Raw genomic sequence first — 144,179 nt, 5'->3', positions numbered from 1 at the left:
CTAATGATACCTTTGTACTTGTTGAATGCTCGATTTCAAATTCCCAATACAATACATTCGCTTGTGCTTGTGTCTTACTTCTTAATTCAATTGCGTTAATTCTGGGACTCTTAGTTCGTGCTATAATTCAATTGATTCAAAACATTATAGTTTGTTGTATAAACATTAAAGTAATCATAATAATATTAAAATTACTTAAGAAAATGTATGTCAGATAACGAGGAATATAAATGAAAGGAGGTGAAGAACAAAAGTGTAAACAGGACAATAAAATGTTAATAAAATCGTCTATTAAGTTCACTGAAGAAAGGAATAGAGGTGTCAAAAGTTTCTTCTGAACATATAAACCAAGGTTATAGGTTCAAATCCCTACAGCTTTTGCTATATGTAAGATACAGAACTGAATCTCATTAGGAAACGAAGAACATATGTAGTAAATAACTCAAAATGATTTGCTTTTATCTACCATATGTATACTGTCTGTTGTAACGTGTGGACTGCAGGTCAGATGCGCAGCGTTATATCGATCGACTCGGTGACACGTAAAACACGTACGGACGACCTAGAGTCCCGATTGGTCCCGCTTCCCTGCCTAGCCCAGCCAGTTGAGTCTAGAACGCAAGTCACAGCCTCTGAGTTATGAATCGTTATACTTCAAACATACTCTGTTTATATACTAACCAAACAGACCACATCGTACCATAAAAATAGAAAACAACATCTGTACAATATTTAACGAGTGAAATAAATAATGGCCAATAGGAAATGCCCATTTAGAGTCCAAGAACATCATTAGACTTAACATGGTAATGATTGGTATATTCCTCAGCATCCCTAACACTGTCAACTAAGTGTTCCAAGATAGAGCTACGCATTTTGTATGATTTAAACTTAATAACTTTTAGTGATTATTATTTTAATGCCTATTTACTCAAATGTTACTCAATTCCTGTATTGAACCATTAATTAAAACATTTATCGTTTGATTATTCTTATAATTACTAGTAAACCTATCCTCTTACCATAAATTTGTACTTTTTACCTGTTATGTGTAGTTATGCAGTTTACTTTATTGCGAATGTTGACTCATAGATTTTTGCGTAGACCACAGCAAATTCTGATAACTAGCTACTGAAAACTGTCATGTTTATCAGTTGTGCTCATAAATAATTTTGTTCATTTACTTTACTTAAAATATTATTGATAGTAAATTGCTGTCTCATAGTAGCAAAATGAATAGATTCAATCCATATGGAACAATTATGAATTTATCATACTTAAAATTATAAGAATGTTTGCTTTAAGGAAAACATAACATGAACTGACGTTTGTAGTGGTACAAATACAAACCATTGGTCACTGGACAGCTGTTTTATGGCCTAATGTGTTCAGAAATGTCAGCAACCAAACAATAGTCTCATTATATCATGAACTGATTGAAGCCAGAAATATGTAACACTGGATGTCAACTAAGTGGTTTAATGGTTTAACATTCACCGCAGGTCTTGATCCATAGAATAAGCACTTTTATTTAATATCATTTTCTATACTGACATTATAACGATATTTGAAATTCATAAGTGCTGTATATAATATGGTTGAAGATAACAATGTGATACGAAAACTGACATCCAACAGTAGCATTTTATAATGATCATTACACAATATCTTTCAGACATCAGTATCCGTTCGATAAATCTGAATATCAATTGACTTTAAAGGCAAAGGTGTTTCAACCATAGGACTATTCGGATATGTTTTTTTCAACCAGTAATCCAAATATTTTATTTTGTTGCACAAAATAGTTTAATAGTAACAGAATAGTATCAGAAAGGGTTTTGTGGAGATTGTAGTAATTTCAATGGTCGAATTCATGGGTCAATTGAAGCTAGATCACCATGGAAAACTTAAAGCCACTGGACGTCCGTTTCGTCCTATTGTAGGACTCCTCAGCAGTGCGCATTCACGACTCAGCCTCGTGGGATTCGAACCCAGGACCTATCGTTCTCGCGCGCGAGCGCTTAACCACTAGACCGCTGAGCTGGAATCCATCGGTGTTAATGTCTAACTTCAACTAATCCATGAAATCGAGCGACACATCCACCCTTGTCATCAATGAGTTACTATCTCACAACTGACCCGCGAGGTGGGGTCGTGTATGGGCACTGCTGATGAGTCCCACAATAGGACGAATCGGCCGTCCAGTGCTTCCAGGTTTTCCATGATGGTCTAGCTTCAATTGACTCATGTTCTCAACTATTGAAATAATAGAATATTTAAAATTTTGTTTTGAATTTACTGCTCATGTCAAATAATCATATAAACAATGTCGCTAAACAGAACCTTCAAAAAAATTTGAAATGTATGATAAATTCTTTCATTTTCTAATTTTACGTGACAATTTAACAATATTCTGAATGATTGTTTACTCAATATTACCGTCATTGTAAAAATATTTAAGTATTTTAATTGTTTGTTTTATTTAAACTCGGCGTCTTTAATAGATTTCATTAATTTGATATGTTCAATCCTTTCACCATTAAAGGAATTTATATAAGCGTTTTATCCTATTTGATTTAGGTTAAAAAATATCTAAGCGAAAACTAGTCATGACAATCATTAATATTATTGGTATGATTTAATAAATAAGAATGTAAAATCCAAGAATAAAAAGCTACATATTATTACTAAGGAACTATTTTATACTTTTGATAAGGTTTTGTTCTCTGAGCTGGATGGTTTGGTCGTGGAACTTTCATCGTTCTTCTGAACGAAATTATCAGCACAAAATTCAGGTAGAAGTCTATAAAAGCTCCATGACCAAACCATCCAGCTCAGAGAACAAAACGCCAACAAAATCATCCACCTGAGCTACAAATCTTCACCATCTTACTATTTCATACATTTTGTCCATAAATTGGCAATCTCATAGAATGGGAATAACTGAATTAGAAAATCATAATATAATCACTTGGTGTTGTTTGCTTGTATTTTCCAATTGTTATTTAGGACTGCTAGACAATATTCATCTTTGCTTATAAAGCTTGTGACTTCAAGCAATAACGAGGCAGTCCTCGCAGGATACACATATGCCAACGAGAGACTGATCAATTGCAGTCCTAAATAACAATGGGAAGATACAAGTAAACAATACCAAGTGAATATAACTTCGCTCGATTGTTCAAACCAATAGTTGTCAGAACTCAGTAGCTAAATGGATAACGCGATGTCGTTTGAAGTGAACGGTACTGAGTTTGAGTTACAGAGTGAACATGAACTCTGAGATGCAAGTACATCCAGCTGACGAGTTCCAAATAAGACGAAACGTGCGTCCTGGATTCCACTTCTAACAATTATCCATCTTTATCCTAATATGGTTTTTACCGAATATATTCTATATTTAACCTTTTACATTTGTATAAAATTCATTGAATCCTACGTTCAACTTCAAATTTAGACTGTTTTATCGGTTATTCAGTGTGAAAGACAGACTTAATCAGTATTTCTTTGTTCAGGTATTCACTAAAAAGTTATCATACTTAGGTATATTTGGACTTCATTATCTTAGATAAAGATCAGTGTATTTCTTTTATTGCTAAATGTAACTTACTTAATTACGCCTGTTACTCCTCGTGAAGGAACATAGGCCGCTCACCAGAATTCGCCATCCAACCCTGTCCTGGGCAATCCTTTCCAGCTCCTTCCAGTTGTCATTCATGCTTTCCATATCTGCTTCCAGTTCCCGACATAATGTGTTCTTTGGCCTTCCTCTTTTCCGCCTTCCTTCAGGATAACAAGTTAGGGCTTGTCTCACGATGCAGTTTGATGACTTCCACAATGTATGTCCTATCTATTTCCATCGTCCTTTACTAATTTCTTCTTCAGATGGAACCTGGTTTGTTCTCTCTCACAGAAGGCTGTTACTGATGGTATCCGGTCAATAGATGTTGAGTATCTTGCGTAGACAACTATTTATAAATACTTGCACCTTCTTGATGATGGTTGTTGTAGTTCTCCAAGTTCCAGCTCTATACAGTAGGACTGCCTTGACATTCGTCTTGAAGATTCTCACTTTATTATTGGTTGAAAGTTGTTTTGAGTTCCATGTGTTCTTCAACTGTAGGAATGCTGTCCTTACTTTGCATCTGATCCTCCGCGTTCATCGATGATGCTTTCCAGATACGTGAAGGATTCTACATCTTCCAGAGTTTCGCCATCAAGAGTGATTGGATTGCTGTTCTCCGCTTTGAATTTGAGGACCTTGGTTTTCCCTTTGTGTATGCTGAGGCCTACTGATGCAGAGACTGCTGCTACATTGGCTGTCTTTATCTGCATTTGTTCATGTGTATGCGATAGGAGGGCCAGGTCATTTGTGAATTCCAAATCGCCTAATTGGTTCTGAGCTGTCCATTGTATTCCATGTTTTCCCTCAGATGTCGAGGTCTTCATAATCCAGTCGACCACGAGAAGAAAGAGGAAGGGAGAGAGTAGACAGCCTTGTCTTGCTAAATGTAAGCTATTCTCTAAAAAAATATTAACTTTTAACTATAGTTTCACAAAACATATATATTACATCCAACTTTCTTCTGAGTCACGCCTATCTTCATACCTTAAATTATTAGTTCCATTGACAAATTCGTGGATATATATCCATCTAATATGAGGTTAGAGTGAGTACAAAGGTTTGTACCGCTTTTTTGTATGTTTAGCTTCTTAAAACAAACGCTTCATAAGTTTTACAATTATATATCTTATATTATATCTATTTAGATTCAGATTTACTTTGTTAATGAACAACTTGCGTTTTGATATTAAAAGGTTATTCAATTATATTTTATTATCAATAATGAAAAATTAAAGAATTTAGCGTATATATGGATGCATTCGAAAAACACTCAATTCGATTAAATGTAATAGCATTCTTCTAGCATCAATGTACATGACATATTTCAATCAAAATTACTAAAGAATCATTGAAACCTAAAGTACCTTTTTAATTATTATTACACAGTAGGTTGAAGTAATTCAATGAAAGAAAAAAAGAGATTCTATCAATTTTTTGATGAGTGAAAATATCTATATATAAATCTAAGCCTGTTTTGTCCACCCAGTTTAACGAATTAAAAGATAACATTTGTTGTATAAAATCAAATTAAAATATTGTAGATTCATGTTGACTTAAATTGATAAATCTAAATCTTTCTTTTATTTGACCGATTATCTTTCCATTATAGGATTTCAAATGTTATCTTTTAAACATGAATCTATAAGGAAACAAACAAACGAAAACTGTTGAGGAGTCCCGTAATAGGACGAAACTGCCGTTCGGTGCTTACATGTTTTTTATAGTGGTCTAACTTTACTTGACTCATGAATTCAATTATCAGATTACTATAATACTCACAAAACTTCTTTCTGATTATAGTCATCATATGCTCACTAGTGACAGTCCCAAGAAGTATTTTCTGGAGTTCCAGTGAGAAGCACTGACCGATAGAGTTCAACCAGGTCTGTTGTGAGATAGTAACTCACTGAAGATAATGGTGTACGGTGGTGCAATTTCATGGATTGGTTGAGGCGGGTTCGTAAGTGTGCACTGATAAGGAAACGCATACTAGGACGAAATGGCCGTCTAGTTTTTTCAGGTTTTCCATGGTGGTCTAGCTTCAATTGACTCATGAATTCAATTGTTAAACAAAAACTCATCAAAAATATTTCAGAAATAATAAATGTACTTTGTAGTGTCTTTATTTTCCAGTACGTTACATTTCATTGTGAGAAGTAATCATCAGTTTTCCATTGAGTATGTGGTAGATCGGATATTTTGTTTTATTAAATGTGTTGATATTTCCAACAGTTGAGATCATGAGTCAGTTGAAGCTAAACCACCATGGAAAACCTGGAAGCACTGGACGTCCGTTTCGTTCTATTGTGGGACTACTCAGCAGTGCGCATCCACGACCCCGCCTCGCGGGATTCGAACCCAGGACCTATCATTCTCGCGCCAGGCGCTTAACCAACTAGAACACTGATATTTATTTTGATCATTTTACAAATTATGATCATTATAATATATAAATAAATATAAACATTAAAAAGTTTCCACAGTCCTATTGATCTCATATGAATCATATTGTATGGATTTTATAATAAAGAAAAAAACTATATTTACTTGGTGTCCTAAGAGCATTTATGAAAGTCATATGAATTTATATAACGATGTGCATTACAGATATGGTGATAACTTTCAATAATAAAGCAAGTAATAATATTAAACAAAATATTGTGTGAAGTGGCCATATGGCAGTTTCGTTAATGATTATTTCTTCATCTTAAAATTATTTTATCATTTAAAGGTATGATTAACTTATTTTTAAATACATAAACAGTTCTCAACGAATTGATAGATACAAAAAGTTGGTGTGGTCAATTCTTGTTTTATATATATAGTTTAGCAGTGAAAAGAAATTTTCAGTAAACATTAATAAGTTTGATTTCATTTTAAAGTAAACAACTGAATAGTTGACACCATCTCTGATGATGAAGAGTGATGGCTCCTTAGAAAATAAACATGAAATGACTAGCTGACCAACTTCTATAGCCGGGTCCCTTTAAACAGAAAGAGGAATCTTATTCACTCCTTATATTACCGAACATATCGGATATGTAGTACGTAATGCATTAACGAAGAACTCACATTCCTCAGGAAAAAGCCTGTGAATGTTATGACAAAGAATCCGGTTTTTCCGTTCCAAAGAAATACCTTTATATAAATATCTAATTTACCAGTGACCAAACATCTGATGTCACTAAAAATCGGTTAATGACAAAACTGCGATTGCATCGTCACAGTTATATCTTGTTCATATGTCCTCAAGAAACTAGTATTTTAACATGAAATTTTTTTCATATATATATATATATATATATATATATATATATATATACGATTGTGCAGTTTCATAATTAATTCGTTGTAAAGGGTTCCTTTCGCTGAACTTCGTGTTTTCAATGTTCAAATGGGAAGTATATGTCAATCTCTAGTTTTATTTACTCAGCTTACATGACATAAGTTATTGAATTTTTAATTAAAACTCGTTTATAAACCATTTGAACAGTTTTGATATAGATAATTTTATGTTAAAAACAAACTAATTGGAACATTTTTTAATTATATGAGAGATATTTTGTATATCTACAAAATAGATGTACACATTTTCATTTTCGTAGAAACAGTGGTAAGAAACACAACCACTTCCATAGTTATGTAGCAAAATATTTATTGATCAGCACTATCAGATCTGCAAAACTTCTATTCAAATTACTGGTTCGGAACCATGTTGATACTTACTTATTTACGTTTGTTACCCCACCAGTATTCTTCATCCAACTCTGTCCTGGACAATGCTTTCCAGATGCTATTTATTTATGCCTCGTGATGTATTGTGGTGATTTTCGTAATATGTGTCCTATCCACTTCCAACATCTTTCCCTAATTTCCTCTTCAGCTGGAACCTGGTTTGTTTTCTCCCACAGCAGGCAGTTGCTGATGTGATCCGGCCAACGGATATTGAGTATCTTTCGTACACAACTGTTTATAAATACTTGCACATTTCTGCTGATGGTTGTAGTAGTTCTCCACGTTTCAGCATCGTACAATAAAACCGTACTGACGTTAGTATAGCAAATTGTGACTGTGATGTTGGCTAACAGTTGTTTTGAGTTCCATATTTTCTTCAATTATGAGAATGCTGCCCTCGTTTGAAAACCTTAACATTTACATCCGCATCAGATCCTCTGCTGCTACACTAGTGGTCTTCATCGTCATTTGTTGCTTTGTATAGGATAGATAAGCCAGGTCATCTGTGAAGTCCGAATCACCTAGCTGCATGCATGCTATCCATTGTATTCAGTGCTTGCCATCATACATGGAGGTCTTCGTAATCCAGTCAACTACCAGAATAAAAAGAAAGAGGCAGAGTGTGCAGCCTTGTCTGACTCTTGTACTCCCTTGGAATGCATCTGTCAGTTGTCCTCCATGCACGACTCTGCAGTGTAGTTCCTCTTGAGAATTTCGTATGATATCTACGACCTTCTCAGATACACCATAGTTTCGAAAATGGTTCCATAAGGTTTTCCTATCTACACGGCCAAACGCTTTTTCATCATTGAATAAACTGATACATAGTGATGAATTTCATTCGATAGTTCGTTCAATGTTGATCCATAATGTCGCGATTTGATCTGTACACAAATGATCCTTACGCAATCCGGTCTGTTGATCTAAGAATTTAATCCTGGAAATATGTTTATTTCATTTGTTATTAAAGTAAATGAAACTGTTTTAAGCAAGGATGGATAGTGGCTAGCAGTGGAATCCAGGACACGCGTTTCATCCTATTTGGGACTCCTTAGCCGAGTGTACCTGCATTTCAGAGTTCATGTTCACTCTGTAACTCAAACTCAGTACCATTCGCTTCAAACGCCATCGCGTTATCCACTTAGCTACTGAGTCCTGATTAATTGTAGTCCTAAATAACAATGGGAAGATACAAGTAAAACAACAAGTGAATTTAAATGAAAATGATTAATAAATTTGTATTTTTCAAAGTAAAAACAGCCTAGAATTATTGGTAAATGTCATTTCAACTAAGAAATCTAAATACATGTATTTACAAGTCGTTAATTCTACTAAACAAAAGTGAGAAGTCAATATGAATGTTGTAAAATTTCATTATATTTACTAAATGATTTATGATCAATTACCAACTGTATTATTTAAGAAACATTTTTGTTCCAAACACTCAATTCAAATTTATAATGGCACCCTTTATTATGCTTTAAACAGCAGAATACAATGTCATAATGGTATTTTTATGATAATCAAATGCCATCTACATATAAACGTTACTTTAAACAACAAAAATTCACTGATTTCGGCTACTTTTGATTAAATTAACATTTTGTAATTATTTAAAAACTAGTTCAAATTAATTACTGTTAATTAGTCTTTCGACATTGCTGTTTATTGATTAGTATCAGAAGGAGTTTTGTGGAGATTGTAGTAATCTCAATCGTTGAGATCATGAGTCAGTTGAAGCTAGACCATCATGGAAAACCTCAAAGCACTGGACGGTCGAGTCGTCCTATTGTGGGACTCCTCAGCGGTGCTCGTACACGACCCCGCCTCGTGGGATTCGAACCCAGGACCTGCTGGTCTCGTGCTTGAGCGCTTAACCACTAGACCACTGAGCCAGCATCAAATATATTCATACAATATTATATGTAACTTTCATCCTGAATGTTAACACAGATTTTGTACGAAATATAATTAATGAAACATTTGTATTCTTTTAAATATTTTAATATTATAACTAATTAATAATAAATACTTTATATTTTCCAGAGTTTTATCAAACTTGATTGCTAACTTTCTGTTATATTTTAGCAATTATTAAATATTCTAAAAGTAAGAATTTAATCCTAGGGCAAGTCACGAAACTAATATTCCAATAAAGACTATCTCTGACAGTTTAACTAATCATACACTCATATTATCCATTTTAAGTTAGGGTGTAGCACAAAGATCTACAATTGTCGCTTTTAATAATATAAATGTCATAACGACGGCATGATAACCTATTCTCAGAGTATAAAGTGAGATAGAGACATAGTAAACAGTTTATAAGTTAATTAAGTTCAGAGTGGGTTACTAAGATGTACATGATATAAATGATTGTAGTTTAATCTATATGTTTCACGGTCCAATTATCTAAACACTTCTTATTACATAATCTTATAATTTTTTTGATGAATGTTATTTCAGTTAAATTCACTTGATGTTGTTTTACTTGTATCGCCCCATTGTTATTTACGACTGTAACTGATCACTCTCATGTTGGCATATGTGTATCATGTGCGGATTGCCTTGATACAATCACAAACTTTTTAAGCAAAGATGGATAGTGGCTAGCAGTGCCTATATTTTTCTAACCATTGATCTATTTCCTATTATGTAACATTGATTCAAGTCTTTATTATTCTTATCACAACTAGTACACCTGTCATCATACTACCAATTTGTACTTTTCAATTATTATGTAATCGTTTTCATTGTTATCATTGACTCATAAACTACCTTGATTGGTTTAATAAATTCGTATATGCATATAAATATTACTGTATATTAGAGTAAAGCCTGATGAGGATCTAATCGAAAACAATATTGTTCACTTATTTATAATGTTCTAAATTTTTAATAAAAAAAAAACAAATATACCTTCCAAACCAGTTAGAAGTTTTGTGAAAATTTCTAGTCAAATATGAATCTGGAAATATAATCAATTATGATTATGCAATAGATAACTTACCAAACATTTACAAAGTGAATACTAATTCAGTTTCCTTATGTAAAGATGTATGTTATTTAAAAGTCAGTAAAAATAAGAAACTGTTTGTAATTTCACAGAAAATGTTAATGAATACAGCTAATTGACAATTAAAATAACCCATAGTGTCATTGAATAAGAAAAAGAAAATTCAGCGAAGAAAATTCTCTTTTCGACGAATCTATGTATAAAAAACCTACTTGGAATGGGCAGTGCACTCTAATCAGTTATTATTGTTATTACCTCATACAAATTTTCTTGATTATTATGACCTTTGTGTTCGTCACTTTTCTTCAACTGGATTATTAACTGACCCATAAACGATTTTCTTCCTTACCTCTTGATTAGTACGTAACCTCATTTGTTATTTATCCTCGAATCCATTTTTGTGATTCAATCTTTTCTATCCTTTTATAGACATATATTTTCCGTCTAACTATATATACGAATGTACAGCTTAAGTAAATGATTTCGTCGAAAAGAAAATTTTCTTCGCTGAATTCATAGTTAATTGAACTTTAACCAATATCATTGTAAATATTCTTCATTAATAATATTATAGTTACAAATTATGAATACATTTTTAATATTTAAATGATATGAACTCATCATTATCTTTTATCAACAGTGAAATTGAACAGAATCTATTCGGTTAATTAAAAAAAAGTTTTTCACTGTCTTCTAAAAACAGCTTTACATTTGTAACTTTCATAAGTCAGAAAAAACTTATAATTAGTTAATAAACTATTATACTATTTTAATTCTAAATTAAACATAAATTTGTCTGTTCTTTAACATGTCAGATACAAGTTAAAGAATATCACTGAGACTTTTGTCCAATTATTTAAGGAATTATTCTTTGCATAGATATTACGTGAATGAATGAATACATGGTAAATAAGTGTGTCTATCTGTAAAGTGTATCACTTATTTCTATTCATGTGTACATAATTCAATCTAAACTTAGCCCCTAAATACTCTGGTACGCTCGAGGGTGAGGAGAGTCAGCTCTCCCTCTCCAAATGCTCTCACATGGCCACGTGCATGCAACCACTGACAGGGAAGTCCTACTCACGACCTTGCGACATTGCTGTTGTTTACGAAGTTGAGAGGACGAAAAGCGAATGTCCGGCGCCTTAACTGGGTTGGTGGAGACGGAGGATCCACCTAGCCGAGTTGGAAAGCCCTGATTCCAAACCGATGGTATACATGGGCTCCAGGATTTTGAAGGAATAAATGGCGTATGAACGTATTGTTAATCACCGGTTAATATAGGACACTGATCCACTTCCTTGTGGATCAGACCTTTAAGTTGAAGGCTCCGAGTATGGCTTCCTAAGAAAACCATCCTCTTTGGTTTGAGCACCCAATCAATATCACACGCAAATCAAATGATTTGTATAACACATATGTATTCAGTTCCACTTTGTACCAATATTCATATCAAATTCAAATAAACAAAACTTAACATACCAAAAATGTTTGTTCATCATTTATCAGTATAAAATATTGGTCATTTTAAATCACCGACAAATTAAGCGAAAATAAATAATTCATTAAATAATTTACCACATCAACTATAAAAATGTCAATTTCTTTTCTTATTTATTTATTCCTATCGGTTAGGTAAGATTTTCAATACATGAAACTTATTACGAATCAAAAAGAAAAACAAAAAAAAGAAAGAAATTCAAAGAAAAAAAATTAGCCGAAATTTATGTGAGAAATATCATTGACCAATTCAGTGAATGATTTGCAAAATCAAACAAAACAACCATTATCATGTATAATTAAGATTATTCTTATAATAGAAAGATAATTAATCATTTGCATAAATATTAATTGTTGTTAACCGATTTAATTTATGTGTCTATTAAAACTACTATTATAGAAAATGGAATGAAAATGTTTATTATGTATAAATTCACATATAAAGAATTTATACTTATTCTTTAGTAAATCAAAAGAAAGAAAAAGAAACCGTTAACTAACTCATATGACTTGATTTATTCAATAATCATTTAGATTCATTCTAAAACTAAGAGATATATGTACTTTTAAACACAAGAAATAAGCCGTAATATGCTTGATTTACAATAGAAATAATTTATTTGAGTAGTAACTAGATGGTTACAACTTTATCAAACTGTTTTTCTTTTGTTTCCTATTTGTCACATCATAATTATGAATATTTCTATAAAATGAATAATGAGGTTTCTGTTGAATATATGTGATGTGAATATATGTGACCAGTGGAGCTAATCCTTGTCAGGTAGAGACAGGTATCTACCTCAGTACAACGGAAGTTGGTCGCGCAATTTCGTGGATTGATTGATGTTAGAAACTATCATCATTCGATGCTGGCTCAGTGGTCTAGTTGGTTAAGCGTTCGCGCGCGAGACCGAAGGCTCTGAATTCGAATCCCGCGAGCGGGGTTGTGGATACGCACTGCTGGGGAGTCCCACAATAGGACGAAACGGCCGTCCAGTGCTTCCAGGTTTTCAATTGTGGTGGTCTAACATCAATCGGTTCATGATCTCAATCAAAAAATATTTAATAGTTTTCAAAGATAGCGATAAAGAGTCTAATTTGTAGATATTACAATTGAAATTTCTTATTTAAATATATAAAGATTTGTAAGTAATTTTTAATGGAAATATCATATATGACTCAATTTTAAGTATGATCTGTTAACAGGTCACTTCTCTTTTTATAAATGTTCCTCTCACAAAAACTATTTGTTTTTTTTTCTAATGTCACTATACTGAAAACAATAACCTTGATATATGTATCCCAAAATATTATCTTGATGAACTACTTCTACGATGTACACTCAACGTACAATTTAGATTTAATGATGATTTCTATAGATAAATAAATGGAGTTATAATAGGTTCTCCATTGAGTCCTCTCTTGGCTGATTATTTCATGGCCAATCTAGAAAATTCGGTATTTTGACCAATAATTGAGAGATTTCATTTATATAAGAGATATATGGACGTTACTTTCATTATCTGTGATAAAGACATGGACCTTAATGAAATTTTAAATAGTTTCAATAATTGTCACCCGTCAATTCAATTTATTTTAGAAGCAGAGGCAAACAATAAATTTCATTTTCTTTACGTCGGATTGAAAAGAATGCTAGATGGATTCTTACAAAGATCTTTATATAGAAATCCTACCTGGAATGGACAATACATAAATTCCCATAGTTGGGTTCCACAGAGTAGAAAGAGGAACTTAATTCACTCTTTATCCTTTAGGATCAAGAGATGAGGAACTATCTCAACTTCGACAAATTTTCATTGAAAATGGTTATCCACCTAGATTCGTCGATAGCACATTAACATATAGACTTCATCATGAAAAAGCATCGGCAGTACCAAAAAAACCTTGTTTATGAACATGGAATTTAAAGGAGACACGGTTGCCAAAATCTTAAATAAACGGATTTCAAAATCATTGAATAAAACGTTCTACGCAGCCAAGTTTCAAATCGTTTTCTCTAGCCGGCCAACCATTCTAGGATGTGTTAAGGATAAACTTCCGCTTTCAGCCACATCAATGTGTATCTATAAATTTACCTGCTCATTTGGGACACGTTACATAGACCGCACAAAAAGATCACTGACTAAACTCTTCTCAGCACACTATCCGGGTAGGCTTTTAAAAGAAGAATGCAAAATAATTACTAGTTCAATACAGGAGCATTTAATCAACTGTGGACACATCGCTCCAAAAGATTCTTCTTTTAATGTAATCTACAAAGTCAAAGGAACTGGATAGAAGGGGTGTCGAATCAATATTTTATGCACTGCTGAGGCATTGGCAACCCACGAAATCAAGCCTGAACTTTGCGTGCAGAAACGATCCGTTCAACCTCTCAGGGACACCATGGGTTATTTTAATTATATAATATGTTATAGTTTATTAAGATTATATTGGTCAATCACTGTTGATTTTTGATTAGTAGTAATTTAACTAATAAATTCTTTTACAATTATTTATATAATATTTTTGTGGCTCGTGATCAGACTCTAGTTATATCGTATGAATGACTGCTGTCAAATTATATATATCGTCAATCCTCGTATTTAATTTTCGACTTAACTCGCATTGGTGAATAACGGAATTTAATAAGTCATATACGAAAATGAATGTTTGAATACGTATAGTTTGTACATTCGTTGATCGGAACAGACAATCAGAGGATCTCAGTGAAAGAAACGAAGAAGAGAGAGAGAAGCGAAAGGACATGAAGTGGAGAAAGCGTGTGAGCCAACTTCAATTAATTAAGTGTTACTTACTTACTTACTTACTTACTTACGTACTTACACCTGTTATTCCAGATGGAGCATAGGCCGACCACCAACATTCTCCAACCCACTCTGTTCTCAGCCCTCCTTTCTGGTCCTATCCAATTGTTCTTCATTCTTCTCATATCCGTCTCCATTTCTCGACGTATTGTGTTCTTCGGTCTTCCTCTTCTCCCCATTTGACCTGGAGGATTCCATGTGAGGACTTGTCTTGTGACGCAATTGAGTGCTTTTCTCAATGTGTGTCCTATCCACTTCCAGCACTTCGTCCTCATTTCCTCCTCCACTGAGATCTGGTTTGTTCGCTCCCATATTAGCTGTTGGTGATAGTGTCTGGCCAATGGATCGAAGTATTTTGCGTAAACATGTATAGTGCACTTAATATTTCTAATAATGTAACTATGTATATAGTCATTAAAGAGGAAGAATGTTTTGTTAAATCTCAGTGAAACAACTTGAAGTAAATTCAACGCTTCGCCTGGCAATCTGGTCCAAGCTTTTTCAAATTTCTATCCAAAAAACACTGGGAAAGTATTTGCCACCTAGTTAATGATCAATATGCTAATATCTGAGGTCCAAAAATACTACATAAAATGTTTTAAATATAAATCTTAGTAACAATAGAGATTGTATCAATTTTTTTCGAATTTAATCCTACTGCATATATCTAATTTTGATCAAAACATAGCTTATTTGGAAATAAATGTATCTATGATCATTAACAATGCTGTATAGAGGTGAGTGTGAAATATCCATATATAAAGATATTCATATGTATCATCAGGTAGTCTAATTTAATAACTATGATCAAACATAATACTTCATATGTGGTATGTCCCTTGATTCAAAGTTATTTTGATTTAATTGAGAAGAAAACTGTACAGGTTACGTCTTGTGACTTATAAAATATGGATTGAAGTGAAGCTAATGTACTGTTTAGAGCCATTTAACTTCTCAGTTTTAAGTTTATTGGAACGTGTTCGGAAATGTGAACATGTACTCTTCTCTCTATTCTTCCAACGTATGTGCTTTGGCACGTACGCGTAAATTGATATATGCAGTTGGAGGCATTAAGAAAAAAATATCCTGTCAGTTTTTGTTTGTATGAGTTAGCAGTTCGTCGTCAGTCTTCCTAATGGACAAGCAACCTTCAATTCGGCATTTATCTAGTAGTTAATTATTCCAGTGATTTTATCTTTTTTGAAACGCGGATACAAGAAGCAGGTTTTCTTTTTCAGTGTATCATATTTAACAGGGACGTTGGTTTTGGAGTACTCCTCTATGATTTTTGCTGTATATGTATTGAAACTACATTGATCATTCTAAAGTAGGTGCTAAATAATTAAAAGAATCATTGATAATTTCAAATTTACTCCTTTCAATTGTCTAAACCTCAGATCATTAAAACACTAAGCGTAACCATTTTTCATATTCTTAAAACAACATTAGAAATTCCTGTAATGACCTATTCTTTATACATTATATAGTCATTGAAACAACTGTATGAATAAATCAAATGGACAAAAATATATTCTAATTTATCCATTATTGATAATAACCTCATATATTCATTATGTATCCCATTTTACTGACATTCAATTTAGATCATTTCTTAAGTTACGTAATCATTAATCAAATAGTAGATTTAGTTGAAAAACAATGCGATCATTTCTCTAATCTTATATTACATGCATCTATTCTGTTTATAATACACATGAATTCAAAATGGTACCCAAATAAATCCAGAAATATATTACACACTAACCATTCTATAAAAACAATAATAATAATAATAATATAACATGCTTGGTAGATATGATTAAAATAATGGCTTTTGTTAATTTCTAAAGAAAGAAACATTGCTAGACAAACAGTTCATGATAAATGACTGATCAAACATGCATTTAGTGAGAGAAATGAATATGATTTAAAATAATATCATCCATCTATTGACAACACATAGTAACAAGACTAGAAAATTTGTTCAAAATGAAATAGCTTTAAATGTTTCCTTATCAAGATAATATTACCCTTGATTTAAGACATCCTTTTTTAAAATCATTCTCTTTTATTTTCATTGCATCATATTCAATTCATTCGAATTCACTATGATATTTCCAACTGATTGATCTCATTTAATATTATTCTTACTTATTACAAACTTATATCCACCAACTGTGTTATAGAGTCATTAAACATTTTAGCTAAGATTTTGATGTCTAAGACTCTAACCTTACAAGGATCATCAAAGCCTCCTTCAAAACAAAGAAAGAGGGCATTTCAATGAACATCATCCAATGATATGCGCCTACCAACGACTACAATGAAGACGCTAAAGATCAATTCTACAATAGGCTGCAGTCAATCATCGAGAAGTGCCCAACAAAGGACCTGACCATTCTGATGGGAGATTTCAATGCCAAGGTTAGAACGGAAAGCACTAGATATGAAGACATCATGGGACGACACGGACTGGGAGAAAGAAACGAAAATGGTGAGAGATTTGCAAACCTATGTGCCTTCAATAAACTGGTCATAGGCGGCACTATATTCCCACATAAACGCATTCACAAAACCACATGGACTTCACCGAATCACCCTACACAAAACCAAATCGACTATATCTGCATCAACATAAAGCTCAGGAGGACGATGGGAGACGTGAGAACCAAGAGAGGAGCTGATATGGCATCAGATCATCACTTTCTGGTCGCCAAGATGAAATTGAAACTCAAGAAGCACTGGAAAACGGGGCGGACGACATTACAAAAGTTTAACACGGCTTTTGCTCGGGTTTCTGACAAACTCAACAAATTCAAGATAGTCCTCAGCATTAAGTTCCAGGCCTTTCACGACCTACTCAATGGAGAAGGAACTACTATGAAGAGCAACTGAAAATGGATAAAGAAAGGGAAACAATTCAACATCTCGCGAGGTTCTTGGCAACAAGAAGCACCATCACAAGGAATGGAACACCGTTGATACACTGGATAAGATTCAAGAAAGAAGGAACAAGAAGGCAGCAATCAATACCAGTCGAACAAGATCAGAAAAAGCCAAGGCACAAGCTGAATACACAGAAGTAAACAAACAAGTGAAGAGGAGCATCAGAACTGACAAACGCAAATATGTGGAAGATCTAGCAATGACGGCGGAAAAGGCTGCAAGAGAAGGAAACGTGAGACAATTGTATGACACGACAAAGAAACTCTCTGGAAATCGCCGCAAGCCAGAACGACCAGTGAAAAGCAAGGAAGGCAAGGTAATCACCAACATTGAAGAGCAACGAAACAGGTGGGTAGAACACTTCAAAGAACTCTTGAATCCACCAGCTCCACTGAACCCACCCAACATCCAAGCAGCACCCATGGACCTCCCAATCAATGTTGGCCCACCAACATTTGAAGAAATCAGCATGGCCATCAGACAAATCAAGAGTGGCAAAGCAGCAGGACCAGACAACACTCCAGCAGAGGCACTAAAAGCAGACGTAGCGGCAACTGCAAGGATACTCCACATTCTCTTCAATGAGATTTGAGTTGAGGAGCAAGTACCAACAGACTGGAAAGAAGAACTCCTGATCAAAATACCAAAGAAAGGCGATCTCAGCAACTGTGATAACTACAGGGGAATCACTCTTCTCTCAATACCGGGAAAAGTCTTCAACAGGGTATTGTCAAACAGAATGAAGCGCTCCGTAGACGACCAACTTCATGACCAACAGGCAGGATTCCGTAAGGATAGATCGTGTACAGACCAAATCGCAACTCTACGGATCATTGTGGAACAGTCAATTGAATGGAATTCATCACTCTACATCAACTTCATTGACTACGAAAAAGCATTTGATAGCGTGCACAGAACAATACTATGGAAACTTCTTCGACACTACGGCGTGCCTCAGAAGATAGTCAATATCATACAGAATTCCTATGATGGGTTAAACTGCAAAATCGTGCATGGAGTACAGCTGACGGACTCGTTCGAAGTAAAGACTGGTGTCAGGCAAGGTTGCTTACTCTCACCCTTTCTCTTTCTCCTGGTGATCGACAGGATGATGAAGACGTCAACATCTGAAGGGCAACACGGGATACAATGGACATCTAGGATGCAGTTGGACGATCCAGACTTCACAGATGGTCTGGCCCTTCTATCGCATACGCAAAAACAAATGCAAGAGAAGACGACCAGTGTAGAAGCAGCCTAATCAGCAGTAGGTCTCAATATACACAAAAGAAAAAGCAAGATTCTCCAATACAACACAACATGCGACAATCGTATCACACTTGATGGAGAGGATTTGGAAGATGTAAACACCTTAACATATCTGAGCAGCATCATTGATGAACACGGTAGATCTAATACAGATGTGAAAGCGCGAATCGGGAAAGCAAGAGCAGCATATTTACAACTGAAGAATATCTGGAACTCAAAACAACTCTCTGTCAACTAACACCAAAATCAGAATTTTCAATACAAGTGTCAAGATAGTTCTACTGTGTACTTGGTCGGAAACCTGGAGAACTATGAAAGCCATCATCCAGAACACACTAGTGTTTATAAACAGCTGTCTGCGCAAAATACTTCGGATCCGTTGGCCAGAGCATCATCGGCAACAACCTACTGTGGGAGAGAACAAACCAGATCTCAGTGGAGGAGGAAATGAGGAAGAAGTGCTGGAAGTGGATAGGACACACATTGAGAAAAGCACTCAATTGCGTCACAAGACAAGTCCTCACATGGAATCCTCCAGGTCAAATGGGGAGAAGAGGAAGACCGAAGAACACAATACGTCGAGAAATGGAGACAGATATGAGAAGAATGAAGAACAATTGGATAGGACCAGAAAGGAGGGCTGAGAACAGAGTGGGTTGGAGAATGTTGGTGGTCGGCCTTTGCTCCATTGGGAGTGGCAGGCGTAATTAATTATGTAAGTAAGTAATTTCAAAACATTGTTGGTTTTTAGAAGATAACGGGAACCAAAGGAAACAATATAAATTTGGATTATTCTACACGAACTTAATTATTGATCCCTTCAGGATAATAAATTTATGAAAGGGATTTCAACTAATAACAAATTTTATAGATTTAAGTTAATAACAAATTTCACAGAGTCGTATATACTATAATCGTATAACATACGAAATCGTTGACATGCAAATTAATGTAATCAGATTGTTGAGCTTCGGAATTATTCCCCAGTGAGTACTACTTCAAACGATTTTACTAAGTTTTATTAATTTAATTATAATAAAATTATACTATCTCTTTTCAAGTTAAGCAATCTTTCTAATATACTAACTACAACAATAATTTAAATCTGATAAATGAAACACACTAGTTAAAGTATTGAACTGTTATGATTCAGTGATATAAAAAGGTTCATTTAAGGTAAATGTTAGTTTTCATCATGAATCAACATCAAACTGGCAGCCATGAAAAAAAAACCCACAAACTTTCATAAGACATATGATTCGATTAAACGTGGAAACGTTTGTTAAAGATAATATATGATTCAAATCCAGGTTAAATTGAATTTTTATTCCAAGTAGTACCACAACAAAGAAGATAATACACCAAATTTGATCTAGTCGAAAATGATTCCTTTTAAATAGGATTCACATTATTTAAGTTATGAACAGTCGAGAAATTTTAATTGATTTAAGACATTGCTATGAATATTATTTATAAAAATTCCAGTTAAATTGATAGAAGGCCCTGGGTTCGAATCCCACGAGCGGAATCGTGTATATGCACTGCTGAGGAGTCCCACTATAGGATGAATCGGCCGGCTAGTGCTTTCAGATTTTCAATGGTAGTCTAACATCAATCGGCTCATGATCTCAATCAAAAACTTAATAATCTCTATAACCCCTATACTAGTAATAGAATAACAACTGAATTGCCCATTCTTCCAATCAATTTATTTCTACTGTAAGCTTTAAGTAAAGTAAGTATGGATAACCAGTGAATCATTTCACAAGACTTGATAGTTTCAAAGAAAAATAGGTTGTGTGACAAAGAATAAAGTAATATTTATACTTACTACGAACTGTTGAGTCGGCTTCCGAGAACTACAACAGAGTCACCAGAGGCCCTAAAGGAGCCGAAGAGTTCAAACCAATCAGAACATGATGGAGCATTCTAGAATATCAGCGTAGCATGCTACTATTGGTCAGTAGCACAATATGTCTCTTAGCGGAGTGGGCAAAATATAATGTTGACTTAACAAATGCCAACATCTATAAATACCCGTGATCTTCTGTACACATTGATTCTTACAAAATAAACACCTCCAATTTTTCTTGTGTCTTCTGATTTGCAACGGTGAAGTTAAACGTTCAATTGTCGTAGTTGTAAACCGTATCCTGCGTTATTCAAGTAGAGAACTTAACACGAACAGTAAGTGAAAAATAGTTAATATAAAATAAGATTATAAAAATGTATTTGTAAAATTTCTAGTTATTAAAATCAGAATTAACTCAAACATTTCGCTCAGATCCAACAATAATGAAACTAAATGTTCAAATTTAGACGAACATTCTCATTAATTACATCATAGCTTTTAAAGATTTATGTCTACATTCTTTAGAAATAACAAAGATTTCACATCCATCAAACTGATAAACATTATCAATTTTAATGGTAATTTATTTTTGTAATTTGCAAAATGTCTAACTGTATTATTCGCTTAAAGAGAAACAACTTATTATATCTGTCATTCAATTATTGTGAAATCAATCATTTCAGCTTAAACAGAGCAAGAACGAAGATTGGTGCAGAATAAAATGAATTCATTTTATTCTACACCAGGACCAAATGAGGGTTATAAACCTATTTGAAGGATTAAAGTTTTGATTTACAGTTGATGATTAAGGTTAGTATTTTGGTTTAGGGTTTTCATCCCAAACTGACGTCAGTTATAATTCCAAAACTCTATTTATCCGAATGAATGAGTGGATTTCGTGCCAAAACCTGTTTTCTTATACGCTATTGGTTCCTCCATAAATTATAGTCTTGTCGTGTTGACTAGTTTTCCGATCAGTTTTGTACCATAATATGTCAATTAGATAAAGATAAATATATATAAGCTTAACTGCCTGAATAACAAATCACTTGAATTAACATGACCATAAACTTCACTGTCAATACAGCAACTGTTAAATACCCAGGCATTTACAGGTTCCTGATGTTTCCCGTCCTAATCTAATTGTTCACCAAAACTGATGAGACTCAACTAGTAAGAAATATTGGTTAAGATGGTTCTCCTCACAAACAAGTATGTTACGTGAAAACATATAATCGAACCAAGTGGTTGATTTCTAAATTAATCGTTGAAAATTAAAAAGTACCAGGACTTAATCTACTGAGTGATCAGCTGATGTAGAAACATGTATTTTATTTGGTGAATAGAAACGGAAATGATATCAAATTCAAACTAATATATCTTCTTCATTAATTATACTACTTATTTACCTACGCCAGTTACTCCTAATGGAGCATAGACCGACCACCAACATTCTCCAACCCACTCTGTTCTCAGCCCTCCTTTCTGGTCCTATCCAATTGTTCTTCATTCTTCTCATATCTGTCTCCATTTCTCGACGTATTGTGTTCTTCGGTCTTCCTCTTCTCCCCATTTGACCTGGAGGATTCCATGTGAGGACTTGTCTTGTGACGCAATTGAGTGCTTTTCTCAATGTGTGTCCTATCCACTTCCAGCACTTCTTCCTCATTTCCTCCTCCACTGAGATCTGGTTTGTTCTCTCCCACAGTAGGTTGTTGCCGATGATGCTCTGGCCAACGGATCCGAAGTATTTTGCGCAGACAGCTGTTTATAAACACTAGTGTGTTCTGGATGATGGCTTTCATAGTTCTCCAGGTTTCCGACCAAGTACACAGTAGAACTATCTTGACACTTGTATTGAAAATTCTGATTTTGGTGTTAGTTGACAGAGAGTTGTTTTGAGTTCCAGATATTCTTCAGTTGTAAATATGCTGCTCTTGCTTTCCCGATTCGCGCTTTCACATCTGTATTAGATCTACCGTGTTCATCAATGATGCTGCTCAGATATGTTAAGGTGTTTACATCTTCCAAATCCTCTCCATCAAGTGTGATACGATTGTCGCATGTTGTGTTGTATCGGAGAATCTGGTTTTTCCCTTTGTTTTTGAGGAATATTTAATAGTTTTATCCATTTATGTTAACTATTTCTCATGATCAACATCTATTTTCAATAAATTCGGTTGTTTAGAAAATCGAACGGTTAATTATCTCCAAGTCTATCAATCTATATGAATAAATCATTTTGTTCATTAGGCAAATACAATAACATGATATTCTTTTCTTTAAAAAATTTATTTGAATGATTTCAATGTTTTCATTCTGACAGGTTTCACATTCTAAGTCACATTTAATTGAATAATTTTAATGAAATACCTGTTTCGTGATATTCTGCAATAATTTCACTATCAATATACCAAAATAAATTGCATTCAATGCTTATAAATGAAAACTTTATTAAAGACTGTGATGATAAATGGATAAATAATTTTTCTAGATTGAAAAACTGATTATATTAATGAGTGGTCACATTAGCTTTTCTTTATGTTAGTGAAATAGGCTAAACGAACAAACCGTTTGTGAGAACATAAGATAGTGGGTAGTTTTTAACTCGTTATGATTTAATTCATTTGGTATTGTTTGCTTGTATCTTCCTATTGTTGTTTACACCCGTAATTTGATCAGCCTCTTGTTGACATATATGTATCCTATGCGGACTGCCTTACAAGCTTTATAAGGAAAGATGAATAGTGGCTAGAAGTAGAATCCAGGACACAAGTTTCCTTCTGTTTGGGACTCGTCAGCTGGATGTACCTGTATTCCAGAGTTGATGTTCACTATGATTTATTTCACAGATTTATTCTCACTTCATAATTAAAATATTTCATAATAATGATTAATCATGCATGTTATTTTCTTATTTTCGTTGGTTTTCTTTTTTCGAACAACCAATTACATAGAAAATTTTGACCGAAAGAAAAATTTGTTACTGAAGTAAATTCAGAGCTATTTCGTAAAACAATATACGAAGAAAACTAAATAACAATAAACTAAGACTCAAAAAAATCGAATGATATTGAATAGATTCACAATAAGTTTAATTTTCCACCCTGTGAATACATAAGAATCTCATAGGAACTCGTTGATGGTACTATTGTATTCATTAAGAAAAACAACTCTCAATTAGAATTAAATGTAATTTAGGATAAAGGAAGTTCATGAATTTGTAACAAACCTAAGGGGTATATTTTATGTTATAGCTGACCTGAATTTTATATGACAGAATATTCAATTTCTCTCTTTCATTCAAATTCTGAATGTTCTGTTCAATATCAAATTTGCAATCAACTATTTGATCATATTATTGATTGTTATAAACAATTTTGATTATTTGAAATATTCCCATATTGTAAATTAAGAACAACATAGACATAAGCGAACAATATTGTTTTCGATTAGATCCTCATCAGGCTTTACTCTAATATACAGTAATATTTATATGCATATACGAAATTATTAAACCAATCAAGGTAGTTTATGAGTCAATGATAACAATGAAAACGATTACATAATAATTGAAAAGTACAAATTGGTAGTATGATGACAGGTGTACTAGTTGTGATAAGAATAATAAAGACTTGAATCAATGTTACATAATAGGAAATATATCAATGATTAGAAAAATATAGACAGTGAGATATATATCCATAACATACAGCTTCAATTCTGTATATGAAATATTTTTAGGACCTTAAAAAGATTGGATAAAATGCTGCACTCACGTTATCTTTGTTACTATGATATAATGACAGAAATACTAATAATTGTAATAATTACAATATAATTTCATCATACATAGATGTAGACATTATTTCATCGACATTTATGATATTCAAACACACAATACGTGTTAAACATATTCAGAAAATACACATCTAATCAAAAACCACATATAACAAGAACACTTAAAACAATTAATCCCGATAATGCAATGAGAAGACAAAGTTTATCAGAATGATGTGATATATTTGTGCAATACATTTCGAACAATCTGATCACATATATACTTGTTAAGAACATTTATATATGAAAACTAAAAGATCAACTAGACAGATTATAGGTAAGCCGTAACAAATAAAAATAAAGTACACAAAAACAGTGTGATAACCACCCAGGATAAATCGGTATTACCAGGGTAGGATAAGGGTAAGAACAAATTATTTTTGAAAACATAAAGAGGGTTTCAATTTTCGACCTTTTAGTTTTCAGATGAAAATGTCTTAACAAGTATATATGTGATTAGACTGTCCTAAATGTATTGCAAAAATATATCACATAATTCAGATAACGTTCCTCTTCTCATTGCATTATCGAAATAAGGACGTTGCCGAAGCCAATAATGACTTTTTTTCATCTTATATTTAATAACGTCTTAAGTCAGTAGAACAAGAAACAGAGCTCGGTGTAAATTTTGTCCAATTACTATTTGACTACAATTATTTCTGAAACATTATCACTTTCATGGGGTTACTTACATAGTTAATCTCTAGCACGTTGATTATCATAAATAATGATCATAGTCAAACTGTTTTTGTATTATCGTTACGCTATTTATTAAAAGTGATTATCAGTAAATAATCTTTTATTGTCATCTTGATCAATCAAACAGTTCGCCACTGAAGTGTTGTAATTAATTAAATCTTTTTTATTTCTTGGTCGAAAATGAGAATTTTCTCATATTGTTTTTATTTCTCACATAGTGTAAAATAACCATAAAAGAGAAGCTTTTACAACGTGTAATATCAACCGTCAACCATTTTCAACAAACGCGAGCTATTCGTTTATATTGATCGAAATCTCTTAAAAACAAACATTTTTTCTACGTGCAGCTATAGTCATACCATTATTGTTACAGATTTTGTTAACGTTGTCTTAAGTAAGCCATGGATATTTTTAAATAATTGTCAACTCAGTCAATCTAGCGTTGAATATGAAAAAAAATAGTTTGCTAGAACGTTTCTTTGCTCAGTTTGATTTTTACGAATTTCCAAACAATAACATAGAAAGATTATATTGAAAGAGCACTGCAAAATGATTTTCGTTTAAAGCATATATCAAACGGAATATACATATATTATAGGATTAAAAAGGAAGTGCCTCTGTGGTGGTCGGTATTCGATATAATCCTTAAACTTCGTATACAGTTCGTCTTGATAACCGTTCTATATAACGTCCCAACGGTATATTAATCAGAAGGCAAATACGAAGTGTTGATTACGTTTATTGCGAGACCACACACATATATCCAAATGTACAGATGCGTTAAACAAGCATAGAAGTGTTGTGCCGAAAGGCAAGCAAGCGAGCGGGAGCCAGAGCAAGAGCGAGACGAGAGTGTGTGAGTGAGTGAGTGAGTGAGTGAGTGAGTGAGTGAGTGAGTGAGTGAGTGAGTGAGTGAGTGAGTGAGTGAGTGAGTGAGTGAGTGAGTGAGTGAGTGAGTGAGTGAGTGAGTGAGTGAGTGAGTGAGTGAGTGAGTGAGTGAGTGAGTGAGTGAGTGAGTGAGTGAGTGAGTATGAATAACATGGACATATATATAGCATGTGAAATGAATGAGTAATCGAATCGAATAATCAGTTAGTAGTAAGACTAGCAGAGTGAATAAATGCGTAGGCCGTAAGCAATATTCAAGCATACGTATTTCATACAAGCACAAAATAATAAGGGTACAATAAGTTGTTATAGTGCGGATGACCTTGTCCGCTAAATGAGTTAGCAAAAGGGTTTAACTGCGTTAGATGAGACTAAACTCATTTGCACGTGAGTCGCTATACCTCATCGGTCATTTACTTTAAACCTACGATTGTTACAAATCCCGATGATTTACTTAGATTCGTCAAAATACCTTTAGCATTCCATTTACTTGTTAGCAGAATATAAAGCGAAATCAAATGAAGTCAGTTTTTACATACTATCTGACATCTGAAAATAAACCCAGTGTTTGTATTATTGCATTTCTAATCTAGATGTCGAATGTTGTTTCTCATGCAGATTGGTTCCGAAATATTTTTGTCTTTTTTTAAAAAGGGGTTTTGTCGAAATTTTAGTAATTTTAATGGTTGAAATCATGAGTCAATTGAATCTAGACCACCATGGAAAACCTGGAAGTACCGGACGGTCGTTTCGTCCTATTGTGGGACTCCTCGGCAGTGCGCATCCACGATCCCGTCCCCCGCGAGGTTCCAACCCAGGACATATCAGTCTCGTGTGCGAGCGCTTAACCATTAGACCACCGAGCCGGCATCCAGCAGTGTTAATTTCTAACTCCAACTAATTCATGAAATCGCGCCACCGTATACCATTGTCTTCAGTGAGCTGATATTTCACAACAGACCTTGTTGAGCTCCACTAGTCACTGCTACTCACTAGAACTCCAGGAAATGCCTCTTGAAGTCAGTCACTAGTGAGCATACGATTATTATTATTATCAGAAGGGGTTTTGTGAAGATTTAAGTAATTTTACTTAAATCACGTATCCATAAACTGCTATTTGGATAAAGATAATCAACGGAACACACCCATTAATCTTTATTAATTAAAGATAATCAAACTTGAAATAAATTTCTGTTTAAAACCCGAAATTTGTCCCATATTTATAAGTTCTAGGTTGATAAAATCCACTGACCTATTTATGTAAACATCTGTATCTTTATTAATAAATTTATTCAACTGTTCAACGAATGAATATCCAAAGACAAACGTTCTGAATATGCTTAATCCACCTTTGATATTATTAAATCACTGTAATAAACGATTTTCTAATGAATCATTACTATGAAGCAGTTAGATAAGTGCTTACATCAGTTCATCGTTAGACTCGACTTTTCCAATCTTCATTAACATTTTTCGAGGAAATGGATTACTTTATATCTTGATTCGATTGAAATAATAACACATAGGCATTAATTCCCTATAGATAAAATGACTTGAAGTCAAACTGAATAAACTTTATCATCCCTTTTTTGTATACTGATGTCACTAAATCATAAAACCCTTTAATCATGTCATATAATATTTTTGATTTCAATTTTTCTCACAGTCTATAGTTTAGAGTGATTGTAATTTTATGGGCTACATTTAGATTATAGAAACTCAAAGCTTCAATAATTGTACTTCAACTATCAGTCAGAAGGATGAATATGACTGTATTTAACCAACTAAACAGTTAAACACTTTACTCTCGGAATCATTCACAAATATTGTGTTTGCTAAATCAACTATACTACAGCCAATTTCGATTATGGTTAATTTTAGTTAAACACTTTTATTAACTTACTTAACAGACAATGCTATTAGAACTGTAACAATTAGCATATTTATTTGTACCGTTATGATCACTAGATCACATAACAGACTCTAGCTAAAATGTTGATTGCTTAGACATCATTCGATGGTTCATTTTCCACCTCATGTATATATGTACTCAAATCCTATTATTAGCTTTTGCATTGCTTTGCTACTCCTTTATTCGATTTGACTATAAATTTGCCTATGTGATCACTCGTATATACTTATTCGTCTCTTCGCTTCAACTTCGCTTTATGTGTTTATAACTTTGTGATTTGCGCTATCCGCTAATAAACTGTAATTGCCGCTTCTGATTGCCTTCTGATTTCAAACACTTGAAATTTATATTATAGCGGTTATCAAGGTGATCGATTAACGAAGCAAAGCCACTACAACTTTTTATCATGTGTAAAAATCTCACCTAATGTTGTTATATACGTATTTATGAAAAAAAACAGAATATTTTTACATCAAACCAAACCGTAGATAAAATCACTGTTTTCATAGTGACATTATTCCGAGATTAAAAAGAAGAAAATTAACGATTTAAAGAATTAGATCTTTAAAATAAGATACAAATTTTTTTAACTGATTAGATTAGGAATTCAGATTTGTTGAGACAGTTTTTTGTAGTATGAAGTTGAATAATGGGGTTATTTTTACTGAAAATCACTTCAACGACTAGTTCGGTAACTATGAAAACAGAGAGGGGTTTTGTGGAGATCTTAGTAATTTTGTAGTTGAAATTATGGTTCAGTTGAAGCTAGACCACCATGAAAAACCCGGTAGCACTGGATGGCCGTTTCGTCCTATCTTAGGATTCCTCAGAAATGTGTATCCACGATCCTGCCTCGCGGGACTCAAACCCTGGACCTGTCAGTCTCGCGTGTGAACGCTTACCCTTTAGACCACTGAGACAGCATCCAACAATGTTAATGTCTAACTTCAATCAATCTACAAATCTGACCGACACATCAACCATTATCATCAGTGAGTTACCCGATTGAACTCCACTGGTCACTGCTTCTCAGTAGAATTCCAGGAAATACCTCTTGATACGCACTGCTGAAAAGTCCCATACTAGGACAAAACGTCCGTCCAGTGCTTCCAGGTTTTCCATGATGATCTAGCTCCAATTGACTTATGAATTTAACTATTAAATATGAAAACGGTGAGGAATAAATTTTTTTTAAAATGATATTCCTATATCATACTATAGAATTTTATGTTATGGCGTTAGCAGAATGTTTTATCTGTTGTGGTATTAAATTTCATTTTAATCTTTTAGATTTAAAAAAAAGAAACAATATTGTTACCGTAAAATATATCATGATGTTTGTAATGGACGTGTAAAAGGGAATTAACCTCAATTATTAGAGCCAAATAAAACTAAATATTCTACACGTTACCTTCTATAGAATACTGTTTTAAGAAATTATGTTAATAAATATCAACCATATTATTAATTCTTATTTTATTTCTGTATACATTTCTTAGGCTGTCAATTTATGTAGCCTGAAATAAGATGGTTTCGTAATCATCCTGATTTACATTACTGAGGAGCCGAATACTGGAAACAAATTAATGTAAAATACTACTCACATTAAAGATAGCTGAACTGTTGAGATTAGATGGTGGTTGGAGGTAGTCGACAGGAAACCCGAGTCCAGGGTTTCCTGTCGACTACCTCCAACCACCATCTAATCTCAATATATAGTGCCCGCAATCTCAAGTCACCTAGACTGGTGACCACATTGCAACATGGTCGATAGCATTCAATCTGCACTAAATAAGGACTTGACATATATGACATTTATCACCACCTAGTGATCAACCAATTGAGATAGCTGAACTGTTATCAATCAATGAGAAGCCTCTAGTTAGTAATTATTATCAAACTATATAATATACATGATGGTAAGGTTTTATTTAGAGAAAAAATTTACAAAAATCAATGATATTTTAATAAAACGTTTTTCAAATGAAAACAAAATTCTACTTGACGTTTTAAATCGAGAATGTTAAAACCCCTTGAAACTTTTGATTTTGCAAAAAAAAGTACGAAAAAAGAACATAGAAATATCAGACATCTTCAAACTTAATGGATATTAATATCAAGGTTAGACTTGATAGTTATAAATCAAATGAGCATTGAATATGGAGTTGATAATAATAAAATAATCATATTTTTATGGTATTCCAATGAGTAAATATGTCATCTACATATTTCCCATTTTAATGACCTGATATTTGATTACAGTTTGACCATGTGATTAACGTTATCGAAATATACATGTCACTAAATCTATATCTCTTATTCTTGTATATGATCATCGACTTAACTCGCGTTGGTGTATAACGAAACTACATAAGTCAAATACGAGAATGAAGTTTTGAGTACGTATATTTTGTACACTTATCGATCTGAACAGACAATCAGAGAATCGCAGGGAATGAGGCGCGGTGAAGAAGGTATGTAAGCCAACTCCATTTAATCAAACGTTAATCAATATTTATAGCCAGATAAAAATAAGTTATAGACATGTGATGAAATTCCCTTAAACTCATAAGCACTTCCTAAGAGAATATCAAATTCCCTTTTGAAAAAGAAGATTAACATAATAAACTCTTATTATTAGACAGTTCAATTAAAAATAATTCTAATGGCAATCTAAATCTAACCATAGACCGAGAATCGGCAAATTTTAATCAATGCATCGATTTTAAATCTGCAGATCCATCTAGAACAAAACTTCTCCTAGTCCTGAATCCTTTTAGAAGAGCTACCAAGAACATTAATTTAGAAGACAAATTATTTTGAATTGGTACTCTGATTTTAACTTACTACCAAGGTACGACAGAAGAATTACAAAAAATCTTGAAAAAGTACAGAATTAAGGATTCTATAGAACAACAAACTCTCTACGGTACGCTTTAATTAGAAATGTCGTACAATTTTTTCCATTTATAAACTAGAATAAAAAAGAACAAATATCCTAACAGGATAGCACGAATTCATTTATTTCATGGATTCTTTTCAACTGCTCACAACATAAAATCATAGTATTATTCATTAAAACAAAATAAGTGTACATGCCTTATATCAGAAATGTCTAGAATATATTGAGTGAATATGTGACTATAGAGAAGTATTCATAGATAATAAAATGGAAGAATTAACATTTTTCAAATATTCGCTTATTTATAGTTTAAATATATAAATATTCTAGAATAGCATGGGAATCGAACTCTGGAAACTTATGATAGATCATGTAATAAAGACCAGTTGAGTAAAGCTCATAAGTAAACTTTAAGATATTAAGTATTTTAATAAAACTTCATGGCAAAGAGTCTTACGTATTAATTGTACAAAACAAGGTTACCAGGGCAAAACAAAGTTGATGTTTCTTTCTGCATACATAAATTGGGTTTGGATGTTTTAATTTCTGATATAAGGCATGTACACTTATTTTGTTCTGATGAATAATACTATGATTTTATGTTGTGAGCAGTTGAAGAGAATCTATGAAATACATGAATTTGTTTTATTCTGCTGGGATAATTGTTTTTTCTTTGTTCAACCTTTTGTTAGAATTAATGATAAGATCCCGTTTACATTCACTGAAACTGTTTTCTTTGTTGCATCGATTAGGATGAATACCACATTGAACGGTCTTTTCATGAAATCTCAACTACTGATAATGAACACCTGAGCTACACAAAAAGATGTCTTAATATTCCTATAGAACTGGAAAATTTACAAATCAAATTGGCAAATGCAGTAAATGCTAGTTTCGATAACCGCTAAACTGGCATGAAAATTGTCAAAATAATTTAGAAAACTTTAACTGACAATGCAGAGAGACGAGTAAATAAAGTATTCCACATTATACTAAATCACTATGGCCTCTAGTCAAACAAAGCCATTATTATCCATCCAAATTGCACTATTCATTCAAATAATCAAAATGAAATTTGTTCAGTTCTTATACCATTCAATTTTAGACTCCACATCTTCACAGCACAAATTTCACAATTACATACTCACTATCATACTCCCAAGTACACACAGTGATGTCCCACATAAAATCACTTTGACCAAAAGTTCCCATGACACTAACATAATCAAACCTATTTTTGATGTCAATTGGACTAGATATTTTGTCTTGTTTCTTTATGTTACTTAAATATGTGTCAATTTCATTCTATTCTTTGTTTATTCATTCTGAATTAGTTTGCCTATACTAAATTACAAAACATCAGTAATTCTTCTTTTTACTCATCGGGAAATCACAATATTATAGTTATGTTTGTTATTATTTTCAATCTCTGTTTAATAAATCTTCACTGTTGAAGCTGAATCATTCAATTATTTTCCCACTTACTAATCAACGTTTTTTCAGTTGATTTTGTTGTTATTTAATAATTTCAGATCCATCATTATTCTCTGAATATTGAATGCCTTATATATATATTACAGTTAGGGTTAGGAACTGACATCAGCTACATATATTACCGTTGGCAACAATCAAATCAATTTTATTATCGATAAATCTATCTTCAAATGAATTGAAACTCAAGTGAAAATGATGAATTTTATGTTAATTGATTTAAAAACAATGAAAATCTCTTTACTTCAACATCCCATTACAATTAAATCATGTTCCATGAACAATTAGTCGTTTTAGATAAAACATCCGACATAACGTTTAGATGTCGAACCCCAGAAATAAGTTAAATAATGGTCATCTATACATAGTAATTTATTCTTATTCATCAGTTATAAAATCGTAAACCCAGATTAAAACATGCTTTGAGTACTAAAAAAACATGTTTGATGAAATGATATTTGTAAAAATTATGGTGATCAAAATATTATCCTAACATTTTATAAATCAGTCCTACTAGGGATTCTTCAGGGGAGTAATCAAGGCTAACATTTTGTAGTTTCACTGACTGGCTGTAGTTAGACAACCATTGGAAACATGGAAACACTGAGCAGACATCTTGACGTTGTTTTAAACTCCCTGGTAGTGAACATCCGCGACCCCATAAGAGATCAAACTCAAAACCTTTAATTTTCAAAACAAATGCTTAACCTCCAGAATACTTGGTTGAAATTCAACGAATCATATTTCTAATCTCATTTGATTTGACAAGTTGAGAAATCACCTTTAATTGTCTTTTTTGGGTAAGTGCGTCATTCTCAAAATGGTTAAGTTTTACTAGTCACAAGTTTTCACTAACACTGAAAATCACATCTCAAATTAATTACCAGTAACCAAGAATTATGAAATGGTGGGGAAGATTTGTAGCTCAGGTGGATGATTTTGGTTTGGTTACTACCAAACCACTCAGCTCAGAGAACAAAACTCCATCAAAACTAAGAATTATTATATACCAAAACTAAACGTTTCAAAGATAGATAATGTCAAAAAAATAAACTCATCAATAAACAACTATCAAATCATTTTTATATGTTGCATTTAGTTTAATGTATGAGTTTTTGAAAAAAAATGTGAAATTTGTTTAGATCGTGGTTTATTCCAGATTCCAACATAAATCCAATGACAACATGACGTCTCCGACCATATATAAATATATATCCATAAAGTCATAAAAAGCAATTTAATTTAATGTCTTATTGAATGGTTCTTATCCACTCTACCGACCAATTGGATAATTCTTTTATAATAATTTATTTCTGACATCTAACTTATTGTCAACAATTTTAATTCTGTTAATTTTCTTGAGGACACTCGGACTAGACTGCCTGATGAAATGCTGGATTAATATGATATTATTAACTCGGAGGTTTAAAATATTTTTTTAAGTGAGACTATAATGTATGAACGACCTTTGAGAGGCGTTAATGTAGCCGTGAGAAGATTCACCTACTTATTACGGCTAAATAAGAGTTATAAACCTGTATGAAGAATGAGGATTATAGTTTACAGTTGATAGTTAGGGTTACGAATTAGATTTAAAGTTTTCATCACGAATTGACATTATGTAAAACCTCAAAATGTTCTTTAATCAAATGGATGAATCAACTTCATGCCAAAATCTAAGACCCGTTAGTCTAAATCTGATTGGTTCGTCCATCAATTATAGTATCGCCAAATTATGTTTAGACAAATAGTTACTTATTTTATGCATTAATACAATTTGTATGATCATCGACATTAAGTAAAGACAGTGTAGAATACAGGAAATGTATTAAGAAATACTTATTAACAACCATATCTATATTGGGTTTTTTTTCAATGTCTGGATCGTTATAGATAATTATTCGTGGGATAGAATGTTAGGAATATTACATTATTATATAATCTTAACAGAATTATTAATGCGTTCTAAGATATTTTAACTATATCAAACAAATTTAAGAAATAATTAGGTTATTTATTCGAAAGGCCTACTTATTATTCCTAATTAATAATATCGATTAAACGTAGGAAAACGTTTACGTGTCCATATATTTGCATTTATTTTCAATATATATCTTACATATGGAAGTATATTACAAAGAAAGCAAAGATTTTAGCCTTCCAAGTGAATATATTTTACACAAATCTTAATGAAAAAATAACACTAAAGAATAAAGTGATTCTAAAAGTGTTACGGATGAATAATTGATTCTGCAAAAATATTACACAATAAGGTAATTTAATAGTTGAATTCATGAGTCAATTGAAACTAGACCATCATGGAAAACCTGGAAGCACTGGACGGTCGTTTTGTTCTAATATGGGACTCCTCGGCAGTGAGAACCCATGATCCCAGGCCAAGAGATTCAAACCAGTGCTTTCAGATTTCCCACGGTGGTCTAGCTTCAATTGACTCATGAATTCAATCACTAAATTACTATATTATCCACAAAACTTCTCTCTGCACATAATAAGGTGTTTGAATATTATATGTTGCATTTCATATTGATTAATGATAAGTTAAACTTAAACACTAAACGAAATCTCAGCAAAAGAGTTTCTTTCAACTGTAATTATCTTAATTCTAAACTAGGATTTTTATTAAGAAACTAATCCAATATGACAAATGGATTGGAAAATACAGAAATGTTAAATGATAAAAAGCAGTAAACAAAATAAATTAAACTACAGTTATGTAATAATAAGCCAGTTAAAGAGAAAACTATTTGAAATGAAACTGGACTTCAATAAGGTACTTCTTATGACCATTGTATAATACCCAATTTTATGTTTTGCATTACCTAGATTTGATAAAACTGTATCTATAAAGTCTACAATTTACCCTGTAAGCTCGTTGATTTATTAGCGTTGTACGCTTATATGAATTTGCTTTGTATTCGTTTTTAATTATCAAATAAAACTTATTTGCTATCTAAACTTGGACGGTAGGGCCTTCAGTAATAAATGTCATAAATCGCATCAGTGATTGATTGGATTTCGATTCATAAAGATAAATAACAATGTATTTCAATTCATTTTTTTATTGTATGAATCTTTTCAAAAAATTTAACAGGTTAAAAGTTGCTTGTAGATTACCTAAATGTTTTCACTCCATATTATGGTAATCATATAATCTATATTTATAATCCTGAACATTAAGTTGTGCTGGCAATAATCCCCTTATTAGGTAAAATCAAAAGATCCGTTAATGAAAGTTTGTTGCTTTATTTGATTCTCAAGAACAAACTATATGAAGTGTCCCTTTACATAAACTAAGACATCTCCAAGCAGGTTTCAGTAATTGGTTAAAGAAAATCGTTCTCAAACTAGATAAATATCCAGTAAACTAAATTAAGTTTTTTGTGATTTATTAAAATCTAAAATAACTTCACTATATACTTTCGTGATTACAGAAAGAATACTTCAGTCCTTCTTCATTACCCTGGAAGATGTAGAATCCTTCACGTATCTGGGAAGCATTATCGATGAACAAGGAGGATCACATGCAGATGTAAAGGCGAGAATTGGCAAAGCAAGGGTCGCATTCCTGCAATTGAAGAACATATGAAACTCAAAACAACTTTCAACCAATATCAAAGTCAGAGTCATTATTAAAGACGTCAACACGGTTCTACTGTACGGAGCTGGAACTTGGAGAACTACAAAACCATCATCAAAATGGTTCATGTATTTATAAGTAGTTGTCTCAGAAAGATACTCAACATCCATTGACTGGATACGATCAACAACAGCCTTCTGTGAGAGAGAACAAACCAGGTTCCATCTGAAGAGAAAATTAGGAAAATACGATGGAAATGGATAGGACATACATTATATAAATCATCAAACTGCATCACGAGGCAATCCCTAACTTGGAATCGTGAAGGGAAGAGGAAGAGAGGAAGGTCTAAGAACACATTACGTCAGGAAATAGAAGCAGATATGGAAAGGATGAACAACAACTGGAAAGAACTGGAAAGGATTGCCCAGGACAGGATTGGATGGAGAATGCTGGTGGTCGGCCTATACTCCTTCACAAGGAGTAACAGGCATAAGCAAGTAAGTGAATTACCCTTGAACAGGTTTGCTTGATTATTATTATTATTCAATTTTTATTATCATGACCTTTATGTTTGTCGTTTTTTCTTCATATCCGTCAATTGAACAATTATCTAGCCCGTAAATTATTTTCATCCTTACATATCCTTCTTTACCCCTTGGTTATTACGTAACCTCATTCAATAATAAGAGTCTCAAATAAATTTATAATGAAAACATTTGAAATTTCTTTTAAAGCCTTAGAAAAGCTAAAGATTAAATTACAAATGTATTTATTAATGAAGAGTATTGATATCAAAACAAAATAATCTGTCGAATTCATCGAACAGAAAAGTTCTGCGGAATAATTCGTTAATTGATTAAATAATGGTCTTTTATTAAGTATTCTAACAGAAAACCTGAGTATTTTATTATGGTATATATATATTAATTTAATTATTGATAGAATAGCCTATTAATAAGAAATCATGAATATTAAGTAGACAAATTATGATAGGTTATGTGATCAGTGGACAGATAGAATATTAATCAACAACTAGAGATAATATAAGGTTAAAATAGAAGAACTTTAGCACAAAGTTGAAAAAAATATATCAGGTCAAGAAGTTGGAAAAAATAGTGTATCCCATTCTAAACAAGAAAGGGTGAAATTCCAGTGCTTAAAAAGAATACATCTACAGAGTCTACTATAGACTCGATGATCAAGTAACAAAGAAATAAATTAGTAATAACAGATTTTAAAGATAGCAAACTTATAAATGAAAACAATCTCAATATCAGCTTTTGAGTGGTTATTCTGAAATCATTCGGATATATTATGAATTCATTTGAACTGTTGTATCGGAAATTATTGTGAATCTCTTTAGTTTTTTTTTTCAACGTGGGTAGTTATGAAGATTAAAGTTTGTAGTTTTTCAAAACAGACTGACTGTAGCTAGGCAATCTATAAGAACCAGCAAGCTCTGGATAATCGTCTCGTTATATTATTGGACTTCTCAACAGTCTGGTTCCATGAGTCCATTAAAGATCAAACACAATACATAGTGATCTGGGAATGGATGCTTAAACGTCAGACCACTGAGTTGCCATCAAACGGTTACATTTCTAACTTCGTTTGATTGATGATACTGCTCGACTATCATTCGTTAGATAAGATAAATACAATCAGTTTCTTTTTCGATTCATGATGAGATTGTAGATATCAAATGCAAGTGTTTCTTAGTATGTTTATAGAACCAATATTAGATCTGATTACTTAGTTTTCTAATATACTGTTTAAGAAAATACTTATTCATTGACAAATATAGCTTTCAAGTGAAACAAGATAATCACTTATTTTATTTAACACACCTAATAATTTACATTAACATACTCTTGGGAACGTATTAATATATGCTTGGATAACTTTCTTTTTAATGTTAAGTAAATAAAACTAGACTTATTCCAGTATCTTGATTAGTTCATATTTATTCATCAAATGTTTCCGTGTTTGTTCTCCCTGAATATACACACTAATTTCAAATCAACTATTGTTTTGTTCATATTTTAATTTATACTTGGTTTTAAATCAAACAAACAAGAACTAGGAAGAATTCATTTTCATTGAAAAAGTGTTAAAGTTTTACGGTTTAACGAACATTTTCAAAGTATCATAAACCAATGGATTTTATCTGTTATAATTCTGATTCAATGAAATAACTTGTCTAATATATTAATAAGAAAACAAAAACATTAAAAATGTATTGTAAGAAAGGGTTTAAAAGAACTATAAAGTTACTTTTATAGTCTAGACAAAATTGATAGAAAATAATACAATAATCTAATTTTCTAAGGATTTCGATTTAATACAAACATTCAACTTTGAAATTGAATTATTTTCAACAACAACGACAATGAAAAAGTAAAGAGAATTATAAGAAAATTAACGTTTAGTTGATATGATATTTATTAAAAATCTATGCATAATTTTGAAACATTTATTTAATTAAACACATAAAAATTGGTACAAGGAGGCACCAAGTAGATATGCGCCACATAAATCATCTGATTTGTGTGAGGGCTGGGATACTGCCCGGGTGCCCAGACCAAAGCAGGTGGTTTTCTTAGGGGGCCACACCCCGAGCCTTTGACCTAAAGGTCTGATCCACAAGGCAATGGAGCATCGTGAGGAAATGCAGTCCCATGGTGGCCGGTGACCAATGATTGGTTCATACGCCATTTGTTCCCGCAGGATACTAGAACCCATGTGCACCATTGATTTGGTTTGGGATCCAGTTAAAGCGCTTTTTGTCCTCTCAATTTCGTAAACAACATCCTCGCCACGAGAAGGTTGTGAGTAGGAATTCCCTGGTAGAGGCCGTATACGCGTGGCCGTGTGAGAGCATTCCGAGAGGGAGGACGAGCCCATCCCACTCTCGGCCATACCAGAGCATTTGGGGGCATAATTATCCTTGACCAACATTACTAGAATTAACTAGGTACATCAGAATTTAACTTGTAGATCACCAGCGTAGATGATCTATGTCAAATGATTGGGGGCCTACTAGAGTTAGATAGGAATGGTGTAACGAACCAGCTCACATCGAAGTCACACTTCACGGTCAGCACCGTACGTGGATTGCCTCATCGACGTATCAAGGCACTATAGATGCTTTGGAGACTGTACAACACAAAGGACGTTATTACAGAAATATATTAGTTAAAGTAGATACAAGCGAAAGTAAGACCACCGCCGTATGGGCCAGTCCATAGCGAACGATTAACTGATGCGCGTTGGTCATCCTTGACCTTGATAGGGATCGATGACTTGTCCTATATTCAGTGACCCAACTGCGGATGATTTGGCTAGGGATTAGTGACATTTCACTGGTCCTACAAGCTGATTATTTTTCTACATTGTTATTTTAAGTCATTTAGAGAAATGTTCAGAGATATTTTTATAAAACTATGTCACTGAAGGGTCAATGTTCTTTGTATCACGAAATTAACTACAGTTATAAGACAACATTAACATTGTCCACATCGAAAGTTTATCATTAATATATCTAAAAATGATAGGCCACTCAGAGAGGATGATGCAAAGCTATGTTAAATATGACATTTCTCTTTAGCATCTTGACATTCAGTTTCTAATATATATATATAATTTTTTATAAGTAGAGCCTTTTCATCACATTATTTCCTTCTGACGTTTATACAGTTGGACGACCTCCCCATGATATTTGGGTTTTCAAAATCTCCATGAGATAACCTTTTCCAATATTTACAAATACGATTTTACAGTAAATGATATCGTGAAAAAGAAACTTCTTTTCGCTAAATTTTCTATATTTCTTACTCGTTCAAACAATGAAGTGAATTCATCAAATGAAGTTCTATTCAAAATAAATGCTCATAAAAACAAAGTGACAATGATCAATGCCTGAACAGTAGCTAACGCCTTACTGTTCATTCTTTAGTATTGATAACTTTCGGCATACTGAATTGATAATTTATTATATATATATCCTGATAGAGATCCGTTGTAGCCTGAAATGAACAGTGACAACACCATTGACCACTAAACACTATGATTTGAATTCGTATACCCACAGCTCGATCAATCGCCTTAAAAACAAACAGTGTTTTATGACAGTAGAAATAAGCCAATGGATTAACAACCGTTTACTAGATTTATTTTGTTGTGTGTAAAGTATTTCAAAATTAGGTTGATTATGGAACTATGATGGAATAAAATCAATCCCTGATATTTATATCCACATTCCCATCTGTTAGAATGAACATTTAAAGAATCAGAATAAATTTTAGTGTATACAAATATGGTGTGTCATTATTATCTCACTTATTTAGTTTTGTTTCCATTTATTGATTCAAATAAAAATTAATACTGTCTGATAATCATTATTATCTTTCCGAAACTAACTAACTACCAATTAATTGTTAAGTATGAATTGCTATTTCTGATATGTTTTATTGAATGTTCTTAAACAGGTTATCCTAAATCAATTTACTAATCTTTTTGATAACTATTACACAATAATGATAAAATGAAATGGTTCCAGATAAAAACTACTTATCATAACTCTCAACTATACCAACCAACTAAGATAAACTAAATTCATCTATTATCTATTGCGTATTATTTATTTCTCGCGTTAGTATACAAATATGAATGGATGAATAGTTTTACATTGAGAATTTATTCAGTTGTGTATTCCTGAAGATTTGAACAGTTTAAAGAAAATCGTAGGTTTAGGCAAATGAAACCAAGTTTCATTAGTTCATGACCAAGATCATTGATTCTAACAATAACAAGAGTTTACTACATCATATAAATCTATATTATCTGTACTTTTAAAAAAAAACAATGAAAAAAGGAACTGACTTTTTCGTGTTTCGATTCATATTAGTTGACTTTGCATAATCAAATGTTTTCAATTTATAAATAATGATTGATCATGGTAAATTGAAACCAACTCAGTTTCATTTTGTAATGTATTCATTTTAGATTCAAAGTAATTTAAATAGAAACTGTCAATTATACAGTGAAGTTTAAATAACACGAGTTGATAAATAATAGAAAGGTGGATAACGTTCACTTGAGTCGATATATTTTGATATGTTTACACTATATGAAAAAAAGAGTAATTTAATAACCTATCACTTTTATATCAACCCATAAAATAAGAAACAACCATATTGAAGTATGATTTGGTAAACTGTTTAACTATTCCTAGCTAGGAAGTATATGTAAAAATATAGAAATAAACTTCATGTCTCAATAGAAAGAAATCAAATATTCATAATTTTAAGATCATGAACCGATCAACGTTAGACCATCTTTGAAAGCCTGGGAACACCGGACGGCCATTTCATCCTATTGTGAGACTCCTCAGCAGTGCGCATCCACGGTCCGGCTCGTGGGATTCAAACCCAGGTCCTTCAGTATCGCGGGCGGACGCTTAACCTCAAGACCACTTATATTTATAGCAACGAATTCATTTTGCTGAGACTTACCTTTATTTTGTTTTGTAATATTATATTATTATAGTACTTTGACTTTAATACAACCATTGTGATTGTTTCTCCAGTCTTTTTATTTGTAATAAATGACTTCACAAATACTGAAGAAAATCGCATTTTATTTAGTGATTGCTTTTATATTATTTTTGTATTGGTGAAATTAGTCAGTAAATGAACCCTATAATATATAGTCGTTTTCTAATGTCGGCACAATTAGATACCTTTAAACATGAATTTGTTTAATAAAGCTTGTAAGTATTGATAATGAACAAACCTCAAAGTCGTTAGATCATAGTTATGTGTTGAACTTTCAATTTAATTTATAAGAAATGATATGGTTTGATACAAAACTAAACCCTGAGTTAATCACTGGTTATTCTTTATTATTAGACTTTTTAGTTTAACTCATTCCATATAAATGTTTAAGATAATGTAGACTGATGTTAGTCCTATTCATTAGTATCTAAATTATGTTGTTCAAGTGTTACATATTTACATATAAATCTATACAACATCCATGATAATGACGTCGTTCTATTTAATTGAAGTACCTGAAATAGTCATTTTAAAGATTAATTTAAAATTTTATTTCTGCAGTTAATTTAGCATTTTCTGCAAAGAGAATATTAGAGTATCATAGAGATTATTAACACTTAATATTATACTCCAATTTTCTCATCTATCAAGTAGAAGAAACAATGTCTACTAATAATAATAATCAATTATTATTATCAAATATCATACACATAGTTCCCTTTATTATTTTGAAAAGTGCAAGAACAAAGATTCTAGCAGAATAGCATGAATTCATTTTATTTCGTCTGATTCTCATCAGCTGCTTATAACCTGTGATATTTAAAATCATAATTACATAATGGGTTTAAATTACTTACATGAGAGAGTTTGGTTGGAAGTTATATTGAAGACATATTTGTACAGTATAGCAAGGGTATAAATAAAATTAATAGATTGAATACTGCAAATATATACCTTAAAATAAAGAACATTCTACAACATTGATTGTGACAACTTTTCAAACGGCCAGAAACAAGTGATTGCATAATCAGTAAACATTGATAGGAATATAGTGAGTAGAGCTGATTTGATAAAATAAGATTATTAATTTAGAAGATAGTTGAAATCAAACTCAATGATGTAATAAATGAAGGAAAGAGCTTAAAGAAAAAGAAAATAAATAAATAGCATTATTTCATTAGTTATGTCTGAATAAGAGAAAATTTATAGTCAGTATATAACAGTAACTATGTGCTAATTGCTTATGTATATGGAACATTTCAGATGAAATAAGAAAAATCAATCATTCATCACCAATCACTGATTGGTAAGGTTACACATATACTTATTTAAACTGTTGTAACGGGTGTGACTGCAAGTTTTGATAAGCAGCGTTTATATCGACCGGTTACGGTGGACAGTGACACGTAAACACGTAAGGACGACCTAGTGCCCTGATTGGCCCTGCTTCGCTGTCTGTCCTAGCCAGTTGAGTCAAGAACACAAGTCACAGCCTCTGAGTTATGAATCATTGTATTTCAGACATACTCTATTTATATACCAAACAAACAAACCACATCGTACCATAAAATAGAAAACAACATTTGTACAATATTTAACAAGTGAAATAAACATCGACCAATAGGAAATGTACATTTAAGGTCCAAGGCCACCATAGACTTAACACGATAATTATTGCTATATTTTTCCTCAGCATCCATAACATAAACAATATACTCTTCATCATGTTGGAAATCTTATATTAAATGATTTATGAATACTGGCTGTAATGAGAAAAAGAAACATCTGTTCACTAATTAAGATTACTGAAACATGTGCCCAGGAGACATTAAACAGCTGATTCCTGATAGTTTGGTAATTCTCATGAATAACCGTTCACTAACAGAACTGAAAACATGATGATGAGGTTCTGTCCTGGCAAAACTGTTCATTGTTCCTTTGTTAATTAGTGATGCTACAAACGATGCAAGTTTGTGACGTAAACAATCGTCATTCCATATGAAAACTTACTGATAATGCGGGATGGTCAAAGTTTCCAATTTTCTTAGATTAAACCCATAAAAATTCATAATACAATACCCAAGTTCATTCAGGTTATGATCAAGCCAACTTTTTTCAAACCATAAATACATCAAAAAGATCCAAGCAGCCAACATATATGATTCAAAATTCACATTATTTCATAAGCCTGTGGCGATCTAAACTCAGTAGATGAGTCGACGATGTGATGTATTTTGAAGACACAGGTACTGGATTAGAGTCCCGGAGTGAACATAAAATCTGAAGTGCATTTGGATTAATATGAGCCCCCAACAGAAATATACATTCATTCGGATTCCACAGCTAATCACAATCCATCTCTGTTCAAAATGGTTGTGATCTAATAGCAATATCGAGGCACAAATGCTGAGAGAAACTGATCAATTTCAGTTTCAAACATGAATAGGAACATCCAAACAAAACGCCATCAAAATCATCCACCTGAGCTACAAATCTTCTCCATTATCTCAAAACTATATGTCATTCCCTATACCTTTCCACTTGCTGAAAAATATCAACATTGGAGATCCAGTGAGTAATACAGTAAGATTTTGAAAATGAACGTTAATTAACTTACTTCAAACAAAACAGTTTATAAAAACTGACCATTTATTAAACAGAAGGGGTTTTGTGGAGATTTTAGGAATTTTCACTGATTGAAATAATGAGTCAGTTGAAGCTAGTTCACCAATGAAAACCTGGAAGCACTGGACGGTCGTTTCGTCCTAGTATGGGACTCCTCAGCAGTGCGCATCCAATCAGTGAAAATTTCTAAAATCTCCACAAAACCCTTCTGATAATAATCATCGTATGCTCACTAGTGACTGACTTCAAGAGATACTCCAGGAGTTCTAGTGAGAAGCCGTTACCAGTGGAGTTCAACCAGGTCTGTTGTGAGATATCAACTCACTGAAGACAATGGTGTACGGTGACGCAACTTCTTGGATTGCTTGAAGTTAGACATTAACACCGTTGGATGCCGGCCGGCTCAGTGGTCTAGTTGGTTAAGCGCCTGGCGCGAGACTGATAAGTCCTGTGTTGGAATCTCGCGGGGTGCGGGATCGTAGATACGCACTGCTGAGGAGTCCTATACTAGGACGGCCGTCCAGTGCTCCCAGGTTTTCCATGGTGGACTGGCTTCAATTGACTAATGATCACAATCAGTGAAAATTTCTAAAATCTTCAAAAAACCCCTTCTGACATTTATTAAACAGTTTACTGAACAGGTAAAAATTTAGAATTCTAGTAGTAATAGTAGTAGTAGAAGAAGAAGAAGAAAAAAATTTGATAAGGAAAATCTTCAAAGGTGCATAAGCAGGCAATCTGTAAAAAGAAAAACTTGCTAATTTCTTATCATTAAACGTACAAATATCTGTATTCTATCTTTGTAGCATGGTTTTAATGACTAGGTAATGTGTATGAAGATTAGGAAATTCCCAGCTGACAATCTTTTCAAATCATTGATTTTATACTAATGTCAATCAAACGATTGAAAATATTTTTTTATCATCGTTTATATCATTACGTAGTGGATAAAACTCATCATCAGATAATTTTCATTATATTTCAAGGAGTTACATACGTTATTTACAACTGAAAATACATGTGGCTGAAATTATAACTCTCTTCAAAATACCATTAATTTATTTATAATTGTTTCGCTTGACTTATGATGATTATTACAGTTTTGACTACTGACAATTTAACAAACTTAGAATTTCTCAAATCTAACCATATTTAATCCAAGAATATCGATCAGTCTAAAACATCTACTTATTATTGTACAGTAGTTCAAAATTATAATGAAATTTTTCATGACGTACCGTCTGTCTATGATTTAATTATTTACAGTATGGAGTTGTGAAGAGACTGTTAAGTTCTTTTAATGAGATCATAAATCGATCAATTTTAGACCGCCATTGAAAATCTGGAAGCACTGGGGGCCGTTTCGTCCTAGTATGGTGCTCATCAGCAGTGCGCCTTCATGATCCCATGCGAAGGATTCGAACCCACGACAGCGACTAGCTTTGTGAGGTGATTCTCGGACTAATAATGATAAACAGTGACCAATGGAGACAATCTGTTTCAAGTAGTCAGGTATCTACCTCAGACAATGGAAGATGGTCACACAACTTAGTAGATCGGTTGAATTTAGACATTAATACTGTTGGATGCCGGCTTAGTGGTCTAGAAGTTAAGCGTTCTCGCACGACACTAAGGGTCCAGGGTTCTAATCCCGCGTGCAGGTTGATGGAAGCCCACTTCCAAGCAGTCCCATACTAGAACGCAAACGGCCGTCCAGTGAGCTCAGGTTTCCAATGGTGGCCTAACATCGATCGATTGACTGATTTATTTGAACACATAGACATTGATACAAGAGAGCATCACCTACAAATGCGTCACACAATAACACTTAGGTTATGAAGACATAGAATGTAAAGTAGGTATAGTAAAACAGAACAACAAAGAACAGAAATTTCACAACTGATTGATCACTGGGTGGTGATGATCGAATCCGCCAAGGAGCACCAGTTCCCTCAAGATTACAGGTACACCTTACTGACGAGTGCCAAGTAGCACGAAACCCGGGTCCAGGGTTTCCTGTTGACTACCTCCAACCACCATCTAAACAGAAAATTGTATATGTGAGTGAAATAACAATAATAATGGGAGAAACAATTCAGTTAGCAAATGTACAACTAGAAAGAATTATTCCAGTTAGAAAAGTTACGTCCACTTCCAATGAAGAAAGTAAAAGAAAAAATACACCAGGATCGCCACTGGCTTCCATTCTCATCCATATCTCATAACCTATCTAGCCACTGTGTTGTACAATTTATAGGACCCAAACAAGAAAGTCGTGAACGACAAACAAAACACAGTTCTCTACAGCTTTCTTTCATACCACAACACCATGTCATACACTGAACAACTCCACTTCTTCTAACCACTACCAGCGTATGTAAGTAATACACGATGTGATATTCTCTGGGACGACATCCGTAGTACACGACCAAGCCACCAAAGTCCATATTTCAAGATGGTCACACCAACACAATTGTCGTCTCTGCGCACGAACATCCGCATTATTAACATGGCGTTGCCACTAGATGTCATCAATCCTTCGGAGATTACGATCATTAAACACAGAGAGTCATCTAACATCCTCAACTCCAAGAGGCCAGCTTCAACAACAATAAAGCAAAACTGCTCTCACGACGTGTTGTAGGTCAGATCTTTTACAGTCAGACTAACATCATCAAGGCACCAACAATGGCCAACATTGGCATAAACCGCTCTAGCTTTCACTACACATCAATTGATCACATCACTCATACAACCGCCTGCACTTTTGCACCTACCCAGATACACCATCTTCTCAACTACTTCCAGCCCCTCACTACTCAGAGTAAGTGCAGGATCAGGGTCCTGCCAGTCTTGTAAAAGTACTTTGCACTTCGAAGGTGCAAGGCAGATGTAATACCTACGGACACTGATTAAATGCGGATTTTATGAATTGAGTATCAAGGTCGCAAAGTCTTTTTCCGGTCAACGAACCCACACTACCACTACCTACGTCCATCATGACTGCTTTCAGATTTCATTCATTTCTATCTCACTCTTTCTTATATTCTATTCGATAACGCATGAAAAATTCCAAGATATTAAAAGGTTGGAGGTAGTTAGCAATAAACACTGAAACTCATTGATAGAATCCTATCACTAAAGAAGTAGTCAAAAGCCACATTGGCTACTGCTTGAAGACTGATCAGTATAAACACTGCGATCCAAATTAAGTCAGTCCCGAACTAAAAAAATTCAGTAGTAAAGTCTCAGGATGAGGCTGAAAACTTACAAGAAGCATCAGTCCCATCAGGACTCCAGATAAATTTACTGACGAGTATCACCTAGTAAAGAACCTATATTCAAGGTCCCCCGCTTTAAACCACATCATATCAAAAACAGACTTGCAAAATAATCAATCATCTCACGACAAATCTCGTTTTCCAACTATACAACGTATCCTGCAATATCACAATTAATTAACAGGCTATTGATTTCCCTTTGGGCTCAAGGCATGGGATAGGGGAAATTTTGTAGATAATGAACTGATAGGAGCATATCTTGTGTTGGGGCTCAACGTTAAATATCCAGATCACACGCATAACTGGTCAGGTCTAGGCCGCTAGGCTACGGATGGAGAAATAAAAGTGGAACAAAGGGAAAGCTGTAATCAGAATTCTGATTGTTGAATTAATTGCATCGTATAAGTTATTGTCTCAATTCATAAGAAAATCCTTCATCTTTCCAGATGTTTTCAAAATAATGAAGGGAACTATGTATATGAGAAGCTTTTATTCAATTCCGATTAGACGAAGCGGTTTCAGCATTTTCTAGACTTTTAGTGATTTTATCGATGGATATTTGTGACCTTGAGACCGTTATAAATGATAGTTTACATTACTTTGAACCTACAGAATAATTATACACATATATTAGGAAGTTTTTACTTATAATTGAATTGAAAACTCTCATAACTTTAAATGACAAGATAAGATCACTTCATCAGTATAAGTCATTAAAATTTTATTCATACAAATCAAAACAAAATAGAATAACATGAAACACGTTGAATATAATTGATATAAACAAAATGGACATTTGTAATCTATTCAAGATGACTGAAAATGTTTATTATTCACTATAAAATAATCGTTGAATATGACCTTAATGTGTTTCTATCTAACAAAACAACAATAGTAATAATAATATTAATAACGGTGTTAATGATGATGGCGATAGTAGTAATAATAATAGCTAAGAGGAAAAAGAACTAATTGAAATAAATTATTACATAATAAAGAGTATACAATTATGAACAAAAATACATAAGAATTATACAGATATATTATAATAATAAAATGTTCTAATGTAATCAAATGATCAATGAATATAACATTGCACAAATAGAGTCGAAGGTGTGGATTTATTTACGTTTTTCTTTATTATGACATGTATCATCAATAATTTGAATACATTTAAAACAGATTTATTCAAGACTGTTTCACTTTATTCATTATTGCAAAATGAGAATTTGGATTACTAAGTAAATCTTGAGGATGACCAGTTTCAATCACTTGTCCATGATCTAATACAACAATCCTATATTTTTAGTTTTTGGAAATAAAACAGTGTAAAAACAATAGTTAATAAAAGATAGTTGAATAATATAACATTCATATGAATGTTACGTAATAACCAGTATTAAACAAAAACACTGTCATTAGCCTTTATCTGCTTAAAAATGGATACAATGTTGATATTTTAAAACCCTAAAACCTGCTGTGCTAATGTGGTATGGCAACTCGAACTGATGTACGTACGTACGTACGACTGACTGACTGACCGGATTTTAAAACCCTTATATACTCAAACAATCTCGAATTTACTAAGTAACGCCGGGGGCTATTAAAATTTTTAAAAAAAGAAACTGTAGACCACATTAATCTATTTTTAAAAGAGAAAATTTGTAAATCTCACATTACCCTGGTAACTTTTTCATAATTCTTTCGATCATTTATTTTAGTTTTATACATTTTACTCTATTAATTTGTCCAATGTTATGGTTGTTGTTACATGCTGTTGAGATATTAATCTACATTCTTGAGCGGTGCATATATATTTGGTGCCCTCTTGTACTAATATTTATGTGTTCATTCTATCGAAACATGCTTTTATGATTATTATTGTTTTGTGTTTTAGGTTGTGAACCGCTGAATATAAATGAATTCATCTTGTTCCACTATGTTTGTTATTCTTACTTCAGTTAAATCAATCTGAAATCTAAACAGTACTAAATTAATTCGATTTTTTGAGTATTAACAGTTTGCTTATCACAACTACATGTGATACATATTTTTAAAAGGTTTAATATATATACATATTTCTTAAAAGAAATATGTTACATTAAAACATGATTGCTTATTCATAATATAAAATTTCTTATCAACTATCAATTTGCGTAATTAGTTTTTGACCATGTGACATATTTATAACAAACCAGATGTAACTGAAATCAATTTTCACCACATATTTGAAGAAGGCTAAATTTATACGATTCAGGTCCAATATTTCTCGAATTTCATCAAGCTACTGCTGAATATCAATTAAGATATAAACGAAACTGTATTTAACTTGATCTCATAGAATCTAATATTGAAGTATATACATATTGATGTTTATAATAAAAACATTAATTGTAGAAGCAGAGTAAAGTGATATTGTGTTGCCTGACCTCGATATGTGATGTCAGCTGGTGTAAGAGTGTGTTGAAAGAAACTTAGATGAGGCCAAATGTAACATTAATCTATGATGTTATTGACTATTATACTAAGTCATGTTGGAGGATGTGGAGTATTTAGCTAGGATCAGTATGATTTTTGTGACCGATAGTTGATGACGTTGGCTTGGAAACAATTAAAACGGCGCAGATGCATTCAATTTTTATGTTCCCTTAGATATTGAATTTCAGAATTACTTTACAACTTTTGTTTTATGAATTTACTTCTTTTTAAATAATCTCCAACCCTAATCTTTTATGCAATCCCTTAGTACTATTCTGATAAAGATCGTGATAGTTTCATCTTTTTTTTGTGCTCAAATGGTGTGACAGGTTGACTGATGTATATATGTGCAAGGTTCTACGTAGTTGATAATCGATTAGGACAGATAAATTTAGCAGACCAATTGACAAGAAATTATAGAAGAATGAAGATCTTATTATCAGATAAATTAGCGAACAACTACGTGTATTATTATCTTATCTACAATAGTGTTCATCGTCATTTGTTTTATGAAATTCGAAGGGATCAAATGAATTCTATTCATTTTATTTATTGTTAACTTTTCAAAATCCTACTGATATCATCTTTGATCCAATAGAAGTGTTATCATAAAAAATTCTTTTCACATACTCTTTACTTCAATGTCAAGATAATGTCTTATGTAAATGTTTAAGGTAGAATTTCACTTCAAAACAGATTTCACGTTTTTGCTATCATTCTAAAACATTTATGTAATGTAAAAATAAATTACAGATTGTAGGTATCCAGTGGAAAACAAGCGATATATTATATATAATGTTTTTGTCTTTTTTCTATTCTGAATGATAAACATCAGAGTGAATTTTCATATTCAAAACCCTCATGGTTTAACTAACTGACACACAGAAACACAATGGAATAAAATATAAAACAGTAGGTAAAGATACGACAACACAACAATAACTCAATGAAGTGACAGGACAGTGGTCTCCTTCTTTAATCCTAAAGATAAGTTTTAAGAATATAGTTACAAACATTTAAAAAGACAGTGATTAGTTTGAATGCTATCGAAATATATGCTCAATATGTCTAGTAGCGTACGTTCAACGCCCAAATATATGAGGATAAAGGATGTTGAGAGACAAGTTATTTCTGATTGTAACTACATTCGAAATTAAATTTAAACTACTGATAATGTGATTACTGGAGCTTATTGTTTTTAAAAAGGTAATCATTGCAAAAGTTATTGGCTTTTATATTTGTTTTAAAAACAACAATAACCGATTACATCATTTTTCATTGTAACGGTTGACAGGTTTGAGGAGTGCAAATTGTTCATTACTGCAGGGGTGAATGGGTGTGAATAATGAATTTAAATCACAGTTATTTGATTATTCTAGGGAAAGAATGGGCTGAATGTCGCCTTCCGAAAATCATACACCATTGCGAATCGTGATAAGTCATGCGGTCGATTTGCATACGAAATATAAGAAGAAACGCGTAGATACCGACTAGAGATTATAGTGTCAGCTTTTTGAATCTTACCATCAATGTTTACGACTGCAATTGATCAGCCTCTTTTTTGGTTGTGGAAGAGAAATCAATCAACCCGAATAGAACTGTTACATAGGCATAAAAAGTATGCACTTTAACCAATTGTAACAGTAAAATTTATGTTACACCAAATATTAACTAAGTTACACAGGATACATTTACCTATCTGTGTTCATTACAGTGGATAAACGATGAGCAATAATAATAACAGTCGCGTCTTTAAACTGATCTCCTATTACGGTATTCATAACTAAATTATCTGTAGATGGATCCATTGCAGCTGTAGCTTCGTCAAGAATAAGTAAACGAACACGACCACCGGAAGACAGGAATACTCGAGCTAGACAAACAAGTTGACGCTGACCAGCCTGTTGAAAAAATCACATTAGAACATTAGGTTAAACTATTAAAACTTTATTACACAAAAAATGCAGGAACTTAATTTTAAAAACATTTTTAACATCAATAGAAACCAAATCTATGGAGAGATTGAGAGACGAAACGTATACTTATAAGTGTTCCTATGGTAGTATATACATAATAGTTTTCACTGAGTTAGTGATCGTAACTATAGAGAATAAATAAAATGTTTTCTCTCTATAGACATAACCGTCGTAAATTTAGGTAATAGCTAAATATTTGAAGTGAAGCTTGAACTAGGATATGTAATTTATTCGTAATACAAAAAAAAGTGGATGCATTCATATAGCATACAATTCAGCTTAAAATAAACAATTTACCGTTGATTGTTTTTCTATTCATTTATGCATGAAACATCAATTCACTCAGGTGTACAAAATACACTAACCGACAAACAGTTTAACAATAGTTGACACCTTGATGTGACAAACATTAGAAATTATAATAAGTATATCCTGTGTATTGTATTTTCTTTAGTGGTTACCATTATCTTCATCAGATCACATTAATTCTCTACGTTTAGTTGTTTTTACATGAACTAAACATACTTGAAATATTGTGAAGCATAAAATTTTAAAAACTATAAATGGAAGGATTATGCTGACAATAATACAAGACGAAGACGAGTTAATTCACTGACGTTTATTTGAAACATAAAAGCTTTGTTGTCTTTCTTTTCTTATTCTCATGCAGTTAGAATCGTTGACATGTTGTTGTACATTACGTGTTCTATCGACATGCGAAACCTTAAATCTATTAACATATCAGATGTATGTGTATTTATACATGTGTGCCCCAAGTGATTGTTTGATCACATTAAATGTATACCTCTGTTCACATATCACCTGGATTAGAATTCATGCAAATTAACTACTACTACTACTACTGCTACAAAGAAGGTGATTGTTCATTTTTCTATAATTAATAATAATAAAGAATATATACAGAACAGTTAATTAGTAGGAGAGAAAATTCTAATCAAATAAATTTAACAAACGATTTATTTTCACTACTTTCAGTATAATTCAGTAATATAAATTTACGAGTTACACCAGTAATTTCTTAAAGATGAATGTAATACTAACCAACTTTAAAACTATCTAACAAAAATAAAACATCATTTTAACTAGTTTTTTCTTTTGCTTTTAAGTAAATGAGAAAATACGGAAAGTATGGAATTAATTTAATGGGTGAAACCTACTGAATATCCTATTGAAATTGATAATGATAAAATAAAGTAAACAATTGTTGTGACTTTAACTTGGATCGATTTCTACCCTGTGCCAATTGTTGCGTCCTTGACTGAAAGATTAGAGAGCAGTGTATTATCGATCGGATCATTGACGTGTATAACACGTAAGGACGACCTAGAGTTCTGACTAGTCCTGCTTCCCTGTCTAGCCCAGCCAGTTGAGTCCAGAACACAAGCAACAGCCTCTGAGATATGAATTATTGTATTTCAGACATACTCTATTTATATACCAACCAAACAGGCCACATCGTACCATAAAAATAGAAAACAACATTTGTACAATATTTAACGAATGAAATAAATAATGGCCAATAGGAAATATCTATTTAACGTCCAAGGACATCATTAGACTTAACATGATAATGGTTGGCACATTATTCTGCATCCATAACAGCAATATAAAGATGAATAGTGGCTAGCAGTAGAATCTAGGATGCGCGTTTCGTCCTATTTGGGACTCATCAGCTGGATGTACCTGCATCTCAGAGTTTATGTCCATTCTTGGACTCGGACCCAGTACCGTTAGCTTCAAACGCCATCGCGTTATTCACTTAGCTACTGAATCCTGATAGCTACTTGCTTGTGCAACGGGGTGAAGTTTAAATTCACTTGGTACTGTTTACTTGAATCTTCCCACTGATGTTTAGGACCGTAATTAATCAGTATGCACATATGCCAATAAGAGACTGATCAATTGCAATCCTAAACATCAATGGGAGGATTCAAGTAAACAATACCAAGTGAAAGTAAACAATGACTGTAAATTTTTAGACTTTAACAACAAGTATATTAATTACCCCAACAATAATAATACACAAGTCGATCTAAGCTAGATCACCATTAAAAACTTGGAAGTATTGGACGGCTGTTTCTTCCTAGTATGGGAAACTTCGACAGTGCGCATCCTCGATTCTGCACACGAAAATCGAACCCGGGAACTTCGGTCTCGGGCACGAACGTTTAACCTCTAGACGGTATTCAGTGGTGTTAATGTCGTACTTCAATCGACCCATGATCGTGCACAACCCTTCATCCTTGTCTGAGGTGGATAACTGTCTCACAACGGACATGGATTGGATTCCACTGGTTACGGCCTCACACTAGAACACCAGGAAATCCACCTTGAAGCTAGTCATTAGTGAGCACATGAATTCAACTGAGAAAATATTACAATTTCCACAAACTTCCATAATAGTAATAATAATAATAGTTATGAGAAATAATTTAAAACTGTTTGTAATTTCTATTTCATATGAACACATATGATTAGTGAACTAACATCGAATAAAACTGACGAACGTCCTATGAAATAACAATATAGTATGACTATCTAATATACGAATATTTGATTAATAGTGGTATCGTTTTTGTTATATACATATATTTCGAAATTAGTGTAGAATTATAGAGAAAAAATTATTCATATGAAACATTCATTCACTCTAATAGTTTTATTTCGTCCCAGTTTGACAATTCCCAGAATCCGAAATGCATAACTCAAATATGTATTCGATCCAAAGACCTATAAGTTCACGAGACTGTATTTACAATTCATTGATCACTAAGTAGTGATCAATGTCATGTAAATCAAGTCCTTCTTAGTGTTGATCAAATTCTATCAATCAAATGGAAATGTGGAAACTAGTCTAGGTGACTAGAAATTCCATGGGCTATATCGAGATTTAATGTGGTGGTTGGAAGTTGTTGACGGGGAACTCTATCTACCACCGTATCAGCGGGTGCTTCGAGATAAGTGACGATTAGACATGCGATATGCATGTCCCAAACACCTTAATCAACATAGGTTTACACCATTATTAACCGAATTCCCATTTTAAACTGGGCGTTAATGCAAATCAATCTTGAAGCAAAACTTTGAATCCAGTGGTCGGAAAAACGCATTTCAATTGTTTTACTGTTACTTAAAGCATTTAGAAGACTGTATTTTGTTAATGTCTCTATCAGATAAAACTGCGTCATCTTCACACTATAAGACAACATATTAATCTTTTATTAAACCATCCTATATAAAAAAGACGAAACGTTTGCTATCTCTGAAACCACAGCTAAAACAGAACTAAGTAAAATCATGAAAGTGGGTAGGCCTGAGGCACATCGAACATAACGCAGATAAACACGTGCTTGCATTAGAGCACAATCGAAGTCCAGAACGAGTGACCATCCTACTGACTCTGGAAATTCTATATTGTACCAAAAATATAATATTGAATAAAGCCATTAATAATGATAATGAATATGACTGACAGAGACGTAGTTTCTGTGCATGCCCTTGTCTGTGGTTACCAGGTGAAACAATACTTTAAGTTATGCCTAAAATCGGTTTTTATTTTGTGAGTGGTTTATTATATGTTTAGACTACACAGTCGGGAGATCCCACCCAAATATCAGTCGATTTTTGATATGGTAAAACTATCATTCAATGTCATGAATGATACTTATCTCACCACTTAGTACATCATAACTTTATCGATTCTGAGTTCATAGTTCCATGTGGGGCATTGTTAAATGGCTGCAAACTAGAATGAGACAAATGTTTATCACTTTCTATTTCTTATATATTAGTTTACGGTGAAAAACCAACTTGTTGAAATTAAACAATATTCATATACCAAATACATATTAATCAGGAGTTAAATATTTAAAAGAATGTAAATATCATTTACATACAGATAGATTTGCTCCACCTTCGCCACATTCATAATCTAAACCGGCATTAGTCGACCGAACCCAATCAGTTAAATGAGCAGATTCTATTGCACGCCATAAATCGATATCAGGCAGTTTACCAAATGGATCTAAGTTAAATCGAAGTGTACCAGCAAAAATTATCGGTTCCTAAAAAATAGATTTTGAACAAAACATATATTTGGTACTTTTGTACAACATCCGGTTATTATCATATTACTGAATCAGTACAGAGGAATATAATGCGGTTAATAAAGGATAACTAACTTCGTCCTATATGAATGACAATACTTACTGGAAAGTATCAGTTGGATTTAGAATGTAACCATTACACCAGAAAATAAATAGAAATTACCGACCCTTTGAAATGTATCAAGTGTACTATCGAATATTTGATGTCACGCTGACCATTACATTTGATAGTGTAGCTTAAAAATCAAGTGGAGATAAACTTAAGAGACAGAAAGATATAGAATAGACAGAATAAACACTCAAACAGAAATAAGTAGCACCGAGTATACAAATTTTAATTCTTACCTGTGGAAGAATACTAAATCGGGATCGAAGTTCATGAAGGCCAATTCGTGACAAATCAACTCCATCAACAAGAATTGGACCACGTTTAGTTGATGTTCTATGTATATCTAATCTATCTTCTTCTAATATCGTAGGCTCGATTAAACGAAAGATACTAGATGCTAAAGATGATTTGCCTGCTCCAGTACGACCAACAATTCCTATACGGCGTTCTTGTGGATTACCACTTAATTTAAGATCAATAGATTTCAATGCTGTAACTAATCGTCCAGAATTCGATGTCTTTTGACTAAGTGATAAGTCATGATTATCAGTTACTTTGTTCTTTGAAGGCAAATGATATTGGACAGTAGCTTTGTTAAATGTGATTTCACAACAAGGTCTCGGCCAATCAATTGGAGGAGGACTGTCCACTCCATGATCCCAGTCAGCTTCCTGTTCAACCTGGAAAAAATAATCAAATGGGGGAGTATTATGTTCAAAGGTAGATGAAATGGAAACAAATAGTATACCATTAAAATCAGATTGTATAAACGTTTAATAATTTGATGTGTATTATTCTGTAGAACTCTATCAATCAAGACAGATTCCTTTACAGATTTCCTTCTAATTAATTAATATGAAGTTATCTAATAAGAAATGCAAATTTATATTATGAAAATATCTACAACTTCTTATTCAAAATAATAGGTAGAAAACCAAGTTCATCGATAGCGAAACATATAATTGAGACGGGGCACAAAATTAACATTAATACAGCATTTAGAACGTTGTATAGAAATTGTCAAGGTCGAATTCTTAAGTTTATTGAAGCCTTGGCTATTCGTAAATTTAAACCCCCCTTATGTGTACAAAAACAATTTGTCGTAACCTCGAATTTACCTTGGTAATCCTGCTCACCTGCTCACTAGTGACTGACTTCAGGAGACACTCCTGGAGTTCTAGTGAGAAGTCGTTACCAGTGGAGTTCAACCAGGTCTATTGTGAGATAGTAACTCACTGAAGACAATGGTGTACGGTGGCGCAACTTCGTGGATTGGTTGAAGTTAGACATTAACACCGCTGGATGCCGGCTCAGTGGTCTAATGGTTAGGTGCTTGCCCGCGAAGCCAGTAGGTCCTGGTTTCGAATCCCGCGAGGGGCGGGTTCGTGGATGCGCGCTGCTGAGGAGTCCCATACTGGGACGAAACGACCGTCCAGTGCTCCCAGGTTTTCCATGGTGGTCTAGCTTCAATTGGCTCATGATTTCAACTTGTGAAATCCTTAAGTCATTCTATGGCCTAGGATAACGCGACAATTTCTTATTCTTTCTCTCCCCTTAGTTATTTTAATTGTACTTTTATTTGTTTGACCTTTATTAATTTTCATATGAAAATGCCTTGACAAGTATATGTGTGACCAGATTGTTCGAAATGTATAGCGCAAATACATCACATTTTTCGGATCAACTCCGTCTTCTCATTGTTCTATCGAAACTTCTTATTCATGGCTTCGCTTCATTCTCGTACAACTTTTCATAAACAAGTTGACTAACTGTTAGTTCAACATTATATTCATGTTAGAACGTAGAACATTTAATATAAGGATTTGGTGTTCATTTTAAAAATTACAATTTCGTTTTACCATTCCATGTAATATGCGCATGCAAGTATAAGTGGTAGATATTAGTACATAGAAAATACTTTCATTTCAGTAAATTTAGTTATATTTATATTAGGCAAGGCAATTTAGTCTGTTATTGTTATAAACTGTATACATGCATTAATTTCAAGTATGATTCCAAGTAGTTTCAAGTAATCACCTGATGACCAGAAAAGTAAATCACATGTATATCAATGTATTTAGACAGTTTTTGATTTATTTGTGGTGTATAAATAAAAATCTTCATCGTCAGTCTTACTTACTTTACTATATCAAATCGTTTCAGTTTTTGCTTAGTAATAATAAGAAGCCATTTTACCTCAGTTATAACAAGTAGTCATACCAATGTTTTGTTTCAGTTACAATAGTATACAATATATTTGAAAAGGTTGCATTATAGGAAGACTAAAATAAATTCGACGCTATATCTCTAAATTTGTGAAACAAATAACTAGTAAAAAGAATGGATAGCGACCATGAAAAGATGAAAGATCTAAGTATGAATAGTGATGGCATGTTTTTTTCCGCTAGTGGTCACCAAATCAAAATGTTCGAAAGAATACTATTTCACATATTAGTGATTCATAAAAAACGATAAAAATATTAGGAGTTAACGTTAACCACATACCTCTTTCGTGTTATTTTCCGAAACAGATATTTTCTTAAAATATAATATGTTATCTTCTACAGGGGAGATTTGTGGTGTCTGGTAATATGTCAAGCGCGTATGGGTTGTTCTAGCTTCCAAATAGGCCGATTTACTTATTTGTCTTCAATCACATTTTGACCTTATCAATTATTTGCTCATTAACCAAACTTGACTGCTTTTATATGAGCGTATTTGTGTGCATCGCTAAACGTATTCATCACATATCTCCAGCTTATTTTGTTTAGCTAAAATATTGAGTGACGCTTTATCAAATGGGGTTATCATATTTGTCTTCTACGGTCTGTTTCACCGCTCTAGTTCTCTTGTTGCCAGTCTGGGGTAACAAGTATATGAATTCAGTGTATGAAGGTAGGCGGCATCTATAGGTCGTTAACATTATCACTCAATCGAATCGGAATCAGCTGTACACTTCCTCCTTGATTAAAACTAACAATATCAGGTGGAAATTACAAACTATACGATATTTAACAAGGTTGAGTGAATGTTCACTTATCACTGAAATCATGAACAGATAAGTTAGACCACCATTACAAACATGGAAGCACTGGATGACGTTTCGTCATAGTGTAGGACTTCTCAGAAGAGCCAATCCACGATCCCGCACACGAAAATCGAACCCAGGACCTTCGGTCTCACGCACGAACGCTTAACTGCTAGACCACTGAGTCGGCACCCAACGATGTCTAACCTAAACCAGTCGGTTCATGATTTTAATGAAATTCAACAATCTCTACAACCCCAAACTTTCACATTTATAAAAACAAATATAACTCTCAGTGAAAAAGTAAGTTTTGAAATAACTATTATTGTCAATTATTAAATAATTAAAAAAGAGAAAATTCCATTCACACAAAAGAAAAAAATGCAACTACTTACTCGGATGTATTCACATATTCTTTCCAATGAAACAGAACTTGTTTCCAATTGAGATAACTGTTTAATAACCCATGTTAACGAATCAAATACTTGCAGAGCATAAACTATGATTAAGCCAGCGATACCAGGCGATATCTTTGATCGAAAAGCAACCACAATTACAGCACACACAAATACCATAAGGCTACAAGATAACTGGAATTTTAAAAAAATATTCACAAAAATACAAATATTTTGATATAAATAACAACTTAAGCCCAAAATAAAACCGAGTTAAAAGAGAAATGAAATTAAGATATCTGGGTGAAATGCGTTAATGATTTACAAAAAAGGCTGGGTTATATATAAGTTATGGTAATTTAAGTTACTAATGAATAAATAAAACTCACTGATATTAGTTAACATATTATGAAGTTATGAAACAAATTTGTGGTTTTAACTGAAACAAACGACCATTTGATCTTTTCTGATATGTAATATTAATCTGTGTCCACATCACTATCATATTAAATGACTTCAATGGTATAAATGTCATTTGTGAAGTGTCAATAGATGAGGTTATTAGTCTATGTATGCGACACTGACATTAGTCTACAGCTGAGAATTTAGTAAACAGAACTTCATTGTTTTAATTCATTATTGTATTGGTTGTTTGAGTCTTTCCATTGATATTGAGAACTGCAATTGATCAGTGTCATATTGGCATATAAGTGAACATCAACTCTAGGATCCAGGTACATCCAGCTGACGAGCCTAATTAGGACGAGACGCGCGTCCTGGATTCTACTGCCACCCACTTCTGCTTAGAGCTTCATTGTTATTTTTTACTTAGTAAATGCAAGCTTTGATTAAAATCACATTGAGTGTAGTAAATACTGTTATTACTATCACTAATAATAATAATAAGTATTATTGATAGCTTGTATGTGACGCAAATCCCAAAAATTCCGACAGTCACATATCAAACAAGAAAATATTTCCCACATACAAAAACATTATCGATTTGATTTCCTTATGCAAAGGACACTAGCTAATTACTGATTTATAACGAAATCGAGTAGCGGTAGTTCCTGTGTGAAATGTACATGACATAAGCATGTGCTCTTAAGAAACGATTCTCACTAACGAGGGTAGATTGACATTGCAAATTATAAGGTAGTAATAATTACTGTTACTGGCTGACTCTAGCTGGCAAACCATTAGAAAACAGGAAACATTAGAAAGATCCTTATTTGTGGCCAGTGACTACCTGGATACAGCAGACAAGTTGATGACACATTGGCATTTAAAGATACCGGAATTGATCCCGGAGTGAACATTAACTGTAGAATGCAGGTAAGATCGGATGCCAAGTCCAAAATAGGACGAAACGGGCATCCTAAATCCCATTGTTAGCCGCCCTCAATCTCTGTTCAAAATGCTTGTGATCTAATGGAAATAACGAGGCAACCCGCACATGCCAAAATAGAATAATCAATTCCAGTCCCAAACATCAGTGGGAAGAAAATTAGATTTTCTACTCATTGGGATATTACAAATATATTATTTTTATTTATAACAATCAACCCAACGCTCAATTTATTCGAAACTATCAAATCAAACCTTGGTAATGATACATATCAGTGGGAAGATTCAAACAACCAATATATATATATATATATATATATATATATATATATATATATATATCGTAGTTTAGAAATCTCCACTTTTAAAAATAAACGACCCTATTAAAAATGCGCCCACAAACTTTAGACCTCAAGACAATAATTACGTTTAAACCATTGATATAATAAACCACATTTTCAACATGAGTCGGTCTGCAAAGTAGAGCGACAACCACTCAATTTCGTCGATGAAACCTGATACACTCACAGCATAGTTTGCATTGACCTATCATACAAGGCGTCTGTGACAAGTATCTTAAAGTTATCAATCTGTACATTTTACATATCGTTAATAGAAAAAAAACATGTTTACATTCTGGACACAAACTAAGCTTAAAATACAGATATTAGAATATATGCGACAATGATGATAAAAAAGGAAAAGAAACTAACATTTAGATGAATATCTAGCCACCGGTTAGCAACAAAGCGTGCATATTCGAAAACCGCGTTAGCATCAATCAATTTATCAGATTTAGCAATAAATTCCTTATCACGTTTAAATGCTCGAACAACAGTGACACCTAAAGACGAAGCTGACGTTTCACTATAATTGGTTAACAATGGTGAACGAGTATTTGCATCCAATCGACGTGTTTGTCTAACAGAAGGCATATAAAATATTAAAACAGTTATGCAAAATATAAATACAGGAATAATCACTGCCAATCCTATTCCAAATGGACGTAGAGTAACAGAAACAATCACTAGTGAAATAACAACATCTCCAGTAGTCCCGATGGTATCACTAAATGAGTTCGGTATGGTATGATCTAAATTGTCAACATCATTACTGAATCGATTCAATATACGACCTAAAGGTGTGTGATCAAAGAAACTAGCTGGAGCGTGAAGAATTTTCGATAAAAGCTGTTGATGTAATAGCTACAAAAGAGATGAAAAAGAAAGTTATTTATCAACATTTAATTCTTAAGCATCAAGTCAAAATTATGACGAGAAAAAGAATGTATTCAAAAAATGAATTGTATGTAATGTCAACGTAGATATTTCCTTAGTTTCATATTCATTTAAGACAACAAAAATTCTAGTGAGCTTTCGTGTAAGTAGTACTCGATAGATCATGTTTCGACGTTATGAAAAATAATCTGATTTCGTTCAAGATACGTTCAATGAAATGTATCAAACTGATAGCTAGTTATGTACATAGGACAGAAATTAAAGTTAAACGTATGGTTACACATTCATCTGCAGATTCTAAATTATGTAATTTTTTGGATTTTAAGGTAGGAATCTCCATCTTTCAAATTTGTATTTCCATTGAATTTGAAAGCAATACCTTTCCTTCATTTCTAGTCGCGATGCCTGGTTTGGTAGCGCTATTAATTAACGATCGGAATTAAACGTAAAACGTTTCAAGAGCATTGTAATCATTATACCACTTCTTAACCATTGAATCAAAACCTATTAAGCCTAAACTTTTAAAAATTACCTCAATCATAATGTGAAATGAGCATTCACTAAATAAATTTGTGATAAAATGTCCTGACAACAGCGCGAAAGAGAGATCAGTAAACCGATGATAATTATATATATATATATATATATATATATATATATATATATATATATATATATATATAGGGAAAGAGGAAACTTACATTTGAAGCTCTCAGATTAGAATACGCATTAAGTAGCGCAAATATTAAGATTAACACCGTCTGACCTAAACCAGCCCATGCATAACCTATAATATAATATAATATCCTATCTTTAATCTGTTCTATTAATATCTGACGAGCAGTTTCATTACTAATTATAGTAGTATTTTGAAAGGCTTGTTCAGCTTCAATCAATTGTTGGTCATCTGCAAACCATTGTAACCAATAACTACAAAATGCCTGCCGAAAATAAAAACCGCGAAAAGAAGAATTAACAATGAGAAACTGAGTATATATATATATATATATATATATATATATATATATATATATATATATATATATATATATATATGGTATAGTTTCTGTAATTTATTTACTGTGTATTCAATGGATTGCAGTTATTAGTGAAGTACAATTGAAATAATCAGTTCTATTAATAAGTTATATTAACTCTAATCGATTTTTCAAGGAAATCTAATTAAAAATCAATCGTATGACAAGCACGATAGTCACTGGCTCTGATGGATTATAATTATTCAGCTAATCAGTAACATGTAATACAGAACCGATATGTGTACATTCTATTCTAGTTGCCATAACCTTCTAAAGCACAAAGAAACGAAATTTTCAGAGCGAGAAATTCCAATGTGATAGAGCTAGTAACAGTATTAGTGGTAGCAGGAAAGGATGTAATTCAAAACAATATGGATTGGTGGAATAAAAACTGATAAGGTAATTTAGAAAATTAGGACTTAAGGGAAGAAAAAAAGATAATACGCCTGTACCATTGCAAACGAATCACAGCCATGTTATCCAAAGTCACTAACTTTGGTTACGATAAGTACACAGGCCCCAACCAGATTGTCAGAGTCCATCAATATGGGTCAGTAACAGTAAGTGCGTTTATGGACTGATGCTATTGCCTTGGTTTGGTCGGGATATATATTTTTTAGAAGTTGTTCAAGAAAACAGATATAAATTTCTTAGTGTTTAGAATCCATCCTTTGATCAATTTTTATATGGAGATTATTCACCAAAATATATTAAATTCATGCAGTTTTAGAAAGCCCTTGCCTTTTTGTGACAATAAAAGTTTCGTCATTACTTCGTTCTTCTACAGTAACTAAAATATGGCAGTTACGATAAGTGTGGCTATTTCAATACTATTATGACTGATTTTTATATTTCAATATGATGCCTGAAAGTTGGAGGAAAACAGACGAAATCCAAAACTTGAGTTTTGTACTATAAAATAATTGTCAGTAGTGTTTATCTGTAATATTAAAGGAACTGATAAAGCCAATCCACATGACTCAACGTCACAGTCACAGACGTTATTACTTACCTATTGAGACCACCTTATGTGTAATATGCCTATTATATTTTGTATAAGATTCATCTGTTGGAAAAAAATTCACTAATCAATATTACAATAAAAAGTAAACATAAGAAGTATAGGAGGTTCATGAAGATTGTTCGTGATTTGTAGTTTAAATCGTGTATAGACATTAACTGAAAAACCATATAAAAACCAGGGGCACTAAACAGCTCTTTCCTTTATTTCGACAGAAGCTGCTACCTTGACGTGGTGGTCGGGCTTGCCTATCGTGATGACCCAACCGAGCTATATTGTCTGGAACATATGTTCCTGTAGGTTCTACCATACCAGGCAGATCGATTGGAGAACGGTAAGACTAAAAGCAGCAACTCAAGGTCTGAGGGCGAAGTCGTACTGCTGACTGTACAGAGGTGTGACAGCAGTAAGGTGTTCCCTTCAGACAACCAGCATCTGCAGCGATGCTGCCTTCTCACAAGGAAGGTTGGGGTTAGAAAAGGTTGACCCTAAAAATGTCACACCTCACCTTACCTCACGGATTTCCGTCTCCGGCGGTAAGGCCCTTTGAAGAACGGAGCTAACACGTCAAAAACCTCCCACAAAAAGGCCGTGCGCGATCGGCCTCAAACAGTTGTCCCTTGTGCTCTGTGGTCACGCTCCCAAGTCGTTAAGACTACCTCTAATCTAATTTCCTTTTCAGGTTCCTCAAAAAATACCCTTCCACGGTGTGGGCAACCGGGAAGTGATATCAGCCCTCATACCCGTAACAGCACACGAGAACAAGTTGGTCACATTCAAATCCTTCCTACACCTCCTAATACCTCTCTTATCTCCCCGACTAACCCTCCTCACGTCGCTTTATCACCCCGCACCGCTAGGGCAAACGATTCGAGTACGTGGAACGCCATTCCTGGTCTCCTGAAACCACGCTCTAAACTATACGTAGGAGCTTTTAACGTACGAACACTTTGCCAAATAGGACAGCAGGCTTCCTTAGCTAAAACTTTAGAATCTCGCGCCATCGATGTGTGCTGCGTCTCCGAAACGCGCATACAGGATCCAAGTAGCGTCATTCATTTGACCTCACCATGCCAAAATAAGGAACCGACTCGATTTACGCTTCGTGTATCTGGAAGCCCTGATTCTGCTTCCCGTGGCCTCGCCGGCGTAGGTATAGCATTGAGTCCTAGGGCAGAACTAGCTCTCTTAGAGTGGATCCCAGTAGACAGTCGTTTGTGCGCTGTCCAACTAAACGGAACAGTAAGGATCCGGAAAAATAGGGACACTTGTCGTTGCCTCTTTGTCGTCTCTGCCTATTCTCCCACTGACTGCAGCTCGGATGATGTAAAAGATGAGTTTTACAGAAAGCTCTCTGACCTCCTCCGAAAAGCTAGGCGCTCGGATGTAGTAATAGTGGCCGGTGACTTTAATGCTCAAGTAGGTAAACTAAGCGATACGGAAAGACACCTGGGTGGATCTTATAGTGTCGTGGCTCAAAGAACAGATAATGGCGACCGTCTGTTGCAGCTATGTTCAAATAACCGCCTCTTTCTTGCAAATACTAACTTTAGGCATAAGGAAAAACATCTTTTAACATGGAGACCCCCTAATTCGTCCCAACGTTGGACCCAAATAGATCACATCGCTATCAGCCACCGATGGAGGGGCTGGATAAAAGACTGTCGCTCATTCTGGAGCACATACCTAGATTCAGATCATGCTCTAGTACGAGCGCGTATCTGTCTGCGTCTTACTGGACGTAGGAAAGACGCTGCAAGGAAACCTCTTAGGGGCCTACTTAATGATAGTCAAGCTATAAGTATATTTCAGGAACAACTAGGAAAACAGTTACGCAGTCATGTATGTGATGCCCACTCTGAGGCAGCACGGAATGATATCCGAAAAGCTGTGGAAACAGCAGTGATATCTGCTAGTAAGGTAACCCGTAAGGTTAGGGAGCAACACTGGATCTCAGCAGCATCTATCGCACTGATAGATGCTCGGAAACTCATTCCACCTGGCTCTGAACATAATGAAGAGCGGAGTCAGCTTAAGCGCAAGCTGACAAGAAGTCTACGCAACGATCGTGAACAGTGGTGGGTAGCGAAAGCAAGAGAGATGGAAAAGGCAGCTGCAATAGGTAATAGCAGACAATTGTTCAGACTTGTTGAGGAAACCGATATTAGGAAACCGACTGTTAGCGAAACAATCTCAGAAAAAGATGGACATATTATACATTCTCAATACAGGAGATTGGATCGATGGGCAGAACACTTTAGGGATCAGTTCAACTGACATTCAGCCACACTTCGGTTTCCCACGATCTCCAGTCAACCTGAATGGCAAGTTAATGTAGGTCCTCCGTCTCTTTACGAAGTTGAAAAAGCAATAGGAAACCTGGAGCGAGGGAGAGCAACAGTCCGTGACAGGTTTACTCTTGAGATTTTTAAGGATGGTGGTTCAGTATTAGCAGTGAGATTAACTGAGGTCTTGGACAAAATTTGGGAACTGGACGTAATCCCATCTGACTGGTCTCAATCACTGATTGTGCCAGTCTATAAGAAAGGACAAAAGTCCTCCTGTGACAATCATAGAGGAATCAGTTTGACTAATATAGTGTCTAAAATATTAGCTTCAATAATACTTCGACGCCTAACGAAAGCTCGTGAAGAACAGACTAGAGAAAATCAGGCTGGTTTTCGACCTGGACGTTGTTGTATAGACCAGATATTCACTCCGTCAGGTTCTATAACATAGACACACATTCAGACGCCCCACAAGGGTAGTATTTCTCGACTTTAAGGCAGCATTTGACTCTGTTGGTCGTGAGGTTCTATGGCAGTGTTTGTCACTGAAAGGAGTACCAAAGAAGTACATGAACCTTGTGAAGGCTCTCTAATCGAACACAACTGGTAGAGTGAGAGTTTATGGCGAACTGTCATCAGAATTGATTACCTCAAGTGTTCGTCAGAGATGCCCACTCTCTCCATTCCTGTTCAACTTTGTCGTCGATGTACTTTTAGAGATAACACTTTCCTCGTCTAGATTTCCAGGGGTTGAACTTCTACCGGGAGGTTCACTTGTTGACTTAGAATATGCTGATGACATAGTTTTATTTGGCGAAGATGCTGACAAAATGCAGAGTCTTCTGACCACTCTAAGCAACAATGCAAACATGTTCGGGATGCGATTCTCTCCCTCGAAATGCAAAATGTTGCTTCAGGATTGGGTTGCATCGACACCCGAACTAATGATAGGGAGTGAAGTAGTTGAGTGTGTCGATCGCTTCACTTATCTGGAAAGTCTCATTAGCCCTTGTGGTCTGGCGTGTGATGAAATCTCAGCACGGATACAGAAGGCTCGACTAGCTTTTACCAACTTGCGTCATTTATGGTGTAGACGAGATATCCGTCTATCAACCAAAGGACGGGTTTACTGCGCAGCAGTTCGTTCCGTCCTACTTTGTGGCAGTGAAACATGGCTGGTAAGAGTAGAGGATATTCGTAGGTTACTAGCATTTGATCAAAGATGTCTTCGAAATATTGCTCGTATATCGTGGGACCATCGAGTAAGTAATACATTTGCTAGAAAACGGGTACTAGGTAAGGATGGCAAATCAATTGATGACGTAGTGAAACTTCATCAGTTGAGATGGCTTGGACACGTGTTACGTATGCCCAACCACCGACTGCCTCGACGTGCGATGTTCAGTGGTATAGGAGTAGGTTGGAAGAAAGTTAGGGGCAGCCAGACCAAAACATGGCACAAGTCCATGAAGTCACTGACAAGTGGTCTGAGTCATGTTGGTAGGTGTAGACTACCTGGTTGGGGACCGCGAGATGATAGCAACCGATGGTTAGAGACCCTGAATGACATGGCTCAAAATCGTTTGCAATGGCGCAGGTGCATACACTCTTTGTGTTCTCCCAAATTTTGATCTCCTTATTCCTCCTTGTCTCTCTTTTTTCTCTTCCCAAATTTATTTCACTGTATTATACTCTTTAAGTAACATCTCCAAACACTAATCTTCCCGATTACTGCTTATACTCTTATTACCTCTACCACTACGGGATTTGAATCGACCACTGCATCTTTGTGCTAATGTGGTGTGGCAACTCGAACTGATGTACGTACGTACGAAGTTCTACGTTGTTACTGACTGACTGACTGACTCATCAACAGTGTGTAACGTATATGGAAGTCGAACTCAGAACTCCACAGTGACAGCTTAACATCTAAATTCTGAGGTTGGTATTCGATGGTTTATATTTCTAAAAAATAGTCAATTCGTGATTTGGAGAGACCATCATCCGCTTCGATTGATGATAGTTACCTCACCCCACACATCGTTGGACTCCAATGGTTACGGTTTTTCACCAAACCTCCTGGAGTTTCTACCGGATATTAGCAACTATTGAGGACATGATTATTAGTAGTGTAGAAGGACGACATAGTTATTCAATGTTTGCTAGTTTTGAATATTTGTGTAGTTTATGAGTTCATGATGTGAAATACAGAATGACCAACGGTTTATAACATAATGACTGTTCAGGGCAACAAAATCTGAAACTCACCTGTACACCTAAGAATCCCACATAAGACAGAACACTGATAAACGTTACAGATACGCTCCGAGCACGGAAATACTCCCAGTAGGCTGACCACGACACATGACCGTGCATAATTTCTTCATCAGTCATGAATTTTCCATGTTCAAGATCATCATTTTCAAATTTATCATCATCTGATGAGCTAGCATTCAAATCTGTAATACTTATGCTAGTTGGAGAACGACGATGAGTCACCTCCTGCTCAGATCTAAAATCGATCAAATCATTTAGTGCTTCACCAGTAGGCATTATCTGAATGGTCCCGGGAGAGAAATTTGATACAAAAAAATGTAAAACAGAAAACCAAAGGAAGAATTACAATAACACATAAAATGTTTAGGTCGATAATTATATTTCTGAAAAGCACAGTTATCCTATGTTTCCATTTCCTAGGTCAAACACTAATAAATTTATGTATTCAAAATCAAAACAGCCTCGTTTAAGTGTATGAACTCGGGCGACAGGCATGGAGTTGACGAACTGAAATAGATAGGGTGAATTCAAACCTTATAGTGGTAGGCATTAAAGGCAAGTTGACAAAAGATGTAATGTGTTAGAACAACTGTAAAGGAATAAACAAGCATAAACAGTTAGGAAATTAGGGAACATCTTTAACTGAAAACATTAATTTTGATGTTTTACTCATGAAAATTTCATTGTCTCATTGTATAGGGACATTAGCGAGAAAATGAAGTTGATAAAAATTATGTGAATATTAATGATGATAGAGTTATCTAGGAAGACAAAAAAAAATCTTTACAATCAAAGCATCCAACTGAAACAATACAACACCTCAATAATCATCAGTTGTAAATCATAATAAACAACACCAAAGAAACTATGGTCAACCTTGTATTTCCTTCAGCTTTAATGATAATTTTAGGCATGACTCTAAAGAGCCGTTACTAAATGATTGAATGAGATGTCACTTGGTGGTGATGTGTTGTGAAAGTTTGGACAGACGGGCAGATGACTCAAGTTCTATGTTGCTTATGACTGACTGAATTTACAGTTTAAATAATAGTTGCATACAAATATGATTAGTAGACTTCAACTGCATTTACATGAGAAAATAAATGGGCAATCTTGAAAACGAAACTTACTTGCTCATTATTGTCATGCTTTGAAGTAGTATTGTAAGTAGTAACATCAGTGAAATTAATGGGTTTTAAAAAGGAAACAGATGATTCTAGGGATAATTTTTTTGTTGCATTCAATGGTGGACTTCGAGACAAAATTCCGATAGGATGAGATGAACTATGCGGCTAAATTAAACGAATCAATCAAGAAATAAATCATATAGATTAATGTTATGGAATATTGTCCAATCAGTTTGTTAAAGAAATCATAAAATATATAATCAATTGGATATATCAGGATTAATCCAGAAGTAAGGTAGTAGAACAGTAATTAATTTATAAGATGAACTGAAATTTAATCGCAGTTTAATTATTCGAAGAAAGAAAAGTGTCTGAATACGAATAATGAATATTATTCTATTCGTACATATTGTAATTAAATTGATTGAATTCACGAGTCGATCTAAGCTAGACCACCACTGGAAATCTGGAAGCACTGGAGAGCCGTAACGTTTTAGTATGGGACTCCCTAGAAATGTACATCTACGATCCCGCATGTGGGACTCAAACTCAGAACCTTCAGTCTCGCGCGAGTACGCTTAACCTCTAGATCACTAATCAACTGAAACAGCTTTCTTTTCGAGTTTGTTAAGAATAACCAACAAAATACAATGAATTCATCGTATACAGCAAACACTTTCTTTTTTAATTTATTTAAATTAAGATGAATTGAACTGAAATGTAATTTAACAAAAAACAAAATAATATTTTACCACAAAAGTCGAGTGGATTAGTGATTATTTGTTTATAAAAACAATTACTTATTGAATAATAACGGAATAATTGGTAGAAATCAGTAAAATTATCAAAGTTCAATTCTGCGTACATTCATAAAAAACAGAGAGAATATGAAGAAAATAAATATGAGTGTGCACTCCCACTGAAAAGCAATTCGAAACGAGGATAAAACATCTCTTCGACAAAACCGGTTTTTCAATTGATGTCAACATCCTGATGAAATACTAACTTTAAATGAAAATGGAGTTCGTCAATCTGAAATTTACTTACAATTCAAGGTTTTATAACAACTAACAGGGTACCAGTGTGAATTATGGATGCAATAAACATTGTAGGTAACATCAATAAACAGAAAATAGTGCGATAAAAAAGACTGAAAAACATAAGCAAACCCGTTCATAATGAAATATTATCGAAAGAACTAACTAATGATAAGCATAAAAAGTTTCTTTTTATATTTTCGTGATTCATTATTTATTTATTAGAACACATAAATATTGGTAGAAAGGGACAACAAAAACATATGCGCCACATAATAACAATGAGAATGTAAAGTGAGTACAATAAAAAGGAGAGCAACAACGAACAGAAATTAGTGTATGTGAGTGAAATAACAATAATAATGGGAGAAACAATTCAGTTAGCAAATGTTCAACCAGAAAGAATTATTCCACTTAAAAAAGTTACGTCCACTTCCAATGAAGAAAGTAAAAGAAAAAATACACCAGGATCGCCACTGTGTTGTACAATTTATAGGACCCAAACAAGAAAGTCGTGAACGACAAACAAAACACAGTTCTCTACAGCTTTCTTTCATACCACAACACCATGTCATACACTGAACAACTCCACTTCTTCTAACCACTACCAGCGTATGTAAGTAATACACGATGTGATATTCTCTGGGACGACATCCGTAGTACACGACCAAGCCACCAAAGTCCATATTTCAAGATGGTCACACCAACACAATTGTCGTCTCTGCGCACGAACATCCGCATTATTAACATGGCGTTGCCACTAGATGTCATCAATCCTTCGGAGATTACGATCATTAAACACAGAGAGTCATCTAACATCCTCAACTCCAAGAGGCCAGCTTCAACAACAATAAAGCAAAACTGCTCTCACGACGTGTTGTAGGTCAGATCTTTTACAGTCAGACTAACATCATCAAGGCACCAACAATGGCCAACATTGGCATAAACCGCTCTAGCTTTCACTACACATCAATTGATCACATCACTCATACAACCGCCTGCACTTTTGCACCTACCCAGATACACCATCTTCTCAACTACTTCCAGCCCCTCACTACTCAGAGTAAGTGCAGGATCAGGGTCCTGCCAGTCTTGTAAAAGTACTTTGCACTTCGAAGGTGCAAGGCAGATGTAATACCTACGGACACTGATTAAATGCGGATTTTATGAATTGAGTATCAAGGTCGCAAAGTCTTTTTCCGCTCAACGAATCCACACTACCATTACTTACATCCATCAGAGCTGTTTCCAGAATGTCATCGATGGTAAAGTTGAAGAGGAATGGTGATATTGGTCAACCCTGTCTAACCCCACTGCTTGAATAGAACAATGGAGAGAGGTGGTTGTATGCCATCAATCTGTTTGTATATAGGACTTATCCCTCGTTAGTTGTTATAGAAACGACATGAACTCTTTTTAAAGATAGGGAAAAATATAGACTCATTCCATGATATTGGAGCACTCTCTCTAACTGCCAGACCTTTACAAACAACTCAGTCAGTTCCTTAACCAGAGAGTCACCACTTTCTTTAAAAAGGGCCAGAGGTAAGTCGTCCGAGCCTGGTGATTTGTAGCGCTTCACGATTTGGAGTTCCTTGCGTACTTCCGCCTCGTTAGGTAGATCAGTCATCATAGGACAAAGAGGGCAGGACAGTCTGATCGATGTTGTCGGGGCAGCAGGTCAGTTGAACTGCTCCTAGAAAAACTCTGCCCATCTTTAGAATATTATAGATAGTAAGACCAGATAAAATAAAAATGAACATGAATACGTCCAGAATATTATTATTAATCAACTTACAACAACCACGCTACATGACCGACTAAAGCGAGTTGTAAATGAAGACTTTCTATGGTTACTTTCATTCACTTTAATAAAATACAAAAAAAAGAAATGAAAATAATAGCACGGAATGTATAAAAGAAATAGGATTTTCAATGAGAAAAATTTGTAAGTAAATCTCACGAGAACTGAAATGGAATTTTGTCTGTAACCCAAATTACTGATTACTTAATGACATAACACACCAGTAATTTCTGGTATAATTAAGTAGAATAAATTATAACCGCATATCATTATAACATAATCAAAATAGCGTATAAATGGGAGGAAAAGAAGACTAGCAGAACGAGTCATTTCTATCTATCCACCATCTTTGCTGAATTTCAAACTGATCAAAGTAGAATTTCCTGTGAGAAATTCCTATCAACTATCTCCCTATGTAACTCCGCCTGTAGTCCCTCCGGGGGCTACTGCCGGTCCCAAGCCCGGATAAAAGAGGAGGGTTGGGCATGGGGTTAGCGTCCCCATCCCGTAGAAAACTAACTCGCTAAAAAAACGCTAACCAGAAAAAGTTATTCAAACCTTCTAAACTCTGCCCTGGCAGTCAGAAGGTCTTCATTTAGAAGAACTATGACGCCTCATGATGAAAGCCGAATTCCTTCGGAAGTTACGAGGCCGATGCCCCTTCTGACAACCAGAGCAACCATTTATTTAGATACATGGAATGTTCGTACAATGTGGGACACCGGGAGAGCCTTCCAAATTGCTGCAGAAATAAGAAGATACAACCTAGAGGTACTTGGGATCAGTGAAACACATTGGACACAAGTTGGACAACAACGACTAACTTCAGGAGAGCTCCTGTTATACTCCGGCCATGAAGAAGAAAATGCTCCACATACACAAGGAGTTGCATTGATGCTGTCTAAACAAGCACTAAATGAGCTTATAGGATGGAAATCTCATGGACCAAGGATCATCAAAGCCTCCTTCAAAACAAAGAAAGAGGGTATTTCAATGAATATCGTCCAATGCTATGCGCCTACCAACGACTACAATGAAGACGCTAAAGATCAATTCTACGATAGGCTGCAGTTAATCGTCGAAAAAGCCCAACAAAAGACCTGACCATTCTGATGGGAGACTTCAATGCCACTGTTGGAATGGACAACACCGGATATGAAGACATCATGGGACGACACGGACTGGGAGAAAGGAACGAAAATGGTGAGATATTTGCAAACCTATGTGCCTTCAATAAACTGGTCATAGGCGGAACTATATTCCCACATAAACGCATACACAAAACCACATGGAATTCACCGGATCACACTACACAAAACCAAATCGACCATATTTGCATCAACAAAACGTTCAGGAGGACTATAGAGGACGTGAGAACCAAGAGAGGAGCTGATATAGCATCAGATCATCACTTGCTGGTGGCCAAGATGGGGCGGACAATATCACAAAAGTTCAATACGGCCTTTCTTCAAGATACTAACAAACTCAACAAATTCAAGATAGACCTCAGCAACAAGTTCCAGGTCTTTCATGATCTACTCAATGGAGAAGGAACTACTGTGGAGAGCAACTGGGAGGGGATCAAAGAGGCAATCACTTCAACATCTCATGAGGTTCTGGGCCACAAGAAGCACCATCACAAGGAGTGGATCACCGTTGATACATTGGATAAGATTCAAGAAAGGAGGAACAAGAAGGCAGCAATCAATACCAGCCGAACAAGAACAGAGAAAGCCAAGGCACGAGCTGAATACACAGAAGTAGACAAGCAAGTGAGGAGGAGCATCAGAACTGACAAACGTTAATATGTGGAGGATTTAGCCACGACGGCGGAAATGGCTTCAAGAGAAGGAAACATGAGACAATTGTACGACACGACAAAGAAACTCTCTGGAAATTATTGTAAACCAGAACAACCAGTGAAAAGCAAGGAAGGTGTGGTAATCACCAACATTGAAGAGCAACAAAACAGGTGGGTAGAACACTTCAAAAAACTCTTGAATCCACCAGCTCCACTGAACCCACCCAACATCCAAGCAGCACCCATGGACCTCCCAATCAATGTTGGCCCACCAACATTTGAAGAAATCAGCATGGCCATCAGACAAATCAAGAGTGGCAAAGCAGCAGGACCAGACAACACTCCAGCAGAGGCACTAAAAGCAGACATAGCAGTAACTGCAAGGATACTCCACATTCTCTTCAATAAGATTTGGGATGAGGAACAAGTACCAACAGACTGGAAAGAAGAACTCCTGATCAAAATACCAAAGAAAGGCGTTCTCAGCAACTTTGATAACTACAGGGGCATCACTCTTCTCTCAATACCGGGAAGTCTTCAACAGGGTATTGTTAAACAGGATGAAGGACTGCGTAGACGACCAACTTCGAGACCGAAAGGCAGGATTCCGTAAGGATAGATCGTGTACAGACCAAATCGCAACTCTACGGATCATTGTGGAACAGTCAATTGAGTGGAATTCATCACTCTACATCAACTTCATTGACTGCGAAAAAGCATTTGATAGCGTGCACAGAACAATACTATGGAAACTTCTTCGACACTACGGCGTGCCTCAGAAGATAGTCAATATCATACAGAATTCCTATGATGGGTTAAACTGCAAAATCGTGCATGGAGTACAGCTGACGGACTCGTTCGAAGTAAAGACTGGTGTCAGGCAAGGTTGCTTACTCTCACCCTTTCTCTTTCTCCTGGTGATCGACAGGATGATGAAGACGTCAACATCTGAAGGGCAACACGGGATACAATGGACATCTAGGATGCAGTTGGACGATCCAGACTTCACAGATGGTCTGGCCCTTCTATCGCATACGCAAAAACAGATGCAAGAGAAGACGACCAGTGTAGAAGCAGCCTAATCAGCAGTAGGTCTCAATATACACAAAAGAAAAAGCGAGATTCTCCGATACAACACAGTATGCAACAATCCAGTCACAATTGATGGAGGAGATTTGGAGGATGTAAACACCTTTACATGTCTGAGCAGCATCATTGATGAACACGGTGGATGATACAGATGTGAAAGCGCGGATCGGTAAAGTAAGAGCAGTGTATTTACAACTGAAGAAAATCTGGAACTCAAAGCAACTGTCAACCAACATCAAGGTCAGGATTTTCAATACAAATGTCAAGACAGTTCTACTGTATTAGCAACAACGTACTGTGGGAGAGAACAAACCAGATCCCAGCGGAGGAAGAAATCAGGAAGAAGCGCTTAAAGTGGATAGGACACACACTAAGGAAAGCACCCAACTGCGTCACAAGACAAGCCCTAACATGGAATCCTCAAGGCCAAAGGAAAATAGGAAGACCGAAGAACACATTACGCCGGGAAATGGAGATAGACATGAGATGAATGAACAAGAATTGGATGGAACTAGAAAAGAAGGCCCAGGACAGAGTGGGTTGGAGAATGCTGGTCGGCGGCCTATGCTCCATTGGGAGTAACAGGCGTAAGTAAGTAAGTAAGTATCTCCCTATATAATATAACACTTTCCAGATAATTAAGTTTACAGCATATAAAAAAACTAAATTCATTTGTTATAATTTCACCTAAGATAACCAAATATGATCATTGAAGAAACACTTAAAAGAGAATATCATTCATTGAACATGTATTCTAAATAGAATGCCACTATTCAAACAAGAAGTATCTGTGTCAGCAATTAGAAAGTGATCTATTGATCGACCAAAAGGTTTAAAATTACAGATGAGTGCTAGATCAAAATAGAAAAAATTAGTAAACTTGTGCCCGATAAACATAAAATTTAGTTTTTTTTTCTCGGAAAAACGCTGTCTCTGTGATTAATTGTTACTTTCAACGTTCCCATAACGAATATAAATTACATACAGTAACTAACAAGAAGACATAGAATTCAACACCAATTGTATTGATAAAAAAAAAGAAATTTATTGACAGACTATGAATTAATTAAATGGACTAGAAAACATGAAAGTAAATATGAATAAAATAGAGTTATACATTATTACTTACTTGTTTCATCATTTATCTTATCTTTCTTGATAGACTCTAGATAATTAGCAAAATGACCAGAGTTATTATTTACAACCTCCTATCAGAAAAATGGTAAGAAGAACACAGAGAATGTTCTAAAGTGATGTCCAGTGTAGCAAATATTATTTCAGAGTTAATGAGATTAAAATATATGATTCAACAAAAGATAATCGGTAATGTGAACATCTGGATTACAAATAAAGATAATGTGAGTATTGAAAATTAAAAAAAGGTGAATATTTAATTATGGTAAAGCATTTATTTACAGATAAATATCTTAACATGGATACAAAGAATGCTTCATTTAAAATTTATTGCCCTGTATGGAGAACCAAAATCATAAAATAGTGTTATACTTCTTTTTGATACTCCAATGAGCAGAAATTAGCATTCATGATTGGGACTAATTACGTTTCACATCGAATCACCTTGATCAAAATAACATAAAATTGACATAACCATACCTAGTTCGATTTTCACTTGAACTGATCTAAATATTCTGCCTTGTTCCTCATTACTCTTTAAACTAATGTCAATTTTAATTCAGTTACTTACTCGGTGAGACTATAATTTATAGACGAACCAATCAGATTTAAGATAACAAGTCTTGGATTTTGGCGCGAAACTCACCCATTCATTTGGCTAAATAGCATTTTGGTATGATAGCTGGTGTCAGTTAGTGATAAATTTAACTCCTAACCCTAATTTACGGCTGTAAATCTTAATCCTTATTCCTTAAACTTATTTATAACCCAGTGCGTACGTGGACATTATCAAAGTCAATGTAGCGTCACTCAAATGTCAACCATAAATTATAGTCTCACCATTTACTCTGAAAAAGCGACTGGAACTAAATCACGAAACATTAGAAATTCTAATTTCTACACATTGGAACGAAAATGAGAAAAACCATAAAACACTGAGTATACACTTGATGTAGCCCACTGTGTTCTAGCCCACCTCACGAATGAACAAACCATATTACAACAGAAATTCATGAAGATCAAAAGTATTAATAGAATATTATTATGAGATGATGGAGAAGATTTGTAGCTCAGGTAGAAGTTTGTGTTGATGATGTCGTTCAGAAGAACGATGAAAGCTCCACGACCAAACCATCCAGCTCAGAGAACAAAACTCCACCAGAATATTATTATTATTATCAAAACTAATGCACCTGTTATTACACTATCAATTTGTACTTTTCACTTATTATGCAATCGTTTTCATTGTTATCGTTGACTCATAAACTACCTTGATTGGTTTAATAATTTCGTATATGCATATAAATACCACTGTGTATTGGAGTAAATTAGAACAACACATATAAGCGAACAATTGTTTTCAATTAGATCGTCATCAGGCTTTACTCTAATATACATGAATATTTATACGAAAATGTAAACCAATCAAGGCGATTTGCGTCAATAATCACAATGAAATAGAATAGGTCACCACACATAATAGGTAAAAGTACAAGTTGATAGTAGGGAGACAGGTGAATTGATAAAATACGAAAGTCTTATTAATAGTTAAACGTTGGAAATAGAAGGTCAAACATGGGTAAATAGACTAGGAATAGTAATCACAAAACATTAAAATCATTACGTAATAAGATGTGTGTAAATAATTAGATAGTGAAGAATACGAGGAGGCGGAAAAATATAAAAAAAACTAGATGTGAAAATAAGGTAGAGACTTATTCTATTTCATTGTGATTATTGACCCATATCGCCTTGATTGGTTTACATTTTCGTATAAATATTCATGTATATTAGAGTAAAACCTGGTGACGATCTAATTGAAAACAATTGTTCGCTTATATGTGTTGTTCTAATTTTCACAATGGGAATCTTTAATATTAGAGTAAAGCCTGATGAGGATCTAATTGAAAACAATATTGTTCGCTTATATATGTTGTTCTAAATAGAATAAGTGTCTAAAGCGGTTAAAAAAACTATATTAAGTGTAGTTTTAAATTATTTTCAGTTATATATAAACAAACAAGATTTGCCTTTTTACCAAGAATTATTCAATTTCAGTGAATCAGTGATTACCAACTCAAAAACTCGAACGAATGCTCATGGACACGAATTGAAACATTTTTATCTCTTGCCATTCGAATATGAAAACACAAATCTGGGGAAGGGAATCTAAAACTATAGAGAAGCAGTATGCTATAGAAATAATGAAGCATTTAAAATGTTCTTGATGGGACAAAATTAGTAATGTAAGGCACTTCAAATAAACAGTTACATAAAACACGGACATACTGATCAAGTCATTGTTGATAATAACCGATTGAAATGTCTGCATTCTGAGTAATTCAGAAGGGTAAAAATAACAAAATAAGATAATCCTTCGATAGAAAAACAATGAAGCCACTTAAGACAGCATCTTGATTACTGAATCACTTACAGGAAGCGCGAGAATTTGAGGTAAAACTAGGAAATCCGATATCACATCATTCAGAAAGATACTCAGACAAAGTAAGGACGATTCACCCAAAACTGATGCAGATAACAAATTGATCATTAAGTAGTAACTAGTGCTGCCTAATTAATGTTAAAGAAAGAATTGATGTTTTCAATGTGAACACTAAGATACGTTATTTGATGCTACATTACAAATATTACGACAAATTACATGAGAAAAACAATATTAATCAGTCTGTAACAATTTAAATTCACTCTTACATTATAAGTTCCAGATTGAGTGATTTCACCATTAGTGTTAAGAACAATAATCCAATCAGCAGAAGATAGCCAATGAAATGAATTAGTTGTCATGATTCTAGTTTTATCTTTTAGAAGACCATTTGGACCTAAAACGTTATCGAATAAATGTTTCGCAACATGTGTATCGACTGCTGATAATGGATCATCTAGCAGATATATATCTGAACGCTGTTATTAAAATAAGAAAAGTAAAATAACCAAAAATATATCTCGATTTCAATAGATTTAAACAATCAAACAGAAAAGTACTAATCTATAAAAAGGGTTCAAATACCGAATGGAATATTTTGAAGAACAATTAAACTCGTGCACTGGCCCAGCGATACTGTTTAAATGTAGCGATGCTCCACAGGAAACAGGCGATAATTACCAGAGAATAAGTTTATTCGAAATTACATCTGAAACACTGAATTCTACCACACGGTATGTTGTGCAAAAATTGTGAACAATCGGACTCCATTGATTACGTATTTACTCCTCATTAAATGCTTCAAAATGAGTACATTTATTGTAGACCGACAATCGTTGTCTTTTGGCATCAATGTCAGACTTCAATATGTTGGGCAAGAAGAGTCTCTCGAACTTTATTTTAAAGAAAGATATCTGAGAATCTTATACGACAGAAGAATTACAACGGACCTTGGAAACATACGAAATTAAAGCCTTCTATAAAACACCCAACATTCTAAGAAACGTTTTAGTTAGAATGAAAGATAAGATCCCGTTTACATTCACACAAAATTGTGTCCACAGATTAGATTGTCGATTGTGATACTTTCTACATCGGAGTCCTTCCATGAGATCTGCACTGGTGCCAAGGAGCACATAAATTACACAGAAAGATCTAATAATCATGTAGAATCGAAAAGACTACAAATTAAGTCAGCAATACCAGTACATGTTATTTTCAATTATCAGCAAATTGATATTCCATAGAGAGGCTGCATGGTATTGGCATTACTCGACATTTACCCTTACGACTTGTCAAATCTTGCATACTACTTATTATTCTTTACTGTTCTCAATTATTCTTTCCCAGGCTTTTTAGAAAAGACTTTACTGTATTGAGGAGAGTGCTGGAGGCAGTTAGAAGGGTGTGTGGTGGATTTTTTAAGATCATTGTTAATATGGTTGTGGATAGACATCTAAAATCCTACAAAATACTGGCATGTGTTATCTTAACAGATGCTAACCATTCACCTCATTCATAACTTTCTCTTTGCATATATTCTGGTAGAACAAGATGTCAATACATTAGAATCCATGCACGCAAGCAAAGGCATAACAGCACTACAATACCACATCTAGCAAATATACTATGTGACAAACAGTTTATTGAAGCTAACCTAATCAATAACTAGTATTCTTAAGCCCCCAAACGCCCTGGTATGACCGAGAGCGGGGTGGGTTCGCCCTCCCTCTCGAAATACTCTCACACGGCCGCGCGTATACAGGCTCTGCCAGGGAAGTCCTACTCACTGCCTTCTCGTGGCGGGGGTGTTGTTTACGAAAATGAGAGGACGAAAAGCGAATGTCCGGCGCTTTAACCGGATTCCAAACCAATAGTGCACATGGGCACCAGTATCCTGCGGGAACAAATGGAGTATGAACCAATTTTCGGTCACTGGCTACCATGGGACTGCATCTCCTCACGATGCTCCACTGCCTTGTGGGTTAGACCTTTAGGTCAAAGGCTCGGGGTGTGGCCCCCTAAGATAACCACCTGCTTCGGTCTGGGCACCCGGGCAGTAACCCAGCCCACACGCAATTAATGAACTGAAATTGTGTGGCGCATATATGTTTGGCGCACTCCTGTACCAATATATATGTGTTCAAATAAAATGAATAAATAGTATTCTTAAACATGTTTCTAATTAAAAAGTTGTATAGATTCAAATCATTTCATTTGACTCTAGGTAGTTTATTTACTTAATTTTATGTACATATGCATGAAGTTATTGGGTTTTTTGTAAAATACTTTGTGTTGAGAATTCTATATTGTACTAAGCACATAATATTGAATAAAGTTGTTAATAATAATAATAATAATAAAATAATTCAGGAAGGTTTTTCTAACCACAAAGAAAGACGAGAAACCGAAGTTTAATATCATGCTAAACCCCAATGACCTCGATAGGAAAGAAGGTCTGACTACTATTCAACCAACTTGGACTATTTATTCAAACAACTACATTTGACTTTATTCATCTTCCAAACAATCTACACACACACACACACTTGATTTTAACTTCACTACTTCATACTACAAATTATACATTTCTCATACCCACCTTCACATAAATAAACACAATGATATGTCATACATAATTATCTTGATCAAAAATAACATGAATTTGACACGTTCAGATCTTTCACAGATTGAAATCATGAGTCAATTGAAGCTAGACCACTATGGAAAACCTGGAAACACTGGACGGCCGTTTCGTCCTAGTGTGGGACTCCTCAGCAGTGCGCATCCACGATCCCGCACCCCGCGAGATTCAAACGTTCAGATCTATTAAGATTTTGATTGTATCAGTTTATCAGCTTCGGAAATTTATTTATTTACTTGTGATCTAATAATATGCTTTTTTATCCCAAAGTAATAAATAATATAGATGTGAATTAACGGTGAAATATATATGTATGCACAAGTTAATGATATTTTCTTTATTCAATTTCGTATAACTGAATTTATTGTGTAATAATAAGTGCATTGTAAGAATTTACAAAACTAATACTAGTCAATGGATAAAGTGCACAACTATTTTCATAAAAGTCTGTATATATGCTGTGCTAATTTTGCAACATTAAAATGCAAAGTAAATTTGTTGTGTGAATACTCCTAATTGTACTGTTAGCATTGATAGCGATTTATGTCATTCGAGGTGGTTTAAAGTGCTATTTTGTAAGGTTAATTTCTTCATAAGAAGCGTGAAGTACAATGTTTCATTGTAACTCATTCAGATCTACGCTTGTGATATCTGACTGATCTGATTATATTTGAAAAACATCCTGGATTAAATGATTGTTGACTCCGATAAATAGAACTATTTTTGAAGAAAAAAATCCACATAGCCAATCCTTTGATGTCGCTTAGCTAGAAATAACTAATATTTCAGCTAAAATAACAATCTAATTAACAATCAATCGACCAATAGTATTGGGATAATTCATAGCTGATTAACATGGAAATGTAAGCTGACAAAAATTCATTATCTTTCAACACAATATCCTTCTTCTTTACATTTAATGTAACGTTATCGTTCTTTCGCTTGAATTCCAAGTCCCCCAATATTTCCAAAGTATGACAACTTCGCTTAAGACAAATTTTGTGATATTCATTTAATATGGGTTTTTTTAGAAAGATTAATTTGCTTTGGACCGATACTGAAGTTATTTCAGTAATTCATCGATTTAACAAACTTGAATTTTAGAAGTGTTCAGTACCTGACTTTTATCACGACCACTTAAAATAATGCTAAAATGTTTGAAAATTGGTGTCAAATTAAATAATACACATTTGCAACCATACTGTCTGACGCTTGGAAGCATTAAATTAAGGTGTATTGTAGCATGTTACAACACACATCTGAGATTAAAACTCAAAAACATACCTACAAACCGATGAGTTATTTTGTTTGTGCATGTCAGATTATAAGCCTACTCAAACTTAGTAGACCTAATAGTATAAAACCTGCGAAAGAAATTGTGAGTGTCATAACTATAATTGAATGTAAAAGAAACAGTCAAATTAAAATAATTATAGGTGAAAATTACATTTGAAATAATCTCAGCGATCGAAGTTTAAATAATTCCGACCTTTCTTCTAGCAAACTTATCTGAACTTCAGGGTAATAATCAAAATCATCAAATCAAATTTATACTATATTAACCCAATCATATTTAGATGTTGACTTCAGTAAATAGGATAACATGAGTTAGTTAAATGCGAATCATGTGAAAAGTCCTCAATGTGAAGATAAATGAATGAATGATTGCGTATGTGTAAGATTGAGTTATTAATAGTTGATATTCGGTGTTAATTTGTTTTTATATGAAGAAAAAATAAAAATGCAACTTGAAAGTTGAAAAATTGTTTCTGAACCATCGATGTGCATGTAAAATGAAAACAATCAAATACATAATTGTATTGTTAAAATAACCTACATTAATTTCAGTCAGTATTCAGACTGACCTTCAGTCACCTATAATGACTTCTCTACGCTCGGCGCCCAATTTTTGTCAAACTATTCGTTCTAATATTGACGAATATTCGTATAAGTAAATTAAAATGTTGAAAGACTATCAATTACAATCTGTCCGAACAAGGAAAGACTGAGAACAATCAAACATATTTAATATCCGAGTGCCCTTTTAAGGTGAAGAAACGAAGCACACAACATGTACAACGATATGAACAAAACTAAAAATCAAATGTACATTAAAAATGAGTAAAAAACTGTAGAAATTTTACCAACCTGATATACAGCTCTAGCTAAACTAACGCGTTGTTTTTGACCTCCTGACAAATTGACACCTTTCTCACCAATTTCTGTCTTATCACCAGCGGGAAGATGAGCAATATCTGTTTCAAGAGCGCATGCAGATACAACATTTTTATACCATAATTCTTCAATTTGCTCTGCAACTGGATTTGACTGAGTAGGATCGCTGGATGTGACAAAACGAATATTTTCTTGTAGAGATTGTTGTTGTATCCAAGCTGTTTGTGAAACATAAGCAATGGAACCCTAGAAAAATATTGATCATTTTTTTAGAAAAGAAGGAAATATAATTTTTCAAACAATACGAAGAAATTAAACCTAAAAAATGAAATAAGGCAGCCTGAATTATTGATTTGAATACAGTGATCTTGAGTGCTGTTAGAGGGATTAGGGCGGTTTGCACTTCCCGGTTGCCCACACCGTGGAAGGGTTCTTCTAGAGGTACCTGAAAAGGAAATTGGGTTAGAGGTGGTCTTAGTGACCTGAGAGTGTAACTGCAGTGCCCAAGGGATAACTGCTTGAGGCTCGGTCACACAACATTTTTGCCAGTAGTTTTTGTGTTAGCTCCGTACTTGTTGAAACCTTACTGCCGGAAACGGAAATCCGTGAGATAAGGAGTGGTGTGCATTTTTAGGGTCGACGTTTTATAACTTCACGCTTCCTTTGTGGGAAGGTAGCATCGTTGTTATGCTGGTTGTCTGAAGGAAATACCTTACTGTTATCACACCTCTGTACAGCCAACAGCACGACCTCATCCTCTGACTTTGGGTTTGCTGCTTTTGATCTTACCGCTCTTAAACCGATCTGCTTGGCCTAGTAGGACCAGTATAGCTCGGTTGGTTCATTACGATGGGCAAACCCGACCACCACGTCAAGGTAGTAGCAACGGTCCGAAACCAGGCAATGACTTGTACCAATTAGCAATAACAGTATAGTAGAATCGTTTAGGTGCATTTTAGTGATAAATAAAAACAACCTATCGTTCAGAATATCTCGATGCATTCAGTTATTTTTTATGGATTAATTCAGTAGTAATTTACTAAAAGCAAGACAGACTATAGAAGATCTTAACAAATTTCATTCGAATACTAATACACTGAACAAGTATAAATTCACTAACTTTAATAGAAACCTTTCCACTTCGTTTGAACATGTCAGACAGACAGGCTGATAAGAAAGATGACTTTCCAGAACCTACGTTGCCAACGACTGCGACAAGCCACCCACGAGAGATGCGTACATTCAAACTTAGAAAAAGAGGGACGAACAACAACCAAAAAAGTTTATTTAAAGAAGATACCTATCAGCAAACTCAAGTTTATTAGTTATATTACGAATTGGGCTTTGAGACAATACAGAAATTAATAGTAAGATATTTAAATAAAACCGGGTAGTGACTGGTTGGTAGTGGAATCTGAGACACAAGTTTTATCCTATTTAGGACTGGTCAGCTAGATATAATCACATCCCAGTGTTGACGTTTGCACGGTGATTTGAACCCAGTACCTTTCACTTCAAATACCCGACGCCTTATCCATTGAGCTAATGGCTTGTGCAGCTTGTGAATTTCTGGTAGTATTGAGGCGACTTGCTCAGAATTCATATATGCCGATAATGCAACTGGTCAATTACGGTCTTTAATATCAACGGGAAGACACAAACACTTACAAAGTCAACAGCAAGTTTTTAATCAAACCTTCCTAAATGACAGAAAACCATCAATTTTAACGACTTATTAACATATTTTAATTCACAAGCTCTCGTTGAATCGATATAAAGTTATGGTGTGAAGATGAATTTAAGCTTTTTTTATTAACCAGTATAACTTTGCTTACTTTCGTAATGTCAATGGACCAGTTTTAGTCCATGAAAACGAAGCATTCTCAAGAGTAACAGCATCTGTTGACTCTAAATTAGAAGAATGAAAACGATATTCAAAATTGCAAAATATTGAAACTAAAGCAAAAATATAACAATGTTAAATAAAGTTTCATTTTAAATATACAATAAACTTTATTTATTTTATTATATAAAACTCCCACACTTCAAATCAAATACCAGAAGTTTTCCTTAATATATGAGTATATTGACAAGGTTTACATCAATTCATGAGATATACAATTCACAAATGTTATGTGACATTTATGATGAATAAAAAATTTCAGTCCGCTTTCTTACAGAAAGAAAAGAGTAAGAAAACTTATTTCGATTGAACACTGTATTGAACTAAGAAAATAAATATATTTTTAAGGGGATTTTCAAGTGAATTTTACGCAAGCCTATGATTTAAATATTTAATATTGTCTTCAATAAACAAACATTCGATCTAGTTATACTATATAAAAGGACTATTTAAAAAATAATCAGAACTTTCCCTTCCTTCTATTTTATTATACAGTTGAACGCCATGGAAAATAACTTGAAACAATATTAAATCTTAGTCATGATGAGCTTGAGCAGTACTGGGAATATGAAGGTTGTTGAAATATCTCAGATGTTCTGAACTTTGAAAAATAATTCTTCTTGATAGAACCTGAAGAATAGACAGCATTAGAATTGATTCGTTTACGAACCTGATAATGTGACTGTAAAGCACTAGGGACAACATTTTGATATCGGAAATACACGAACTTATTGTATGTAGTTTCGTTGCGTTGGCCCTATATTTTTGAAACTTTATTAACCTTCCACCAAATGTAGGGAGAGAATGAGAACGCTGTAGATATGAATTATCCACACCTTTGTAGACAATCCCGACTACTGAGTAAAGATATGGTAAACATCATCTAATAAATATTAGAACAAAAAATTCTCAGTATTCATTGTGTAATATTACAATAGATATCTCTTTCATACACATTCAGATTGTAATTATTCAAAAAAAGTATTAAAAATGTTTTTATAAGTCAATATCTTCCACCTGTAGTTAATCACTAAAGTTTTCCACCAGTTCAATTGCTACAACGATTTTTCTATTCAGTATAAGGTGCTTGAATTTCAATATATTTGCTTCTAGTTTTTTTCCAAAAACACATTTTTAAAAAGGATGTTATACCAAGAACTATAGTATTTTTCTTTGCAGTTTCAAGTGTTCAGAATCACAATATCTTATAACTCTTTAATAATAGCACATGAGCACATACATAGACAGTTAGCATTTATAATTAATCAGTTCAGGCAAATCTAAAACAGTTCGTTTAGTTGGGAATTTGAGTAGACCGCCATCAATCCATATTTCTTCAATGTACGCTACCACACAAAGTGACAGTGTCCAAATATGAAACACTAGCTGTGTGCATACTAATCATCAATCTGATTCACATAATCTTACTAGGTCCAATTAATCAGTCATCTCTATATAAAGAAAATGTTACGTTGTATAACCACTACACTCACATTAATATCTCCGTACAACTAAAAAAAGTATCAGTTGATTTGCAGAAAATCAGACCCGAAAACTGATAGGTTCATAATAACGCGCAATAACCTGTACTTACTTTCATCAAGAGAATAGGAGTTTTTATCAGAGGAATAATACTCTAACTCATCAGCTAAAAGAAATAAACCAAGGCGGCGAATCGAAACAAAGGCCTGCAAAATGACAAGCAAAGAAAAATAATAAGACACATACAAAGTTACTGAATTCATTACAATCAAACTGTAAAGAAATTAACACAGATAGTCAAAACAACTTAGGATCTGGACACAACTGTACATTAGCTTCAGTTACTTTCTGGTTTTACCATACACCAGCAATAAATGGTTCGAATGTGTTATATCCCTACGAGAATAATGAATGGTAACTTTTGGGATCCATTTGTGGAAGAACGCTAGACGTATATGTTTATCGTATAATTTGATAAATAACTAGACTATTCATATTCATGTTCCTCCTATCATAAGCTTTATTTTGACCTATGAACTATTATTGTACGATTTACCACTCTTGAGTTATGCCTTGTTTATCAATTACTATCTCCCACATTCACAGCCACTTTTGGTTAAATCTTGTGCAAATGTTGTTTTCTATTTTATAGTACGATGTGGTCTGTCTGGTTAGTATATAAACCCAGTATGTTTGAAATAAATGATTCATATCGTAGAGGCTTAGATTGGTGTTCTGGATTTAACAGGCTGTGCTATGCGGGAAGCAGGACCGATAAAGACTCTAGACTGCTCGTATGGGTTTTATGGGTCATTGGTCCGGTCGATAATTCACTGTTCTCTAATTGGTGGTATCATTACATTATACATTAATAGAACACAGGACACAAGTTATAACAGAGTGTATGATCAAATATGTTGCCAACTGTCAAAGGTTATATTTTACAGTTGAACACTGTACTACACAGACTAAAACGCTAAAAAAGGACGCATACAATCACTACAGTTATCTAAAATTCAAACGAGGAAACCGTAACAAATCTTTCTTAAATAGTTATGAACTAAAATAACCCCATTAATTTTATTTGATTAAATATTTCATCAAAACTACACACAACTTGAACTAGATGAATAAATATCAAAATTAAAGTTTTACTGACTAAAATGGAAGAGGAGTAATTAACCTACTTATTGTGCAGTCCAACAACCATTGAATAGCTTGCAGACAATAATTTATGGAAAATTAGGTTAAACTACTATTGAAACAATACTAAATAGATTAAAGTTTAAAAAACGATTTAATATCTGAGATTTTAGAGCTTAAAAACATAGTGCTATATAAAATTTTGTTATCATTATCTAATATTAGAAGTGATATTACTCACAACAAAGAATAAGACTAATTAATAATGCATCGATTTTCACATAGACAACCACCACAAATGTAGATAAATCTAACGACTTGCACAAAAACACTACAAATATACTAATACTGACTATCACTAGCATACTAACATTAAAATACATAGCAGAGAGTATAAATGTATCATTACTAAATTTGTTAAACTCTTTACTTTCCAAAAACAAATTCATTTTATTTTTGTATAAATTTATAACCAAACCGCGGCATCAGTGCTTGAAGTCACTAGCTTCTAGTGAGCCATGTTGGTAGATGCAGACTACTTAGCTGGGGTCCGCGTGACTATCGTAACCAATGGTTGGAGACTCTTGATGACATGGCTCAGAATCAATCACAATGGCGTCGGTGTATACACTCTCTGTCTTCTCTTAAACTAAGAGATTAAAATCGCTTCATATCTTTCTCTCTAAGAACTAATTCTTTCTTCCTGTACTATATCCTTATTGCAATCTTTCTTTTATATATTACCACCTCTGAATTAACTACTTTTATGAATCCGGTGTCCATCTTGTTGTGTTAATGAGGTATGGCAACTTGGACCGATGCATATACGTGCCTGGTCCTACGTTGTAGCTGACTGACTGTATAAATTTATATAGAGATAAAAGATATACATATTACTCTGAATTACTTCGTCATTGTATGGTAAACTATTTGATAAATAAAATTCCAACGTTCATTAATTTTAAGATGAGATAGATGGTGGTTAGCAATAGAATCCAAAGTGTGAGTTTCGTCCTATTATTAATTTTTTTCCTACATTATGTAATTTTTGTATACATCTACATAATTACTTCTCGTCTCAAACATGTTAATAGCATTCATAACTAGTAAAATAATAGCGTTAAATGCTTTTTCATTATTCAATCACATAACCTATTACAAATAACGTAAACAAGCTAATAGAAACTAAATATTGGTTGAGATCATGAATTAATTGACGTTAGACCACCGTTGGAAACCTGGAAGCACTGGACGGCCGTTTCGTCCTAGTATGGGCCGTCCAGTGCTTCCAGGTTTCCAACGGTGGTTTAACATCAATTAATTCATGATCTCAACCAAAAACTTAACAATCTACACAACCCCATACTGAGAAACTAAATACTTTAACTCATTTACCAAAAACAAGTTAGGTTTAATCCATGCCAAATTTATCTCAAAAAGATACTGGTTGACCGATGAAAGTTTATAATTAATTATAAGAAATAACATAAATCCTCTATTGCATGTAAAAAAATATATATCTGATTCTCAAGAAGTGGGCTATTAACAACAACGTACATTTGATTGTTTAGTTAATTACAATGATTAGATATATCGGGACAACATATGCACAAATGGTTATGTATTTTCCAATCAATATACTCTAATAAATCCAACTGATTGTCGTTTCTTTTAAGTGTAGTGACATTCTAACTCTAGCCAGATGCTACGTGTCGTTATTGAATTCAGACAAAAACAAAAAACATGTACTACAATATGAACATATTTCAAACAATGAACGAATTACACTAGCACTACAAAATAAAATCAATATCTAAGCATGATTAGATAGTAGTTTATGTAGCGAACTCTTCTTGTGACCTGATTTATCTTCGATAATTTTGATTTTGATTATTTCCCTGAAATTTAAACTATATTGTCTCATGAAATGTTGGAAATGATATTTTCACAAATAAAATTTTATTTTTAACGAAGTGTTCTATTATAATTGAAAGCCTCCATTAAATGCAGAAGGTCGACCTTCAAATGTATTTTTCGACTGGCTGCGGTTTATACATAAAATGTTTATCAGATAGATGATAAAAAAATTATTCATATTTCGACAGACATTTAGAGCATACCATTATTGAAGATGAAAGACTCCATGGCAAAAGAAGTAGTGGACTACGTAGTAAATTGAACAAACTGACACTGACAAAAATCCGTTCAGGTGTTAACAATTGAGGTGTAGGGATATCAGTGGTATTTCCGACCCAATTATCTAACAATACATTGTGGTTGGCGAATAAGAACTCTCTTAAATAAGTAACAAACGTTATCAATAAAATAATATACGGAGCCAAATTCCAAACAACATGGCATAGACCCCAGCCTAAGGCGACACGTAATAGTTCAATTAGTTCAGATTGACGAATTGACTTGACTTGAGATTGAAACGCCTTTTCCCATGCATAAAGTTTAACCACCTAAAATGAAACAATTTTAGCTTAAAAAGGTGCCATTCATCATAACCGATAGCTAACATAGCAACTAACGTGGTAAGGGAAATGATAGTAACGCTTGTTATGTCAGTGAACTGTACTACCATGTCAATCCATTAGGAAATAGCAATATAAATATTGATTCATGAAAACTTTTATAAAACTACAAGACAAAAAAGGCAAATTTGTTACAAAGTCACATCTAGCCTGTTAATTACACAATATCTTGGTCAAATAAATGACAATTAAAAACTTGCCATTAATTTGATGATGCAATCATTGAATATACAAGTCCACTGCACCACTCAGCCCAGGAGTTAAAAATGATGCATATATTTGGAGTAGATATTGTAATAAGAATTTGGTAAACAATGATCTTCACTATAGTGGGATGTGACATCTAGTATCAAGATTACTTACATAGTATTTACAATTTGCGAGAGGAAACTTTGCCCATTCATAAAATTATTAGGTAACAGAAGTGTGGAATAGTTATTACTCAAAAATGAGGACTACACATTCAAACGCTTCAAACCTGACATTTTGCAATAACATCAGCCCCAAATGCCCTGGTACGGCCGAGAGTGGGGACAGTCCGCTCTCCCTCTCGAAATGCTCCCACATGACCACGTGCATACAACCACTGCCATGGAAGCCCTACTCACTGCCTTCTCGTGGCCAGGTTTTTTCTACAGAATTGAGAGGACGAAAAGCGAATGTCCGGCGCTTTAACCGGGTTGGTGGACACGAAGAGTTCACCAAGGGGAGTTGGAAAACCCTGGCTGCAAAAAAATGGTGCACATGGGCTCCAGTATCGTGAAGGAACAAATGGCGTATGAACCATTCGTTGGTTACCGACTACCAGGGTACTGCATCACCTGACGTTGCTCCACTGCCTTGTGGATCAGACCTTTAGTTCAAAGGCTCCGAGTGTGGCCCCCTAAGAAAACCACCTGCTTCAGTTTGGGAACCCATGCAGTATCACGGCCCTCATACAAATCGAATGATTTATGTGGCGTATATCTATTTGGTGCCTCCTTGTATCAATGTTTATGTGTTTAAATAAACAAATAAACAATAACATGAAGGTGGCGATGACATTGAACGACCAATCTACTGATAATCAACTAAATACCTAAATATCTAAGTTATTTTGTACGACTAACACATAAAGGTGTATAAATAAACAGGCTTCTGACAATCTATTAGGAGCACTCAACGGTATATACACTTTCAATCGACTAAATGTTTCATGTATTATATATATCACCCGAAAATATTAAAACAAAACCACTAAGATAAGGAACCAAATGAGTTTATTATACGATAAATGATTTAAACATGATAGAAGTAAATTTTTTTATTTTGTACTATAAACTGACATTAATTAGACAACCATTGAAAAACAAAAATTAAGGATGAATATAAACTTACACGTATAGCAGCAAGCACTTCGCCTAAGCATTTCATACGCTTGTCTTTATATTTCATTTCACGAATCTGAAAAAGAAAACGAACTAAATGTCTACTTATTTTAAATAAAATAACGGGAACATATATAAACTCAAACAATAAAACATACTTCCACTCGCGACGTATAATTTTATTTGAGATGTTACCAGCCAAACGATAATAGATTCTTATAAAGCATTACTTATGTATGTTGGAAGCATTATGTAATGCTGACGTTGAGCGTATAGTATTTCGCAAAATCGCTTAGTGAGATGGTAAACCTTCATCTATTGACAGCATGTGTATCGAGAGACTTCCCACCCTGGGGTCTTGTGTTGACTGATATAAGAATAGGTTAGTTACTATGTTAGAAGTTGAGAAACAAATATATTGAACGAGACCATAAACTTGTTGACTAATGGACTCAGTTGTATCATGAGATTTAAACTCCCTGGTTTATATATATAATCGTGAGCCCTGCTTGTAGACGTTACGTAGCATGGTTCAAAATCTTGAGATGGTGAAGTTTGTGTTGATGATGTCGTTCAGAAGAACGATGAAGGCTCCACGACCAAACCACCCAGCTCAGAGAACAAAACTCCATCAAAATGGTTCAAAATCGTTTACAGTGTTATATATGCGCTTATTATTTATCTTACTATTTCAATAGAAATTAATGTTATTCCATATGTTTCATCCTTTGATTAAATTTGTGGCTTTTAAATCATATTCTGTATTTAGTTTCTCACTACAGCTAATATTACTATTTCCTGTCTTGTGATGTATCAATGTATTCTCTTACTGTAATGATATATAAGATTTAGAAACTTCAGCACACTTAAATTTTTGTGCAGGGTCTACTGTTATTTATAACTGGTTGATGAACAATTTTCAATAACCTAAATATGATCTACGGTCATAGTTGTAATCCCAATGACCTATCCTCAACGGGAACAGAAAAACAAAATTAACTATTCACCGATTGGTAGAGTAGCCAAATTTAAGAACAACTATAACTTAAAAATAGTACTGTTTACCTCAAATTTTTGAGTAGCCCATATCAGTAAACAATTAAGTGGCAATACTAGCAACAAAAATCCAACACCAGCTATCGCAGCTGAACCAAGTTGACGCCATAACAAAATAAACGACAAACCAAATTCAATGAGTGCATCCCAAACAAGGAACGAGAACACTAGAAAAAGATTTTAATATAGAGATTATTTGAAGATAAAATATAATGACCAAAGTTGTGTACATTCGTGGTCAGATAACTGAGATTATGATGTTTACTATTTTGGTAAAAAATAATACGGAAATCAATTGTTTAATATAAATACCTAAAACGGATATTAGTAATATTACACTGAAAAACATAAACTATTTATTATCACGTAATAAATATGTCATTGTTTATTAAACACTTAAATAAGTTTCTACCAGCAGGAGTTAAATAACACGGATTGCAGGAATGTGGATAACTTTAAAGTTTTACAGAGTATTAATAACTCTATTTTACATACTACTGATTTATTGCCATCAAGCTGCGATTTTAACAGGTTTTCAATGAAATACTATTGAACAAGATCACGAAGTATAGCTCCTAAATCATTGATATTGTTAAGTAAAACAATAAAACAGGTTAGTAAACAATGTGGACAACTGGATACCACATATGTTAACCACATTACCTAGACTATAAAAACAAGATAATTTAGAAAGAATTGTTGACGTTACAAACCAGAACAAACAGATCATTTTCATATGAAACATTTCTGTATGATTTACCATTAGCGAACAACCACTAGTAAATTGATCTTCGTTGAATAAATATTCCAAACGATTGTACATTCAATCAAAATTAACATGTACAAAATTAGAAATAAAAAAGTTCACAAGTAAACTTGCACGATGAATTAATTACCAAACTTACTAAAAAGTTCTTTTATACGATTCACATCAACACTGAGCAAATTTATTAATTCCCCCGTTGTATACTGGTTTCGAGCTTCAGAAGATAATCGAAGAGACTGAGAATAAATAATAAAAATATATTACCCAAAAATTTTCTTTAATTACGAGAACTATGTTGAATGCTGATAAATTAATAAGCTAAGCTCACTTTTCGATAAATTGCAGATGTAAGGGCTGATCGAACAGATATTCCCAAGGATAAACAAGAGTAAAAACCCTTTTGATCCACCAAAACTGATATTGACTGAAGAAATAGCATTGAAAATGCAATAAAATATCCTTGCCATGATGGAGCTTCAGGTTTGGAAAGAAATCGAAGTAACATCCTAAAATAAATGTGAATAAAATTGGTTACCATGTAATATGAAGTTAATATTGTTAATGTCTTGATTCTATCTCAATAAAATATTTGTAACATACGCAAGGATTGATAATGTATGGTCCTTATCTGAAGGTATAGAATCTGATCAACTGGTTTCAACTAACTAAACAGATAACGCTCGGAAGACAGAAAAATTGAAATCCCTGGAGCGTTTTAACCGTAAAAATATCATCCTCATTACAATTCAAAATTTCCAGACAATCCTGGTGAAAAAAGCATAACAATGGAAATAATACACATCATACTAGATTACACTACGTCCATATATGCACTTACCCGAGTAACAATGGTGAGCTGTAGTTGAAGAATACAGCAGCCGAGATTAAAATCCACCCGCAAAATAGACGCAAACCAAAAGATGAAATAAGAGCATAGAATAATCCCCATGTGGCACGTGCAGGACTGGCTTTAATTGTACTCTGCTTACATACTTCTAGATTATGTGAGTTTGAGTTGTTATTAGTAGTAGATGGTGACAAGATATCAACATCAGGTGTTGCATTCAACATATTTGCATCATTTGAGACATTTTCAGTATCTTCATTATTCTCTTCAAAGTCCGTCAACAACGGCACATCATCATCCATAACATTTGAAAATGGCGTTTCTGATCTTAAAAAATTGACCAGAGAAACAATAATTTTAGAGAAAAAAAACATTTAATTAAGTTGCAGAACCTAAGTTTTATGTTGTGTTATAAATAATTAAGGCTTGATAATTAGTAATTCCAACTCAAGAAAATGAAAAATTTTAACGCAAGTGAGAATCAGTCAAGAAACTAGGATTCATTGTAGATGGATTAGTATACAGAAATATACATCGGCAACATGCTGCGTTTCATACTCTCTGTTAAACATTAGCGATCCTGTTCTTCTGTGTCGATAAAAAATGTCAGTTAATCGAATGTATTTAAAGCACTAAGAGCGGTTTATCTAAATCATTAGTCTAAGTAACGTAGTACAGATACATGTACTTGGCTGTAATATGCAGTTTTTCTTCTACAACTATAGTATATAGACCAAGATTGAAACCTTTAAGTAGAGTGCTTTAGCCACTACGTCATCTGTATCAACAAATCCAATGTGAGAGTTATTTACTAGAAAATCGACCATAATCAAGCACAAAATTAGATCACTTGTATGAACAGAGTTGAACCTACAACCCCAAATGACATATTTTATAAAAATTAATCAATAAATCACGGTGTGAATAAAACCTGACGTTTAAATCGGATTGGTGTCATGCAGCTGTAGTGATTTTAAGTAGTAAAGCGATAATGAACTTTGAACTCATCAAGTGGCTGATAATATAATAATATATAATTATTTGTGAAAGTTATAGTATATTAGTGTTTATAAATAGACACAAAGTAAAAGGTTTATTTTTTACAGGACTCATACGACAAACTGCACTTCAAAGAAATGCGTGAAGGACAGCTGACAGCTGCATTCCAAATGAGGACCGTAATCGGACAAGGCTGATTACTTTCCCCCCTTCTTCTCTCTTCTGGTGGCCAACTGGATTATAAGGACCTATACATTTCAAGAAAAACAAGGAATACAATGGACAGCCCGGAATCAACTAGGCGATTCGGACTTCGCAGATGACCTAGCTCTTCTATCCCATACACACGAAAAAATGCACGTCAAGACAAAAAGTGTGATAGAAGCCCCTGAATCAGTAGACCTCAACATAGCAAGATCTACAAATACAACACAGAGAGCACCAACCCAATCACGCTTGATGGAGAAGCTCTTAAGGAGGTGGAAACTTTCACACATCTGGACAACATCACCGACGAACAGGAAGGATCTGACTCGAATATGAAGGCACGGGTTGGTAATGCAAGGGCTGTATTTCGACAGTCAAAAAACATCTGATAGGTATCTTCGGAATATTTCTCGCATACTACAGAGTGAGCAATGTTGAGATTAAACCCGGGGTACTAGACAGGTATTGTAAATCGGTCGATAAGATTGTGAATCTTTATCAACTGAGGTGGTTGGAACATGTACTATGCATGTTCAACAACCGCCTACCTCGACGCGCGATCCCGGTATAGGGGTAGGTTGGAAGAAAACTAGAAGGGCCTGGACAGAAATTTGGAACCAATCCACTAATTCATTAATTGTTGGGTTTAACCATGCCAGTAGGTGGAGGCTAATTGGTTTGGGTCCTCAAATGTATCGTGACCGATGGGTGGAGTAGGATGGTGGTTGAGAGTCAGTTTCAATAGCACGATACGTTTACTCTTTGTCATCCCTTAGATCTTATGTTCAAAAGTTATTTTATGATCATTATGATAAATTCCTAATAATCGCCTCGAAAGTAATAATAAGTTGTCTCATCTACCAACCACGGGTTTGTATACTCACCTTTGAACCGCTCTGCTTGTGTGAAGGCTAGTGATAGTAAATTGCTGCACAAACCGAAGTCTGCAGAGCAAGAATTCGTGATCTGGTTTTAAACCTACTGCTTTAACCAATAATAATCTAGTATGTAATGTGTTTGCGATTGAACGACTTCTAAGATTGGCCTATTAAAAGGTATACCTTAACTAAGCTTAATGTTTCGTGATTTATTTTACTAAGCAGCTCCATATAATGAGACATCTCATTGAGATACAAAGTCGGAAGCCATTACAAAGTGAATACTTACTTCTTTCTCGTGAACCAAAGATTATAGGATCTACGCCAGGCACGCTTAAATCGACCATAACTTTCATTAACTGAATCTTCAGGACGTATATGAAACATATTTGAAGGACTGTTAATTTGACCTCGAAATCCTTTCCAAATAGTACTGCATGCAAAATCAATGTTGAAAAAAAGATCAATAAACGATTCATATAAAAAAGTAATCAAAGTTTCTATAATAGTATCAATAATAATATAAACGACAGTTTATGCTTTAAATTATCAGAGCATGTAACAACTTTCAGTAGTCTAGAGAAACCTAGTGCAATAACTGACAACTTTGGGAGCGAAAACTATTTACTGTAAAACCTAACAAAAAGGAAATTTTTCGTGAGTAGCCATCGCTTGGATACGCTTCGTATCAATGGATGTCACCGACCGATCGACGTTCTTTCCACTCATTTTAAAAATCAATAATTCGATCATCAGTCAATATAAACTTACTGCGTAACAGTTAACAAAAGGTTTAGGTTGCCGAAACAAAACATGACATCAACACATGCAGTCATTATCTGTCGAACTATATCACATCGGGAGATGTAAACTTAGCAAAATTAACGAGAAAACTGTTATCTGTAGTTGAAGATGACATACGACACAGTACAAAGTCGGTCTCAGTAACACATATATACATTTCTTATCTCACCTATATTACTAAGATTAGTATCATCCCATACTTTTATCCCCTAGTTTTATTTGTTCATTTCATGATATATTTCAGGTTTAGTTCTGACTATAGTTATTATCATTAGTTCACCATTCATTGGACTTTCATCTAGATTATTTCATCCCTTGTTGAGCAGATGTAATGTAACTTATGACAATACATATTTGTGAAAGGTTCAACGCTGTTTATGAATGAATAATACGTCGTTTGTGTACAGTTGTGATCTAATTATGAGTGAAGTGATTAAAATGCGACTCCCTAGACAAACACTGATTATAAACACCAAATATGTCCCGAAATTTATCAAGATGACATACCTTGTCAACCAACTGAAAGTCCATAAAGCCGGAACAGAGGCCCATAACTCTGGACAGGCGTCCTAAATATATGAGAAATGAGAAACACATATCATGCATGTTACGGCTACTGTCTCAAAATAAATAAAAAAACAAAGCTACGGTTCCCAGTGTTTGACAATTTTGTAGTTCGCACAAATATACTTTAAATCAGAGCAACCGTACTGTCTGTGGTATATAGATCTGGTCCTAAATAGCAAAGGATTACTTGGTCCTTCACATCAAATACATAGGTTATCCAGGAAACGGGGTTTCTTAGGTTGCATAGCATCTTTAGAAATTTCACTAAAATAAACTTATCACAACGTTTAAACCTTATGTCACGTTAGCATCTCTGTAACTGGGATGTCGAATTTTGGCCATAAGCTCCTGATGCACGACTAACACAAATTTGTTTAAGTTGGTAGTAATAAATAATAACTCCCAGCGCGAACATATTCGATGGCACGAAATGTGTAATATTTCAAAGGTTTAGTTACTTTGTTGAGATTGGTACTATTTCAAGCCCACATAGGTTATTCTAGCCCCTGGACAGATCAATCTATCCATTCTTCTTAAACCACATTTGACCTTGCTAATTATTCGCTTATGTAAGTGTGTGAACATTTCTTATCTTATCACATGTCTGTAACTCGTTTTTGTTTGACTATAGATATCGATTCACGCTTAGTTAGGTTGGGTTGGCTTAGGTGCCTCCTCCATAGCGCGTTATTTCTCTCCGATCTCTTCTCTTAGGTTCGTTTCTTTGATCGTTTGTCTGAATCAACGATTGTATGAAATACACGTATTCAAAATCCATTCTCGTATTTGACTTATTTAATTCCGTTATTCACTAACGTGGTTTAAGTCGATAACTATATGCGGGGACTAGCGATATGTGTATGTCGATAACAGCCATTTACACGATTAACCCGGAGTCAGATCACCGGAACACAAAAACTTAGCCGCCTGGACCAAAGGTTAAAAGCTAGTTCTAACGACATTATAGCGATCATAACATTGGAAATCGCACAATAGATTCGGCCCATTAGTTACTTCAATGTAATGACTTAAATAGACTTAAGTTTTATACAAGACGCAGGGACAACATCGATGACGTCGAATGACTATACACTTACTGGGAACTGAAAAGCTAATATTACGACCCAAAATAACTATGATACAAAAGTGAACAGTTTAAAATTTAAGATTTCATTCCAGGAACTTACTTTGTCATCAAGCAAAGAATTTTGTTCATTAAACGGTGAGAAAAACTGAATAAGCAGCTCTCCAAAAGCTAGACATATATAGACAGAGATGGTAGCTGCATGAATCCAGTAAAATGTAAACTGAAAATATAGAAACGAAATTGCAACTGTCAAAAATTCTGATCAGCATTTCGAATAACCGCATGAATTAGGTACACTTTTGAACGTTTGGTACGGAGAACTCATAGACAAAAACAATCTCGTAGTGATTAGATAGCGTTACCTGAAAAGGAAACTGGGTCAGAGTTGGTTTTAGTGACCCAAGAGTATGACCGCAGTGCCTAAGGGACAACTGCTTGAGGTGATTCACACACGACCCTTTTGTGGGTGATTTTTTTGTTAGCTCCATACTTGTTGAGATCCTACCGATGGAGACAGAAATCTGTGGAATAAGGCGAAGTGTGTGATTTTAGGGTCGACCTTTTCTAACCCCACCATTCCTTTATGGAAAGGCAGCATCGCTGTCATGTCCGACCGTTGCAGTTACCTCGACGTGGTGGTCGGACTTGCTTATAGTAATGAACCAATCGAGCTACACTGGCTGGAACAATCGTCCCCCAATATCCTACCAAGCTAGACAGATCGACTGAAGAGCGATAAGACTAAAAGCAGCAAACCCAAGGTCCGATAGTGAAGTTGTACTGCTGACTGTATAGATGTGTGAAGACAGTTAGTTGTTTCCTTCGGACAACCAGCATTACAACGGTGCTGCCTTCCCACAAGGGATTATTTTAACTAATATAGCATCTAAAATACTAGCCTCAATAGTTATCGGACGCCTAACTAAAACTCGTGAAGTGAAAGCACAGGAAAATCAGGCTGGCCTGAAACCTAGTCTTGCTTGCATCGATCACATATTTACCATTCGTAGAACAAAGACATGCTTATCGACGTCCGACAATGATTGTTTTTCTTGACTTAAAGGCAGCATTTGACTCTGTAGACCGCGAGATTCTGTGGCAGTGTCTGTCACTGAAAGATGTACCTCAGAAGTAAATAAACTTTGTGAAGGCTCTTTACTCGAACACTACTAACCGAGTCATAGCTTATGGTGAACTGTCATCTAATTTTACAACCTCAAGTGGTGTCCGTCAAGGCTGTCCACTATTTCCACTTTTGTTCAACTTCATCATAGATCTACTGATGGAAATAACGCTCACGTAGACTGAATTTTCGGGTATTGATCTCCTACCAGGAGGTCCACTTATCGACTTAGAATACGCAGATGATATAGTCCCGTTTGATGAAGACGCTGACAAAACTCAGTCTTTTGGTAGCACTGAGCAACAATGCCAGTATATTTGGAATGCGTTTCTTGTCCTCTAAATGCAAATTACTGCTTAAGAACTGGTCTGCGTCAACACATGAAGTAGTTGAACGCGTCGACAACTTCACTTATCTTGGAAGTCTGATCAGCCCTAATGGGTTGGTGTTGCACGAAATCTCACCACGGATTCGAAAAGCTTGCTTGGCTTTTGTCAACTTACGTCACCTGTGGCGAAGGCAAAATATCTGTCTACCAATTAAGGGGCGAGTATGCTGTGCGGCAGTTCTGTTCTACATTACGGCCGCGAAACGTGGCCATTAAGAGTAGGAGATACTTGTAAGCTACTAATAATTGATCACAAATGTCTTAGAAATATTGCTCGCATCTGCTGGGATCACTGGATAAGTAATAGTGAGGTTAGACGCAGGGTATTAGGGAATGGTGGTAAATCAGTTGATGAGGTTGTGTGTCTTCGTCAACTGAGATGGTTGGGCCACGCATTGCGTACGCCTGAATACCGATTACCACGATGAGCAATGCTGACTACTTTTGCAGATGGTCGGAAGAAAGTTAGGGGCGGCCAAACCAAGACGTGGCATCAGTGCTTGAAGTCACTGACTTCTGATCTTAGCCACATTAGTAGATGCAGACTACTTGGTTGAGGTTCTCGCGACTATCGTAACCAATGGTTGGACAACTCTGCGTAATATAGCTCAGAATCGATCACAATGGCGTAGGTGTATACACTTATTATCTGCTCTTAAACCATTAGATTAAAATTACTTTATACCTTTCTTTGTACGAACTAATTCTTTCTTCTTGTATTATATCCTCATACACAATCTTTCTTTTATATATTACTACCATTGAAGTACCTACCATGAATTTGGTGTTGACCTTGTTGTGCTGATAAGGTGTGGCAACTTGGACCGATGCATACATATGCCTGGTCCTACGTTGTAGCTGACTGGCTGGTCTCTGTCATGGTGGTTGTCTGAAGGGAACACCCTACTGCCGCCACACCTCTGTACAGCCAGCAGTAGAACTTCGCTCTCGGACCTTGGGTTTACTGCTTTTAGTCTTATCACTCTTCAACCGACCTGTCTGGCATAGTGTGGCCGTTATAGCCCAGTCGGATTATCACAATAGGCAAGCCCGATCACCACGTCGAGGTAGCCGCAATGGTTGAGTAAAGTGTACTGTCAACTTTTCACTTCGCTACCCCATCACCATCACTATCGTCATCCTAACTAGCATCATTAGCCAGTTTAAGTATGACTGATGAACGCACATATCAAACTCAGTACAAAGGCTAAACAGAAAAATAGTGATGTATAAACTTGACGATATGACTCACTAGATAGACCAAGTTAACTGGGATGGCAGAATCGGGGTAAGACTACAACCATAAGTTTATGAATGATCATGTACGAAACTGTGATCATAGGATTACTACTACTAAATATTCCTTGAGTATGAGGGTATGATCGAAGTACATAGATGTTAAATTTATGGGTAAAGTGAACGGAGATTCACATTCTAAATTACAAGAATAATAAAACACTAATAAAGCTGCTTATAATATAACATATACGAAACATTTTGTTATACATTCTACTTCCATATTTTATAAGATTGTACAAAAGTAGCGGGATAATTGCTGATCGTATATCAAAACCGAATATACAAATTAGTACTGAGTTGCCCACTCAAACTTACATTAAAACTGACGTAGACTATGAATAACCGTTCTCTATTTTTAGTCAGCATATACATAAGAACAAAAACTTATTAAAGTCTCACTTGTTTTTCATCAGTTCTCACCATTTCAAAAATGTTACCTATGTAATTCACGGCTTTAAGAATTAAGTGATAGCTTGTGTAGTATTAAGGTGGTAAGAAATGTAATATGAGATCCATCTCAGTGATATATTATAATATATTTAGGATACTTTGATGAAAATAATCAAGTGAAAGCTGAAAATTGTTCTTTTGCAAATATATGCACTTTTCTTACTTGGTCCGACCATCCTTTTCCAGCATATAATAGACCATAAAGACGGGGTAACATGCATACAATTATTAAGCACGTAAAAGCAAACAGCATTTGTGAGCGTGGTTGACAAGCACGGCGTTTATACTCGACTAATAGCATATGAGAAACCTGACAAATAATAAAACGGTCAAAAATTGATGCTGCTATAGAAAAAGCGAAGGTTAAAACGCGAATTCACTAAAAATCACAACTAAGAATTAACTGAATAGTATGTAGAAGTAACAATAGAACCCTAAGAAACCAAGTTGATTAATCATAGGAATTTGTGAAAACACTAAGTAGAATAAGCGATATACAGCACAATACAAGTAAGGGTTATTTGAATATGACTAGCAAACTGCATGCTAACAGTATTTTTGGACAGTTGTTAGCATTGAAATCTAGGAAGCGTCTTGTCCTATTCGAGATTCACTAAGTGGATGCAACCGCATCTGACAATTCATATTTCTAAATTCCATACTATAATCTGTTAGGTCATGGAGAAGCACTGAACAGAGTCAATAGAAAGAGAGTAGAAAACGTCCATATATATGGTTGATATCATGACAACTAACATTTAATGGACCCATCAGTTGGGATGGCTGGGACACGTGTTACGTATGCCCAACCACCGACTTCCTCGACGTGCGATGTTCTGTGGTATAGGAATAGGTTGGAAGAAAGCTAGGGGCAGCCAGACCAAAACATGGCACAAGTCCATGAAGTCACTGACAAGTAGACTGAGTCATGTTGGTAGGTGTAGACTACCTGGTTGGGGACCGCGAGATGATAGCAACCGATGGTTAGAGACCCTGAATGACATGGCTCAAAATCGTTTGCAATGGCGCAGGTGCATACACTCTTTGTGTTCTCCCAAATTTTGATCTCCTTATTCCTCCTTGTCTCTCTTTTTTCTCTTCCCAAATTTATTTCACTGTATTATACTCTTTAAGTAACATCTCCAAACGCTAATCTTCCCGACTAGTGCTTATACTCTTATTACCTCTACCACTACGGGATTTGAATCGACCACTGCATCTCTGTGCTAATGTGGCGTGGTAAGTCGAACTGATGTACGTACGTACGAAGTTCTACATTGTTACTGACTGACTGATTTAATGGACCGATACGATGTATACTACTAGTTGCAAGTTCGACATTTCCTCGTTGTTAGTGTTTAAGAATACACTGATTGTAAGGTCTTTAGCTGTCCATTGAGAAAGTACCAGTTTATTAGAAGTTGTGAGTCTGAGCTATAATTCCATCTGGCTTTGAATATAAGACTAGAAACTATTAAAAGCAAAAATAATACAGTTGTGGATCCAAAGCCCGTTAAAATTGGGAGTAAATCAGCAATTTTCAGTAGAAAAAGGTCATGGTGATCATAAGAACACGACAACAATACTTGTATGACCTAATATGACAGAATATCTTATGTGCCATGATGAAAGCTATCCATAATTGATGACAAATCTAATTAGTGAATCCAATTTCTATCTTTAGAATACTCGTAGTACTCCGCTCTTTTGAAGCACAGTTAGAGAGCTAGTGCTACCAATAGTGTTTATATCTACCAGTCGTTAAAGACTTAGATAACAAATGAAACAGAAATCCACTTACAACTGAGACAAACAAAATGGTCATGGAGAAGTACTGCACAGAGTCAATAGGAAGAGAGTAGAAAACCTCCATACATATGGTTGATACCAGTAATATAATTACACATACAGCAATTCCAGAACAAAGAACCTAGAACTTTAATGCTAGAAAAAACAACAAACCATTCGAAGACATTGTAAAATTCCGAATTTTATCAAAGCAATAGGAAGGTTCCACGTGTGTTTTTCGAATAGCACGGACAGTATAAACATGCAAAACAAGGTTAATCCAGGAAATGTAAGCATAGAAAATTGGAAACACTCTGACAACTTGAAATCCGATCCCCAAACTTCTGTAAGATTCTATGACATTGTGACTAAAAGTTATCTTGGACCTACGAAGAAGCTGTCCGAGCAAAACGGTCTTTTATACGACGGTTGCTCCATCGCGACAATAACAGGACTCATATGAAAAATGGTGGAAATTTAATGCAGGCGGTGTCTAGTGTTGTAAGCATGTACCCAACCAAGGTCATATCCAAAAATCCACCATAAAGGTCACCGAATTTGAATGCAGACGAATAAAACTGAAAACAGCTTCTCTTTTAATGATTCCTTCATCTAAATCCTCCTGTATTTGTAGCGAAGACCAGTTGTGGAATCGTTATGTGAACTTGAGGTCAAGTTTTATTGGGGATGTTTTATATCACTGAGTGTATTTTAGAACATAGGCAACTTAAAATTGAACTTTTACTGAGTTAACTTGCCATTCGCTGAGTCGACTTTTTCCAAAATTTTATGCCTGATATAGTCACCACATTTCTATTTGGCTTATCTGCCAGTCAACAGTAGTATGTCTGAAATACACGCATCCCAAACGTGTTAACAGAACATATACGAAGTTAAGAGAGATATAGGTTTAACAAGTGCCTATATCGTTCAAACAATGGATGCTGAAATATGATCACAATCTGTTATGTGAGAACGACCATATACGGCAACCTAGATGCTATTAAGTGGTTTCATGTGTTATAATCACTTCTCAGAACCGAATTCCCTCATAAAATATTACTGTGGCTTTTCATTCTACCCACAAGGAAGTGTATCCGGAAAACTTCCTGAAAGCGACTAGTTCCCTTCTAAACAGAGAGCAATAATCACTTATGTGTGTCGAAATTGCGGACACCACGTTTATAACAAAACTCCGCCAGTAGCACTCCAATGCTTACTGCCACCAAAGTCGGAATGGACAACACTGGGTATGAAAATATCATGGGACGACATGGACTAGGAGAAAGAAATGAAAATGATGGGCGATTTACAAATTTGTGTGCGCTTAACAAAATAGTCATGGGTGGCACTATATTCTTCACAAATGCTTACACAAACCCACATGGGTGTCACTGAACCATGCTACAAAGAATCAAATCGAACAAGTCTGCACTAATAAAAAATTCAAAAGATCCAAAGAAACACCTCAGCAAATGTGAGAACTGCGGAGGCATTACAGTACTATCGATGCAAGGAAAAGCGTTTATTAGCGTTGATGAACCGAATGAAAAATTCAGTAGACGCCCAGTTTTGAGATCGACAGGATGGATGCTATAATCGGTTGTTTACAGACCGAAATGCAACAATACATATCACCGTTGATTAGTCAGTTGAATGTAGCTCGTCACTATGCATCAATTTCATTGACTATGTATAGGCGCTTGACAGTGTGGATAGGACAACATTATGTGACCTTCATTGATACAACAGCGTACCTGAGAAGACTCATACGACAAACTGCACTTCAAAGAAATGCGTGAAGGACAGCTGACAGCTGCATTCCAAATGAGGACCGTAATCGGACAAGGCTGATTACTTTCCCCCCTTCTTCTCTCTTCTGGTGGCCAACTGGATTATAAGGACCTATACATTTCAAGAAAAACAAGGAATACAATGGACAGCCCGGAATCAACTAGGCGATTCGGACTTCGCAGATGACCTAGTGTGGTGTTTGAATGAACTAAAGATATCTTGGTACTTTTGGATTGCTTGATTCCAAATTCCAAATACAATACATTCGTTTGTGCTTGTGTCTTACTTCTTAATTCAGTTGCGTTAATTCTGGATTCCTAGTTTATACGATAATTCAAATACGTGTGAATATTATACTGGCGTCGCGATGGAGCCCGCGATGGAAAAGTTAGATATTCACTCAACTTCGGAAGCTTTTGAGGATTATTTGGAAAGGTTTGAAATCTGGAGCATGACTAAGAACGATGTTAAAGGTGATAAAACTGTGGCACATTTCCTGACATTCATTGGGAGAGAAACGTACAGCTTATTAAAAACTTTGGCGTATCTTGAGATGGTGGAGAAGATTTGTAGCTCAGGTGGATGATTTTGGTGGAGTTTCGTTCTCTCAGCTGGATGGTTTGGTCGTGGAGCTTTCATCGTCCTTCTGAACGACATCATCAGCACAAACTTCAAATAGAAGTGAAGTGTTTGAATTTCTCCATATGTCTTTCAAAGCTTGTTCTGTGCACCTCGATGTCGATTGGTTCTTATTGACCTTAAATTCGTCATTGTTTATTTCTTTGTTTTGGTTGTGTCTCCCATTGTTTTGATTTTTGTTCTTATGTTTGTGCATGATTTTTCTGATTGGTTGATAAATTGGATTGATTTCAATATGCTTGTTGATTGCTGATTGACCTGAGTGCCAGGCTTCGAAAAATTCTCTGGTGTTTTTGGAGTTTCCTCTGTCTAAGATTTCCACATTTTTCCAATCGAATGAATGTCCGCAGTTGTCCACGTGTATTGATATAAGTGAGGAGATATCATGCCGTTTGACTGCTAATTGATGTTCATGCATGCGCAGGTGAAGGGGGCGTCCGCTCTGTCCGATGTAGATCATCTACAAAATAAATTGTGCCAACTGCGAAAAACACTACATCGGACAGAGCGGACGCCCCCTTCACCTGCGCATGCATGAACATCAATTAGCAGTCAAACGGCATGATATCTCCTCACTTATATCAATACACGTGGACAACTGCGGACATTCATTCGATTGGAAAAATGTGGAAATCTTAGACAGAGGAAACTCCAAAAACACCAGAGAATTTTTCGAAGCCTGGCACTCAGGTCAATCAGCAATCAACAAGCATATTGAAATCAATCCAATTTATCAACCAATCAGAAAAATCATGCACAAACATAAGAACAAAAATCAAAACAATGGGAGACACAACCAAAACAAAGAAATAAACAATGACGAATTTAAGGTCAATAAGAACCAATCGACATCGAGGTGCACAGAACAAGCTTTGAAAGACATATGGAGAAATTCAAACACTTCACTTCTATTTGAAGTTTGTGCTGATGATGTCGTTCAGAAGGACGATGAAAGCTCCACGACCAAACCATCCAGCTGAGAGAACAAAACTCCACCAAAATCTTTGGTATATCCAGAAAAACCGATCTCACTTCCTTATGCAACTCTCAAGGAGCTATTATTAAATCATGTGAAGTGCACCAGTTTTGAATGCCGTAGAAGGGCGAAATTTCACAAGATGGTTAGTTAAAATGACCAAAACGTTCGGGAATTCATCCTTGAATTGCAGAAACAAGCTGCCGAGTTTAATTTCGGTGATCAACTTCATGTGCAACTGAGAGATCGATTAATTGCAGGAATTAACATACCGGGTTTGGAAAGAGAACTGTTAAGAATGCCAAACTGTCCCTTTCAAGATGCTAGAACTGCGTGTATTAACTACGAGGCAATGAATGAACATGATATCCAGTCGATGAAGATTTCTAATGCTTTGCTTAGTCGTCATGATGAATCTTCATCTACTTTAACGACAATTAACACTCCTTTTGGTCTGTTCAAATACAATTTCCTTACATTTGGTCTAAGTTGTTCTCCAGCCATATTTCAGGAAGTTATGAATAAAGTAGTTAGTGATCTTGAAGGTGTTGAAGTTTATCAAGACGATCTCATTGTTCATGGTTCTAATAAGGTAGTTCATGACCAGAGACTTATTGCTTTATTGCGTCGTTTAATTGAGAAGAATATTACAGTGAATCCAAATAAGTGTTCATTTTGTGTATCTAGTTTTGAATATCTTGGATACCCAGTTGATGGTAATGGTTTTAGACCAGATATGAAACGACTAGCTCCACTGACAAATGCACTGTCTCCAAAAAATCTCACAGGATTACGTTCACTGGCGGGTTTTCTTCAGTACTACTCCCGTTTTATTCCCAATTTTTCTTGTCATGCAAATTGTTTATTTAATATTTTGACATTCAATTCATTCAAGTGGAGTGAGGAACAAGAGTCATGCTTACGAAGTCTACTAAAGTTTCTTTAAAATGATGCAGTTCTTCGAACGTACTCCCCTAATGTACATTCTGTGCTTATTACTGATGCATCATCTGTGGGAATCGGTGCAGTTTTGGCAGAGGAAGGTAGACCAGTTATTTGTGTTTCACGCAAACTTATTGTTACTGAACAAGGTTATTCACAGACTCAGCGAGAAGCATTAGCTGTGTTTTGGGCTGTTAAAAGACTTCATAAGTATTTATTCGGAAAGAAATTTACTATTGTTACGGATCATGAAGCTTTAAAGTTTATTTATCATCCCGAAAAATCCTTAGCACGTTCCTCAGATGCTATGGTTCAGCGATGGAGTATTGCTTTGAGTGCATACGACTATACGGTTCAGCACAGAAGTGCCAAACAGATTCAACATGTTGATTACATTTCTCGACAGTCATTACAAGATAAACCTATTAATACTTCGGATTGTTTGTCAGTGCAACCTTTTCCAGTGAGACGTTGAGATCTCATTAGAGAAACTCGCAGATATTTTGGATGTATACTCAGTGCTATGAGGAAAGGTTGGAATGCTAATTTGAAACGTAGATTTCCTATCTATTTTTCAAAGCGGGATGAGCTATCTACTACTCCTGATGGTATTCTGTGTTTAAGTGATCGTGTTGTCATTCCTCCTTCATTGCGTAAATCTGTTCTTGAAGATCTTCATAGTGGTCATTTAGGTGTTCAGAAAATGAAGTCCTTGGCAAGGCTCATATGCTGGTGGCCAGAGATAAATGCAGATATATGTCGTACGGCAAACAATTGTGAGAAATGTCATCAGTTGAAAAATCATCCGTCGAAGCGGACGCCGTGGCCAGTATCGTCTGAGGCCTGTCAGAGAATTCATGCTGACTATTGTGGCCCGTTTCTTGGTAAATACTATGCACTAGTAGTTATTGATTCTTTTTCAAAGTGGCCCGAAGTTATTTTCACAACTTCACCAAATTCTGTTTTCACAATCCAAACATTAAGAAAGGTGTTCAGTCGAGAAGGGGTTCCCATGGTTTTGGTGACCGATAATGACCCTCATTTTGCTGCAGATGCAGTCACTACCTGGTTGAACGGTATAGGGTGCAAACATCTGTTTACTGCTCCCAGACATCCGTGTTCTAATGGGCAGGCAGAGAATTTTGTCAGGACATTAAAGACTGCTATTGATCCTATAGCTGCCCCAACATTTAATGAGCTGGAGAGGGGAGCAGATACCTTTCTACTGCAATATAGAAGTGCCAGACATTCGGTGACGAAGGTGACTCCAGCGAAGCTACTGAAAGGAAGAATTCTTCGGTCGAATATGAGATGTTTGGAGTCCGCAGAAGTTACATACTATCGAGGAAATGATCTTCGACCATCTACGGGTATTGTTCTGAAGAATGTCGGAAAATCGATGGTGCGAATTCTAGACATCAATGACTTAAGTACACACAGTCGACACGTTGATCAAATACAATTTCAGGAACCAGGTGAGTCAGTTCCAATTTCGGTTGTTAATTCTAATGCCAATGAGCACATTCTAGATCATACAGAATCTTTATCCAATACAATGTCAGACAGATTCAGGATGAATTTGAGAAGAAGTACGATTGATTACAAACACCTAGACTCCAATTTAAGCTGTGGCGGATGTGATGTTTGAACGAATTAATGATACCGTGGTACTTTTGGATTGCTTGATTCCAAATTCCAAATACAATACATTCGTTTGTGCTTGTGTCTTACTTCTTAATTCAGTTGCGTTAATTCTGGATTCCTAGTTTATACGATAATTCAAATACGTGTGAATATTGTACCTGGCTCTTCTATCCCATACACACGAAAAAATGCACGTCAAGACAAAAAGTGTGATAGAAGCCCCTGAATCAGTAGACCTCAACATAGCAAGATCTACAAATACAACACAGAGAGCACCAACCCAATCACGCTTGATGGAGAAGCTCTTAAGGAGGTGGAAACTTTCACACATCTGGACAACATCATCGACGAACAGGAAGGATCTGACTCGAATATGAAGGCACGGGTTGACAATGCAAGGGCTGTATTTCGACAAAGAACATCTGAAACTCAAAACAACCGCCAGTCAACATCAAAGTCACAATTTCTAATACAAACGTCAAGATCATTCTATTGTGTGGAGCTGAAGCTTGCAAAACTATCACAATCATTATCGAAGATCTACATCTTACTCTACTCGTTACATATCTGTAGCTTATTTTTGTCTGACTATAAATATCGACTAACGTCGATTAACTGCGGTATCTTTATGAACTAATAATCCATGTGCAGTAGATCTGTGTCTATAAGTTGGTCAGTGTTTGCAGGTTCTGTTAACAGACATATCATAAGTTAATATTGATTAACGACATGGTTCAGTTATCATGTTCGAAGCAAGAATGAATAGTTTTAATCATGAATAATATAGGACTAATTAGTGTAATACTTGCAGTAATGTTATATACAGTTGCTGTATGTGTTCAGAATGTGAAAAGGTTATCAACATCAGTTATTACTCATATAACTTTTCGTTCTCAGGTAAGTTGCACATTTATATATCAGCTCCGTTAAAAATGATGGTGCTGATAATAGTTAGTATTGTTTATGTTTGTACACTAGAAACTCATGGTTGGCGGTCTGTGCGCCTCCATGAGATGTGACACGCATAAGTAAGTGCCAGACATCCTTGTTCGTCAACATCATTTAGGGTGGTAAATAAAATTTTAAATGTTCCTAGAACTCCTTTTTTGCTTAAAACATCTGTCCATTAAAACTACTAAATTACTACAATACGCACAAAACCCCTTTCTGATAATAACCTGACTATGGTCAATCTCTGAGTTCATAAATAGTGAATTTACTTCTTTGGGTTCAAGTTGATGCATATAAATACAGTAAAGCTGACTTAACATTCACTCAGGTAGTGAACAGCATCTACGCCAAACTACTAATAAGCTGGGATGAAAGCTATGCAACAAGCACAAACATTACGAAAATTGGCGTGTAACGACGAAAATGCTGTTAACAAATGATAAATAAGGACATCCAAAATATTCGGTAACACGGAACATGTGCGCAAGTACCCATAGCCCAACTTATTCTTCATTCCATCGTATACATCTTTGGTGAAAATTTCTGGAGAATTGACAGTGATCCCGTTGGATCAGACTATGAAAGAATATCCAGGATGAGAGAACACGGCTCAGTTGACATGGATGAAAGGTGGAATCTTCATAGCTAGTGCCCACAACAAACCATTGGTCGAAATACCATCCACACCGGTCACCGTTCAATTTTTCTTTCCTCCTACTTTCCAAAGGCCAACATCTACGAACTCTTTGAGAGTAATCACACCTAAACATATAATATTTGGAATTCGTGAAAATCCCACAATCAAGTACAAAGGAATCATCATTTAGTACACATCCCAAACCTTGCAACTGGGAATCAAGCCTAGAAACTTAGTCAATCAGCTACAGATAAAGACCAGGCACATATATATGCACCGATCCCAGTAGCCACACCTCATTAGCACCAATTGTCGGGCTAGAAACTCAGTTTACTTTTGTGAACGGTTAACTTCTAGACCACTGAACCAGGCTCAAGTGGTGTACAAGACTAACTCTATGACCTCAGTATTACTAACTAATTTGTCTTTTTCTTCAGTTTCAAATGAGTAGTATAAATATTCGTTCCGTATCATAAACAGCAATGCTCTTCTGTCACTCAAACGCAGTTCACCAGGAATAAATTGTTTACAGTTTGAATAAACATGGATTTTAGTATCTTGTATAACTGATTCCACCCGTTATATAGGTCTCGTTGACCCCCAAAAACAAGACGGATATGTTAGTAGTGGATGGTTTTGGATACAAGTTACTTTTAACTAAAGATATTATTTCGACTTAAAGTCAAGTATAAATGTAACCCGGATAAAGGAGAAGGGTTGGGCATGGAATTAGCGACCCCATCCCGTAGAAAACTAACTCTCTAAAAGAACGCTAACCAGAAAAAATTATTCAAACCTTATAAACTCTGCCCTGGGAGTCAGAAGGTCTTCATTTAGAAGAACTATGACGCCTCATGATGAAAGCCGAGTTCCTTCGGAAGCCACTAGGCCAATGCCCTTTCTGACAACCAGAGCAACCATTTATTTAGATACATGGAATGCTCTTACAATGTAGGAGACCGGAAGAGTCTTCCAAGTTGCTGTAGAAATAAGGAGATACAACCTAGAGGTACTTGGGATCGGTGAAACACGTTGAACGCAAGTTGCACAACAACGACTAGCTTCAAGGGAGCTTCTGTTATACTCTGGCCATGAAGAAGAAAATGCTCCACCAACACAAGGTGTTGCATTGATGCTGTCCAAACAAGCACAGAATGTACTTATAGGATGGGAGTCTCATGGACCAAGGATCATCAAAGCCTCCTTCAATACAAAGAAAAAGGGCGTTTCAATGAACGTCATCCAATGCTATATGCCTACAAACGACCATAATGAAGACGCTCAAGACCAATTCTATAGTAGGCTGCAGTCAATCATCGAGAAGTGCCCAACAAAGGACCTGACCATTCTGATGGGAGATTTCAACGCCAAGGTTGGAACGGACAACACTGGATATGAAGACATCATGGGACGACACGGACTGGGAGAAAGAAACGAAAATGGTGAGAGATTTGCAAATCTATGTGCCTTCAGTAAGCTGGTCATAGGCGACGCTATATTCCCACATAAACGCATTCACAAAACCACATGGAATTCACCGGATCACACTACACAAAACCAAATTGACCATATCTGCATCAACAAAACGTTCAGGAGGACGATGGAGAATGTGAGAACCAGGGGAGGAGCTGATATAGCATCAGATTATCACTTGCTGGTCGCCAAGAAGAAATTGAAACTTCAGAAGCACTGGAAAACGGAGTACACAACAACATCACAAAAGTTCAGTACGGCTTTTTTCGGGATACTGACAAACTCAACATATTCAAGACAGCCATCAGCAATAAGTTCCAGACCTTTCATGATCTACTCAATGGAGAGGGAACTACTGTGGAAAGCAACTGGAAGGGGATCAAAGAGGCAATCACTTCAACATCTCATGAGGTTCTGGGCCACAAGAAGCACCATCACAAGGAGTGGATCACCGTTGATACATTGGATAAGATTCAAGAAAGGAGGAACAAGAAGGCAGCAATCAATACCAGCCGAACAAGAACAGAGAAAGCCAAGGCACGAGCTGAATACACAGAAGTAGACAAGCAAGTGAGGAGGAGCATCAGAACTGACAAACGTTAATATGTGGAGGATTTAGCCACGACGGCGGAAATGGCTTCAAGAGAAGGAAACATGAGACAATTGTACGACACGACAAAGAAACTCTCTGGAAATTATTGTAAACCAGAACAACCAGTGAAAAGCAAGGAAGGTGTGGTAATCACCAACATTGAAGAGCAACAAAACAGGTGGGTAGAACACTTCAAAAAACTCTTGAATCCACCAGCTCCACTGAACCCACCCAACATCCAAGCAGCACCCATGGACCTCCCAATCAATGTTGGCCCACCAACATTTGAAGAAATCAGCATGGCCATCAGACAAATCAAGAGTGGCAAAGCAGCAGGACCAGACAACACTCCAGCAGAGGCACTAAAAGCAGACATAGCAGTAACTGCAAGGATACTCCACATTCTCTTCAATAAGATTTGGGATGAGGAACAAGTACCAACAGACTGGAAAGAAGAACTCCTGATCAAAATACCAAAGAAAGGCGTTCTCAGCAACTTTGATAACTACAGGGGCATCACTCTTCTCTCAATACCGGGAAGTCTTCAACAGGGTATTGTTAAACAGGATGAAGGACTGCGTAGACGACCAACTTCGAGACCGAAAGGCAGGATTCCGTAAGGATAGATCGTGTACAGACCAAATCGCAACTCTACGGATCATTGTGGAACAGTCAATTGAGTGGAATTCATCACTCTACATCAACTTCATTGACTGCGAAAAAGCATTTGATAGCGTGCACAGAACAATACTATGGAAACTTCTTCGACACTACGGCGTGCCTCAGAAGATAGTCAATATCATACAGAATTCCTATGATGGGTTAAACTGCAAAATCGTGCATGGAGTACAGCTGACGGACTCGTTCGAAGTAAAGACTGGTGTCAGGCAAGGTTGCTTACTCTCACCCTTTCTCTTTCTCCTGGTGATCGACAGGATGATGAAGACGTCAACATCTGAAGGGCAACACGGGATACAATGGATATCTAGGATGCAGTTGGACGATCCAGACTTCACAGATGGTCTGGCCCTTCTATCGCATACGCAAAAACAAATGCAAGAGAAGACGACCAGTGTAGAAGCAGCCTAATCAGCAGTAGGTCTCAATATACACAAAAGAAAAAGCGAGATTCTCCGATACAACACAGTATGCAACAATCCAGTCACAATTGATGGAGGAGATTTGGAGGATGTAAACACCTTTACATGTCTGAGCAGCATCATTGATGAACACGGTGGATGATACAGATGTGAAAGCGCGGATCGGTAAAGTAAGAGCAGTGTATTTACAACTGAAGAAAATCTGGAACTCAAAACAACTGTCTGTCAACTAACACCAAAGTCAGGATTTTCAATACAAATGTCAAGACAGTTCTACTGTCTACTGGGGCGGAAACCTGGAGAACTACGAAAGCCATCATCCAGAACATACAGGTGTTTATTAACAGCTGTCTAGGCAAAATAATTCGGACCCGATGGCCGGACACTGTTAGCTGAGGGAGAGAACAAACCAGATCTTAGCGGGGGAAGAAATTAGGAGGAAGCTCTGAAAGTGGATAGGACACACATTGAGCAAAGCACCCGACTGTGTCACAAGACAAGTCCTCACATAGATTCCTCAAGGCCAAATGGGGAGAAGAGGAAGACCAAAGAATACGTTACGCCGGGAAATGGAGATAGACATGAGAAAATGAACAAAAATTGGATGAAACTAGAAAAGAAGGCCCAGGACAGAGTGGATTGCAGAATGCTGGTCGGTGGTCTATGCTCCATTAGGAGTAACAGGCGTAAGTATGTAATAAATGCAACCCATACTTCTGTAGCGTGGCGTCGAGTCGCTATAGACTATGAACATCGCTACAGAGAAACATGTGCCAAATAACTCCATAAAATCCCCTGGAAGCCAAATATCAGAAGGCAGTTAATGGACCAAGTCGAGATATATTTGCTGGCGATCTCGTGGTATCGAAAGGATACCAAGATCGTGCCAGAATACAAGCTTGGTTACAGAACGTAACCGAATTCGCTCGAAGTCACAATCAAAGCTTGTGAATAATGGATGCTTTTTAGCACAGTTAAACAAAAGTACATTAAAACAGTCACTGGTACAATTGTTTTCAATAAACCAATCGTGTTCTCTTGATAAAAGTGAGTCGTTACACTTCAATTTGTATCCAGAAGTTACCACCAACTCAACTAAGTTACGGCGAAATTGCCCATTTGGGTTTTTTATTCAGTGGTTTCGGAAAACCCGATGTTACATGTAATAGTAAATCTAGAGTAGGATCCAGCTCATTCGACTGCTTCAAGCATAATCCCCATGGCACTCACCTGATGAAGAAAAAAGCCGATTAACATTTGTGGTAATGAAGTACCGACTTTCATCACTTGCAGTCGCGTTATAAATGGACTGCAAATATACTAATGGGTACTTATTTCTCCATAAAGGTCTGTAGTGGTATTGGTCCTTAACCACATGGTTTTCGAAGTTGAACATATAATTACTGCTGATTTAATCGTCATAAAGTGGTCCAACTTTATAGGCATGGTTATTCTTGTTTAACCCATACCTTTCCACATTAAACATATTATTATATTGTAGCAGTAAATAAGTCCCCAAAATAAATAGCTCTGTAAGTTTTCGACATTGGATGCTGACCATATTAGTTTCAATGGAGTCACTTAGCTGAAGGCGCTCGGTCATTCATCCGCACCAGATCACGAGTGGGAACGCCGTGCTCAACAACCCCTACAATCGCTAGCCAGGTTTGATCAGATGATCCTCGATATACTGATAGCCTATCAAATATATTGACGGATAATTTCCATTTAAACATTAAAATTAAGACACGAAGTTCAGCGAAGGGATAAACTCGTTGAAAAGAGATCCGTTCGCTGAACTTCGTGTTTTAATGTCAAATATATCTTCGCACCTCCTCGCTTCTGTCTTTGGATTTCACTTGGTGGGTACGATTCATATTAAAAGGTGTTACTAGTTAAAGCGTTGTCAAACTTCGAATACCTGTGGCATCTTCAATATCCACAGTTAAAATCTGTTCTTCCCATGTGCTAAACATCATACTGCTAATTATCATGATACAACGAGTCAGTGTAAACAATTATGTGACTTCCTGTGGTGTTTGTATCAACTAATGATCCTTTTGTTTTTATTGACTGCTTGATTCCGAATATCAAATACGACACGTTCGTTAATGCTCACCTAGTTCTGTCTACTTAGATTGCGCTATTTCATGAACTCCTAGTTCGTATAAGAATTCAAATTATTCTGATTATTACACTTCATGACAAATCTACAGTTTTGGGATTGGGTCTTTTATTATACAATAATATTTATATCGAAGTAGACCATAATTCTACAAGTCTTTAATAAATCCCTAGTGAAGTAATGATAAACTTTATAACTAAATGTAGCAGCTTGGGCTTTCTTCAAGAATATGGAACTAACTCCAAATCTTTGGGGCCGCGGCAAGGAGGCTCCTAATAGAAGTATGTTGGACGCGTTCAACCCAGTGACTCACTCATTTCCAAGACAACAGACAGACAGTCATTACAAAAATGAACTGCACGTTACTTAGTTCGTTACAAGAAACCAAATCACCTGGAAACTCATTCCTGTTATTTGTGCCTCACGATTATTGTGAGATGCGTGATAAAATAGAGCCTTTATAGTTTTCATGCTGGTGGGCGGCCTATGCTCCTTCACGAGGAGTAACAGGCGTAAGTAAGTTATAGTTTTCATCAACCCCAAACAGTTTATACCCTCTCAAGATACGTGACCACGAATTTTCAGTAAATTACTCTTTTAATGCTCAACATATGTGGAGCATCAAGTATTTTAGGGTTTTTTTCTGTAGATTTATTGGGTAAGAGCATAATTTTCACTGAAGATTTCATTTCAACTTTTAACTTTCATCTCACATGCTTTTCCATGATTTATGGTGATGTGTTCATGGAAGACATGTGTAGATAGCCTTAGATGAGCGAAATGAAATTCCCAGTGAAAATCATGATCATATTTGAAGCAGCCACTCACTCAACGGACGGGTAAATGTTATTGCCATTCACTCTTTGGAAATCTGCTACCAGTTTCCGATGCAATGTATTATTGGATCTGCCTTTCTTCCTTTCACCTCGAAGATTCGAGTTTAAGGTTTGCCTAGTAGTGCAGTTTGATGGTTTCCACAATGTATGTCCCATCCACCTTCAGTATCTTTTCCTAATTTCCTCGTCAACTAGAATTTGATTTATTCTCTGACACAGTAGGTTGTTGATAGTTGGTTGTGGTCAACGAATCTGGAGTATCTTACGTAGAAGATTATTCATAAATACCTGTAGACTTTTGATGATGATTGTTACAGTTTTGCAATTTTTAGCTCCGTACAATAGAAGTGTGTGGTATTTGTACGAAATAATGACCCCTTTATACTTCATTGATTATGAATTGATTATGAATTCCAAATATATAACAGTATTGAAAATCATTATATGTAATGTTATTAATGTGAATCTGTTATTTGTATTGCAGAGCGACAAAGGGTAAATATGCTGGAAGAAGAACAAGCCTTATGTAAATTGGAATCGCGAAATAATGTATGAGACTATTTTGTAAAGAAGCTTTCGCTTTTGTAACAGGACCGCGTTATTCGATCTTTGAAATATATATGCGTTCTTGCTAACATGTCTTGTTCTTCCTCCTCACACATTCACCGATCCTGATTTGTATGCTATTGTCTCAGATCTCTCCTGCTTCCAAATAAACGCCGATAACACGAATTACAAATATACTGCGTTCACTTGTGCTCATCTAGTTCTACTTGCCTTAAATTTCACTATTTCAGGAATTCTTAACCAGCACAATAATTCCAATAGTTCTAATTATCATACTGGCGTCACGATGGAGTCAAATCTTGGACAGCTGAATAATAATTCAAGTGGCAATTACTCTTGAGACTATATTAAGCGGTTCAAAATCTGGTGCACGATTAGAAAAGATGATAAATTCACAGCTTTTCTGATGTTCATTTACAAAGAAGCTTATAACTTGCTAAAGAATATGGCTTTTCCAGATAAATCAATTTCCTTGTCATATGAATCTGTCAAGGAATTACCACTTAGTCATACGCCCTGAGCAGCTGTGAATGCAGAGAAAGATCAAAGTTTCATAAAATGATGTGAAAAAATGATCAGAAGGTTAAAGTTACAGAAACAGTCCGCGAAGTGCAATTCTCGAGACGAATTCGAAACTCAATTTCATGGTCAGTTGATTACTGGTTCAAATATTCAGAATTTAGAAAGAAAATTCATTCACAAGCCCAAAAGTTCATTTCAAGAAATTAAAACAACATGCATTACCTATGATGTAGATAATGAGCTTGATTTCTAGCCAGTGAAAATTTCTAATACTTTACTTAGGCGACGTGACGAACTACATCCTCATGGTTGCCGAAATTCGCGTTTGCTTAATAATGGTTCCTATTCTCGTGGAAATATGAAAAATGACTCAACAAAGAATTCCAAAGCAGGTTAAGGAGGTGAGCATAGGTTTGTCAAATGTTTATCCTGTGGTAAATTTTACTTACGTAGTTCGAATTATTTACATTTCAAACATAGAGACAAAAAGGGGAAACTCCGCATAATTTTTCCATAATAGTCGAAGAAGCAGACATTCTAGCACGTTTTTAAACTGTTTCCTCTTTATTTTCTAACGCATCTTTCCATTTACTTCCTCTTTGTATGCCTTGATTTCTCCTTTATTGTTTCCTTGGGTCATGTGTCGTTCGTCATACTAAATGCTTTATTGAAGAAAATATTGTTAAAAACAATGTGGAACTCACAGCACTGATAATTAGTTTATTTCCAGCATAGTGAGTTTCACACTATTTTCTTTATTATCTTTGATCCTAACAAGTATATGTGTGATCAGATTGTTCGAAATGTTTTGCGCTAATATAGTTCTTATAATCTCATTACAATATATAAATTCATCAATAGGACTTGTTGCGTTATTTATGACAATTATTTGACCTACTTAATTCTTTAAAGTAGTTTATGTTTTTCAAAAAATAAAGCGTGTACATTGTCCGGGATCATTTCGATTATTTTCCTGAAGAAGCTCTGATCAGGCAGTCATGTAAGATGTTAAAATTATCCGTTTTCAGTTGCTGAGACTTTTGCAAAGATACTTTTGTCTTTAATATCTTCCCAATGTCTCAGTCCTCAAGTATTCTGAAACTGCCCGTTTAAACAATGACGAAAAATTCTCATAATATCCAATTGATAAAATTTGTTTGACCCTATTATCTAATGAAACTCAGACGTATTTCATTTGAGGAATATGCCAGGTTTCATCATCATGTTGTATGCATAATTTACTCGTGTATTACTTACTACTCATTATTGCTAATTCATTAAAAAATCCTCTCTGAACCAACCAATTAGATCGGTTCGTGATCTCAATAACATTCAACAATCCTTACAAATCCATATTAATAATTAGAAGACAATATGAAACGGCTTGGAGTTTGAGGATAGCACTGCTGTGAATTCTTTATTTTTACTTCTCTGAACGATATATCCACAGATAAATTGTGTTCCTTGAGACTAACAATAATGAATGAGTTGCTAATGATATTCCTAGGTTCAGGAGTTTACATGAACGATAGTTTAAATGACATTTAAAATTGGCTTCCATTACAAGCTTCTTCACTGAATTGACTTACAATAGTGAAGTGATAAAAAAAATTCTATTTATTTCTTGTTCTTTGTTTAAAATATAATGGAAATTTCAATCTGAACTTTTTTACTGCACTAAACTAGACATAGTACTGCACAATTATTACGCATAAAGTATTATACATTTGCGTTTAAAGTTAATGTGAAATTTTGTTTAATGATTTTCGCTGGAAAAAAATGTATCGATAGCTTTTAGTGAACAAATTGTATTTTTATGATAATATGACATTTTAATCCTGTAATCGTAAGAAATAAAGTAGTAATAAATAGTCATTAGTTAACTTTTGTTTTCAAACTAAAAATGATCACGACTAAAATCTTTATGTGGTATTCAACTTTAAAACTGTGACTGATACCTAAGTACGAAAAGTCCATTTTTCACCCAACAATTTCCTATATTAAAATGTCATCTGTAATGATACAAATATAGAACCTTGAGATGTATGTCTATTAATAACATTCATATGGCAGTCTAATTGGGGTCCCCACGATCAATGAGTAGATCCCAGCATACCTTTGGGGACGGGATGAGAGAGATGTTAAGTGGATTAGTGAGTGAAGCCGAGTTTATTTGTGAGAATTAGTGAGTGGTCATTTTTGGGTATCATATATAGTGTCACAACCTCTTCAGATTCAATAAGGATTCGGAAGAAGGTACATTTTTACTGGAAAATTAGACCTTCATCTTTTATAGGCCATACTTGCGTAGAATTACACAGACTATAAGCCTGGGCCTCTGATGTGAAGATTTTATATTGAGTAAGTGTACGTTTATCGACAACACTGCATTATCTAAACAACGTACGCGTCGTCGTTCTGACTCGTAACAGTTATTCACAAAGCAAAATATGAAGATTGCTTTTTATTTCAAAGTAAAATCAACTGAAAAATCACGGAATAAATCATAACAAACCAGTTTTAATTTGAGAATTCTAAGCACTTCCAACTTCATATAGTAAAGCAATGGTAGTTCAAAAATTTTACACAGAAGTCTGAACATATTTAAAAGTATCTAAATCAATGGAGATAAGTGATACTTATTTATTACTCTTTTTTACCTGTTATCTGATTCATAATTGTTAAGACATTTCAAGTATAACCGTAACCCAAAATGAAGTATTATTTTATCTGGTAACCTTTTTTTAGCGAGTTAGTTTTCTACGTAATGGGGTCGCTAACCCCATACCAAACCCTCTTCATTTATCCGATCTTGGGACTGGTAGTAGCCCCAGAGGGGCTCCAGGTGGAGTAACAGGCGTAAGTAAGTAAGTAAGCGAAATAGAGTATAAAAAGAAACAGGTTTAATAGTCATTTAATCTAAACTCATTTGTAATTTATATACCTCATAATATTCATAGCATTGACTTTGTCTCTTTTGTAATAGATCTTACTTGACGAAACAGTTAGTGAACAAACATCAATAAGTCCATGTATGACAAAAGTTGAATTGATAATTTATCATCATTTCTGTATTATTTTGCTTTCCATTAAATTTAATTCAGTCACAAAAATATAAATAAATTCAAACATATGAAATAATTTACCCATTACTAGTATGATTATTAAGTTTTTGATTGAGATCAATAACCGATTGATGTTAGACCACCACAAATGAAAACCTGGAAGTACTAGACGGCCGTTTCGTCCTATTGCGGGACTCCTCAGCAGTGCGCATCCACGATCCTGCTCACGGGATCCGAACCCAGGGCCTTCGGTCTCGCGCGCGAACGCTTAACCAACTGGACCACTGAGCCGGCATCCAATGGTGATAGTTTCTAACCCATTAGTAGACCCATAGAAAAAGTATATATCCTTACAAACAGAATCTGTAGATATTTCTATATTTAAGCTCTTAATCTACTGTTGTTCAAACAGACTGAACATCAGATAGTAATTAAGATCACGATGGTGCAGGTTAAATACTGAATTGAAAAGCACATAATTTTTTTAAAAAAATCAAATTACCTCAATCACTTTTTACGGGTATAGACTAATCCTTACACCTTTCTCATGACTTTCAGTATTATAAAAATAAGAGTATTTCTAAGGTAGTGATGAAAATAAACAAAGAAATTAAAACATGATTCCTTTTAATGAACTACCTGTCTAAACAGTTAGCTAGAACATCCTATTTTTAAATAGAGTCGATTACATAAACAAAGGGACTATCACGCACCTAGATGCATAATTAAACATTAAAGTCACATTTAAAGCCTTGTATGCCAAGTTCAAAATTGAAATATGATACTTCAGTCAAATTATTAAACTAAATGCTTGAGGCTGTCTTAAAGCAAATCACCTGTTAGCAAGTATTTGATTTAATCTAATAAAAGAGAAAATGAAGGAAGTTTAAAATTATTCAACAAAGTACCTTATTTCTATTCTGACCAATTTTAAAAGGTGTGGACAATCTATTTACCAAAATTTATCACAAATAATGAAATTTATCATACAAAATCAATGTAGTACTTAATTTGCCTAAAGATGAATTTACTGAATAAATTCATATACAGTCGCATACAGAGTCTTAGCAAGGTAATAATCAAAACTAATCAACATATGCTCACTAGCGACTGGCTTCAAGAGGTATTTTCTGGAGTTCTAGTGGGAAGCAGTGACCAGTGGAGTTCAGTCGGGTCTGTTATGAGATAGTAACTCACTGACAACAATGGTGGATGTGTTGCTCAATTTCGAGGATTAGTTGAAGCTAGACATTAACACCGTTGAATGCCGGCTCAGTGGTCTAGTGGTTAAGCGCTCGCGCGCGAGACTGATAGGTCCTGGGCTCGAGTCTTTCGAGGCGGGATCGCGGGTGCGCACTGCTGAGGAGTCCAACGATAGGACGAAACGGCCGTCCAGTGTTTTTAGGTCCTCCATAGTGGTCTAGATTCAAATGACTCATGATTTCAATCATTGAAATTATGTAAATAGAGTATGTTTCTAAAATATAAATTATTACAGTTAGTAAAAAATAGCAAAATAAATAAAGTCAATTATAAGGAGATCAATCAACGAATCCCCATAGGAAAACAGCAAGGACAATAAAATGAATCAATAAAAAGGGTTAGTCATGTTTATATGAAAACTGCTACGATTTTATGATTGGTAATTAAATAAAAAGGGTCAAGAAAATAACCAGTCAGCGGCTGAATGGCTCTTAAATTGATGAGCGCTGGTAAGACTGAGATATTTGAACCTTATAAAAATTAACTTGACGATCTAATACATCCTCTATAATATATTCAATTTATCAAGTTGAATTTGTGAAAATCTCCTATCGTTCGAAAGTAATTTTCATCACAAACTGATATCACTTGAGCAATCAACTGAAAACTGAGAATCACTAGAAAGCTGTTGAATCTTACTTTAAGAAGCTTCAAGAGTTCTCATACATTACTATCCACCATTAGTTAACTGAATAAACTTGGAATAATGAGTTGACATCCAAATCTTACGAGACATTCTTTATTCACTGAAATACATTGCTCTTACACAGGTAGGAATTATACATTTTCAGTGTTGTTACCTTTTTGTTTGTAATCTTGACAACTCCCTGTCCCTAAATCAATACATATCACATTGATGTTTTTCCTTCATTTTTGTTACCACCTTAAAATATTTCTCACAGCACTTTATTTCTAAGACTTAAGTGAAAATAAATTAATGACAAAATTAAAAAATTCTTATTAAATATTAAAATAATGAGAAATGAAATTCACTTATTCTGTCATAAACAAATAAAAATCGGACATGAACATGCATCGATTCACATTCCCTTCAACACAGTGAAATAATAATTAAAAAGATACAAATCAAAAAGATTGAAATTAATGCTATAAATGATAAAAGAAATAGGCACAGCGAATAGTGCTCTAAAGAAGCAGATGAGAAGAAGATATGAGATGAATGGAATAATATTAGAATTGAAGATTTATAATAGAATAAATAATGGGTAAATCTGACCCATTACAATCAATTTTAAAGCGATGTTACTTTCGGTTGTCCATTATAAATTAAAATATTTTAGATATTAACAAAGAAGTTTACTTCACCATACTTAACCCAATATAACAAACAATAACTTTACTGAGTGATATAACAGGGTGGTTTAGTCACTTTTAGCCTTCCTTAAATTTGTACTTAAACTATGTTGCTGGTGGCTGACCATACATTCACATGTCTAAATAACCTCAATCTATTAGGCTTTCTTTTGTTTTTATTACTTATTTTATTTAAATCAATGAATATCTGGTATATTCAACATGGAAACGGATTATTTGATATTATTTTCATATCATACACTATACTACTTATAGATTGTAAGACATGAAAAAAAACAACAACAACTACTGTACATCCGAAAATATGTTCCATAACTGTAATAACATTGAACTAGAAACATGGTAACGAATTAATGATTATTAGTATCTTTAAGTATATTAATGTATAGACATGTATGATTGCATTATTTAAATATGTATATATACATATGCACACGTACATTAACTTACAAGATTGCAATTTAGTTGTACTTTTAAATGGACAATAAATTAATAATAATTGGAATAATAGCATCACAACAATTTCAAATACATACTCTACATAATAACATGTATAATTCTATTGTTTAGCTCATTTGAATATACAAATATATATACATGTATACATGATCATCACATGACATATGATTACTTTGATTGGTGAAATGAAGAAACAAAGTAGATGTAATGATAAATCAATAAATAAAGTAACCAAGTTACCTCAGTGTATATTATAGAAATAACAACTGCTTATTTGAGTAAATAATAATTAAATTATAAGAAAATTGAAGTTAATTACTATCTACTAGGTTAAATTAGTTAATCTTTATTAGTATGGATTACAAGATAAAATTTCAATCATGACACTTATTTATTGAAATACAAACATTTTCAGAAAGTAACACGAAAAATGTATCGTTCGTTTCATTTTATGTTACCTTAATATACAGTAAAAATAAAAGTTGTTTACTTGATAATATTTGTTATATCCACGTCACTTATTACGTATACTGTAAGTTCCACGATGAGAAATAAGAACACTAAGTGAAGATTTACTAACCCTAAAACTAGACAACCCAAATCGAATATATATATTTTGTACACCTATTTTGATTTATAATTAGGGTAAAATCACATATATGACAAAATGCCAAGAGTTATAACAAATCATATGCTGCACGTCATGCTAAACATACTTACACATGTTAATCACTGTAGGAACATAGATCACCTACCACGATTCACCAATTAATTCGGTCCTGGACTCTGCTTCCTAGATGTTTCCAGTTGTTATTCACTCTTTGGATATCTTCTACCAGTTTCCGATGAAATATGTTCTTTGACCTGCCTTTCTTCCTTTCACCTTGAAGATTCAAGTTTAAGGTTTACCTAGTAGTGCAGTTTGATGACTTTCACAATGTATATCCCATTCACCTCCAGTATCTTTTGCTAATTTCCTCGTCAACTAGAAATTCGTTTGTTCTCTTCCACACTAGGCTGTTGTTGATGGCAACCGACAAATGGACATTAAGTATCTTGAGTAAACAATCGTTTATAAATACTTGTACTTCTTTGATGATGATTGTGATTGTTCACCAAGTTTCAGGCCCGTACACTATAACTTTCTTGACGTTTGTTTTGAAAATCGCGACTTTGATGTAGCTGACGGTTATTTTGAGTTTCAGATATTCTTCAACTGTATAAATGCTACCCTTGCCCTCCAAATCCTTACTTTTACGTCTTCTGAGCAAGCTGAGCATAGTTCATGTTAATTTAATATCACTTACTTACTTACTTACGCCTGTTACTCCTCGTGAAGGAGCATAGGTCGCTCACCAGCATTCTCCATCCAACCCTGTCCTGGGCAATCCTTTCTAGCTCCGTCCAGTTGTAATTCATCCTTTTCATATCTGCTTCTATTATCCGACGCAATGTGTTCTTTGGCCTTCCTCTTTTTCGCTTCCCTTCAGGATTCCAAGTTAGGGCTTGCCTCGTGATGCAGTTTGACGATTTGCGTAATGTATGTCCTATCCATTTCCATCGTCTTTTCCTAATTTCCTCTTCAGCTGGAAGTTGGTTTGTTCTCTCCCACAGAAGGCTATTGCTGATGGTATCCGGCCAATGGATGTTGAGTATCTTGCGTAGACAGCTATTTATAAATACTTGTACTTTCTTGATTGTGGTTGTTGTAGTTCTCCAAGTTTCAGCTCCATACAGTAGAACTGACTGCCTTGACGTTCGTATTGAAGATTCTCACTTTGATATTGGTTGAAAGTTGTTTTGAGTTCCATATGTTCTTCAATTGTAGGAATGCGACCCTTGCTTTGCCGATCCTCGCCTTTACGTCTGCATCGGATCCTCCTTGTTCATCGATGATGCTTCCCAGGTATGTGAAGGACTCTACATCTTCCAGAGTTTCGCCATCAAGTGTGATTGGATTGCTGTTCTCCGCTTTGAATTTGAGGACCTTAGTTTTCCCTTTGTGTATGCTGAGGCCTACTGATGCAGAGACTGCTGCTACACTGGCTGTCTTCATCTGCATCTGTTCGTGTGTACGTGATAGGAGGGCTAGGTCATCTGCGAAGTCCAAATCGTCTAATTGATTCTGAGCTGTCCATTGTATTCCGTGTTTTCCTTCAGATGTTGAGGTCTTCATAATCCAGTCGACCACCAGAAGAAAGAGGAAGGGAGAGAGTAAACGGCCTTGTCTGACTCCGGTCCTTACTTGGAATGCATCTGTCAGCTGTCCTCCATGCACTACTTTGCACTGTAGTCCGTCGTATGAGTTCCGGATAATATTGACAATCTTCTCAGGAACTCCGTAGTGTCGAAGAAGTTTCCATAATGTCCTCCTATCTACACTGTCGAATGCCTTTTCATAATCAATGAAGTTGATGTATAATGATGAGTTCCACTCAACTGATTGTTCGACGATGATCCGTAGTGTCGCAATTTGGTCTGTGCACGACCGATCCTTACGGAATCCAGCGTGTTGATCTCGAAGTTGAGCGTCTACTGCATCCTTCATCCGGTTCAGCAACACTCTGTTGAAGACTTTCCCTGGTATTGACAGTAGTGTAATGCCTCTGTAGTTTTCACATTTGCTCAGATCTCCTTTCTTTGGAATCTTGACGAGGTGTCCCTCTTTCCAGTCCATCGGCACTTGTTCCTCCTCCCAAATCTTTTTGAATAGAAGATAAAGCATGCTTGTGGTTGCTTCGATGTCTGATTTCAGTGCTTCAGCTGGTATGTTGTCGGGTCCTGCTGCTTTCCCGTTCTTGATTTGTCTGGCGGCCATTCTAATTTCTTCCGTAGTTGGTGGATTGACATCTATAGGAAGATATATGTGTGCTGCTTCGATGTCCGGTGGATTCATTGGAGCCGGCCTATTCAGGAGTTCCACGAAGTATTCTACCCATCTGTTACTCTGTTGTTGAATTTCGGTGATTTTCCTGTCTTCTTTGTCTTTGACCGGCCTCTCTGGTTTACTGTATTTCCCTGCTAGTTTCTTCGTTGTATCGTGAAGCTGTTTCATATTTCCTTCTCTAGCAGCTTTTTCTGCCGTCGTTGCTAGTTCTTCAACGTATTTCTTCTTGTCGGCTCTAATGCTCCTCTTCACTTGCTTGTTTGCTTCTATGTATTCAGCTTGTGCTTGGACTTTCTCTGCTCGTGTTCGTCTGTTGTTAATTGCTGTCTTCTTGTTCTTCCTTTCTTTGATCTTGTCCAGTGTTTCTATAGAGATCCATTCCTTATGATGGTATTTCTTTAGACCGAGAAACTCTTGACACGTTGAAGTTAATGCTTCCTTGATGCCTTTCCAGTTGTCCTCCATAGTAGTTTCTTCTTCTTTCAGTAGATCTTGTAAGGCTTGGAATCTGTTGTTGATAGCTATCTTGAATTCCTTGAGTTTGTCAGTATCTCGAAGGAAGGCTGTATTGAACCTTTGTATTGCTGTTTGTCCACTTGTCCAGTTCTTTTTTAGCTTCAGTTTTAAATTGGCTACAACTAGGTGGTGATCTGAAGCTACGTCAGCTCCTCTCCTGGTTCTCACATCTTCCATTGTCCTTCGGAATTTTTTGTTGATGCAAATATGGTCTATCTGGTTCTCTGTAGTGTGGTCCGGTGAGATCCATGTAGCCTTGTGTATACGTTTGTGTGGAAATATTGTGCCTCCTATGACCAATTTGTTGAATGCACACAGATTTGCAAATCTTTCTCCATTTTCGTTTCTCTCTCCCAGTCCATGTCGTCCCATAATATCTTCATATCCAGTGTTGTCTATTCCGACTTTGGCATTTAGATCTCCCATCAGAATGGTGAGGTCCTTTCTTGGGCATTTCTCAATGATTGACTGCAGCCGCTCGTAGAATTGATCTTTAATGTCGTCGTTGCTATCATTGGTGGGTGCATAACATTGGATAATATTCATTAAGATCCCCTCCTTCTTTGTTTTGAATGATGCTTTGATGATTCTGGGTCCGTGAGATTCCCATCCTACAAGTGCATTTCGTGCTACTTTGGACAGCATAAGAGCGACTCCCTGAGTGTGTGGAGCATCGTCCTCTTCGTGACCGGAGTATAGCAGCATCTCTCCCGTAGCTAGCTTTTTCTATCCAGCTTGGGTCCAGTGGGTTTTGCTGATTCCCAGTACTGCTAAGTTGTATCTCCTCATTTCCATTGATATTTGACTGGTCTTCCCGGTTTCCCACATTGTTCGAACGTTCCATGTACCTATAAAAATTTTTGCTCTGGTTGTTAGAAGGGGCATCGGCCTCACGGCTTCCGAAGGAACTCGGCTTTCACCATGAAGCGTCATAATTCTTCTAAATGAAGACCTTCTAACTCCCAGGGCAGAGTTAAAATGGTTTGGATTATTTTTTCTGGTAAGCGTTTTTTAGCGAGTTAGTTTTCTACGGGATGGGGACGCTAACCCCATGCCCAACCCTCCTCCTTTACCTGGGCTTGGGACCGGCAGCAACCCTATAAGAGCTACAGGCGGAGTTAATTTAATATCACACTGGAAAACAAAACAAAAATCTATACTGAGTAATCATCAAATAGAATTAAAAACGAAAGTAATGTTGAACAGAAATCACAATGAGTAAAAGGAATTAAATTTTCCCTTTTCATCCCATTATATCAATATCATAACATATAAAGTTGTCTTGTTTATTTTAAGACGTAGTTACTCATTGCCAAAAAAATTTATACCTGCACATGTCGATTACCTAACATAATGATAATGAGTTATAAAAACTAAAGGTCCTATTGCAAGTTGATTAACACCAAAAAATGAGGCCGGTCACTAATCAGTGGTCAATTAATCACAAAAATGATTAGATAACACGTAAAATTAGATCACTGATTGTTAATGCTAAATCACTTAATTGAGAAAATGCTGTAATGTACTTTGGTATTCCACATATTTATTTTATCAGATTCAACATTCTTGCAGTTCATTGCTTTTCTGAACTCATAGACAGTTAATAAGATAGCATTGCATAGTTTAAGGTAGTTTATGGTTCTTTCGTTTCTGATTCTAAACATATTAAGTTGCTATCATCATAAAATGATCAGACATCTGGTCAGTAATTCTGGCTTTTAGGATCTATTCAGTTGGATTCTGTCATCCATTGCATATCAATCTAACTATCTCATTCCTACCAGGACATTTGTCAATAAAAACTAATCATGACATCGTTTTGTTATGGTATTCATTCATTATTTTACAAAATCCAACCACACCATATGATATCAAATAAAGATGAGTGTGGGAAAACATAGTGAATTAGCATTCACATGACTTCTAACTCGTGTTTCGATAAACTAAAGCTTAAAAAAAACTGATTGTAATTTTATGTGTACTATCTTTTGCGGTTGTTTATCTGCAAGATAAACAATTCCACAAATCTTAAATAGTAATTGTTATATCCAGAGGAAGAAGTGAATGGTAACTGTTAGGATATATTTATGGACTGTTACCATATATATTCTTGTATAACTATTAAGTAACTATATTGTGTGTATATTCATATTTCTCTTATTATAAGCTTCCATTTGACCTATTGACTACCATTATACGATTTATCATTCTTAAAGTATTCCCAATTTATTAGTTACAGTATCTCACAATCACAGCCACTTGTAGCCTGATCTTGTTTTCTATTTTATGGTATGATGCAGTCTGATTTGCTTGTTTATGAACTGCGTATGTCTGAAATACGTGATTCACATAGCGGAGGCTGGTATAGGTGTTCTGGACTGAGCCGGCCAGGTCACCCAAGAAGCCAATATCTCAGAGGACCGATAAGAACTCAGAGTTAACCTTTTAATGACGTCAGTATTTGAGTAGTAATTAAATCTTAATTTAAAGTGAAGAATGTATTTGTCGTGGTGATTTTAGCTTTTTTGGTTAACCATCAATAAAATAAGGTCTGTAAAAAATTTCGATCAGCTCAATTCTTCATATTTCACATCAACGTAAATGAAAAGAGAATACTAAAAGATGAGAAGTAAGAGAGATGAAATAACAATATCAGATACTGTGAAAAACTAAATGTACAAAGTATAATTTAAAATACAAACAAATGAAATTGTGAAATGAAATGTGTTAGCTTGAGATTTAAAGTAAAAATAATAGACGAATGCATCTGTATCACTGTAATCGGTTTCGAACCATATCATAAAATGTCTACAAGCAGGGATTACCATTACTATGCAAATTTTAACCAGAAAATTTACTCTTTCCGACTAAGCCAGTCCAAATTTCATTGACTTTTTAGAATGAAAATTAAGTCTTAGTTCTGACATCTCATCTAGACTTTTTTTCAATCTCTACAATTTATGAGGTTTGACCTTCATGAGTCTTCTATCGTGTTATCAGTGCATTTTTATCGGATCTAGATAGACCAAGTTGTTCTTTGTAACTCTAATAATTATTCGACCTTTTGACTAGGTGATATGACAGATCTCAGCAATGTTTCTATAAGATAACACTCTATGTCAGCAATGTATGCCTTATGATGATTCAAGCAGACATGTTTAAGATTAATAGTATGTTTATATATTACTTATAGATGTATATGAGTAGTTAGACAGTAGTAAAACCGTTCTCGGTATTTCGCTAACAATATTAAATTGATTTAAAGACCAGTCAGCTAAATCACTCTTTTTAGACAAATCTCGTTTACCGATAACTTAGAAAAATCCATGTCAAATCATTTAAATGTGAACACACAGTTTCAATACATAAATAAGTTAATCTCTTTAGACAGAATAGTGAATGGAAGACGTTTATGTAAATTATGTAACGTAAATCTTAGTGCATTATTACTTAAACCTTGTATCGGAGTTATTTTCTCAATATTGATTTTAATTTTTGTACTACTAGTACTTCTGCATTTTATTGATCCAATTTGACCTTTATTTTTCAACATAAATTTCTTCACAAATTAATGTGTGGTCAGATTATTTCAATGTGTATTGTGCAAATACACCATACTTTCGCAAATCAATCAATTCATCTCATTAAAAAGATCCAAGATTCCGACTCATTTACTCATCATATAGTTACCGTAAAAATTTGGGCAGATCTGTCATTCAACTGAGTTTCTAGTAGAAACTAGAAAGTTATTTCCACACCAGTCTGTATAGTTTAGTGTTTAAATTATCAGTCTAGTCTAATAGGACACTAATTTGGCTTCCGACATTTTCGTTTTATAGATTATAGTTAACTACTTCGACCTATGGATTTGTGATAGAAATGCTGTTAAAATAAGTGTCGTGTTGCAAGACATTTACTAAGTTACCGGAATGGTTTTTAAAAAATTGTTCTTTATAGCTGATCTTATTAGCAGAGATGAATGGTGGCTAGCAGTGGAATCCGGGACACGCCTTTCGTCCCATTTGGGACTCGTTAGCTGGATGTACCTGCATCCTAGAGTTGATGTTGACTCCGGGACTCGAACACCCGACAACGATTAGTGAATGAGACATTAGCAACTGCAGTGACAATTTCAAACACGTGGAAAATAAACAAAAAAACCAACCATATCATTCATCATGACTTAAATAGATGACGAAAATAATAAATCCCATCAATAACTTACGATTCTAGAACGGTCGCTAAGATTCACGGAAGCCGTTTTTAATTTATGGAGGATAATCTTGACGGTTTAGTTTCTAAAATAATTCTTAATCTTTCATCGGTTAAGCTAAACCTACAGCCAACAACACCTGGGAAACTAGTTCGGATTTCGTGAACAATGTACAGGAAAGTAAGAAAAATATATGTACTTCGTAATGTCAAGAACTAAACAGATCGCTCGCAAGTCAACTGGAGGTAAAGCACCTCGAAAGCAACTGGCCGTTAAGGCTGCGCGGAAGGGCGCATCGGCAACCGGAAGCGTGAAAAAGCCTCATAGATACAGACCTAGGATTTTCGCCCTTCGGGAAATTTGCCATTACGAGAACAGTAATACACTTCTGAGTCGTAAGCCCACTTCCAGGGTTTGGTTCGAGAAATCGCACAAGACTTCAAGACAGACCTACAATTTTAGAGCTCGTCCGTGTCTGTTCTTCAAGCAGCCAACGAAACATACTTCGTTAGGCTGTTTGACGACGCCAACTTATGCGCGATCCACTCTAATCGTGTCACTATCATGCCGAAGGATATCCAGCTAGTTCTATGTAATTGAGGTGAACGTGCCTAAATGAAGTAGATATGTAGTGGAACACAGAGAACGATCGCAAGAGTGACGAGTTTGATGTATGCTGCTTATGTTCCCAGATATAAGTAGTATGTAACACCAGTTGAAACTGGAATATCTGTGAGCAGAAAGTTAAGAAGATTAAAATGAAGAGAAGAGAGACGGAAAATGAAAGCAGCCAAAAGAACAACAGGAATGAAAGAACAATGAAGATTGCAAGAGACAATTCAAAGAAGATGTGCAAATAATGTGTTTGATATATGATTTTCACATTTTAGTAGATCATCGTGTGATTCTGCATTAGGCAATAAATCCGTCTTTTCCCACCTCAGTGTTCGTTCACTATGTTTGGTGTCACTGCCTAGGGGGGAGCGGATAGGGTAGAGCACTGCGGCTGCTGCTGGGAGGCCGCAACGGCAGGTGTTAGCTGGAGAGGTCTAGTACTGAAAGGTGACGTCGAGTAGAGTGTTCTGGCATGGCAGCATTGGCTGTAGTAGTCGCTGTTGACGAAGAGAAAGAATAGGACATCCGATAGTTGGGTCGATATCAGATTTAATGGCCCGGAATGCCGACATTGCTATGGAGGTCAGCGAGTCGATAGACTTGACGTTTTAACAGGGTGTGTGGCCCAGGCTACGGCAAAGAAAGTGGCACGGTGAAAAGAACAAACGCAAGAGCTACCATTTAATTGGGGGGTTAGTGCGGTGTATGCTACTTATGTTGACAGAGATTGGTAGTATCCAATACCAATCACAAGCGAAATACCTGGCAGAAGAAGATTGTGAAGATAGAATTGAAGAGAACATGAATGTAAACAGAGAGTAATTGTAATAACAACAGGAATGGAAAAATGACAAAGTTTGTAACAGGTAACCGATGGAAGATATGCAAATCAAGTATTTAGTGTATGGTTTTCATATTTTACGAAGATACTCTGTAATTTATCATTAACAATAAATTGATTATCACCAGCATACCTTCGTCCATTGCAAATAGTTCTAAGCCTAATAAAATTTTTCCAAATGAAACATCTTCCAAAAACATTTTCACTTAAAACTTCTTCCTGTACTTAATGCTACACAAGGCATAATAGTTTTTTGAAACACTGACTTCCTAGACAATTTCGAAATTTCAAATATTTTCATCAGTTCACCTTCCAAAGCAATAAGAAGACATTTATAAAAGGAACTTTTCTTTTACCATCTTCCATCTTTAGAAATTCAGGGGTATTTTCAGTAGTACAAGAAATCTTGTAGTACTTGAGGATTTTAACAAACATTCATATCAGTAGTAATTTCGATACTTGAAGAATCAAGTTAGATACATATATAAACGAAATAGCTTCAAAAAATATCTAGAAATGTCAATAGTTGAGATCATGAGCCAATGGAAGCTAAACCACTATGGAAAAGCTGGAAAAACTGGACGGCTGTTTCATCCTATTGTGAGACTCCTCAGCAGTGCGCACCCACGATCCGGCCTCGCGCGATTCAAACCCAGAATCTACCAGTCTCGTGCGCGAACACTTAACCACTAAACCACTGAGCCAGCATCCAACGATGTTAATGTCTAACTTCAACTAATCCACGAAATGTTTTAAAACCTACAATTGAACGAAAGTAATGTGAACATTTTCTAACTTCGAATAATTGTTATTAATAATCATAATTATCTTCCAATATCCAGTCAGTTAATGTTGAAATTATTTTGAAGGAAAATAAAGGTCAAGTTTAATGATTAGCATTATTTCAGTAATGTTTATTATCATTTTCTTCTTTTTTGAGAAAAAAAAATAGTGTGTGACAATTTAGTTCATTAGTTTATTTACTTTTCTTAACCTGATACAAAAGTATGCCATCTTGGTAACAAATGACCGGATAAAATAAAATAAATTTATATAATGAATTATGTTTGTGTTGTTTACAGGATAATTGTTTATCGAATACTAAACTAATTGGTTTGCATTTCTATGAGAGGTGTGAATAAGGTCATGTTATTAGTTTGTTCGTTTTTGTTTTTCTTCTTCTTCACAGTTATTTAGAATGTTAATGAACATAATTTGATAAATCAATTTTCATTTTAACTATTTATTGATTCATCATTCTGAATAAAACTTACTTGATAAACTATAGTTATATAGTACAATTTATCATTAAAGGTAATGTATAAATCTTATCATTCTTGGTTAATCACATGTCTCACTAATGCATATGATATTAATACAGTGATATACAGTTAGATAACGTTATTTTCTTAAATAGTATTGAAATGATGCAATAAGAAAGTTGTAAAACACTTAAATTAAGTTGGTCCAACGGTTTTTAAGTAACTGATTTGAAGTTAGTTGTTTACTCCGTATACCCTTGTCTAAACAGATAGTATTTAAAAATAATCTATATGAATAAGTAGAAATCTATATATTTGGATTGAATAATATTTACCAATATAATTTACCTAAAACTTATCTCAATCTTATTACTTAACCATAGTTATTTCTCAAATGAAATTGGAAAATATCCCCATACTTACAAAAGATGGTAATTGTAATTGAAAGACTTGATCAAAATAGGTATCAATGTGTGTAGACATTAAAACTTGTAGGAACGGTAAAAATCAATTAGTTTTCGAATGGAATCGTATCAAGAACTAGACTAGCAGATTTCAGATGAATAATCTAAATATATTGTGGTATTCATTTCGCCAGAACATTTCCTATCCGGTTACGTGTATGATTTTAGAGAAAACTACCTAAGATAGCTTAAAGGATAGTGTAACACTTGTATGGTACTGTTTGGTTCAGAACGATTCCCCAGTTAATTTTAGTTGGGAATGAGAATAAACTTCAACTTGAAAAATTTATTTTGCCGAAGATAAAGTTAGACTGACGTGTATCATAAAATTAAAATGTCATTACTATTTCGTCCCATTACTCAGTAACGTGTAAGATATATATATATATATATATATATATATATATATATATCGTGGATTGGTTAAGTGTTCGCGCGCGAGACTGACAGATTCTGGGTTTGAATCCCACGAGGCAGGATCGTGGATGAGCACTGCTGAGGAGTCCCATAGTAGAATGAAACGGCGGTTCAGTTTTTCCAGCTTTTCCATGGTTATCTAGCTTTAATTGACCCATGAATTCAATTATATATATACTGAAATGGTAAGAAATAATTTAGCCAGAATGTATGACCTTAATTTCGTAGGCTGAGTGACCTATATTTATCTGTATAATACATAATATTTTTCCATGTTCATGTTTCATTCAATATTTTGTCAATACATTCATCATTTGCTGTTCTGTCTTTGAATATCCGTTCATTGTAAACACAGATTCATAATTCATTTCTTATGAGTATTTCTAACTCGGCCACACTATTCACATCAATTCATTTGATCAATAACTCAATCAGCATCTCAATTCATGCAGTTATATAATTTTCCTCAGTTCTAACGTATAAGCAAATATAATATTAAATTCACTTAGTATTGTTTGTTTGAATCTTCCCATTGATGTTTAGGACTGCGATTGATCAGTCTCTTATTGGCATATGTACACACTGTGTATTACCTCGATATAGCCTTAGTTTACAAGCATTATATGCAAAGATGAATAGTGACTACAAGTAGAATCCAGGACGCGCGTTTCGTCCTATTCGGGACTCGTCAGCTGGATGTACCTGCATCACAGAGTTGTTCATTCTGGGAAGTGATTTATATAAAATTTGATTTTAACAGGTTTTGAGTTAACTGAAGAAAAAGTTGTGTAACTAACCTCTTGATATTTCACTAAACTTCAATAAAGTGTGAGATTATTGAACAGGTTTTCCAACTTATATTGTTAGACATTTTAAGTAATAAAAAAACAATAATCTTTAGACTAAATAGTCTAGTACAAAAGATTAAACTGAAGCATTTTCACTTGTTGAAATGATAGATGAATTATTCAGTTATAATAAAATTACAATATTACTATTTTAACAAAAACTGGAACCCAGTATTGCAGTTGGAACATAAAATTTAGTTGTATTTATTAAGCAATTCATTGCCAGTATATTTTTGATTACTAAATCAATTGAAAATACTAAGCATGTATATAAATGAACACTTTTAATTGTTCTGTCAAAATATAATTATACAGAAAATGATAAATTACAATGAGTTACTTTCTCTGAGTTAGATGGTATTTTTATTTACACAATTTACACTGTTGTTCTGAACATTATCATCAGAATCATCTTCAAGTAAAGTTCTTATGAATTAATTCTTAAGTCATTGATGAACATGATGGATCTGATGCAGATGTGAAGGCGCGGATCAGCAAAGCAAGAGCAGCATATCTACAATTGAAGAACATCTGCAATTCAAAACAACTGTCAACCAACAACAAAGTCACAATTCTCAATACAAATGTCAAGACAGTTCTACTGTCTACTGGGGCGGAAACTTGGAGAACTACAAAAACCATCATCCAGAAGATACAAGTGTTTATTAACAGCTGTCTACACAAAATACTTCGGATCTGTTAGCCAGACACTATCAGCAACAACCTATTGTGGGACAGAACAAATCAGATTCCAGTGGAGGAAGAAATCAGGAAGAAGTACTGGAAGTGGATAGGACATACATTGAGGAAAGCATCCAACTGCTTCACAAGGCAAGTCCTCACATGGAATCCTCAAGGCCAAATGGGGAGAAGAGGAAGACCAAAGAATACGTTACGCCGGGAAATGGAGATAGACATGGGAAAAATGAACAAGAATTGGATGGAATTAGAAAAGTAGGCCCAGGACAGAGTGGATTGCAGAATGCTGGTCGGCGGCCTATGCTCCATTAAGAGTATTAAGCGCAAGTAAGTAAGAAAGTAAGTAATTTCAAAAGTATTCACTCTATTCCCTCTAATGACTTTTTTATCGTTAAAAGTAGTGGAGGTTGTTGAGTTTCACTGGAATCATGAATCGATCTAAGTTAGACCACCGTTCAAAACCTGGAAGCACTGGAAGGCCGTTTCCTCCTAGTAGCAGTACGAATCCAAGACCTAGTAGTTAAAAATTCGCCCGCGTCACTGAAAGTCCTGCGTTCGACTCTTGCTTGGTGAATCGTGAATGAGCAGTACTGAAGAGTCCCATACTAGGATGAAATGGACATCCAATGCCTCCAGGTTTTCAATAATGGCCTAATTTAGACCGGTTCATGATTTAATGAAATCCAAAATTCAGTTTACAGTTTTATTCTTAGGTTTGCACTCTTCGTTGTCATTGACATTTTATTGGCAACATTTTGGATGTCAGCCTTAAAGTTACTTCTAGTGAAGCTTCCTAAAGGAATGAATACAACCTTGAATTAATTCGCAAGAACACTCTCATTAACTGAGTAACAGTTAGTAATTTAACCGGGTTTTTTTATTGCCTTATCTATCAATAGATTAACTTGTACTGTAGTTATCTGTTATCATAATAGTACGCTGTTTCATATAATCAGTATAATATAACTAAATAATTTTGGGATTAGACTTCGTAATTGTTTGCAGTCTTTAAATTCATATTACTATGAAGAGATTCAATGACAGTTTATGAATTATTTTACCTGAAACTGTAGCTTTATTTTCCGTACTGATGACACAGTCTAAGTAAAGGTATTTGTTAGAACATGTTCAGATTCAGTGTTAATTATTCTTGAAACAAGAATGTAAGCCACTTAATGTAATAATAGAAAATGAATACAGAATAGTTTTAAATGATATATTTGGCCTTAATCAAGGTTAATCTTTAAATTAATAATTTGAATATGTAGAAATTGTAGCAGTATCAAAAACTATTACGTGTGACTTTATTAATGCAAGTTTGTTTTCCTTGTTTCAGGGCAACAGAAAGTGAACGTACTAGAAGAGGAAGAACAAGCCTTGCGCAAGTTAAACCTGCGGGATAATGAGTAAAACCATTTTGTAATAGACTTCCCGTTTTTGTACTTAAACCGCGTAATTCAATTTTGAAATATATCTATGTTGTGCTCGTACGCCGTGTTCTCACTTGAGTAGCATCTGTCGGTTCTGACTGTTGTGTTGTGTTTCAGATAGCTCCTGCTCGCAGATCAACGCTAATAGTACGTGCTACAAAATGTGTAACTTGAAGAGAATCCACTGAGACGAATACTCTTAGTTCATACGTTAGTGTTTTAACACAAATTAACGTATTGGTTTTACACTGAACATTTGTATTATGATTTAATGAATGGAGGATGGTTGGAACACTGCTAAAATAAATGCACAGCAGCACTATCAATAGATGAATTGTGGTGATACGATGTTTTTGAGTGAAACCAACTAGTGACATTGAATACTTGACACCAACACCTAAATGAAAGAAGACAAAAGATAAGACTATTAACCAAAAGTATACACTTTTCTATCTAACAGGGTTATATGCAAAAAACTAACACAAAAATAATCATGGTTTGCAGTCATCATTAATGATCATAGGATATTAGTTTAATAGGTTTTCCTCTCATCAACGACCTGACTTTTATACTCAATTCATGAGTCATCATAAAAGAACGATACTAGCCTAAGGTTTCAAGTGAACAGACCAATAGTTGGCATTTTCATTCAATGTCGGAGGATCATAAGTTGAGTAAAATGAGTAAATCACGCTTTAGAAAATTATACATCAAATTAAAAGCGAGGATAAAATGTCTGATATTAGAAAAATATAGTACCTATATTTGGTTAAGCTACATGTTCCTAGTGTCGAAATGAAAGTGTTCAAACCCTGTTACAGAGGAAAATCAAATATACTTCCACGATTAACAAGATGCCGACCATTCAAAGCCATAAGTCTCAACTGGTTAAATATGTTAGTTGTGATACACGACAATGCCTTAGGAAAATATGAAAACCATACATTAAATACTTGATTTGCATATCTTCCATCAGTTACCTGTTACAAACTTTGTCATTTTTCCATTCCTGTTGTTATTACAATTACTGTCTGTTTATATTCTTGTTCTCTTCAATTCGATCTTCTCAACCTTCCATTTCCGGGCACTTCACTTATGATTGGTGTTATATGCTACTAATATCTGTCAGCATAGGTAGCATACACCACAATCCTAATGCCTTCATAAAATAGTTTAATTCAGTAATCTATAATGAAACATTATCATTAACTAAATAACTTACAGTTTACTGAAAACGGCCACAACTACGTAAGTGTTTAACCTCAATATCATTTTTGGTATTATATTATACCTAGTATATAGAAGAATTATGCTGTGTTGGATTCTGTCTCACCCTTTTAATGTATTGGAATTCCAATGATGATGATAATAATAATAATAACAATAATACTACTAATAATAATAATAATTTATGGTGGATAAATGCTTATTGTTATTAGCTAAGAGTTTTATCATATTTTGTCAGTCAACTGTAGGTCAAATAACCATCAGTCGACCTCTGAACAAATACCTGTATAAAATGATCAACCTTTCAAGTTGTGGGAACGTCTTATGCAACTTGTTTTTATGCGTCTACAAAGACTAAACTATCCACGCATTAATTTCAAACAGTCATCCAGTCAATCAAGTATAGAACAGTGATCATGTGATAATTACGTAATTTTTATACTTTAAATCACAAACTGATCTAAGCTAGATCACTATTGTAGATCTCAAAGAACTGGACGGCCGGTTCATCCTTGTATGAATGTACACGACCCCACATGTGGAAATTGAACCAAAGACCCTCACTTTCACACGAGGTTCGATTCCCTTATATAGTTTCATAAGTGCCCATTGCTGAGAAGTCCCAGATTAGATTTTTAATAGCAGTCTAGCTCAAATCAGTTTCATAATTTAAACTGTGAAAATTCTACAATCTCTAAAACAAAAAATTGCCATTATAAATTATTTAATCATAAAATACATTAATAGATTGATTGTTACTATTTCCGTAAACAATTTTATAAAGATAGTTTGATTAGTTAGAAAATACTTATCTGTAGAATGGATAACAAAGTGAATTTAACTAAACATTTGAATTTCAATAATCTAGAAAATTCTAAACCGAAAAAAACACAACCCATAAATGAATCCATTTTTTTTGTAACCAAGTATATATATATATATATATCCATAAACATAAATACATGGTATCCGTGTGGGGTTTTTTTTCTTTCTTGTTTTTTTTTTTAGTATCCAGTGTATATTTATTTATTTTGAATATTTCAAGTGAAAAATTTTAAATGATGAACTGATAATTATACATTAATTAATTAAAAATATAATTATAAACTCTTTAAATTTAGAAACCTAAATAACAAATATAAACAGGTCAATTTAAGGCATAATCAAATCTTATCTGTGCATAGAAACAATTTAAAGATATATTTAAATTAATTATTTTATCTTACCATATGTTACCCAATAACTGATTAAATTTAATAATAATGAGTTATTTAATAATCCTGATTATCTAGTATTAACTTATCTAGTTAGGTTTACTTAATTATAACTGGATATCTCATTCACATATATATTTACTATTTTATATGTGGATGGAATTATTAACATGATGTTAATTTGCAAGGTAAATGAAAAGAATTGTTTACTTTAAAAAAATACCTAATAATGGTTTTAAAGTGTATATAACTTATCGAATCTCAACAAAATATTACTTAAAATGCATTTTTGTATTGGTTGCTTGAATCTTTCTATTGATGTTCAGTTTATAATGCTTGTGATTGAAGGTAATATCGAAGAAATCCTCACAGGATGTACACATGCCAATAAGTGACTGATCAATTGCGGTCCTAAACATAAATGGGAAGATTCAGTAGCTAAGTGGATAACACGATGAGGCTTGGAGTGAACGGTACTGGTTCCGAGTCCTGGAGTGAACATTAATTGTGGGATGTAGGTACATCCAGCTGACAAGTCCCAAATATGATAAAACGCGTGTCGTGAATTCCACTGCAAGTCACCATCATCTCAGCTTACGGTATTTACAATGATTTATAAATAAGTATTTGGTGTTATCTCATATGAAGTAAAATCCGAATAACTTAGCAAACACTTTCTTCATCATTTGGACTCTTGTAAAAATAAAAATAAATGTTTACTATCATCAAGGATAATTCTTATCAGTATGTATTTGATTTTATGCTCTTTTAAGTGTGAATCATGAAAACAAAATTATGTTGAGAAAGCTTATTAAAATACTCTTTGAATTCGTCATTCTACATCGTGAATTCAATAAATCGGAAAATCTCTTCTGCATTCACTTCCTTCCTACTGAAAACCTTCAAGCTAGAACAGAACTGTTTTCAATGGTTCTTAAGTCAATGTTATCGATCTGTGATGAAGACTTCATTTAAATCGAGCTAATGCCTTATGATGCACTTGACTAATAACACACCAAAAATAATAAAATATTTAACACGGAATAAAATTAGTAAGGGTTTGTCATTTCCATTATCAATATTTGAGATGGTGGAGAAGATTTGTAGCTCAGGTGGATGATTTTGGTGGTGTTTTGTTCTCTGAGCTCAGAGAACAAAACACCACCAAAATTATCGATATTTAAAATGGCGATTGATAAGTTTCTGTTGTTATACGTTCGCCTTAAATGAAATATTTCGATTTAGTTCTACGTCAAAAGTTTGAACATATTTGGTATGTGGTTATTAGTGGAATTCAGGACTCTCATTTCGTCTTACTTGGGAATTGTCGCTAGATGTTCCTGGAGTTCAGTGTTGATATTTACATTGAGATTTAAACACAGTACCCTTCCCTTTAAATGCTCAACGAATTATCTACTGAACTACTGAGTTCAGATACCAAATAAGTTGTTCAACGTGTATAATGGTATAATTACAGGTTTGTCATTCCCCATCATTGACATACGGGATAATTGAAACTGCTTTCTAAAATATTTAAAGTGTAAAGTAAATCTGTTTTAAATGACTTGTACTTTAAGCTGACATTGTTGGTTATAGACATTTCATTGCTATAAAAACTATCTCAATTATTGTTGGCAATCATAGTTCGATATCAGCTTGAAGACAACTGTAAAACAATGATTTACTTTACAAACATTTTACAAATATTACTCTTCATGGGATTATTCCGATCTATAATGAAACAGTTGTTTAAAGTCTTCTTGTTCACAACCACTAGATTTTAGTGTGGCCT

General features: G+C 34.7%; 1 protein-coding gene across 2 annotated transcripts; it reads right to left on the bottom strand.

Annotated features, from left to right (window-relative positions):
• Positions 1-42,918: 42,918 nt before the first annotated feature.
• On the bottom strand, positions 42,919-105,473 carry ABCC1_5 (Multidrug resistance-associated protein 1). Of its 2 annotated transcripts, XM_051212227.1 has the most exons (29): positions 105,225-105,473; positions 105,009-105,188; positions 104,848-104,976; positions 103,210-103,356; positions 99,887-100,006; positions 98,640-98,701; positions 97,618-97,761; positions 95,236-95,571; positions 94,726-94,903; positions 94,537-94,633; positions 93,641-93,798; positions 92,586-92,651; positions 90,792-91,136; positions 87,641-87,734; positions 85,979-86,051; positions 85,264-85,390; positions 84,117-84,389; positions 79,594-79,803; positions 76,877-76,955; positions 72,852-72,919; positions 70,020-70,181; positions 68,881-69,168; positions 62,968-63,207; positions 61,742-62,233; positions 59,682-59,876; positions 56,495-56,938; positions 55,940-56,107; positions 51,742-51,947; positions 42,919-48,865 (listed from the first exon to the last, which is right to left on the bottom strand). In XM_051212227.1, exons 1-29 carry the CDS (start codon positions 105,291-105,293, stop codon positions 48,757-48,759), a joined length of 5,259 nt encoding a protein of 1,752 aa, XP_051072383.1. In that variant the 5' UTR covers positions 105,294-105,473; the 3' UTR covers positions 42,919-48,756. The 2 variants fall into 2 exon arrangements, with proteins under 2 accessions (XP_051072383.1, XP_051072384.1); XM_051212228.1 differs by having other exon boundaries at positions 104,848-105,188; positions 105,225-105,366.
• Between the last annotated feature and the right edge of the window lie 38,706 nt (positions 105,474-144,179).

The sequence above is a fragment of the Schistosoma haematobium genome, chromosome ZW (genome assembly GCF_000699445.3).
Source record: "Schistosoma haematobium chromosome ZW, whole genome shotgun sequence".
Classification (NCBI taxonomy): domain Eukaryota; kingdom Metazoa; phylum Platyhelminthes; class Trematoda; order Strigeidida; family Schistosomatidae; genus Schistosoma; species Schistosoma haematobium.
The sequence above is the reverse complement of the archived record's forward strand: the minus strand, read 5'-3'. Positions and strand labels throughout refer to the sequence as shown.

What these genes read in the sequence shown, in the direction of transcription:
- ABCC1_5 (XM_051212227.1), bottom strand. Translation starts at nt 105,293, where the DNA reads ATGAGTCCTGTTATTGTCGCGATGGAGCAACCGTCGTATAAAAGACCG. An exon ending in ACTTTCAGTTGGTTGACAAG is followed by an intron (nt 97,762 to 98,639) that starts GTATGTCATCTT and finishes TTTTGCATGCAG; the next exon opens with TACTATTTGGAAAGGATTTC. An exon ending in TAGCTAGAGCTGTATATCAG is followed by an intron (nt 79,804 to 84,116) that starts GTTGGTAAAATT and finishes TTTTAATAACAG; the next exon opens with CGTTCAGATATATATCTGCT.